The 144179-nt window shown below is 34.5% G+C and overlaps 13 protein-coding genes, 1 long non-coding RNA gene, 1 other non-coding gene and 1 pseudogene across 19 annotated transcripts in view; 5 read left to right on the top strand and 11 right to left on the bottom strand.

The window, feature by feature from the left end:
- The first annotated feature begins 5590 nt into the window (after window positions 1-5590).
- On the top strand, window positions 5591-8446 carry LOC109181955 (wall-associated receptor kinase 2-like). The gene is made up of 4 exons (XM_019331941.1): window positions 5591-6583; window positions 6696-6860; window positions 6951-7124; window positions 7229-8446. Exons 1-4 carry the CDS (start codon window positions 5632-5634, stop codon window positions 8350-8352), a joined length of 2415 nt encoding a protein of 804 aa, XP_019187486.1. The 5' UTR covers window positions 5591-5631; the 3' UTR covers window positions 8353-8446.
- A 2515-nt stretch (window positions 8447-10961) lies between these two features.
- On the top strand, window positions 10962-11035 carry TRNAN-GUU. The gene has a single exon. It is a non-coding gene; the product is annotated as a tRNA-Asn (tRNA).
- A 371-nt stretch (window positions 11036-11406) lies between these two features.
- On the bottom strand, window positions 11407-14851 carry LOC109181182 (wall-associated receptor kinase 2-like). The gene is made up of 3 exons (XM_019330934.1): window positions 13868-14851; window positions 12629-12808; window positions 11407-12551 (listed from the first exon to the last, which is right to left on the bottom strand). The coding sequence occupies exons 1-3, from the start codon at window positions 14784-14786 to the stop codon at window positions 11407-11409; spliced, it is 2244 nt and encodes a 747-aa protein (XP_019186479.1). The 5' UTR covers window positions 14787-14851.
- A 4034-nt stretch (window positions 14852-18885) lies between these two features.
- On the bottom strand, window positions 18886-21916 carry LOC109182185 (wall-associated receptor kinase 2-like). Its single transcript, XM_019332281.1, has 3 exons — window positions 20949-21916; window positions 20574-20750; window positions 18886-20174 (listed from the first exon to the last, which is right to left on the bottom strand). The coding sequence occupies exons 1-3, from the start codon at window positions 21880-21882 to the stop codon at window positions 18952-18954; spliced, it is 2334 nt and encodes a 777-aa protein (XP_019187826.1). The 5' UTR covers window positions 21883-21916; the 3' UTR covers window positions 18886-18951.
- Window positions 21917-24972: 3056 nt separating this feature from the next.
- On the bottom strand, window positions 24973-51285 carry LOC109182183 (putative wall-associated receptor kinase-like 16). The gene is made up of 4 exons (XM_019332278.1): window positions 50314-51285; window positions 49828-50004; window positions 47625-48884; window positions 24973-25100 (listed from the first exon to the last, which is right to left on the bottom strand). Exons 1-3 carry the CDS (start codon window positions 51281-51283, stop codon window positions 47647-47649), a joined length of 2385 nt encoding a protein of 794 aa, XP_019187823.1. The 5' UTR covers window positions 51284-51285; the 3' UTR covers window positions 24973-25100; window positions 47625-47646.
- Window positions 24974-28499, bottom strand: LOC109182184 (wall-associated receptor kinase 2-like). Of its 2 annotated transcripts, XM_019332280.1 has the most exons (4): window positions 27476-28499; window positions 26843-27019; window positions 25150-26401; window positions 24974-25102 (listed from the first exon to the last, which is right to left on the bottom strand). In XM_019332280.1, exons 1-3 carry the CDS (start codon window positions 28443-28445, stop codon window positions 25170-25172), a joined length of 2379 nt encoding a protein of 792 aa, XP_019187825.1. In that variant the 5' UTR covers window positions 28446-28499; the 3' UTR covers window positions 24974-25102; window positions 25150-25169. The 2 variants fall into 2 exon arrangements, with proteins under 2 accessions (XP_019187825.1, XP_019187824.1); XM_019332279.1 differs by having other exon boundaries at window positions 24974-26401.
- On the bottom strand, window positions 31030-41359 carry LOC109181183 (annotated as a pseudogene).
- LOC109181184 lies at window positions 45432-46701 on the bottom strand. Its single transcript, XM_019330936.1, has 2 exons — window positions 46269-46701; window positions 45432-46129 (listed from the first exon to the last, which is right to left on the bottom strand). The coding sequence occupies exons 1-2, from the start codon at window positions 46699-46701 to the stop codon at window positions 45432-45434; spliced, it is 1131 nt and encodes a 376-aa protein (XP_019186481.1).
- Window positions 51286-58283: 6998 nt separating the features above from the next.
- LOC109181185 lies at window positions 58284-59579 on the top strand. Its single transcript, XM_019330937.1, has one exon. The coding sequence runs from the start codon at window positions 58284-58286 to the stop codon at window positions 59577-59579; it is 1296 nt and encodes a 431-aa protein (XP_019186482.1).
- Window positions 59580-69967: 10388 nt separating this feature from the next.
- Window positions 69968-80092, top strand: LOC109182023 (AMP deaminase). Of its 2 annotated transcripts, XM_019332037.1 has the most exons (21): window positions 69969-70351; window positions 70382-70430; window positions 72044-72222; window positions 72313-72514; window positions 72626-72804; window positions 72946-72997; window positions 73137-73264; window positions 73340-73519; window positions 73735-73802; window positions 73962-74104; window positions 74354-74415; window positions 76048-76161; window positions 76483-76623; window positions 76826-76978; window positions 77755-77808; window positions 77891-78001; window positions 78221-78394; window positions 78480-78560; window positions 78701-78799; window positions 79223-79344; window positions 79752-80092. In XM_019332037.1, the coding sequence occupies exons 1-20, from the start codon at window positions 70052-70054 to the stop codon at window positions 79289-79291; spliced, it is 2538 nt and encodes an 845-aa protein (XP_019187582.1). In that variant the 5' UTR covers window positions 69969-70051; the 3' UTR covers window positions 79292-79344; window positions 79752-80092. The 2 variants fall into 2 exon arrangements, with proteins under 2 accessions (XP_019187581.1, XP_019187582.1); XM_019332036.1 differs by having other exon boundaries at window positions 69968-70430.
- Window positions 80093-82071: 1979 nt separating this feature from the next.
- On the bottom strand, window positions 82072-85557 carry LOC109182026 (acyl-coenzyme A oxidase 4, peroxisomal-like). The gene is made up of 12 exons (XM_019332039.1): window positions 85486-85557; window positions 85118-85222; window positions 84776-84882; window positions 84224-84428; window positions 84037-84110; window positions 83883-83942; window positions 83685-83794; window positions 83383-83542; window positions 82993-83069; window positions 82699-82870; window positions 82516-82608; window positions 82072-82408 (listed from the first exon to the last, which is right to left on the bottom strand). The coding sequence occupies exons 1-12, from the start codon at window positions 85514-85516 to the stop codon at window positions 82277-82279; spliced, it is 1326 nt and encodes a 441-aa protein (XP_019187584.1). The 5' UTR covers window positions 85517-85557; the 3' UTR covers window positions 82072-82276.
- A 6095-nt stretch (window positions 85558-91652) lies between these two features.
- LOC109182024 (acyl-coenzyme A oxidase 4, peroxisomal-like) lies at window positions 91653-95252 on the bottom strand. Its single transcript, XM_019332038.1, has 12 exons — window positions 95172-95252; window positions 94789-94893; window positions 94553-94659; window positions 93892-94096; window positions 93676-93749; window positions 93531-93590; window positions 93311-93420; window positions 93000-93159; window positions 92659-92735; window positions 92362-92533; window positions 92171-92263; window positions 91653-92051 (listed from the first exon to the last, which is right to left on the bottom strand). The coding sequence occupies exons 1-12, from the start codon at window positions 95200-95202 to the stop codon at window positions 91920-91922; spliced, it is 1326 nt and encodes a 441-aa protein (XP_019187583.1). The 5' UTR covers window positions 95203-95252; the 3' UTR covers window positions 91653-91919.
- Window positions 95253-106131: 10879 nt separating this feature from the next.
- LOC109180948 lies at window positions 106132-107980 on the top strand. Of its 2 annotated transcripts, none has more exons than XM_019330671.1 (2): window positions 106132-107094; window positions 107398-107980. In XM_019330671.1, exons 1-2 carry the CDS (start codon window positions 106269-106271, stop codon window positions 107763-107765), a joined length of 1194 nt encoding a protein of 397 aa, XP_019186216.1. In that variant the 5' UTR covers window positions 106132-106268; the 3' UTR covers window positions 107766-107980. The 2 variants fall into 2 exon arrangements, with proteins under 2 accessions (XP_019186216.1, XP_019186215.1); XM_019330670.1 differs by having other exon boundaries at window positions 106137-107094; window positions 107395-107980.
- Window positions 107981-109390: 1410 nt separating this feature from the next.
- On the bottom strand, window positions 109391-111711 carry LOC109181071. The gene is made up of 5 exons (XR_002054160.1): window positions 111454-111711; window positions 110710-110900; window positions 110307-110401; window positions 110044-110121; window positions 109391-109633 (listed from the first exon to the last, which is right to left on the bottom strand). It is a non-coding gene; the product is annotated as an uncharacterized LOC109181071 (long non-coding RNA).
- Window positions 111712-123819: 12108 nt separating this feature from the next.
- LOC109180882 (trihelix transcription factor GT-3b-like) lies at window positions 123820-125677 on the bottom strand. Of its 2 annotated transcripts, XR_002054132.1 has the most exons (3): window positions 125067-125677; window positions 124116-124728; window positions 123820-124067 (listed from the first exon to the last, which is right to left on the bottom strand). XR_002054132.1 is itself a non-coding variant. In XM_019330585.1 (2 exons), exons 1-2 carry the CDS (start codon window positions 125391-125393, stop codon window positions 124186-124188), a joined length of 870 nt encoding a protein of 289 aa, XP_019186130.1. In that variant the 5' UTR covers window positions 125394-125677; the 3' UTR covers window positions 124100-124185. The 2 variants fall into 2 exon arrangements, 1 of the variants encoding a protein (XP_019186130.1); XM_019330585.1 differs by lacking the exon at window positions 123820-124067 and having other exon boundaries at window positions 124100-124728.
- Window positions 125678-143253: 17576 nt separating this feature from the next.
- LOC109181018 (PHD finger protein ALFIN-LIKE 1-like) overlaps window positions 143254-144179 on the bottom strand; it is a 2589-nt gene continuing 1663 nt past the window's right edge. The window contains exon 5 of the mRNA XM_019330766.1: window positions 143254-143833. Coding sequence (XP_019186311.1) covers window positions 143582-143833 — 252 coding nt within the window. The 3' untranslated portion in view covers window positions 143254-143581. The remainder of the gene's footprint in view (window positions 143834-144179) is intronic.

A 144179-nucleotide genomic window follows, 5' to 3' on the forward strand; every position in this document is an offset into this window, starting at 1 on the left:
GATGGTGCAAAATAGCCCAAAATAAATAACAGACACAAGGGACACAAGATTTACGTGGAAAACCCCAAAATCACGGGGAAAAACCACGGACCACCACCAACACAATATTCCACTATAACAAATCTTGGGTACAAAGTTGCTGGCTACCACCCGAGCCAAACACCCTAAAAATCATCAAATACAACAACTAGGCCAAATACAATAGTTCACAGGCCAAAAAAGGGATACCAACTCGTACTCAAAATATTCATCCACCACGAACAAGGTGAAAAGAATACAAATATTACGAGCTTACCCAAAACGATGATGCCTGGAACAAACACTGACCTCTACAAAATATTTGATGAAGAAAAGTACCCCAAAGATCTCCGGCAAACCTCACGGTAAATTCATCAGACGTGCGACAAAACCTGCCGACGCACGCCGCCACCGTGCCACCAAACAAGCTAGGCAAACCCATGACAAAGTAGCACAAAAAGAAGAAGAAATAGATGTTGTTCCTTCAACTGCTGCATACGGCCGTGAAAAGGAAGGAGAAGAAAAATGGATTTTTCTTCTCTCTATGCCTACTGCTTGTGCCAAAAAGAAAAAGGAATAAATGTGTAATGTAGAAGTTTATGGAAGTGTGTGGTGAAAATGTGGTGGTGAGAAAACAAATGGGTTCACCCCCTTTTTATAAGCATACTGCCGACATGGGGAAAAGAGGGAAGAAAGCAGGGAAGTTATCTCATCATCTTTGTTCTCCAACTTCAACCCAAAAACTCTTCTCTCCAACTTCCACCCAAAAGCTCTTCTCTCAAACTTCCACCCAAAAACTCTTCACTCTAACTTCCACCCTTCAACTTCTACCCAATAACCCATTCTCCAACCCAAACAATTGTCAGCAAACTTTCTCATCAAGCTAACAAATATTGCAGTGGAATAGGCTTGGTCCAAAATGAGCTATTTACCACATAGGAGGGAAGCCCCAACCCAACGGTCAAAACCCCAATGCTTTGTATTTTTCTTTGAAAGAAGACTCAGCAGATTCATTTATTCATATCAACAAGCAAAACATTAACAAGCATCAATGGATACGAACCGTCAAGATTTTGAATGGGTATGGAACCGGCAAGTTTTTGCACCGGGATGGGTAACCTTTATGAGGAGTTGAATTGATTGCAAAAATATATGAATTTTTGAACGATCGGGATATGAGAGAAAAAAAAAAGTTTTCTTAATGCATCCTTTAGAAAAACAAAGAAGAAAACTCAGCAAATTTCTTAATTCATATCAAAAAGCAAAAACATCAACAAGAGAAAAGAAAGGAATGGGAGATCATTCCAACCTCCCGAGTTAACAAATGAGTTGTACTATTTAATTTGCAAATCATTTAACAAACAAAAATTAAAGCATGTTCCAGAAATTAAAAATCCCTAACTAGATCCTTATTCATATCTTTAATAATGAGATTGAAGGAAGTGAGCATGTTGTGGTTAAGAAGAGTAAGAGCGAATTAAAAAAAAAAAAAAATTTGTTATTGGAGGTGAAAGATTAAAAATTAATGAGATATTTAAAAGGAGTACTTAGAGATCGAGTCATAAATATTATTAATTAAGATAAAAAAATTAAAATACATCAAAATGAGATTAAAAAAATACTCAAAACAAAATGTGAAATATAATTAATTAGATGAAATAATTTGAATAGAAAACATATTGTAAAATACTCAATATCACTATGGATGGGGTTTGAAGAACTCATTTTCTATTTGAAATAAATTCCCCATCAATCAAATAAAATAAAATCTTTTTTTTTTTTCAAATTTGAGGAAAATATTCTCCCAAAAAACCAGTGAGAACAAACAGGACATAAGAAACCAACAAAAGCGTTAGGGCAGTGCGTGTTGTAAGTACCAGGAATTGACTTTGGGTTGACTCATGGATAGGCATTGACGGGAAAGCTAATAATCTAACGTGTAAAATGGGGAAGTATATATTCATTTTGTTGTATTATATTAAGCATTTAGTGTACTACTTAAAGTGCTAAAGTAGAGTATTTTCACTAGCAAACACTCAACTGATAGATTTGAATGTGAAGCTACCAAAAGTTAGTAGAGAAGATATTAGAAATCAGCAAAAAGCTTTCGAGAGGTGCGTGTGGGAAGGACAAATTAACCAGCGTTCACTTTGGTGCAAATTCAAATTATACTGTATGCACATATTTTGGAGATTGTTTTGGACAAGAGTCCACATAATGTGTAGACTCCAATATGTCATTCACATTAGTAGATTTTGATCAGATTTTGAGACAAAATGAGTGAGTGGATGAAAGCGAAATATAGAGCTCCTATTGCAAGAAGGGGTTTTTTTGTGGGTCCCACGCACATGTCAAATGACTATTGAAATTGTACTATGGGCCTTGAATGTAAGTTAATACTTAGGCTGGCCCTATCTCAGAAATTACCCCCTATTTCTAGATGATGTGGCTTTTTGTTAGCAATTCTCTTTTATTTTATTTTGCCCATGTCACTTAACAAGCTTGCATCTGTAGCAAAAGCTATCGACGTGACTATTTTTTTTGTTTTTTGTAAACTTAACTTTTGTTGTGTTCTTTTTTTTTTTTTTTTTTTTTTTTTTTGTTTTTGTTTTTGTTTTTGTTTTTGTTTTTGTTATTTCTTATATATATATATATAGTTTTGATTAATGATTTTTATTTTGTTATTAACTAATTTATTTTAGTTTATTTTTAAATTATTATATTGAAATTTGTTACGTATAGATTTTTAAATCATTTTTAAAAATTACGTTTTTAGATTTTCCTTATAACTATTTTTAATATTTAAAAGTAATTTATTTTAAAAATTACTCCGAATGTTTTTTGATTTGAGGTCATTTTTATTATTTTTAGTATTTAATGTAATTTATATATTGATATAAATTAATATATAAAGAAGAGAAAATAATATTTATTGTGAAAAAAATATTAATTTTTTAAAGTGATGTGAAATTGGGGTCCACTTTAGAAAGTTGGTTGGAATTGTAGGGATGCGGTATGAATAGTAAATGATTTGTAAATTAGACGATGTGAAAGTGGGACCCATTTTAGAAAGTGAGAGAGAGTTGCTGGGATGGGGTTAGCCTACAATTCTACTTGGGGTTTTAATCAAGGAATTAATGTACCATTAATTATGTCAATTTTGAACGAACAAATAACGAATTAAAGGTAAGAAAATAAAATCCAGAACACAGAAATTGATCACGCAATTCGGAGCGAAACATCCCACGTCTGCGGGGCAACTCACGTCAGTCCAATCCACTAGACGTTCACCAAGATTACAAACGGGTTCGTATACAACAGGCCTTAGCCACTACAACCAACTTTAATCTTCACAACATCTCATATAGGATAGGTGTGCAGTGTGCATTTCAATTTCTTCTTCAAGCGCTGATACTGCTGAACTTGCTCCAGGTCGTCTGATCCAGCGAGATCACCACTTCATAACAATATTATAATATGATAAATAGACGTAATATAAGTAGAATTTCCCTCTAACTAGTATCTCTGAAATTTGTGTGATGAAATGATAGAAAATCCTCTTTTTTTATAATCAATTTCACTTAACTATCTTTCCCCAAAGTGTGCTGACCACAACTTACTGATAAATGTCATCCACTTAATTTAAATAATGCTAAATAATAGTTTTGACCAGCTGAAATTAGTTAGAAGATAACTGAATGATATGAGCTGACACTGATCCAGTGAATCCAGAAGCTCTGCCAGAAATTGATATTACAACTTGATAGGAGTCGGTCCAAACATTATAATTAAATTAAATTTTAACCTTTTGACAAATAAATTAGTCAATTTTTTTTTGAAAATCAGATAAGATCAGATTGCATTAGCCATATTCGGCTCCAAAAAAGACGGAGGGACATCCCTCCAAACAGAACTAGCAGTAGCCGCATTAACATGCTTAGCCAACATATGAGCCGCTTTATTAGCGTCTCTACTAACATGAGTAATTACAGTACCAGGCATAGAAGAAATTAAACGTATACAAGAGTCTAAAACAAAACCAATATACGAACGAAATGAACGTGCATTACTAAGACTTGAAACCAGAACCGCGCTATCTGTGAAAAGTCTGACCGCCGTGTAACCGTTATCCTTTAGCCAAGAAAGTGCCTCACACACCGCCATTGCCTCCGCCATAAGACGATTGTTCGGGCATACCATAGGACCATTCGCCGCTACTACGTAACTCCCGGCAATTTATATCCTACACCACGGCGCGCGTTGCACTGTGCACCCAGATGCAAAACGACGTCGTTTTAAATTTTTTTTTTTTTTTTGAAATTTCCCGCCCCAGTGAATGGCAGTAATTTTTTCTTTAAAAAAAAAATCGTTGTTCAAAAATGTACATAATGTTATACTAGAATACACATAATTGTATACATGAATGTACATAATTATATAACAAAATATACATACTCTTTTTAAAAGATAATACACATAATCTAACATAATACATAATAAACATAAACTTTTAACATAATACACATCAACTCTTAACATAATACACACAAATTTTCTGATTCGGATGTACATAATTGTATAAAAAGAATGTACATAATTGTATAAAAAATGTACATAACTGTATGAACAAATACACATAATTGTGTGAACAAATACACATAATCACAGCAACTTCCTACTACGCTTCCCAAAACGACGTCGTTTTGGGAGGCGCGTGACGCACAGTGCTACGCGCGCCGTGGTGTAGGGTATAACCATTGGTAACTCCCATCCTCCTCCGTCACCATAAAACCGTAGGTGGCAGTTTGGTGATTATTGTGAAAGCCAGCATCCACATAGCAAACCAAACCATGCTGCAATTGATTAACATGCAAAACCAGCTGATGCTGCGTCCGTGATACCCTTGGTCCAGCTCCACTACCCTTCCACGCTGTCCAACTTAAGGAGAAACGGCGACACAGTGCTTAAGCATTAGCCAATTTATAATAAAGGTTTAATGTGTATCATTTGTACACTTGCAACTATCTTAAGCATAGCAATGCACGTTTCGCGCAAAAAATGATGCCCAGCCATTTTTGTTTTGTTTTTGCGTCAGACCATTGCCAGACTATTGAGGGTGCCCTTATAAACTAAGATTGAGCTATGATCTTTTTTTGGGTCGCTGAATTGTAAGAATGACCTCTTTTGGGTGGACATCATAATTGTACCCAAAACCAATAATTGAACCTTTGGTTAAGGTCTTAAGAATGAATGAGGTTCTTTTATTCCACCACACCTACATGTTATTAATTAGTCTAACTTATGGCCTTATAAATCAATATATTCTTTCTTATTTTATCAATGTCACAATAGGGGTTCATTGTATAATAATCCTAGGCAAAAATTTGTGTGAGCCATAATCGTATGGAATGTGCCGGGAATTGACTTTGGGTAAAGTCGTCGATCGGCAATCACGGAAAAGCTCATAGATGCAGACCTCACCCAGGCCTACCTGTCTTCTTCATCGCCTATCCCATTACCCATATAGCGTATAAATACAATTTGATTGCCACCCAAACTTTTATCCATAGAATCGGTAGTAATATATTACATACATTTACATCTTCAATAATAATGGAAGTATTTGCCCCTGTTGCAGCATGTTGGTGTTGTTTATTAATGGTGATCGTCTTCCTGTCAGCCTCCGCTATTGCACAGACGACAACCAACGCTCCGATTGCTCGTCCAGGTTGCCCCACCCACTGCGGAAACTTGACGGTTCCCTACCCATTCGGAATCGGGATAGGAAGTCAATGTGCACTTGATTCCGGATTCCAGATAATCTGCGACACTAGTATTTCCGGTCAACCCAGAGCATTCTTTAGCGGATGGAATGGTCTCCGCTTTGTCTATAACATATCAGAAACCCAGATCTCGGTTAAGCACTCCCCAAGTATACCAACCAAATGCTACGACTCCAACGGAGCATTGCTTCGTAAGCCGCCATTTCTATACTCAACTCATTGGATACTGCCCATACAAAGATATTATCACTACAGCCTCTCCCCTGAAAACAAGTTAACCACAGTTGGCTGCGACGATACTCTGGTGATATCCGACGGAACCAATATTACTTCCTCATGCACTTCCACATGTTCTAATGCCTCTCAAGTGCCTGACAATGGGACTTGTTCCGGTATCGGCTGCTGCCAATTACCCTTACCTAAAAGCCCCAACAAGGTCTACAATATTAGCATGCTCAGTGCCTGGAACCACACCAGGGTCTGGTCATTCAATCCCTGCGGCTACATGTTCACTGGAGATACGAGTCGGTTCAGATTCCTTGGTGCATCTGATTTGAGCAATCCTAATTTCACACGGAGGGTTTTCGAAAACGTTCCAGTGGTTCTAGACTGGACAGTTGGAGACTTGAGTTGCAAAGAAGCCCAAAGCAGTAGTGGATATGCATGCCAAGCCAATAGCCATTGCGTAGATTCAGACACGGGATTTGGTGGTTATCGCTGCGAATGCGATTATGGCTATGAAGGCAACCCATATCTCACTCAAGGCTGCGTCATGGCGTTAGGTAAGGCTTTTTATTTTATTCCTAAAAATGTATTTTTGGAACCATCTTGTAATATGAACCATATATAATTCACAGTATAAGTGTATAACAATTGCCACTTGTATTGTATTAGACAAGCCAATTGGAAACTTGAGTTGTAATGAAGCCCAAAAAAGAAGTGGATATGCATGTCAAGCGAATAGCTATTGCGTAGATTCAGGCACAGGAAAGGGAGGTTACATGTGCCGCTGTGATGATGGTTATGAAGGCAACCCATATCTAAGTCCAGGTTGCACTGGTACGTGCATAATAACATAAATTAAATATCTACTATTTAACACTCCATATTACTCTGTTACATTTACACTATTAGTTGCGTATGTTCCAGATATTGATGAATGCAAAAGTCCAGAGAATAATACATGTATACTACAATGCAACAACATTCCAGGGGGCTTCAAGTGTAGTTGTCTCCAAGGGTACTATGGCGACGGAAGAAAAGATGGTCAGGGTTGCCTTCTTATGAACAAAAAGTCAATTTCATGGTTTAAATTCTTTCTAGGTAGGTTCTTAATTTGCTTTATTTTTTAAGTAATGGTATGAAAACTATGAACGTTTACTGATTGCCAGTGGTTCTCACTTCTCACTACCCTACCATCAATACAGGGATAGGATTGGGAATATTTGCCTTGGTTGCTGTGGCTACTTCACTCTGCTATATCATCAAGAAAACAAATCGTGCTAACATGAGGCTCAAGTTCTTTGAACAAAATGGTGGCTTCTTACTCAAACAAAAGATAGCCTCCAGCGATGGATCAGAGGTGACCAAAATTTATTCTGCCAAACAGCTCACCGAAGCTACCAATAACTATGCTCAAGATATGATTTTGGGTCGAGGTGGAAATGGCATTGTATTTAAAGGAATTTTACCAAATATGCTTGAAGTTGCAATTAAAAGATCCAAAACAGTGGATGACACTCAAATTGAGCAGTTCATCAATGAGGTGGTTATTCTTTCTCGAATCAATCACCGCCATGTTGTCAAATTCTTGGGGTGTTGCTTGGAAGCTGAAGTTCCTCTGCTAGTATATGAATATATCTCTAATGGAACTCTCCATCACCATATCCATCGCCATACTGGTGCATCAGATTGGTTGTCTTGGGAAAATCGTTTGAGAATTGCAATTGAAGCTGCAGGTGCACTTGCTTATCTTCACTCTGCCGCATCCATGCCTATAATCCACCGAGACGTCAAGTCAACCAACATATTGATAGACGAAAACTACACTACAAAGATCTCTGATTTCGGAGCTTCCAGGTTAGTCCCTTTGGATCACACACATGTGGCAACACTAGTCCAAGGAACACTTGGCTATTTGGATCCAGAATACTTCCAAACAAGCCGGTTGACAGAAAAGAGTGATGTATACAGTTTTGGAGTAGTCTTAGCCGAACTTCTAACAGAAAGGAAACCCGTGTCTCCAAATATGAATGAGGAGGAGGATCGAAACTTATCTGCATTTTTTGTTCGATCCGTGAATGAGAATAGACTGTTTCAGATTCTTGTGCCTAGGCTAGTAAAGGAGGGGACACTAGAACAACTTCAAAGAATTGCAGAGCTTGTGAAAAGATGTCTTCAACTTAAAGGAGAAGACAGGCCTAAAATGAAAGAAGTGGCCAGTGAACTTGAACATATAAGATACTCTGCTGAACATTCATGGGCAGAACCTCGTTTTATACTTGAAGAGGATAAAGCGTCAGATCTTTATCCAGTGACAATAAGCCCATAGTGCTTATGCCCGCATGTGATGAGATCATATCATTTAACTTTAATCTCTTTGTATGATAATAATAGACTATACCTTAAGTGATATTTCTACTTTATTGTATTTGTAAGGAAAAGAGAGACTGAGAATGCATTCTGCATTATGTTATATTGAATATAATATAGTCACGACACAAGTTGCGCATCATCTCCCCTTCAGCTCTGCTTTTAGGAGCAACCAAAATGGCAAAATCTAATGTTGTATTATGCAATATAAAAGTCAAGGTAAAATACTAAAGTCTTACTAATATTGAGTTATTTTTTAAGAAATATAATTTTTTTTTTTATATAAACAATTACATCTGACCCTATCGAGTTATCAGTTTTAATTGTCTTAAAGTAGTTAATTCAGGTGAGAATAGAGATTATTGTTCTTCAATGTCAAATATTATATACAAGGAGATTTTTAATAATTTGTAACTATAATACCTAAATTGTAGTATTTGGTTTGGGACCTTTTGTATGTAAAATATGCATACATCCTTAACGAACACAATGATCTAGAAATACCAAATAACGGCCCTGTTTGGTAAATGATTGTTAGTTGTTAGCTGATTGAGTTAATTAGATGGTATATTTAGTTGATAACATTAACTAATTGTAAGATGTGTTTGGTAAATTAGCTTAGTTGTTTGGTATAATTTCTTTTCTTAAAAAGCTAATTGAAAAAGTTGTTTTGAGTAGCTTTTTGAATTTTAGCATTTTGGAATACAAAAAACTAATTAACCAAACACTTATATTGATTTTTAAACCAAGTCAAACAACAAATAGTGATCAAATAAGCCAAAATTAGACTATAGGCTATCTATTTTACCAAACACGGCCGTTGACATGTCTATAGGATATATGTAGGCAATTCACCTAGCCCTTATCATATGGTTGCAATACATTCTTATTATCATACATTGAGAATGAAGCATCGTGAGTTAAATGCAAATTAAAGCTTGGGAAAATGGAACTTTTTACCCTTGAGTTATATACTTATAGCACTTTTTCCCCCTCAATTATTTAGGTAAGCACATTAGTCCCCTCAGTTATTCTAAAAGTGGTGCTTTTTTCCCCTTGATATATTCAATTGACATTTATACCCTTAAAGTAAATATTTTATTTATTTTACTTCTCCAACAAATTATTGCGTATACGTAGGGATGACCACGGTTCGGTTTGAATTGAACCGGATACTATAGCAATCGAATTAATAGTTTTCGGTTATAATTCAGATCTAGAATCCAATATTTAAATGTCAATTTATTAAAATCATGTATCAAAAAAATTGAATCTTGAACCGTGAACCGGCGGTTCTGGATCCGATTCGCGATTTTGAACCGTCTTTTTTTTACGTTTTTCTTTGTGGATGTCGTGGGGAAGGCAGTTGGTTCAATACATTATAAATACCATGCCTTCCAAACCTCATTTATAAGAATATAATTCCAGTGCGAATACGTATTCTCTCAGAGTGCAAAAGCAATACGTGAGTTATTCTGTGTTTGCTGGTCGAAAGCACCCGGGTTAAAGACTTGCACAGTCTCCGGCAATAGCTTTTAAGGCAGTGTATACACACGTCATAGAAACAAATAAGCTATACTCGTTTCTTATTATCACAGCCTTAAACACACCATAAATTAACCCCGCACAACTAAGATCCCATCAAATCTAAAGCTTCCTACACCATAATCTCATTGCACGATGAATCCATCTATGCTACCACCAATAACCCAATTACACATGACACACTACCAATTAAAAAAAAAAAAAGACCTGTACTGAGGATAAAGACAATAACAATGCTACCCAAAAGAAAATTAAGAAAAATTAGAGAAATTTAAATCAAAAGTAGTATTTATTTAGACTATGATTTTTAGACTAAGTATTTAGACTAGCGTTATTACAAAGTTGCAAACATTTATATTAGTGACAATATAATCAATCTCTCATATATTATCTTGCATTTATATACTTTAAATTTCCGATTTAAATAAATAAATTCAATATTTATCTACCTATGCATGAACATCTCGGATATAATATTACATTGATATACTTTGAAATACTTATTTAAAAATAATCATTGGACATTATTCCATTCACACAATGCCCGTAAAAGAACTAATATTTTTATAAGTTTGAATATATTATCTTTGTTGAACTTGCATTTGATGGTGCCAAACTATCAGTTATTTGATATTTGTCATGAATGTTTGATAAATAAAGCAATAAGTTAAATTCTAAATAAATTTTGTTCAAAAAGCGAATTCTTAGCACTAATCTTATTAAGAGGAGAATTGTAAATTCCTGTGGACAGCAACTCATATTGTATAAGCACAAAAGCAAGCCATTTTTATATTTTTAAATTTAGAAAAATAATTTATAAAAATAAAATAGAGATATCATCTCACAAAGATGTCTATAGTTTATCTTGCTGTCTGAAATTTAGTTGTTTCTGGTGATGATGATTGTGTGAGAGTTTGTTAATTCACTTAATTGAGATGAATATGTTCTCGGAGTAGTTTAAAAGCGTTTTTGGGTTAGATTATCTATTGATTATATAATTCAAGTGTACAATTTTAACAAGTAGCTGGAATAGCTCAGTTGGTTAGAGCGTGTGGCTGTTAACCACAAGGTCGGAGGTTCAAGCCCTCCTTCTAGCGAATTTCTTTTTCATTCTTGTACAAACTTACTCATACATATGCTCATACACTCTCTTACTCATACATATGCTCATACACTCTCTTACTCATACATATGCTCATACACTCTCTTATTCATACATATGCTCATACACTCTCTTATTCTTTAACCTATCAGTTTCTTCAACACAACAAGATGTTGAGATCCACCCAGCCAGGGGTAACCATAAATAAACACTAAAGTCTTTAAAAAAAAAAAAGGCAATTTTGATGATTCTTCAATCTGTATTACTGCAAAGGCTCTTCACATTATCAGAACTTCTCCTTGTCAATCCCCTAGAAGAAAGTGGGTTCATTTCCTACACAACTGAAAATCATCTGTTGAATGCCTCTTAGAGGGACGGGCTACTTGGAACGGCATAAAGATCTGATGGTTCATCATCCGCAACTACTACAGAACAAGAAGGCTCCGCCCAAGAATGCTTAGTGGAATTTCTTATACATTCAAGTTCACTCGCTACTTCTTTCATTTTAGGCCTATCTTCTCCTTTGAGTTGAAGACATCTTTTCACAAGCTCTGCAATTCTTTGAAGTTGGTCTAGTGTCCCCTCTCTCACTAGTCTAGGCACAAGAATCTGAAACAGACGGTTCTCATTCATGGATCGAACAAAAAAAGACGATAAGTTTCGGTCTTCTTCACTCATATTTGGAGACACAGGTTTCCTTTCTGTTAGAAGCTCAGCTAAGACTACTCCAAAACTATATACATCACTCTTTTCGGTTAGCCTACTGGTTTGGAAGTACTCGGGATCCAAATAACCGAGTGTTCCTTGGACTAGTGTCGCCACATGTGTACGATCCAAAGGAACAAACCTAGAAGCCCCGAAATCTGAGATCTTTGTTGTATAGTTTTCGTCAATCAATATGTTGGTTGACTTAACGTCCCTATGGATTATAGGCATGGATGTAGCTGAGTGAAGATAAGCAAGTGCACCCACAGCTTCAATTGCAATTCTCAAACGATTTTCCCATGATAGCCAATTCGACCCACCGCCTTCACGGTGGATGTGATGATATAGAGTTCCATTGGAGATGTATTCATATACTAGCAAAGGAACTTCAGCTTCCAAGCAACACCCCAAGAATTTGACGACATGACGGTGATTGATCCGAGAAAGAATAACCACCTCATTGATGAACTGTTCAACTTGAGTGTCGTCCACTGTTTTTGACCTCTTAACTGCAACTTTGAGTTCATTAGGTAAGATTGCTTTAAACACAGTGCCACTACCACCTCGACCCAGAATCATGTCATGAGCATAGTTATTGGTAGCTTCCCTGAGCTCTTTTGCTGAATAAATTTTTGTCACGTCGGCTCCATCGCTACCTCCATCATTTGAGGTGATCTTTTGTTTGAGTAAAAAGCCACCATTTTGTTCAAAGAACTTTAGCCTCAGTTTAGCTCCATTTCTTTTCTTGATCGTATAGCACAGTGAAGTAGCTGTGGCAACCAAGACCAAAATTCCCAATCCTATCCCTGAAAATTAAAGTAAAGTGAAAAATGATAAGATGGAGTAAATATTTGTGACAATTTTGAAAATTAAAGTTGATTACCTATAAAGAATTTAAGCCAGGGAAAGATTGATGACTTTTTATTCATGAGAAAGCAACCCTGACCATCTTTTTTACCGTCGCCGTAGTACCCTTCCGGGCAACTACAGTTGTAGCCCCCTTGAACGTTAATGCATATCTGTTCACATGGATTCATCTCTGGATTTGCACATTCGTCAATATCTGCAGCATATAGTGGATTGATCTTCATATAGCTATTTTCTTTACGTTAACATTTTCAATGTAAAAAGTAATCTACTAACAATAAAAATACTTGTGTAGAGAATAGATATATAGGGGCTATTAAGAAATTAGGTGATAGTTGATTGTGTTCATTATTTTGATTATCTGAGTGTATTAGTTGATTAAATTTTTTCATTTTCAACTTATTAACATTAATAAGCAAAGTAAAAAAAATTGTTTACCAAATACTCATTTTAATTGTTTGACTAGTCAAACAACGAAAATTAGTAAAAAAACAAAGGGAAATGGTCAAATAGGCACTCAAACTTTTGCTAAAAGTCAATTAGCCCCTCTAACTTTTTAAAGGTGTAATTACACTCATAAACAATACATTTTGATGCAATGAAGCCCAAATACAGGTAAATGACCTGCTATCATAGATCATTAAAAACTTTCCGACATGTTTTCTGGCAAAAATGTGATCGGCGAACGGTCACTGATCACGGAGAAGTGGTTGCCTTCTCCAGCGAGAAGGCCACCATTGTGGTCACCTTCTCGCCGGAGAAGGCAACCCAAATCTGGGTCTTTAAAAAGTTGGACAGGCTAATTGACTTCTTAACAAAAGTTTGAGGGTCTATTTAACCATTTTTCCAAAAACAAAAGAAGAGTATAACTTTGGTGATAATCCATTTTCTACACACACTGACTCTGTTTGGTAAAATAGTTAGCCTATCACCCAATTTTGACTTATTTGATCACTATTAATTGTTTGACTTGGTTAAACAACCATATGAGTGTTTGATTAATTAGCTTTTTGTAATAACTTATTGTTTCAAAATGCTAAAATTTAAAAAGCTATTCAAAATTAGCTTTTTCGAGCAGCTTTTTGAAAAAGTAATTTTGTATGTAATCAAGTAACAATTAATTTACAAAATACTTTTTTACAATCAACTAATACTATAAACTAGTTAAACACACTAACCCAATCAGCTAACAACTATTTACCAAACACCCCATCAACTAAAAATAAAAATTAGAAATGCAAAATTGGATACACACCTGTGCAGCCTGGACTGAGATATGGGTTGCCTTCATAACCATGATCGCAGCTGCAACGGTAGCCTCCCAACCCCGTCTCCGAATCTACGCAATGGCTATTCTCTTGGCATACAGTGCTGTTTTGGGCTTCTTCGCACCCCAAGTTCCCGATTGCCCAGTCTAGTACAAGCGGAACACTATCAACAACCCTCTCTCCAAAATAAGGATTGCTCAAATCAGCCGTACCAAGGAACCTGAACCGACTCGCCTCTCCAAGAAACGTGTGCCCACAGCGATTGAAAGACCAAGCCTTGGTGTGGTTCCAGGCACTCACCATGGAAACCTCGTAGTCTTTCTTCAAGCCTCTTGGTATCGGGGACTCGCAGCACCCGACGCCGGAACAAGTCCCGTTACCGGGCACCTGGCCGGCGTCGATACACCGCGAAGTGCATCCGGCAGTCGTATTGGTCCCGTCCGATATCATTACAGTATCGTCGCAGCCTACGGTGATCAGCTTGTTCGCCGGGGAGAGGCTATAGTGACAATACTTTTGTATACTCAGGACCCAGCTAATAGAGTATTGCTGACTAACCAATGCTCCGGTGGAGTTAAAGCAATGGGTGGCCACGCCGGCGCTGGGAATCCGTATCTCCCGGTCTGATATGTCGTAGACAATCGTGGGCAGGACATCTATGGTGAGGAACGCCCTGGGCGGATTGGTCTCGGTGTTGCAGGTGATCTCGAACCCGGAATCATATGCGCAGCCACTCCCTTTTCCGATTCCGAACGGGTATGGAACCGTGACGTTTCCGCACTGGCTTGGGCAGCCGGGGCTAGCAATCGGAGCGGCTTTGCTGAATTTTGTTGTCTGCGCAATTGCCGTGGCAGACAGGAATACTATTAGACATGACCAACGAGGAAAATGGACACAGAGTTCCATAATTCTTTGCAGAAATTAAAACTATTCGACTGGCCAAGAAATTCTGTTTATATATACACACTACATGAACAGGCGATAATGATGAAGATTGAAAAGACGCCTGGCTGGGTCCGCATGTCTGAAGTTTGCGCCATTTCCAAGCTAGCTTTTCCGTGAATGCCGATGGATGAGTCAACCCAGAATGCAATTCCTGGGCTCCTGGCACTTCCCACACGCACCTCGCAAAAGCTTTTCTTGGTTTCCTGCTAGGGGCAACAACATTGATTTCAACTAACTTCTTTAACTTTCCAATCTCAACAACATTGTTAGCTTCACATTTACAATCTTTACTACGGCACTACTTTTTTTTGGTGCGTTAACGTTATTGTTACTTTGGTCCTCACTGTATATACCGTGTGTTGTTGGACCCTCAACTCTAGCGTTCTTGAGTGATCTTTATTTCGTTACACGTACTTTATTCAATTTATTCTTTATATACTTTGATTTTGAATAATGTTATCACTATATATATATTGGAAAAATTGCATCTTTAGTTCCTGAGTTATAACCAAGTTCTGACTCAGTCTTTATGTTATGGCAGTATTCAAGTTTAGTCCCTCAGTTATAAGAGAAGTGACAAGTTTGGTCCTTAACGCTAATACTCCGTTTGCGGCTAACGGAAAACTTAAAAATAATTTAATAATAGAAGGATAAAATATGAATTTCAAATTATAATCCCCTTCTTATGTTGAAACTCATTGGACAACCGTTCGAGTTTAGTCCCTCAATTATAAGCGAAGTGACAAGTTTGGTCCCTAACACTAATACTCTGTTTGCGGCTAACGAAAAACTTAAAAATAATTTAATAATAGAGGGATAAAATATAAATTTCAAATTATAATCCCCTTCTTATGTTGAAACTCATTACACAACCGTTAAAATTGCCATCATATTTTGTTAGTTTTTTTTAGTTTCTTAAATACAACTAAAGGAACAGTTGCAAATTAGTCTTATATAGCATAGTTTTCAAACAGTGTTTGATAGTTGATCATGTATGAATGATCTAAACACTGTTTTGTTTAAAATTTCAACTCTTCATATGAAATACCTCACCTGTTGGCTGCAACATTCAATTTTTTGTTTCAAATTTGCTCTCATATTTTTGCAGAGTTTTCAAACAGTAGGCATAATCTAATAAAGAATAAAGAATTGAAGTTTTCGAATTACATAAGACATAATCTAATAAATCAATAACCTATTAATATACTCCACAATAGACATGAACCAAGAATAAGTGTATTTGTCTGCTGCTGCTTTGTATATGACCTGTATAGTAATTGAAAACATGTTTTAAAACAAAAAAAAAAAACATTTTACAAAACACAAAAAACCAATACATTCGCTAACAACTTTACATTACATGTATTAAAAGAGAAAACGATGTTCACTGGTTCATTACATTTTGTTCCTGCAATTTGGTTCCTGAAGACTCTTAATTGTCATCATTCTTTATTGAAAGATAAGAACAGTCTAAAACCTGTGTTCATTAAAGGGGTCTGTTGTCTGAATTTCTACATGACTGTTCTTGATTATTCTGTAAGGCCTTCCCATCTGGTTTCCCCAAAATTTAGGGTTCTAATGAATTTATAAAACACTGGTCCAAGCTCAACCTTCAAGAAAACTGAAACATATTTAAAAGAAATCCATTGAGAAAATGCAGTAAATGCTAAGTATGAAGAACAAATAATATGACTTTGACACTGAAATGAGTTCCAATATTCCAAGATAATCAGTTTTATAGCTTTAGGATTCATTACTAACTTGAAAACTTTTATGCAACCCACTTGAAAATATTCTGATGCATTTTTTCTTCATAAACCCACTTGAAAATATTCTTGTTAACCAGAAAAAAAAAAATAGTGTTAGGTTTAAAAAGCATTCATTTTAAAATTTATGTTTAGTCTTGAAGATGGCAAGAGTCATTTTTATTTAAATTTATTTTGCATTTTCCCATGTATATCTTCTTAAATGTAATATTCAAAAATAATTCTAATATGTTAGTAACTTTTAATATTTCAAGACATTTGAATCATGGTCTTCTTACCTAATTTAAATGATTTTATTTATGCAATTACGTCAGAGTATCTTAATCCATAACTACATATATACATGCCATTCCTAATTTTCCCATCCATTATGCCCACTACCCAAGCCGTTAGCTCAACCTCTCTCTGTCTCTCTCGCTCTCTGCAATGGAAGAGTCTGTGCAGTTGATTGGCGGCGGAGATGGCAATTCGGCCGCCGGAAGGGAAGGAAAGTGCGTCATGGCCGCGAAATCTTCCCCCGCCACCGCTGTAATCATCATCGGAGATAATTCCTGTGAAGGTGAAGGTGACGACTACGATTACCCGCCTCGAAAGTTCAAAAAGTATCGCTCCATCGTCGACGTTTACCAGTCCACCAAACCTCTGCAGATCGTCAAGACCACTCCCGCCAAACGCCAATTTGTAACTGGTAATTGCATGTAGGTTGAGGACCATTAGGAGAAGCTCCGGCAAGGTAATAAGGCCCTCTAGGTTGAGCTCAACTTTTACATGCATTTAATGTTCAAGTATTATACTTTGAAAATGACCAGAATCATGAACAAATTTTGAAAATGAAAAATACAAGATTTATTTGGTTCAGTCATGTGCCTATATTAATGGGAGTAGAGTACTTCAACTTAATTGTAATGATAAAACATTCATGATTACAAATATTATATTTATAGATAATCCTAAATTTACAATACATTTACAATATTATCCATGTAACATAACATAGGGGCACTTCCACCTCATCACCAGCCCACACCACTAAAGAGAAATGCTATTGTTCTACTTCACTGCATTTTAACATTTATCATCTTTTTAGCATATGAGGCTATGAGTCATACACAACAAATTTAATATTTTGTGGTAAGGATCACACTTGTCTGAAACCGTGTCACGGAATTTTATCCTTGAGAAGAGTCAGGTCAATATACAGATGTAGTACTTATACTAGCAAATTAATACTAAATCATGAATAAAATATTTTTTACTTTATTTTGATGACAAATGTAATACTTTTATATTTTGATGTAAAATTATTAATATTTTTTTTTATCAAAAGTATTATATTCTCCCTTGTAAGTAATGTTGCACTTATAAAGAAAAATGTAATATTTATGATGAAAAATGTAACACTTTTATATGATCAAAATGTGAAAGTATTATATTTTTCTTCAAAAGTACTTCGTGTTATATTTTTCCATATAAATAAGAAACATTTTATTCATGATTTAGTATTACATTTGCTAATTTGCTAGTATAAGTATTATATTTCATATTGACTCAATCCATCTCACGGACAAATTAAAAATCTGTGAGACGGTCTCAAACACATTTCTGTCTTGTAGTAATACATGTTCGATTAACTACTTTTATTTATTAATGAAATGCAAAAAAAGTACACTCCGTACCGTAATATATTGTTTAGTCTACAAATTAAGAATATTAAGAATATATTAAAAAGTTAAATAATGCTAATAATTGTGATATGGGAGAAGAGTATATACCGTGGGTGGCCAGGGTGGGTCTCTGCAAAGTACAGTTTGGAACATTGACAATTGAACAGTGACAACTAGCCATCCGAGATTTTTGCGGAGCAATGATTGCAATAATAATACGCTTCAGGTTGACCGTTGACGTAATACGTATTGAATACTTTTAAAACAAAATGGAATTATAAATATAAATTCTTTTGGTAATATCGTAATATGTGATAAAATAATATATTTTGAAATCACGCATTTTTCTTGGATATAAGGTTCAGGAATTCAAATAAACTTGTGTCAATAACTCAATATGTTAACATTCGACCATGTGAAAAAAAAAATAAATAAATAAGTAAATATATATATATATATATATATATATATATATACTAATTATATGATACAAACATTAGTTACAATCACACACTATAGAAAAATGCCCAACGACGAAAAAAATATGAGTGACATTATATAATAAAAATAAATATAAAACCATATGCATATTCCAACTTTCAAGCATTGATAAATAATACAAATGCACGATGCTAAACCTTAGTGAATTAAAGCACTCCTGATTACAAATAAGTCAAGTGTGATCATCTAAATTAATCACCTTCGGCTATTATTTGTGGAAAGGTTCATACCCGAAGAAGAGGTGTATTGTCCAGAATACTCACTAGTGAACGTAGAAGAATTGATTTGGAGTGTATATAGGTCAGACGGTCCATCTTCATCATTCATTTGACCACCAAAAACCTCATGCACTTGCTCTCCATGACTCCATGACTGTCTATTAAACTTCCTCAAAGCTTCAAGCTCCATGGCCACTTCCTTCATTGTAGGCCTATCTTCGCCATTCATGTGGAGGCATCTCTTTGCTAGTTCAGCAACTTTTTGAGTTTGCTCCAATGCCCCTTCCCTTAATACACGACGATCAAGAATCTTGAACAATTGATTCTTACCCACGGAGATCACCATGTATGCTGATAAATTCGTCTCCTCCTCGCTTCTTTCTCTAGATATCGGTTTCAGCCCAGTTAAAAGTTCACAGAGAACTACTCCAAAGCTGTACACATCGCTCTTTTCTGTCAATTCACTTGTTCTAAAGTACTCAGGATCTAAATATCCTAACGTCCCTTGGACTAACGTAGCCACATGGGTTTGATCCAAAGGGATTAATCTAGATGCACCAAAATCCGATACCTTGGCAGTGTAATGATCATCTATCAATATATTGGCTGACTTTACATCTCGGTGGAATATAGGCATGGATGCTGAGGAATGGAGATAGGCGAGTGCACCGGCTGTTTCTGTAGCTACTCTTAAACGATTTTCCCATGATAGCCAACTTGAACCACCTTGTTTGTGGATGTGCTCGTAGAGAGTTCCATGAGAGACATACTCATACACTAATAAGGGAACTTCTGCCTCTAGACAACAACCTAGAAGTTTGACCACATTTCTATGATTAATTTGACTGAGGATGACCACCTCGTTGATGAATTCTTCGATTTTGGTCTCATCCATACTCTTAGATTTCTTGATGGCGACTATGAGGTTATCTGGTAGGATGCCTTTGTAAACAATGCCATTTCCTCCTCGTCCAAGTTCCCGATCACTTGAGTAGTGGTTGGTAGCTTTTTCCAGTTCATTAGCGGTGAAAATTTTGATTGCCTCTATACCGTCGCCTATTGTGGTGATTCTTTGTTTTAGGATTAGACCGCCATTTTGTTGAAAAAATTTCTCGCGGAGTTTGATGAGTTTCCTTTTCTTGATAAAGAAGTATAGCCATGTTACTCCAATTACCATGGACAAAAAGCCAACTCCAAGTCCTGCATTTAGTATGATTTTACAAATTAGTAGACTAACCTTAGCTAGGAAGTTAAATAGAAACTGATATAAGTACAAGTATAATAGCTTGATTTAAGATTTTAGCACGAAGCCACGAACAATAAATTTTTGCTTCATTTGACTAATACATTGAGTTACTTTATAATAGGACAATGATAAACCTGTTATGCATGTGAGAACTAAGATGTAACATTTACCTAACTCATTACTTTAATTTCTAAATGTTTCATTGGCCAAATTACACAAAATTTAAGATTACCTTGTTTACAATGAAATTAATACAATTTTCTTTTTCTCAAATACTGCTGAACCGGTGAGCTAAGCACGTGGTGACTAAACTAAATTAATACAATTATGAAAACTTGTAAATAAGTGCTTACCCACAGAAAACTTGATCCAGGGGAACTCTGAATTATTATTAGGGGCAATGCAACCACTTCCATTCTTTTTTCCATCGCCAGTGTACCCATCCGGACAAGAACATCTATAGCTCCCTGCTGTGTTTGTGCATACTTCCTCACAATCATTCTTATTAGGATCTGCACACTCATCAATATCTACAAAACAATAAACTAAAATCAATATCAAAGCATCCAAACATTTTGTTCAGTGACCAAGAAAATCACCCGTCACAGTGTCACACCCAAAGATGTAGGGTGCACTGAATAAATTTCGTCTAAATTCAACTCCTAGCTGGGTGGTCTATTGGCTAATTCAATATAGGTAAGGATAACTTGAAATTAAATACTATATACCTTGGCAGCCGGGACTTAGATAAGGATTGCCCTGGTAACCCTGGTCGCAGCTACAACGATATCCGCCGGAATCATTGTCGGCATCAACGCAGTGACTATTTCCCTTGCACGCATACTCGTTGCTCTTTTGTGCGCCGTCGCAGGTAAGATTACCGATAGCCCAGTCAAGAAGGATAGGAACACTATCCACAATCCGTCGGGTAAAATTCAGATCTCTAAGGTCATCCACTCCTTGGAAGCTAAACCGGTCCGCCTCGCCAAGGAAAGCGAACGAGCAGGGATTAAAGGACCAGACACCAGTATGGTTGTTCAAGCTTAACATTCTGCTTACGTTAAAAGACTTCAATCCTTTCGGGATTGTAATTTGGCAGCAACCACCAGAACCTAAGCAACTTCCGGCGTGCACGTCCTCCGGTTTGGTGCACGCGGCGGGGCAGCCGTTGGCGAAGGTCTTACCGGTTAAGGGGTTGTTTCCCGACATGATGGCGGCGTCTTGGCACCCGATGACGGTGAACTTGTTTTTGTCGGAAAAAGTGTACGGGCTTGAAGTGCCGAGGTTGGTCCACGCCGGGATTTCCCCGAGCAAGCCCCCCGTCGGGGTGTAGCATCTTAAAGCAAGAACGTTGGAGATCCAAACGTGGGCGTCGGAGATGTCGAAGACTTGGATGTTCCCTATCAAAGGCATGGGAGGACTGTGCGATGTGTTGCAGTTGATCTCAAAGCTCGGGTTCAGAGCGCAACCCGATCCTAGTCCGATTCCAAACGGGTATGGAACGGTCAGGTTCCCGCATTTTTGCGGGCATCCGGGCTTCGTGATGGTGGTGGTGGTGGTGTTAGTGCTGGGTGTTTGGGCTATGGCCGGTGAAAGCAGCAGTGGGATAAAGGGGAGGGAAGCAAGTTGGAGAAAAACAGCGGCTAAGTTAATTGGATGCATGATAATAGCCCTGTGGATGAATGAGTGTGCAATGCTATTAATAACTGGTTTTATATATATATTACGGAGTACTAATTTCTATGATCTTTACCTTTTTGACTTATAATTCGTCAGTCGCTTCTAATTGATGCAATTCACACCGAATCAAACTACCAAATGCAAATATAATTAAAATTCGAGAGTTGAATAATATGGCAATGTCAATTCTGATATAGACATGTGATGGAGAGAGGAATAATATGGTGGGGCTAAAGAATATATGGCATTGTAAACTCTACACTATGGGTTCTCTTGACTTGTTCCAGCCGATATGATGTCGGTTGGAAGCCTGGAACGAGCTAAGAGAACCACCAGCTTGTGTTTTGAACGCGATTCGCAATGATCAAATGGTAGTTGTTAGTTTCAAAAGAGCTAGTGTGAGAGGCAATAAGTTGCCCTTGGCTCATCTCCTCCCAATGATTATTAAAAAAAAAAAAACTCTAAGGGGTGTATTCAAAAGCAAAATTCTCTCGTCCCAGACCCGACATCCCGATATGGCAAGATGGTGGTCGAGGTTGACACGTCTATTCTGCATGGCACGACTAATGGTTCCTATGGTGTTGTGGTTCTTAATAGCAATGGCAGCTATTTGGCTGCTAAAAGTGGTCATGTTTGTTGCTTGAATGATCTTTATTTAGCAAGAGGCTATAGCTGGAGGCCCTCTCTTGGATTCTGGAACAGGGATGACATAATGTGGTGCTACGTTTGGACTGTCAAATGATTTTTAAGTTTCTTAATAATGATCTACCGGACTTTTCTTATGCAGGTTGCGTGTTAAAACATTGACGATCTCTAAAACGACACTTTGAATCAATGTCTACTCAGTATGTTAATCGATCAGCGAATAAGCTTACTCATGCAATAGCTAGAGCCTCTTGTTCTCAGTCTAGTCACTCTACTTGATTTTCTTCCATTTCTTCTTGTATTGAACATTTAATTTCTATTGATTAATGAAGTTTGTTTTCTTTCAAAAAAAAAAAAAACAAAAATTATAATAATTGAGCTATTCATACCTATATTCTACCAATCAAGAACCAACTAAGTTGTCTGTGCAGACTTTTCAACATTTATTCTATCTCCAAATCACAACCTCAAATATATTGAGGTTGAGTGCCTTTTCTTTTTTTTCTTTTTTTGGTTAGTCAATGACTTGCCTACCAGGCTGGCCAGCGGGTTTCGTTGATCAGTAATTCAGTATAGTCCAGTTGACGCAGCAATATTGGAATATAAACTCAGTTGACCTTTTTATCACCTCATAATGCAATCTTGGAATACAAGCAATAAAGTCAATTTTCTTCAGCAATTCATAATATAGTACATGTAGAACGTACTATAAAAGGGACCGGCAAATTATGCTATGGACCCGTGTCCACATTGAATTGTGGACACGGGCCTAAAACGACGTCGTTTTAAAAAAAAAAACGCGTCATTTAGTTAAAAAAAAAAAAAATCGCGCGTGTTTTGCCGTTAACGGCGTTATTTTTTTTTTTTTTGATTATGAATGTACAGTTATGCCGTTATGAATGTACAGTTATGCAATTATGAAATTATGAACACAGAGCTCTAACATTATGAACTTACAATTATGAACATATATAGTGATAAAATTATGACCATGGAGCTTTAAAATTGTGAATATAGAGCTTCGAAGATTATGAATGTACAGTTATAGAGTTATGAATCTACAGTTATGGAGTTATGAATCTACAGTTATGAGATTATGAATCTACAGTTATGGAATTATGAATGTACAGTTATTGATCGAATTATGAACAAAAGCTCTAACATTATGAACTTACAATTATGAACATATAGTGATAAAATTATGAACATAGAGCTCTAAAATTGTGAACATAGAGCTTCGAAAATTATGAATGTACAATTATGGAGTTATGAATGTACAGTTATGACGTTATGAATGTACAGTTATAGAGTTATGAATGTACAGTTATAGAGTTATGAACGTACAGTTATGGAGTTATGAATGTATAGTTATTAACATATAGTAATAAAATTATGAACATATACTTCTATAACAAAGTGATTTGAAATTAAAAAAAAAAAAAAAAAAAAAAAAAAAAAAAAAAAAAAAAAAAAAAGATAACAGTGCCTAACGGCACTGTTACCCGTGTCCAGCAAGCATGCTGGACACGGGTCCAAGGCATAACGATTGAAAGGGACCTACGTAGTCTTGAGAACTATACATGGGCCAATGACCTTTTGAGCCCAATAATACATAGGAATCTAATCTTTATAAATAGTTTAAGGGATTATTTAGTCTTTTCCGATCCCCTAATCGATACACAGTACACTGTACACCCATAGAACTTGCATTAGCAAAAGCAATTAAAAAAAAAAAAAAGAGTGCAACTGTGTTACAAGATTTAACATGGGAAATTAATTGCTGGCCTAGCACGGATTGCATGCAAGTCAATCATTATACAATGTACCATGATTTACTTTTAAAGATAAATCATTAACATAAAGTTTATTTTTAATATATTGAAATTTTATTTTTAATACGTTGAATGTTTTTTTTAAGTTTATATTTTGTGTATTGAATGTTCATTATTTGATATACTACCAAATAATGAACTTCCAATACATATAAAATAAATTTTCAATATATTAAAATTAAAATGAACATTTATTTCATAATTCACATGATCCACATTGCAATATGGTTCATAGTAGAATTTGCTCATGCCAGTTTGGTAAGCATAGTAAAGCTCTTTTTACATAAAGTTATAAATGAGCCCATAAAAATTTGTTGAATTAATCACTATTGACTATAATCAACTTGGTTGGCATAAGTGATCGTGCACTCATCCCTTAAAAGAGGTCGTGAGTTCTATGGCCAGCACTTTACTACGAGCTTTGTCTCCTACACTTAAGCCCCGTGGTCTTTTATATATATATATATATATATATATATATATATATATATATATATATATATATATATATATGAGACAAAACAAAACCTCCAGTTTATGATTAGATACAAGTGGTAATCTTTATATCAATCCAAACACAACTGAAAAGATCGAAAAGCAATCAAAAATGAAAACATTTTATTAATCCGTACAAAATTAGCAACAACAGTTTTTTTAAAAGGAAATTTTATGTTACAACATTTGACATGGGAATTGAAAATAGTTTCAAGCCTAGCAGCATGCATGCATGTCAGCGCGTCTGTTAAGCATAGTAAAGCTCTTTAATTTTTACGCAAAATTGTAAAAAAGGCATCACTGTTGGCTACGATTCAAAGGAGATGTCATGTTGGAACTGTTGGAGGTATACTGTCCAGAATACTCACTAGTGAACGTAGAAGAATTCAACTGGACTGTATAAAGGTCTGACGATCCATCCTGACCATTCATTTCACCATCAAATGCCCCATGCAAGACTTGTTGTCCATTATTCCATGCTTGTCTATTAAGCTTCCTCAAGCCTTCGAGTTCCATGGCCACTTCCTTCATTGTAGGTCGATCTTCACCATTCAAGTGGAGGCATCTCTTTGCAAGCTCGGCAACCTTTTGAATTTGCTCCAAGGCCGCTTCCCTTAAAACCCGACGATCCAAAATCTTGAACAATTGATTATTGTTCATGGAGGATACCAAATATGATGCCAAATTCACATCTTCCTCATTTCTTTCTCTAGATATTGGTTTCAACCCAGTCAAGAGTTCACTAAGAACTACTCCAAAGCTGTAGACGTCACTTTTCTCAGTCAATTGACTGGTTCTGAAGTATTCAGGATCCAAATATCCTAACGTTCCTTGGACTAAGGTAGCCAGGTGTGTTTGATCCAAAGGGATTAGTCTCGAAGCACCAAAATCTGCTACCTTTGCGGTGTAATGATCATCTAGTAATATATTAGCAGACTTTACATCTCGATGTATTATAGGCATCGCTGCTGAGGAATGGAGATAAGCAAGTGCACTAGCTGTTTCTGTAGCTATTCGTAAACGATTTTCCCATGATAGCCAACTCGATCGGCCTTGGTTGTGGATGTGCTCGGAGAGTGTTCCATGGGAGACATACTCATAGACCAACAAAGGAACTTTTGCCTCTAAACAACAACCTAGGAGTTTGACCACATTTCGATGGTTGACTTGAGTGAGGATGACAACCTCATTGATGAAATCTTCTATTTTGGTATCATCCACGTTCTTGGCTTTCTTTATGGCAACTATGCGTTTATCAACTGGAAGGATGCCTTTGTAAACAATGCCATTTCCTCCTCGACCAAGTTCCCGATCACTCGCGTAGTTGTTGGTGGCTTTCTCCAGCTCCTCGGCTGTGAAGATTTTGGTTGCTTCTACACCACCCTCGGTCGTAGTGACTCGTTGTTTTAAGATTAGACCTCCATTTTGTCGGAAGAATTTCTCCCGAAGTTTAATAAGTTTTCTTTTCTTAAAAAAGAAATATAGCCATGTTACTCCAATGACCAATGACAAAAAGCCAGCTCCCAGTCCTGCACTTTGTATGATTTTATTACCAAATATAATTGATGTCCTTGGACTTAATTAGTCTTTAAACTGGTGTCACCTTGACACCCCTACTTGTCTAGCTAGCATTTTATTGAAGATAACCGTTGACTTTTCAAACATGTTTTCCATTTAATTATAGTTCTATAGTAGCTAGGCTATTCAAACATTTGCCAATTTATTATCAGGCCTAGCTCATCACATTCTTAACAACATTGTTATGAGGTAATAAAGGTTTGACTCAATTTTTCCTAATCATAAGTTATGTTTCTTTACAAATATTAGATGTTGATGGATATTAGTTAAAAATGAAAAATGTTTAATAATGCAGCTTGATGTATGAATATTTATATATTATCAATGCATTAATTGCAATCACATCATTAAAATAAGTTATTAAGATATATAATTTGTTACGAAGTACTTACCCACAGAAAACTTGATCCAGGGAAACTCTGAATTATTATTAGGGGCAATGCATCCACTTCCATTTTTTTTCCCATCACCACTGTACCCATCTGGACAAGAACATTTATGGCTCCCTGCCGTGTTTGTGCATATCTTCTCACAATTATTCTTATTTGGATCTGCGCACTCATCAATATCTGCAACACACAATAAAATGAAAAACATCCAATTACTAAATACCCATATAATATACCAATGTTGCTAATCGAGATTTACGTAAGAACAAAGAAACTTTTCTAATCAAAAGACAAGATTTGTGTAGTTAGTCAAAGTGCCTATGTTACGGAAGTCAAAATTTTCTTTTATTAATTGTGATGGTGATCTCAACGAATATGTATCAAAGTCGTGTCCCGAGTTCCAATCCCAAACCAGATAAAAACTATGCAATTAAGGCTGACATGTGCTATGTGAATTGTTGGGCTAAGGCCAAAACTACCCGAATGGCAAAGTCCAGCACCAGGTAGCTAGAGATTGTTGGGCAGAGGTCCTTAAGGGATAAATCTAGCACCCTGTTTCTAATAAATAATTATAACTTTTGACATAGTAATAAACACTTAGTCCTAACAAGACTAAACTAGGAATGTTATATGTACCTTGGCAGCCATGACTAAGATAAGGATTGCCTTCATAACCTTCATTACAGCTACAAAGGTACCCTCCAGAATCATTATCGGCATCGACGCAGTGACTGTTTTCCTTGCACGAATAGCCGTCGCTCTTTCGTGCGTCGTCACAGGTAAGATTACCGATAGCCCAGTCAAGAAGGATAGGAACACTATCCAAAGTCCGTCGTGTAAAGTTGAGATCTCTAAGGTCATCCACTCCTCGGAAATTAAACCGGTCCGCCTCGCCTAGGAAAGCATAGCCGCAGGGATCATAGGACCAGACATTACTATGGTTCTTGAGGCTGATCATAGTGCTTATGTTAAAAGACTTCAACCCTTTCGGAATTGGAATCTGACAGCACCCAGACGCGCCTAAACAGTTCCCAACCTGCACGTCCTCCGGCTTGGTGCACGTGACCGGGCAGCCGTTGGCGAAGGTTTTACCGGTTAACCGATTTTTACCGAACAAGATGGCGCCGTCGTCGCAGCCGACGACGGTGAACCTGTTTTGCGGCGAGAAGGTGTATGGGCTTGAAGTTCCGAGGTTGACCCACGTCGTGAACTCCTGGAGCACGCCACCTGTGGGGGTGTAACATTTGAAAGCAAGAGTGTTGGAGATCCAAACATGGGCGTCGGAGATGTCGTAGACTTGGATGTTCCATATCAGAGGCTTCGGAGGATCGTAGGATGTGTTGCAGTTTATCTCGAAGCTGGGGTTTATCGCGCAACCCGATCCTAGGCCGACTCCGAACGGGTACGGAACGGTTAGGTTCCCGCATTTACGCGGGCATCCCGGTTTGGTTATGGTGGCGCCTTTGGTGATGGTGGTTGTGGTGGCGTTGGTGGCAGTTGCGGTGGCGTTAGTGGTTGGTGGGGTTTGGGCTATGGCGGAAGAAAGCACTAAAAGGATACAGGAGAGAGAAAAGAGTTGAAGAAAAGCAAAGCTAATTGGCTGCATGGTTGTGGATAAAAGATTAGGCAATGCTATTGCCTATTTGCCTGGCCTGGACTGGCCTCTATATATTATTCATTATTCAGTATTTCAGACTTTCAGTCCGTTTTACTTTGACTTTATCTTAAAAAAAAAAAAGAAAAAACAAAAACAAAAAGTTTACTTTGACTTTCGTTGTTATATTACACCTCACATGCAAGTGTGATATATTTCACATTTCAAGTGGTCATATAATAATGAAAGAATAGTTTTATTTCCACTCATAATAGGATTTATCAAGTCACACACATATAAAGAAAAATAACATGTCGCATCAACAGTTAGATAGTACGTACTCCGTAGTATGTATAGAAGTACTTTTTTGAGTAGAGATTATTTAAATTAGGAATAAGGTTCAAATTGGCCACTGAACGTAACTTGAAAATGCAATTAGGCCACTGAACGAACAAAAAGTGCAATTAGGCCACTGAACAATCAAAAAACGTGCAATTAGGCCACTGAACTCTCTAAACGTATGCAATTTCACCGGATAGCAGGTTACCATCAATTTTAGCAGGTTACCTGCTTACGTGGCAGCTGAGTTGTCATTTTTAATAATTTTTAAATAATTTTTAATAATTAATTTTAATAATAAATTTTATAAAAAATTGAAAAAAAAAATTAAATAAAAAATAAAATAAAGTCGTTTTTATTTTTTAAAAATTTTTTGAAATAAAAATTTATTATTAAAATTTATTAAAAATGATTTAAAATTTATTAAAAATGCCAACTCAGCTGCCACGTAAGCAGATAACCTGCTATCAGGTGAAATTGCACATTTTTGGAGTGTTCAGTGGCCTAATTGCACTTTTTTTTCGTTCAGTGGCCTAATTGCATTTTCAGGTTACGTTCAGTGACCAATTTGAACCTTATTCCTTTAAATTATAAGGGTGTGTTGGCAAGTACCACTATCTAGTGTAATGACATCTATGTTATTATTCTAAATATGTTGTCACAAGATTGAATCTGAATCCAAATGATGAGGGCATTGATGATGTATAGGATTAATTCTCAGTGCATTGTCTGCTAACTTTATCTTCACTATTCAGATTAATTGTGTTGATTTTTTTTTTTTTTTGTATTTTTAAAATCTTTATTGCAATTATAAGGTCATACATAACAAAACATTATTATAAATAATCATTCAAATTTCACCCAACTACCAAACATGCTTTCACCAAAACTCATTTCGGTGAAATTGCAATTTCATACGATCAAATATTATAATTTGCATGGTCAAAGAATTATGCTGTAATTGAATTGCAACTACATTCAACCAAACATCTCATTATACATCTGTACAATTATTGTGTATTGTTTTAGAACAATTATTATATTATCTACTCAATTAGAAGAAAAAAAAATGTTCCAATTAATAATATATTTCTCTTCTAATGGGCAGGGTGGAAATTCAATGATCTTTCTGAGGTCATTAGTTAAAAGTAGTTATTGAACATTCATTAGCCATAATAATTAGAATTCATTAGCAAGCTTCAAGGTTTTATTAGACAATCAATTATGAACAACTTAGATTGGTTTACCTCATTATGATCCTTTGTTTAAGATCACAAATCAAAATTTACTTAATGCACATCATCGGGTAGTGGTGATAAGTTTCTCTCGTTACTAAAAAAATCATAAATATCATATATATTTGTAAGTATAAATTGATAAATAAATACCAAATAGGAAAGTGATAGAATGAAAGAACTGTTTTATGCTCATCAAGAATTTTGATGCACGTTCACACTGCCAAAATTCAAAAATCAAACTACCAATATGTAGAAATGGGCATATAGTGGGACTAAAAAATTAGGCGTTGAAATGTCAAAAATGTATAATTGATAAGCGACGGATAGACGCAGTAATTCATGATTACCAATGAGACAAGAATGTGGACGTTAGAATTGGAACATAAAATTACATTGTTTTTTTTTTTTTTTTTTGAAAGCCATAAAATTACATTGTTAATATTGTCTGAAATGATTATTTTTAAAAATTTAATGAAAGATCATAAGTAACAATAAATTAATAAATAGAGGGTTAAAATTCATCAGTTTTAAAATTGATGATTAAAGTCAATCAAAGTCAGACAGTCACTATACTTGAAGTCTAGAACACTTTGTACTTTTATTATTTTTACAAAGTGGGCTTGAACTGTTAATGATTAAAAATAATTTATTATAAGTATTCTGATTATAAAATTTCCTTATTTATTTTTGACCCTGTTTGGTAAAATAGTTAGTCTATAGATCAATTTTGACTTATTTGATCACTATTAACTTTTTGATTTGGTTAAAAAATCAATATAAGTGTTTGGTTAATTAGCCTTTTGTAACTCCAAAATACTAAAATTCAAAAAGTTAATCAAAGTAATTGTTTCAATTAGTTTTTTGAGAATAGAAATTATACCAAACAGACAGCTAATTTACCAAACACGTTTCTACAATCAGCTAATGTTATCCACTAGATAGTTATACCATCTAATTAACCCAATCAGCTAACAGCTAACAACTAATTAAACTCAAATTAATGATAGATAATATTATTCTTCATTCGAATCAATCTTAGCTCGTTGAGGATCAAAAGGTTAGCAACTTGGTTTCACTTGATTGATTGTCATTCCTACTATTACTTGTTGTCAACCCTTGAAGCTCCATTACCACTTGACTCATTGTAGGTCTTTCTGTGCCATTCGAGTGGAGGCATTTCTTTGCAAGCTCGGCAACCTGCTGAATTTGTTCCAACACTCCTTCCTTCAAAATGCGATGATCCAAAATCTTGATCAAGCAATTTTTATTCATGGAGTTAATCAAATATTGACCCAAATTTATGTCATCATCACTCCTTTCATTAGATATCACTGGCAGTCCCGTCAAAAGTTCACAAAGAACTATTCCATAACTATACACATCACTCTTCTCCGTCAATTTGTGTGTTGTGAAATATTCAGGGTCCCAATATCCAACTGTTCCTTGGCCAGGAGTCATCTTGTGTGTTTGATCTAAAGGAATTAGTCTTGAACAGGGCCGGATTTTAGGCTGTGCAAGCTGGGCTACCGCACAGGGCCCCCAATTTTAGAGGGGCCCCAAATTTTAGAGGTTCAATATTTAATTTTTACACAGTTAGTTTCGAAATAAAAATTAAAAGTTTTCAATTGAATATAAAAGGTTTTATGAAGAGGTGGTGAGAATATGTATTTATTGTATTTTAACTTGTAGGTCAAAGGTTCGAAACTTACATGTATTGGTTTTCAAAATTGTAATTTTGTAGGACCACATTTATTTACTAGAACAGGACCACAAAAACTTAAAATACGGCCCTGGTCTTGAAATGCCAAAATCTGATACCTTAGCACTGTAATTATCATCCAGTAATATATTACTTGACTTTACGTCCCTATGTATTATAGGCACTGGTGCAAAAGAATGGAGGAAAGCAAGTGCACTACCTATTTCAATTGATATTCTCAAAAGATTTTCCCATGATAGCCAACTTAACTCACCTGCTTCGTGGATGTGCTCCAAGAGTGTTCCATTAGAGACATACTCATAGACTAATAAAGGAACCTCAGTCTCTAAACAACAACCTAGGAGTTTGACCACATTTCGGTGTTTGACTTGAGTGAGTATCACAACCTCATTGATGAAATCTTCAATTTTGGTATGATCCACTCTTATGGGTGTTTTTATGGCAACTATTTGGTCATGGGAAAGTATGCCTTTGTAAACAATGGCGTGTCCTCCTTCACCTAGTATTCGACTACTCACGTAGTTGTCTGTGGCTTTTCTCAATTCTTCGGCTGTAAAGGTTTTGATTGGTTCCACGGCGTCATGAATTTTGTTGATTCGTTGTTTCAAGGTTTGCCCACCAATTCTTCGGAATGTCTTTTTTCCAAGTCTTATGATTCTTCTCTTGTACAAAAAGTATAGCCATGTTACTCGAATAGCCAAGGACAAAAAGCCAACACCTAACCCTGTAAGTTGTATAATTTATTAATTTTAACCCAAAAGAAGTAGTGAACTTAATATTGACAGGCTACGAAGCTACTAATTAATGTATGATTTTGTTTGGAACAAATTCAATAAAACAAATACCTTAACAACAATCTGGATAGGATATTTTCCACAAGTTTTAATTCGTAAGTTTTTACTTACATGAAAGAGAGATGAAACCGAATATTTGAGTTCTAGACCAAGATTTAGGTTTTTTTTTTTTTTTTTTTTTTTTTTTTTTTTTTTTTTTTTTTATGGAAATGGAGAAAATTAAAAAGGCACGCATCAATCATACTTACTCTACCACGTGCTTGAATGGTGACCACTCTAAATCTATATATATATATATATATATATATATATATATAAGCTTCGAATCCGGTGCACCCCCTCTAATAGATGAGACCATGAGGCCTCCTAATATTCATTGATTCAATTTCCATCAATGGTTGAGATTATAAGAGATTAGGGTAGTAATTAAGGACATTTTCCAATGTAAAGGATATATTAGTAATTGTAATTCTAATTTATTTATGGACATAATATTATTGGAATCTGTAGCATTAAATTAGGGAGTTTATGAATGGAAATTAATACTTTGAATTACTACAAAGGCTGATGAGGTGAACTTGGCGTGAACAAGGCTTGAGGAGAAAACGAACGGGTAAGTGCATTTACGTGCCATCGTCTGTGCATACGCTGAATATTGGGGAAAAAAAATCACAACCACAATCCCTATAATATGCAACCACTATATGCACAGGCCTTTTCTTGTGCGTGATTTCTTGTGGTTGGCTTGTTTTACAAGGAATATATTGTAAAAATTAATAGTTTGTTTTTTTTATTTTTTTATTTTTTTATTATTTTTTATTTTTACGGTGGTGTGTGCATTTGTTTGATTTGGCGTTTGCAAATTTTTGGAAAATGAACTTAGCATCATGTCGTTTTTTTAGTTTTGTTTTTACACTGGTGTGTGCATTTTTATGTTGGCAATGGAACTTTGAATCATGTGGGCTATTGTACACGTCATAACACTCCAATGCACACACCAAATACAAAAAACAAAAGCATATGAAGAAATAGGCATGTGCATATCGCCTGTACAAAAAATAAAAGCATATGAAGAAATAGGCATGTGCATATGAAGAAATAGGCATGTGCATTTACATGTCCGCGTCTGTGCATATACTGAAGAATGAGTTTTTTTCCCCGGTGGGGGTGGGAGGGGGGGTGTGGTTGTTGGATGAAGTAGTAGTCCATTGACACGCGTAGCGTGTTCGTGTTCAGGTGGGTGCGTACATGGTTATTTGTTTGGCCGATAGGATGGCGGGATGATGCGTAGACAACAAATAGTATGTGCGTAGAATGTTATAATGTTGAATTTATGGTTTGGTCGAATTTTTTTAAAGAACTGGAACAGTGTGGGAGGGTAAGCACGGTGAGTACAACTAATATCACTGTATTGATGAAAGTTACAGTGTAAAGTGCGTATGAGGATATAGGCATGTGCATATCGCATGTATAGCTCTTAGGGAAAATTGGCATTGTTTATGTTCTGAAAGCGTATTACGCACAATCTATATACACACACGCACAGACCGAAAATGCACACTAACACTCGCCAGCTACGCACATACCAATTACCCTAAAAACACCATGGTATTATTTAACTAAATCCTTTCAATGCACTCACACGTCTTTGCTACGCACATACCAATGACTAAAAACACCGTGGTATTATTTAATACAAAAAACATGTTCATAACACACTGAATATCAATATGCACATACCAGACCCTCTATATGCACAAACGATATAATAATCTATGAATAAGCTAGGGCATATGAAAAATTTAAAGAAGTAACACGTCCTAAATTACGCAAGAATGGATCAAAAATCAAAGTATACCTACTACGGTGAATCATTGATATGTAATTTGTACAATATTGAACGTTTAAATAACACACTGAAAACATTACAAAACCAAGCATTACATTACAAAACCAAGCACACTCTGAGGCAGAGATATGCATTGACCCACCCACATCGGGCGCCGGGTGATCGGGGCTTAGGTGCACTTCAACTGCTTCAGGTTGTGGCAAAGTCACCGGCCGATCGGGTTCTTCGGCCACTCCTACTGTTTCCGGATGTGGCAAAGGTGCCACTGGATCAGCTACACAAACGGGCTCAGGAACACCATCACCTGCAAATGGCATAATGAATATACTTAAAATATATAATAACCACTAAAAATGCAAACATACTTAAAATAACACCCAAAAACAAAGAGAATTAAACCAATCACAAGCAGACCGAAGAAGCTAAAAACGCAGTTCATAATAGACAGAGTGACACACGCAATAAGCACAAAGCCTACCAATGCACACTCACACGCCTTTGCTACGCCCATACCAATGAACTAAAAACCGAGCAGGTACACACCAAAAATAGTAATAAAAAACATCCAGCTTCCTACCCCTACACCAAAAGGACCAAAAACAATCAACAACATTGCGCACATGCAACACGCAGCAGCGCACATACAAAACAAAAAAAATGACCTCAAACTAAATCCAACACCAAAAAAAAAAAAAAAAAAAAAAAAAAAAAAAAAAAAAAGCCATTCCACAGCTAAACAAAAAAAAAAAAAAAAAACATCGTAATGCCAATTCCCAAAACGCATAACATGCACAGGGTTACACACAACAATGCACAAACCAGGAATCCACCAACAATGTGCAAACCAGACTGTATACACAAAATGCACAAACTAAAGCCTCTGAATATACAAACCAGTTAATACAGACTAACCAGTTAAGCCGCCGCTGCCCTCTTCTTCTCCGAGAAGTGCTTCGGCTTCTTCACGAAGTTCTTGGATGTCCCAACAATCTGTAATGAATGCCTAGAAACCCAAAATTCTCAGAAATTTGTAAACAAAATCGCCAGAAATCAAGATTTTTACGCCCAAATTCTCAAATCTTTTCCTTAATGTGATTGGATTTTTCTCAAGCAATCAAGTATTGAAGCAGTAAAAGCAGATAATCAAACAGAGAAACGACATTAAACCTGGATTAAAAGCAATAAAATCTTTAGAAAAAATGCAGTAAATAAGAATACCTTGCAGCCGAGAGAGCAGAAGCGGAAGGAATCAAGGAGGCTGCGCTCACAGACCTCACAGGTATTGGTGACGCCCTTTCCCGGCCTGGGCTGCGGCCATTCATTCAAGAACACAACTTTAGCGCTGTTGATAATGTAGGTCTGAACCGAAGAGATGTCTAAAAACTTCTGAATCTCATTAACTCTGATCACATCATACCCCCACCGCCAGAACAAACACACCCTCTCCCCACTACCAAACCAACACCCTGTTTATATTTAAAAAAAAAAAAAAAAAAAAAAAAAAAAAAACTGTCTCCAACCAAAAACCTCGCCCGCCTCGTCGGAATGCGAAAATTCTAGTTGCCACCGACCACCGTCGAACTAATCTTCGAACATCAAAAAAATGACAAAGGAATGACCGAAGCACAGACCAAATACCCATAGTGCACAAAGCTAACAACAAAAGACAACACCCCCCAACCCCGACGCACAAGCCACACCTCAACCCCGCACACACTTAACAGTGAGAGAAATTAAAAAATACAGTAAACAGGTTTAACAGTAGCGTCCAACATTTTGACAGCAAAGGCAATATTTATTTTTAACATTTGCTAATAACTTTCATATCTCTTACTCTTAAACATGGAAAAAGAAAAGGATATGCATTCATTTTTATCATCAACTGTGTTTCCAGAGCTATAAGATATTCTACCCAAATAGATCAACCAACATAGCATAAAAAAGAAGAAATACAAAAGAACAATGCTAAGAAAATAATGCTAAAATCTTGAAGCAAAAAACCAACATACCTACCCACTGTACACCCAAATCGCTGGAAACCAACAACAAACACGCACCAATATTTCAAACACACACAAAAACATCACATTTGACAACACACAATTTATAGATGCAAATTCCACAAGAAAAAAAAAAAAAACAAAACAAAAAAAAAAACAAACAAACAAACAGCGTACCAAACGGCAAACAAAAAAAAAAAAAAAAAAAAAAAAAAAAAAAAAACCCCACCGAAAAACTCAAAAAAAAAAACAACACCCGAAACACAAGCCACCTACCCCCAATGACAAACACCGACCTACCGGAGTCGAAAACCCAAAAACACCACACATGCACACCCTCAAAGACAAACCCCCACCGACCCATCCGGAAAAAAAAAAAATCCCACTGCAAACCCCCCAACCCTAACCCAGAAATCGAACAAACACCCGCAGTCACACTCGCCCCCGTGCCCCCAAAACCCAAACCACAACGCCGAATGCAAAGACCACCGCCCCCCGGTGAACACCCCCCCCCCCCCCCCCAAAAAAAAAACCACACAAACAACAACTACAAACACAAGAAAAATCCAAACTCCTAAATGCCAACCCAGTCTCATACGTAGCAGTAACAAACCAGAAAAACCCAGAAAAAATATCACAAAACAAAGTAGAAAAAAAAAAAGAAAAAAAAAAAAGGGAAAGGCGAATATTAGAACCTGTACTTGAAGCAGACGAAATTCCCCTAAGCCGCTTAAACTGTTGCCTCCTAGACCCAGCCATGGAGACTCTACGCCGTGTAACTGGAGAGATGCTTCGAATGGAGGAAGAAGAATCGGCAGAGGCGATGAGAGGGAGGCGATGAGAGGGCGAAAATATAGACAAAATCGAGAGAAGGTGAGAGAACAAAAAGACAACCCTAATAAATCTATTCCCACTCGCAAAGAAACCGGCGGGATTAAAGCAATGAAATAATAAAAGACACAGAGAAAGTACAAAAATACCCCTTCCTATACAAACAATCAGCACACGTGAGGATTTTAAGAACCCCATCTGATCCGTTCATCAAAAGAAATCAACGACCAGGAATTGGGCTCACGGACTCGGCTGACTAAGGGGGGTGCACCGGATTCAAAATCTATATATATATATATATATATATATATATATATATATATATATATATATATATATATATATGGGTTCCCGTGCGGTTGGCCTTCTGGGTTGTTAAGGTGCGAGGTTTTCTTCTTAAAATGTGTGATTTGTATGCTTAAGGTGCTTGAGTTGTTGAAACTTAAGCTGTGTCATTTTAAAATCTTAGGTGTGTGATTTGTGTACTACACTCAAGGTGCGTCGGCTTAAAGCTTTTGGTGTGTGTGGTTTGTGTATTTAAGGTGTGTCATTTTAATGTTTAAACTAAAGGTATGTCAACCGCTAACCGCACGGGAAGCTATACCCACAGCTGAACCCTTCCAAACAAAGACACATATATATGCTTAGAATCCTATGAGAATACACCCTTAAGAGAAAACTAAGAACAATCTCAACTTTACATCTGTAAAAGTTCGACGAATCTAATCAGATTTTTTTAAAAAGACGCGGTGGCATTTTCATAATTATCATCAACTTCACCATGCAAACTTTAACACTTAAATATGCCATCTTAACAACTAAATATGCAAATCTGGTAAATTTTATAAAATCAAACAAAAAGCTAAATTTTAAATCTAAACTGTAAATGCTAGACCATTAAGTAGTAAAAAGTGAACAACTAAACCAAATAAAACCAAAAACTCAATCATAAACTCTAAAATTGAACCCCTATGTGCAATGCACTTTCACATTTTTACAAGTGCGATCTTTTAATACAAAATATGAAAAATGTTAATACTAAATGTGCAAAATGTTACTATTAAATGTGCAAACAAGAAAAAGTCTAAAAATTGCATAATTTGGTGTTCAAGTTTGTATAGTAAAATTGATGATAATTATGAAAATGCCACCATATTTTCTTTTAATAAAATCTAATTTAATTTTTTCAGATGTAAGGTTGAAATTGTTCTTAAATTAGTTTTCTCCTAAGAATTTGTTCTCATGTGATCCAAATTGTTTACAAAGTAGCTTTACACAATTATTCATATATATATATACGTAATCTTAAATCATGTGTTATTTGTAAAGTAGAATCACATATATAACAAATTGTTTTATATTGTTATATACTTCCATCTATGCCTCAAAAATCATACAAAAGGGGCAAGTTCTGTGAAATTAATCAAGTTTTTTATTTAATAGTCATAAAATTACAAGTTCTTAAATTCGACTTTCAAATTAAGTTGATTTATTTTATTGTGGTTGATCTTTTGTAAGCTCAGCCCCAAAGACATGATTTACCTCAAGAATACCTTTTAAGTGTCATGACAGTGTATTGATTAAAATCAATTAAATCATTAAAGTCCTAATAAAACTGGGATATTAGATTATATAACTTATATTGGCCGTTATTAGATTATTAAATACTTACCCACAGAAAGCTTCATCCAGGGGAACTTTGACTTAGGGGCTGCAATTATGCATCCACTTCCATTCTTCTTCCCATCACCACTGTACCCATCCGGACAAGAACAACTATAGCTTCCTGGCAAGTTTGTGCATAGCTTTACACAATTATTCAACTTTTAAGTCATTACACTCATTGATATCTGCAACACAAAAGAAAAAGAAAAAAATCTAATTAATTATTAAAGATAAATTTTTGGGTGAGGAGGAAAACAGTTGTTACTATCAAGGGTGTGCACGGGGTAAATCCGATCTTGTGACCTTAATAGACAAAAGATCAAAAGGAGGTAAATCGGCTTATTAGATTATATTACCCATAGTTGATCGGCTCAAATCAAGAAAATCAATAGACTACTTTCGTTGGGAGTTAGACATGTAACCTTTTAGTTACTAAGTCACAACCTAACCAACTTGGCAAGTTTAATTTCCTCCCAATAAAGAAAAATATTGATGGACATATTGGAAATAGAGCGAACCGATCTGGAGAAATGGAGCATCGAAGACCCGGGGTCACAAGATCAAGCCCCGCGCATGACCCGAGCCGAGCCCATGGGCCGACCTCCTCAGTCGACTCTCAGCCAACCTCCTTGGTTGAGCCGAGCCCATGAGCTCACCCCCTCGGCCAACCTACTCGAGCTCCGAACAGGATCAGAGGCAGTTATAACCGTCCCCTCCTCTTTAGGGGACGGTTAGGGGTGCGTTATGTATACAAAGCCTCTCTATTCTCTCGTTAAGACTTGTTCTATTTTATTTGTCCTAAACTACTCTTATAATAGTGTTACACTATCTTGTAATAGCTTGGCAAACACGATCCTAATACTATATTTGGTCCCCGCGACCTTACAACAGGCGTTTTACTATATTTCCTATCCATTTCTTATTTTCTGTCTACATTATTTATCTGAGTTTATTGATTTGGTCTACGGAGTTAATTAAATACCTTGGCAACCCTGACTAAGATAAGGATTTCCCTGATAGCCATCGTCGCAGCTACAACGGTACCCACCGGAATCATTGTCGGCATCAACGCAGTGACTATTTTCTTTGCACCCATAATCGTTGCCGTTTCGTGCTGCGTCACAACTCACGCTACCGATAGCCCAGTCCAGTACTATAGGAACACTGTCCAACGCCGACCGTCGCTGAAAACTCTCGTCTCTAAGATCATCCAAGCCGCCGAATTTAAACCTGTCCGCTTCGCCTAAGAAAAAGTACCCGCAAGGGTCATAGGACCAAACCTTAGTATGGTTGTTCGTGCTGTTCATAATGCTTATGTTAAAATACTTCAACCCTTTCGGAATCGGAACCTGACAGCAACCAGAAGCGCCTAAACATTTGCCGGCAACTACGTCCTCTGGTTTGGTGCACGTGACCGCACATCCCTTGACAAAGGTTTTACCTGTTGAGTGAGTCTTCTGTGAGACTGTCTCACTGATTTTTACTAGTGAGACGAGTTGAATCATGATAAAAATATAATATTTATGCTGAAAAATATAATACTAATAGGAATAAACTGTTTGTTATTTTTAAAGAAAAATGTAATATCTCTGCATTTAAGGTTAAATACTTGAATAGTTACTGAAAAAATGTAATACTTATAATATCTAAATTATTTGATGATTATTGTAGAAAAATATAATACTTATCAAATACATTCTTTCCAAAATGTTGAACCTCAATCCTAAGCGCCCCCACACCCCGGCCCAACAGAACATCTGGGAGGATGTAAATCATGGTAACTCAACTGAGCATGAACCACAGAGGCTAGACCTTTGCTGACTGCGCACAAGGAGCCCCTCATTTTGAGAGGTTGTTCCCTGGTGAGACTCGATCCCTGGTCATTCTTTACAAACTTCACCTCTATTATCAGTTGAGCTGTCCATGCGGGTATACTTATCAAATACATGATTTGTGAGATGGTCTCATAAGTCATAAGAGAATGTGTCTTACCTGTTATGGGGCTGGTACCCAGCATCATGGCTTCGTCATCACACCCGATGACAGTTAAACTGTTTTGGGCTGAGAAAGTGTACGGGGTTGAAATTCCGAGTCCGAGGTTGATCCACGCCGGATTTTCCCAGAACAGGCCCCCTGTCTGGTTGTAACATTTGAAACCTAGAACGTTGGATATCCGAACTTGGGTGTCGGAGATTTCGTAGACTTGGATGTTCCATATCAAAGGCTTCGGAGGGTTGTATGATGTATTGCAGTTGATCTCGAAGCTCGGGTTGAGAGCACACCCCGATCCTAGGCCGATTCCAAACGGGTAAGGAACAATAAGGTTTCCGCAACTCCGGGACATCCCGGCTTCGTGATGTTGGCGCCTTTGGTAATGGTGGTTGTTTTGTTAGGGTTTAGGGTTTGGGCTATGGCTGATGAATGCACTAATAGGATAGAGAAGAGATGGGTAACTTGGAAAAAAGCAGATAAGCTAATTGGCTGCTGCATGGTTGTGGATACTTTGATACTGCATGCAGTTTTGTTGCGTTTATTACCATATATATATTAGTCACGCCCTATGATTTTTGATATGATTTCCATGTTAATTTGACTTTAATTTCATGGGTCTCTTTCACATGAAATATGTCGCATTTCTAGTTGCTATAAAATAAGAAAGAATAACGACATTTTAACTAATTTGTTTTTATTAAATCTTATATAAAATATTTGATCTCATATTCATGATCCCGGGCAGGTAAAAATCTTGGGAGGCCAGGGGTTGAATAGAAAGTTAGGATGGAGGCGGGGAGGACTGAGTCTAATGTCTTATTATTAAAATGTGGCGCTAATTCTTATACAAGTATATATAAAGAAATAAACTTGTGCTTTCACTAGTAACTATAGTTTTTGGCGTTATGAGAAGTACATGATCTCGACAATTGGTATTAAAGCATGTCTTTTGTATAAGCAGATAAAGTTTCGGCTCTGCTACTTGTTGGAAAATTAGCAATTTGGCATGTAGAATGACTAATTTCAGGCAAAGTTTTGAGTGAGTTTCATTTTTGATTTGGGTCGGGTCAAAATGGTTTCAGGTTCTCATAAGTGTGAGGTTTAATTCGAAACATTATAAACTCAAAATAGATAATTGATGAATGAGAAATTGATTTCAAAGTATACTCGTTTGAGTTAAAATGTAGTATATGTACTTTCTCGTTCTTTTTCAGCCCAAAAAATTAATGTCCTAACCACGGGAGTTCAATTCTGTGACCACCTATTTGAGATGGTAACGAAGGTGTTATCACACACATAACATTATATATATTTCAATTAAAAGTGATATTCTATTTAAATTTATAATACATACTACTTTTGTGGCAACCAATTCGATTTTTCTTTTCAATTGCAGTACATCAATTTATGTAAGAAATATATATATATATATATATATATATATATATATATATATATATATATATATATATATATACACACACACACACACACACACACACACACACACACACACACACACACACACACACACGTTGATATGTCCAGATCAACGGCTCTTTAAAAAAGTACGCTTCTAATCTACTGTATTTGCATTCAATTCAAATCTTAGAAAACTCAACAATGTGCACTAGAAGACACAAGATGTTTATTAATCTTCACGGGATTATTGAACCTGTTTCCTTTCTTCTTTCACGGGACCTAGCAACGGTCTATTGAGCCGGTAAGCCTGTTAAACCTATTGAACCAACCTATTAAAAATATGCACTAGAAGGCACAACAATATGCACTACTAGGGAGAACAATGTGCACTACAAGGCACAACAATTTGCACTCGACGGCAAAACCTAAGGTACCTAAAGATAAAAAATATGCACTTACCTATCAAAATTATCAAATTGGCACTGCGTTTTAAAAAAAATTTCATTCAATTTATTGGGGACTCCTTCGCATCTGATATGTTATATATATATATATATATATATATATATATATATATATATATATATATATATATATATATATATATACACAGAGAGGGGGGGGGGGGGGTTATAAGACAATGTATTTAATTTAGATTTTTAATAATTTTATAAATTTTTTAAAATAAAAAAATATATAAAAGTCATTAAATGTTTATAAGTACATATTGTAAAATAAAACTTTATATACTGCTACAAAATCTAATAAATAATTTTGAAGAGATTCTGTATGAATCTTTTAATAAAAAAAAAATTATATATTTTTAAAAAGTCTATGTTACACTAAGACTTGGTCACCAAAAAGATAATTAAAGGGATTGGAGTAGATGTTTCATATCAGCCGACCTCCATTTCTTTTTTGTTCATGTTCTTTTTTTTTTTTTTTTTTGAAAAGTTCTTGTGTTCATGTTTGGTTTGTTACTTGAATGTTATAATTCATAGGTGCGTATGCATGACATTAATTACCAGACTTGTATTTAAGTTGTACTATAAATAAAGCAAGCAACCGCTATTTGAAGATATGTAAAATCCACATTATAATCCTAGCTGATAAAAGACCATAAGAAGGTAATTAATCGAAATGTAATTCATAGTTGATCAATTCAAACTAAGACAATCAATAAACAATTTTCATTTAGGGTTCATTTGGAAACCCGTAAAATGACTTCTGAAAAATGTTTTCTGGTGAGTCATTTTCCAGAAAACATTTTCCTATCCGGTATTTGGCTACACAACGAAAAATTAACTTTGTGTGTTTGGTTCATTTTCCAGAAAATGAGAGGAAAATGAAAAGAATCGAATACTTCAAAATTTTAATTATTTAATATTTTTAATAAAATTCTTCTGTGAATAGCACTCTTTATATATATATATATATATATATATATATATATATATATATATATATATATATATATATATATATATTAACATTTTAAAAAATTAACGTAAAAAAATTAAATACAAAAAATTAATATTATTTGTAGACTTTAGTTATTTTTTTAAATTTTGATTTTTTTTTTTAAAAGAAAAAGCCCGCAGACCGGCCCATGAGGCCCGTCAACCCGTGTGGGGCGGGCTATGGTTGCATGAAACCTAACTTGCGGGTTTAGTGGGCCGACTCGTAAAAGCTCAGAAAAAATTAGACCCGAAAAAGTTTGCATGCGCATCCCTTGAAAAATAACTTCACCCTAAAAAAATAGAAGTCATTTTTCCCCAAAACATACATATTTTCCTTTGACTAAGACATTATTTTTCATTGACCTCATTTTCTCCAATCTTGCCAAACACTGAAAACTCGAAAAATATTTTCCAGAAGTCATTTTCCGAGTTTCCAAACGCACCCTTAATCAAATATAGAATGTTGTGATTATCAAATCAACTATCTAATTAATGAGTCTCCTTGAATTACGTTTTACTGATTCATATGTTTGTTTTTTTTGAAAACTATTCATATGTTATTTGTATACCTATAACTACATTATTATTCCATCTCTTTCAGCTGTGTATTCAAAACAATATCTAGTCAAAGTCAACTACCTAATACTCCGTAATTTTTTTTTTTTTGAATGCCAATACTCCGTAATACTCTATTACTCTTGTGTTTTTATGGCAAGTCAATAGGTATAAACTGATTCAACGATGCAGATACAATCACATCGCCACACCTAATGACATGACCACATATGAGCGCTTTTATATATATATATATATATATATATATATATATATATATATATATATATATATATGGAAGGGTTCAGGTGCGGTTGATACTTCCGGTGTGGTTGTGCAGTTGGACGCACCTTAAGCATTAATATGGCACACTTTAAGTACACAAATCACCACGCACCTTAAGCACCCAAACAAAGCACCTTAAGAACACAAATCACTCACCTTAAATACAAAAACCACGCACCTTAAGCACAGACAAAGCACATGAAGCACAAGACCCGCGCACTTAAAATTTTAAAATGTCTCACATTAAGCACAAATTGACGCACAAAACTCACGCACCTTAAGTTTTAGCAACCACTCACATTAAGCACAAAACCCACGCACCTCACATTAAGCACAAATCTCACGCACCTTAAATACAAGACCCACGCATTTTAAGTTTTAACAACTACATACTCACATTAAACACAAACCCCACGCACCTTAAGCACAAAACTCAAGCACGTTATGCACAAGACTCGCGCACCTTATATACAAAACTCACGCACCTTAATCACAAAACCACTCACCTTAATTTTGATCTAGATGCAAAAATTACCAAATTATCACTGCATTTTTTTTTTAATTTTTTAAATTTTTATAATCATGAACATTGATTTAAGCCGAATCAATGGCTATGTTTTAACCGCACAACCGCACCCCTCTCTCTCTCTCTCTCTCTCTCTCTCTATATATATATATATATATATATATATATATATATATATATATATATGATTTATAGGTATAACGAGGCAGTGCAGATTGTAGTAGTAGGCGTTAACTATATTAATAAGTTATTTATTTGGATGTAGTTACAATTTAATTACAACCTAATTCTTTTTTTTTTGAAGGTCAATCTTGCGATTGTATTAATGAATCAAAGTCGAAATAGTGTCAGGTGGGATAGCATCCCAATACATAGCTTGATCCTGAGTAAATGCTAACGTAGCTAAAGCATGTGCATGTAAATTAACTTGCCTAGAAATATAATCCAAAGTAATACGATTAAAAAACGACATAAACGTCCTGCACTGGTCAACTGTGACCCCAACGTACGAATGTATCGGCGTGTGATGGTGCCTGAATATCGCTGCCAATTCCATGCAATCCGTGAGTAAACTTACTGATGTGGTGTCCCGTTCAAGTAGCCAGGACAAAGCCTCCTTGTATGCCTGAGCCTCCGCCATAAGTGGTGAAAAACAAACTGGTAATTTGCCATTCCTTGCTGCCACAAACGAGCCATCTGGCGCTATAATTACCATGCCGTAAGTAGCCTCGCCCGTGTCGTGCCGGAAACCCGCGTCCACATAACATCGTAGACCACCCCCTCCTGGACCATTCACGTGGTCCGTCGCCGGTGTCGGGTTGGTTCGGCCAACATGAGCAGTGCCGTACGCCTGTAGTGCCACGGTGGCTGCTTTGACCAACTGGGTAGGCCGCATCATTGATCCCTTCCAGACAGCTGAATTCCGGGTTCTCCAAATATAATATAATACTGCTACCATTAACCGGATCTGCTCCTCCGTCAAGACTGTCATAACCCCTTTGAGCCATGTTGTAAACGAGTCTGCAACAATATTAATAATAGGTAACACAGAGCACTAAAGCATGCAACACATCTTCATGATCTAAACCACACATAGGGCAAGTTGGGTCCACCTCCACCCTTTTAAATATCAAGTTAAGGGTTGTTGGCAAAATATCACATATGGCTCTCCACAAAAAAGTTTTCCATTTCGGGGGTACTTTTATTTTCCACATTGCGATCCACTTATCAAAATTCGCTGGATTATTCTCATAATCTCCCACAATATGCCTGTAGGCATTCTTTACTGTATATGTCCCCTTTGGGTCACTCATCCAATACCATGAATCCTCATACTCAGGACTAACAGGGATCATATTTATTCGCTCCACATCTTCAGGAATAAATAAATCAGACAGAATATGCGGATCCCAGGTATGAGTCTGTGAATCAATTAGTCCTGCAACTCGCGCCTCTCTCAATTGTTGTGGCATTTCTGTTTGAATCAATGGGCTAGGATTATCTCGTAACCACGGGTGTCCCCATATTAGGGTTGTCTGTCCATTCCCAATCCTCCTTCGCACCCCTGAGACTACCATTGCATGGGCCGCCATTATACTTCTCCAACAATAACTCGGGCAATTACCAATAGTTGCATCTGTAAAACTGGTTGTGGGATAATACCTTGCCTTATAGATTTTGGCTACGAGTGTTTCCGGGTCTGTTAAAAATAGCCATGCCTGTTTACCTAGCATTGCTATATTAAAAGCCCTCAGCTCTTTAAAACCCATACAACCTAATTCAATTTCACCGAATTACAATTTTTCATTTTGTTAAATTTCAATTTATACACTCCCATATTGGGCGCAAACTTTCCCTGTACGCACGGATGGTACGTCTTCTTGTGCAAAATGAGGACCCCACAAAGAAACCTTAATTTGTAGGAACCACAACCCCTCCCCCTCCCAAAAAAAAACATACAAACAAACAATTTTCCAATTTGTTAAAAATCCCTCTCTGATTTTCCAATTCTTGTTGTATAATTAGATCATACAAAATGGGATAATAAAGGAATAGCCTTTGAGAACCATACATGATGAGCCGATGAACTCTAATTTGTGCACCATTACTCTAAGGCACTTTGATTATATGGATAGATGTTCCGAAAAGATCAGAGAAGAAGGTAAAGATCAGAATATTTTGACCATCCAGGAAGCTGCCTCCCTAGCTATGGCAGACCAATTCCATTGACAGAGAAGAAGAGATTCTTTGACTGTATTTTTTGTCCCAATTCAAAACTCCTTCAATTCTAATCTATGAGACAAAACAAAACCTCCAGTTTATGATTAGATACACGTGGTAATCTTTCTATCAATCCAAACACAACCGAAAATATATATATATAGAAAAGCAACCAAAAATGATAACATTTTATTAATCATAGGTGTTACAACATTTGACATGGGAATTGAAAATAGTTTGAAGCCTAGCATGCATGCATGCATGTCTGTTAATTAAGCATAGTAAAGCTCTTTTTACGCAAAGTTGTAAATAAGGCATCACTTTTGGCTACTAATATTCAAAGGAGATGTCATGTTGGAACTGTTGGAGGTATATTGTCCAGAATACTCACTAGTGAACGTAGAAGAATTCAACTGGACTGTATAAAGGTCTGACGACGATCCATCCTGACCATTCATTTCACCACCAAATGCCTCATGCAAGACTTGTTGTCCATTATTATTCCATGCTTGTCTATTAAGCTTCCTCAACCCTTCGAGTTCCATGGCCACTTCCTTCATTGTAGGTCGATCTTCACCATTCAAGTGGAGGCATCTCTTTGCAAGCTCGGCAACCTTTTGAATTTGCTCCAAGGCCGCTTCCCTTAAAACCCGACGATCCAAAATCTTGAACAATTGATTCTTGTTCATGGAGGTTACCAAATATGATGCCAAATTCACATCATCCTCATTTCTTTCTCTAGATATTGGTTTCATCCCAGTCAAGAGTTCACTAAGAACTACTCCAAAGCTGTAGACATCACTTTTCTCAGTCAATTGACTGGTTCTAAAGTATTCAGGATCCAAATATCCAAATGTTCCTTGAACTAAGGTAGCTAGGTGAGTTTGATCCAAAGGGATTAGTCTCGAAGCACCAAAATCTGCTACCTTTGCGGTGTAATGATCGTCTAGTAATATATTGGCAGACTTTACATCTCGATGTATTATAGGCATCCATGCTGAGGAATGGAGATAAGCAAGTGCACTAGCTGTTTCTGTAGCTATTCTTAAACGATTTTCCCATGATAGCCAACTCGACCCGCCTTGGTTGAGGATGTGCTCGGAGAGTGTTCCATGAGAGACATACTCATAGACCAACAAAGGAACTTTTGCTTCTAAACAACAACCTAAGAGTTTCACCACATTTCGATGGTTGACTTGAGTGAGGACGACAACCTCATTGATGAAATCTTCTATTTTGGTATCATCCACGTTCTTGGCTTTTTTTATGGCAACTATGCGTTTATCTGGAAGGATGCCTTTGTAAACAATGCCATTTCCTCCTCGACCAAGTTCTCGGTCACTCGCGTAGTTATTGGTAGCTTTCTCCAGCTCCTCGGCTGTGAAGATTTTGGTTGCTTCTACACCACCTTCAGTCGTAGTGACTCGTTGTTTTAAGATTAGACCCCCATTTTGTTGGAAGAATTTCTCCCGAAGTTTAATGAGTTTTCTTTTCTTAAAAAAGAAATACAGCCATGTTACTCCAATGACCAATGACAAAAAGCCAGCTCCCAGTCCTGCACTTTGTATGATTTTATTACCAAATAAAATTGATGTCCTTGGACTTCGTCTTTACAGTGGTGTCACCTTGACACCCCTACTTGTCTAGCTAGCATTTTATTGAAGATAACCGTTGACTTTTCAAACATGTTTTCCATTTAATTATAGTCCTATAGTAGGCTATTCAAACATTTGCCAATTTATTATCTAGGCCTATACTAGCTCACATGCTTAACAACATTGTTATGATGTAATTAAATGTACGGTGTGACTCAATTTTTCCTAATCATAAGTTATGTTTCTTTACAAATATTAGATGTTGATGGATATTAGTTAAAAAAAAATGTTTAATAATGCAGCTTGATCTATGAATATTTATATATTATCAATGTATTCAGGGACGGAGCCAGAAATTCGGTTGAGAGGGGCGAAGAAGTAGGGAAGGATTCAGAAATTTTTTGCAGTAAAGACGAAACATTAAAATAAAAGAGATAATTTAAAAAAAACACTTATATATATATATATATATATATATATATATATATATATATATATATATATATACACATATACATATGTGTGTGTGTATTAAATATTAAACAGCTATTGAAAACGTGACTGTGTTGAAATCATAGGGAATGAGTCCAAAAAACTGTTGAAGCCAACTAAAAAAAAAAAAACTATGTCAATGGCAAGATTAAAACCCCTATCCTTTAGCAAAAATCAATATGTACTCAACCAACTCATCTAAATCAACCTTTGTTGATATTTAATAGTTTTATTTTACTAATACTAACACATATACTATATATACATATATACATACAAAAATTATATATAGAGTGGAGTGGGGTGAGGGGGGCAGCTGACCCTGCCTCTTTGGCTCCGTCCCTGAATGTATTAATTGCAATCACATCATTGAATATAAGTTATTAAGATAAATTGTTACGAAGTACTTACCCACAGAAAACTTGATCCAGGGAAACTCTGAATTATTATTAGGGGCAATGCATCCACTTCCATTTTTCTTCCCATCACCACGGTACCCATCTGGACAAGAACATTTATGGCTCCCTGCCGTGTTTGTGCATATCTTCTCACAATTATTCTTATTTGGATCTGCACACTCATCAATATCTGCAACACAATAAAAACAAAAACATCCAATTACAATAAAAACAAAAACATCCAATTACTAAACCAATCGGTATCAAAGTCAAGTCATGATCGAGTTCCACTCCCAAACTACATAAAAACAGTGCAATTAAGGCTGACAAGTACTTGGGGAATTGTTGTGTGGAAGCCAGAATGGCCAAGTCCAGCACCGGGTGGTTAGGAATTGTTGGGCCGAGGCCCTTAAGAGATAAATCTAGACATCTAGCACTACTTATGGAAAATGTGACAGGTATAAGAAAATAAAGTTACGCATGCTTTCCTTATATATACCTTGGCAGCTATGACTAAGATAAGGATTGCCTTCATAACCTTCATTACAGCTGCAAAGGTACCCTCCAGAATCATTATCGGCATCAACGCAGTGACTATTTTCCTTGCATGCATAGTCGTGGCTCTTTCGTGCGTCGTCACAGGTAAGATTACCGATAGCCCAGTCAAGAAGGATAGGAACACTATCCAAAGTCCGTCGCGTAAAGTTGAGATCTCTAAGGTCACTCACTCCTCGGAAATTAAACCGACCCGCCTCGCCTAGGAAAGCGTAGCCGCAGGGAGCATAGGACCAGACATTAGTATGGTTGTCGATGCTGATCCAAGTGCTTATGTTAAAAGACTTCAACCCTTTCGGAATTGGAATCTGACAGCACCCAGACGCGCCTAAACAGTACCCGGCCCGCGCGTCCTCCGGTTTGGTGCACACGACCGGGCAGCCGTTGGCGAAGGTTTTACCGGTTAAGCTGTTTTTACCGGACAAGATGGCGCCGTCGTCGCAGCCGACGACGGTGAACCTGTTTTGCGGCGAGAAGGTGTATGGGCTTGAAGTTCCGAGGTTGACCCACGTCGTGAACTCCTGGCGCACGCCACCTGTGGGGGTGTAACATTTGAAAGCAAGAACGTTGGAGATCCAAACATGGGCGTCGGAGATGTCGTAGACTTGGGTGTTCGATATCAGAGGCTTCGGAGGATCGTAGGATTTGTTGCAGTTGATCTCGAAGCTGGGGTTAATGGCGCAACCCGATCCTAGGCCGACTCCGAACGGGTACGGAACGGTTAGGTTCCCGCATTTACGCGGGCATCCCGGTTTAGTTATGGTGGCGCCTTTGGTGATGGTGGTTGTGGTGGCGTTGGTGGCGGTTGCGGTGGCGTTAGTGGTTGGGGTTTGGGCTATGGCGAACGAAAGCACTAAAAGGATAAAGGAGAGAGAGAAGAGTTGAAGAAAAACAGCAAAGTTAATTGGCTGCATGGTTGTGGATAAAAGATTAGGCAATGCTATTGTCTATATATATTGGGATAAAGTACACCCACTGAACTATTTGGAAAAAAGCAATCAAGCTATGGAACTCAAATAATCTTCAAATAATTCATTAAACTCAAAAAAAAAAAAGTAATAAACATTTTTAACAGGTTAACTTTAAGTTTTTGGTGATTGAATTACCAAATATTTATTTTATTTAAGGTTTTTTTTTTTAATATTATAATCTACCAACATAGTAATATATTTTAAAGTAATTATAATTAAAGTAGTTTTGTCTTATCTAGATCTAATTTATTTATTTATTATTATTTTTTTAAACAAAAGATTCAGTAATTAGATAATATTACTTTACTTTAAAATCCCGACAAAACAAAACTATTTTGATTATAATTACTTTAAAATATAATACTATCCAAGTGGATAATATTAATAAAATAATAATAAATATAAATAAAATAAATATTTGGCAATCCAATCGGCAAAAAACTGAAATTAACCTGTAAAAAAGGTTAATTGTTCTTTTTTTCAGGATTCAATGGCTTATTTGCTCTTTTCTTCCGGGTTTAATAGCTTATTTGAGGGTTATTCGAGTTCGATAACTTAATTGTTCCTTCCCAAATAGTTAGGTGGTTTATTTGTACTTTATCCCCTATATATTATCAGTCCGTACTGCTACGAATTTTGTAAACTGTTTTCTAAGTTTACTTTGACTTTATCTTCAACAAAATAATAATAATAATAATAATAATAATAATTACTTCGACTTTCGTTGTTATATTACATCTTATATGCAAGTGTGATATATTTCACATTTCAAGTTGTCATATAATAATGAAAGAATAGTTTTATTTCCACTCAATAGGATTTATCAATTCACACACATATAAAGAAAAATGGCATGTCTCATCAACGGTTAGATAGTACTACGTAGTATGTATAGAAATACTTTTTTTTTTCTCAGTTGAGATTATTAAATTAAGGTTGTTTTTTATTTACCTCATTATGATTTTTTGTGGGTTAAAATCACAAGTTAGAATTTACTCGGTGTACATCATAGGGTAGTAGTTATAAGTTTCTCTCGTTACTAAAAATAAATCATAAATATCATAATATATTTGTAAGTATAAATTGATAAATAAATACCAAATAGAAAAGTGATCGAGAATGAAAGAATTGTTTAATTGTATGCTCATCAAGAATTTTGATGCACGTTCACACTGTCAAAATTCAAAAATCAAACCACCAATATGTAGAAATGGGCATATAGTGGGATTATAAAAATTATCTTTATAATTTCATTCTGTAATTATAAGTATTCTTATTATAAAATTTCGTTATTTATCTTTATAATTTCATTCTGATATGTAAATCAGTGAAACTCTTTTTAATCTTTAAACACTCCATGTAAACAATTTGGTCAGCACTTTATTTCTTATTTGGGCCGTCCTGATGCGAACATGACTTAGTCTGAGTATGGTACGGATTTAGAAGTTCTTTCTATTGTTAGGGCCTACTCAGAACACCTCGTGTCTGACAAAAAAAAAAAAAAAAAAAAAAAAAAAAAAAAAAAAAAAAAAAAAAACTCCCCGCAAACCGCATGGATCGGATAGAGGATATTTGTTTCTTTGCAGCCTCTGGTTTTAAAACAAAAATAGTAACAAATACTACTATTTAATAATGTGCAAGTCTTTATCTATGGCCTAATGGAAAATGAATGGCTAACTTCCAACTGACTAAATCTATGTTACTACTATTTAATAATGTGCATGTCTTTATCTATGGCATAATGGAAAAAGAATGACTATCTTCTAACTTACTAAACCTCAAAAAAAGAATTAAGAGTGCGTTTAGTAGCTAGGAAGGTAGGAATTTAAAATTAAAGATGAAAAAATTATTTTTACATTTGGTGCAATTTTTATCTTATGAAAGTTTAGGTCAATAGAAAAAAAAAATTAAAAAAAAAAATCTCATTCCATGATATCAAGGAAAGTAAATCACACCTAAAGGGGGTGGGCGTCTTTCTCGACTTACTGAGAGTCCGCCCGGACATGGTTCTATATTCATAATTACTCGACTCTATGTTTCAGAGCATAATTTGCCGAATTCGTTGACCGCCGAGTCATTACATGCCATATGAGCACAAAGTGCTTGACACTTTTCTAGATAATTTAATTGATATGTTTCTAAGGTAACACCAAACATGCTAATTAATTTTGACAGTAATGTTATTCCCATCAAATTAAGTTTCACACAAAGCACGATTACATTCAGGTAAGAATTATTGATTTTCTCATAAATCAAAGTTTGAAACCATGGAAGGGACCATTAAGCAGAAGGGGCCATTTAGCAATACTTGCAGTATTTAATTGCAAGCTACTTGAAGCCTATGTATTTCCTTCTTAATAAATGTTTTGAAGTTTAGAGCCCTATAATTATGAGTTTGAATCTTAATAAGATATTGTAATTTTATATTAAAAACTATATTTTCTATTTATCATCATGTAATCAAGATATTTGTTAGTATATTAAAAATAGAGCTCAAGCAATAATGTATATTATCAAATTAAACTACAGTATAATTAAAATGATATTTTAGTATTGTTATAATAAAATTAGTGTTAAGAAAAAATGAAACTAAAAAATATAACAATATTATCAAATAAAACTGAAGTGTAATTAAAATAATACATACTTCATGATCAATGCTGCTATATAGAGCATGGTCCATGGTAAATTTGCCTAATTCCATGGAGCATAAATTTTGTGTCAGTTTTTAATTATTGGCCCAGCCCCCACCGTCCTAAGCCCATTCACGAACAAAAGATATGGGCGGAATCAATCCAATATAACCGGAGATTCCTCGTCTACATTGGAATCTTTTTGGATACTACTCGTACAATTATTTCCCATCTTCGTGAATTCATAGAATACCAAGGAAAAATAATAATGCAATTGAGTGGTATATTTGACATTTATTCCTTTTAGATTCGGTCATAGTGTTCTCTCTACCTAGGTTTTCCATGCTCTAGGGTTTCGGTCGGTTTCCTCGACTATTCAATCGATTCTTCTTACGGATTTGATCTCCGGTTACGAATTTTGAAACTGCATCAGTGATCGGCGACGAGACGTTAACTTCCCAGCGTTTCTGCGGTTCTGTCTCGTGGCGTGGAAGATGGCGGACCAGGCAGCTGTAGCAGGTTTGACAGCGCGGTGGGCGGACATGGTGTTGGCGGAGGAGGAGGGGGGTTTTGTATCGCAGATGGCGGATGGGCAGAACGGAGAGGCAGTAGGGGAGGCCGAGCCCTCGTGGGGGGTGGTAGGCCGTTTCTTGACAAGGAAGCTGGTAAAACTTGAGTTCATGAGTCAGGTCATGGCATCTGTATGGCAGCTAGTCAGTGGGGTTCAGGCATCTGAGATACAACCGGGCGTGTTTCTAATCGTTTTTCATCACCTAACGGATGTTCAACGCGTTCTTGATGAGGGGCCGTGGTCATATGATAATAGCACGTTTGTCTGCAAGCAAGTCCCCGAGAATGTTATGCCGGTTACTGTTAAGCTGGATACGGTAGACATGTGGGTTCAAATCCATGAGTTACCAATGGGTTACACATCTGAGTTGATACAGGAACAGATTGGGAATTATTTAGGGGTATTTGTCAAAAGAGATGATCGCTTTCAGAATATGCCCTGGAGAACCTTTTATCGAGTTAGGGTTTCACTATCGGTTGATAAACCACTGAAACGCCGAATGAAGTTTATTAAGCGGGATAAAACGAGTTGTTGGGTGTACTTTAAGTATGAGCGGTTGCACACGTATTGTTACTTCTGCGGAATGCTTGGCCACTCTTACAAATTTTGTCGGGGTGCAAGGGATTCAGTGATGCCGGTAGAAGATTACTTGTATGGCCCGGACTTGCGGGCGGGAGGAAGTCGGGGACAGAGGCCGGTCGGGGGCAGCTGGTTGCTACCGACGCCGACGGCAGTGAAGGGGAGTGGCTTGGGTGAGGGGAAAAGTGGGCCGGCACAACATGGGGTTGGGTCGGGTAGGGAGGTTGAGGGTGAGACCGGTGTGATGGCTGTGGCTAAGCGCCGGCGGGAGGGGTTGGAGCGTGAGGGTGTGGGGTATGAGGTGGAGGGGAGTGATGTTGTGATGGCAGATCGCTCAAAAAACTTGCAACAGGCGGGTACTGGTTTCCAGGCCCGCCCGACCCAATGAGTACTCTTAGTTGGAACTGCCGTGGCTTAGGCAATCCACGGACGGTTCGAGAAATTGTGGACATGGTGTCCAGTAAGAAGCCGGACTTTGTATTTTTAATGGAAACGATGGTGGGACAGGATCATGCGGAACGACTTCGAGTTAAAATTGGTTTTGAAGGTTTGTTCTATGTGGATAATGAGAGGAATGGGGGAGGTTTGGCGTTGCTCTGGAGGAAAAACAATACTGCTACCCTCCTGAGCTACTCTAAGAATCATGTGGATGTGGAGGTTCGATTGGCTGGTGATAGAGTTTGGAGAATGACAGGTTTTTACGGTTTTCCAAAGCGGGAAGACAGAAGGGAATCGTGGGAGTTATTGGGGACGCTAAGTGGGAGATCCTCGCTTCCTTGGGTTGTAATAGGGGATTTTAATGATCTCTTATATCAGCACGAGAAAAGGGGGGGGGGGGGGGGGGGGGGGGAAACCCACACCCTAATAGTCTCCTTCGCGGTTTCGGGGAGGTGATTGATGGATGTGGCTTGGCGCAGATGGCTATGAGAGGTTATCAGTTTACCTGGGAGAAAAGTAAAGGCACGAACAATTGGATAGAGGAGAGGTTAGACAAGGTGTTGGCAACGGCATCTTGGGGGGATGTTAATCCTCACGCAGAGGTACATAATATCCTCACACGTAAATCAGATCACTCGGCTCTTTTTCTCAAAATAGCTGAACCATGCGGGCAGAGGAGAAGGGGACATAGGGGATTCAGGTTTGAGATGGCCTGGTTGCTGGATGAGGGGTGCAGGGAGGTGGTTGAGACAGCCTGGAATGACCGGCGGACTGAGGGTTTGCTGAATTGTCAGCAATATTGTGGGCACAGTCTGATGCGATGGGGAGGGGACCACTTCTATAAGTTTGGAGAACGCATTAAGCGGATACGCGCGAAACAGGAGGCCATTAGACACAGGCGTGATCCGGATGCCCTGACCGAATTCCAAAGCCTTGAAATTCAATTAACCCAGCTGGAGGCTCAGGGGGATACTTTCTGGAGACAGAGGGCGAAACAACATTGGCTGCGTGGTGCTGATGTTAACACAAAATTTTACCATAGGTATGCCTCTGCCCGGAAAAAAAAGAATTTAATTGCTAAATTAATGAATGATGATGGGGATTGGGTGGAGGGAGAGAATATGAACCTGCTTATTATGAGATACTTTGAGGGGATTTTTGCAACAAATAATGTTACATGCAGTGATCCTTTGTTTAATGACTTTGCCCCACGTGTCACCCCGGCACAAAACATGGCCCTTGTGCGCCCCTTTGATATTGATGAGGTTAGAACTGCAGTGTTTTCTATGTTCCCGAATAAAGCCCATGGACCTGATGGTATGAACCCAGGTTTCTATCAACATTTTTGGGATGTGGTGGGAGTGGATGTATCTGGTTTTATTGTTAACACCCTCAACTCGCGAATCCTGCCGAATGGTTTGAATGATACGAATATAATTTTGATCCCTAAGAAAAATGTGCCGGAAACAGTAGGGGACATGCGGCCAATTGCTCTCAGTAATGTACTGTATAGGATTATGGCTAAAATGATAACCAATAGGATGAAACCACTTATGGAAAGTCTAATATCAGATTCCCAGAGTGCTTTCATTCCAGGAAGGTTGATCACAGATAATATACTGGTGGCTTCGGAAGTTGGCCACTTTCTAAATCGGAAGCAATGTGGTAATGTGGGGTGGGGAGCTCTAAAGTTAGATATGGCAAAGGCATATGATAGAATGGAGTGGCCTTTTCTGAAGAAGATGTTACAGGTAATGGGTTTTGATAAGGGATGGATTGATTTGATTATGACATGTGTGACGACTATGTCGTATCAGGTTGTGGTCAATGGCGTCCCTGGAGGGAAAATAATCCCAACGCGAGGTCTCAGACAAGGCGACCCCCTCTCACCTTATTTGTTCATTATATGTGCAGAAGGATTATCTCTATTATTGCAAAAAGCTGAGCTGGCGGGTTCTATTCATGGTTGTAGAGTGGCTAGAGGGGCACCCCCAGTGTCACATCTCTTTTTTGCAGATGACAGCTTATTGTTTTTTAAGGCAAATATACAGGAGGCTAGTGTGATAAAGCAATGTCTGTTGAGGTATGAGAATTTATCTGGTCAGATGGTTAATTATCATAAATCAAATATTTGCTTCAGCAGGAATACTTCAGGGGAGGATAGGGATCTCGTGGCTAATTGTCTAGGCGTGGATCAGGCGCCAAACTTTGGGAAGTATTTAGGCCTACCATCTTTTATTGGGAGAAATAAAAGGGCAGTTTTCTCTTATGTGGAGGATAAAATCAAACAGAGAATTGGATCTTGGAATAAGAAGCTGTTGTCACAAGCAGGAAAGGAGGTACTTTTGAAAAGTGTGGCTCAATCTATGCCTACCTTCTCAATGAGTATTTTCTTGTTGCCTGATACAGTCTGTTTATCTATTGAGAGGACAATGAATAGGTACTGGTGGGGGAAAGGGGTGGACAGAGGGATCCATTGGAAGACCTGGGACAAAGGGATCCATTGGAAGACCTGGGACAAATTATGCGTTCCGAAGAAATATGGGGGTTTGGGATTTAAAGATCTACATTCTTTTAACCTGGCTATGCTAGGGAAGCAGGCATGGAGATTTCTTACTAACCCAACCTCTCTTGCAGCAAGAATATATAAAGCTCGTTACTATCCGAAAACTTCCTTGATGCTAAGATAGGGAATTGCCCCAGTTATTGTTGGCGAAGTATAATGGCTGCCCATGGAATAGTTTGCTCTGGAGTAAGGAGGAGGATTGGAAACGGGGAAAAAACTCTGATCTGGGGACATCCCTGGTTGTCTGATGATCCAAGTCCCTTAATACAAACAGTAATGCCTGAGGAACTGCGCGAGGCAAGGGTTGTAGCTTTGATTGATCAGCAAACAAAAACATGGGATCCACATATTTTATGTGATTTATTTGAACCTGATGATGTGGCTCGTATAACTAGGATCCCTGTAAGCCCAGAATATGAGGATTCGTGGTATTGGTATAAAGATCCAAGGGGTGAATACTCTGTTAAAAATGCATACAGGCAGATTATTGGAAATTATGAAAATAATTCTGGTGCCTTTGATAAGTGGATTACATTGTGGAAGTTGAAAGTCCCACCCAAATGGAAAACCTTTTTGTGGAGAGCCTTGTGTGATATCCTCCCAACCACAAACAACCTGATTATAAAGAGGGTAGAAATTGATCCTGCATGCCCAATGTGTGATACATCCCATGAGAACGTTATGTATACATTAACTTCTTGTGATTATTCTAGAATTGTTTGGAATATTTCGGGATTGCCTATTACAAATATTATTGCTGCTACTTTTCCAGAGTGGATAATGGGTGCTATGGCCAACTTAACGGAGGAGCAATTTGCAACACTGGTGGGAGTTCTTTATCATTTATGGAGTGCCCGGAACGAAGCTGTATGGAAGAGGGCATTACCGCCGCCTCTCACTACATGGAGGCGGGCAGCCGCAGCAAGATCGGCGTACACCCAAGCTCACTGCTCGAACAGTGTGCATGCGACGCAGCCACCGGCGCTGGAACTCCAGGGACGGCCGCGCTGCTTCTTCGACGGTGGTTTCCGACCGCAGACGGGCGATGCGGCATATGGTGTTCTGCTGATGCACCCGGATGGTTCTTTCAAGGCCGCAAAAAATGGAAGGCTCACGAATTGTTTGTCACCTCTTATGGCAGAGGCCCTGGCATGCAGGGAAGCGTTATCTTGGCTTAAGGAGCGGAACGAATTTGATGTGGATATGATGACTGATTGCACACAACTACGACATCACTTACTATCTAGTCCTACGACCATTCTATCTTATGAAGGAGTGGTGGAGGACCAATGTCGGGCAACTATGGCCCTTTTTACGTATTGCTCTTTAAATATTGTCTCTAAACTAGTTAATGTTAGTGCTCATATTTTAGCTACGCTAGCTTTTGATCAGGAACACTCTATGTATTGGGACTATGTCCCGCCTGACTGTTTGATTCCTTTCATTAATTAAAATATGCCAATATACTTGGCTTTCAAAAAAAAGATTCGGTCATAGTGAGGTGTTACGATTTTATATTGCCTAATGCAATTAATGATGTTATATCCTAGTATATGGCCAATATGCTGTATGTGTAAAAGGTTCATTGTCCGTTTGTTCCTTCTTTCCCTTTATATTGTTCCATCCATTATTTCATATTTCAAAAATTCTGATTCTGCCTTTCGAGGAATTAGAGCATTACTTAAAGATTTGCTTCCACAAATATAAGAGAAATATATGTACCGGTGAGTATAAGAAAGATCCTTTAAGCTATACAATTTAGATTTTTTTAAATGTTGAATTGTATTTAGAAAAAATGTTTAAATTACGCAAAAGTGCAATTAGGTCATCCTAACTAAAAAATGGTGCAATTAGGTCTCTCAACTATCTAAAATTATACAATTCGATCAAATTTGACTTGTTCCTCATGTCATCAGTGAAGTGGCGATTATCCTATTAAAAATTTATTATTTTTAAATTTATTTTAATAATTTTGAATAAAATATTATTAAAAAAAAACTCACCCCCCCCCCCCTCCCCATCTTTGTCTCCAAGCCGGAGATGATGAAAGCTCTTCGTCTCTGGCTTGGAGACGAAGAGCTTTCTTTGTTTCCTACCAGACACGAAGAAGTTTCTTCGCCTCAGACGGAAGACAAAGACATGGATGAATAAATTTTTAAAAATAATTTCTGATAAGATAACCATCATGTCAGCGATAACCTTATAAATATGTCAAATTTGGTTGAATTGTATAATTTTAAATAGTTGATGGGTCTAATTGTACTTTTTTTAGTTGTATGACCCAATTGTACTTTTATGTATAGTTTGGTAACTAATTTGAACATTTTTCGTTGTATTTATGTTACTAGCACGCATCTCTTTTTTAATATGGGATAAATGTTATTTAAAAATCTTCCCAAACTTTATTTTTCCCAACTCAATGGGGGCTTTGAGAATCAATTCTCAAAATTTTCAAAAATCACATCAAAAATTAATTGTTTTTATTTTTAATAGTGAAACATAGATGATTATTAGATGGTAAATACTTTTAGGAGATTTAAAAAAAAAAAAAAATCCAAATCAAGATATAGAAGAGAAAAATCATGGTGAGTTGCCAATTTGTCATATCATTAACAAACCCATTCTCTATTTAAAAGCTCTTGAAACACCTGTAATCAGTTATAGATGGAAAATACTGGAGTTTCTAGTATATAGCCAAATTGCATTAATTTTTTTGGTCACAACAGCTGGCCCTACATTTCTAACAAAGCAATGGAAACGTGCCATACTAACTAGACTAGTAGACTATCAAGCTAAGTTTGTTATGCAACTTGTGTTGATGAAATATCATATTCACAACTTGCCTATACTTTCACTATAAAAATAAAAATAAGGAGGCAATTCAATTCCAAGACCAAATTAAGCATCCAATTCGCCCTTCTAGTCATACTAAGAGTGTGTATTGAATAAATTATACTTTATATGCAAAACATGTAAACTATTATATTAAGTAGACCATGTGTAACAAGCTCGATCAAGAAATTGTTAATTAACAAGATCAGATAAGAAGGTAGGATTGTAAGTATATAAGTAGATTGTGGATAAGAGTTAAAATATGTACAGAATTGGCCAGGTAGCACAAATAATGCAGAAATAATAAATAAATCATATATTATTTCCAGTTGGTCCCATGCATGCATAACATGTGACAAACCATCGATAATGTTGCCTCCAATATTATATACTCCGTACTTGGCATGTTTGCATTCTAGTGCTGTCCTATCGCCACGTTTAGTAATATAATGTACGAATTTTTCAGGTTCTTCAAAAAATATAATTTTCAACTATATATTCTCTTAATTTAAAATTTGACAATATTATATTTTTTAAATGAATAAAAATTAAAAAATATTGTACCAATTTATTACAACTATATCCCCATTACAATTATTACTGCTTCCTTTTATTTGCCACCATATGCTTATAATTCTAGATCATGATATATATATATATATATATATATATATATATATATATATATATACACACCTTTTACTAATAAAAATATCTTTTTACTAAATAAGAAATATCTAGGGAGACACTTTTATTGCATGTTACTTAATTTCTTTCCTTCAAAAAAAGTATAACCTATCCAATTGATATATAATAAAGATAATATATATACTTTTACCATATTTTGAAAATAAGTTTCGTAAAATTTGTAATTTAACGTAAGTATAAGTCGTCAGCATTTCGTTATATGTTAACATTTAATTGTTATTATCATGTCATACATGCTATCACGTATTTACGCCATCCTTATCACACTATATTGTATGACAATGACAACTCTATAGTTATGACATGCAATATATATATATATATATATATATATATATATATATATATATATATATATAATTGATTCTAATAAATTTTCTATTTTCATTTTTCACTGACCTTAAAAAAGAAGTGATAAAAAGGGGAACACTACCTTCCCCACTACAAGGCACTCAAGATGCACATTGTCCCAAAAACACTCGTCCATCTTAATAGCATTTTCCATGATAGTGTTTTTTGTTTTTATGGAAATGACCAAATAAATTCACAAACTATTTAAAAAATTTAAATTGTATTGTTGAATTTAAAAAGTTGTATATGGATGGTTTGTAGACTACTTAGTGATGGTTTGCCTAACTTTTGTTAAGCGGATCTAGTTAAAGGAGAATGTCGCACTCTTAAACGATACCTTGAATCAGTGTCTATTTACTTTATTTTTAGATCAGCGAACAAAGTTGTTCATGCTTTAGCAGTTTAGTTAGAGCAGCTAGTTCTTAGTTTGATCCTGCTATTTGGTTATCAGATCAGTTATTTCTTCTTATATTATATTGAACATTATTTGATTAATTAAGTTGAATGAATCCCTTTCAAAAAAAAAAAAAAAAAGTTGCATATAAACTTTCAAAAAAAAAAAAAAAAAAAAGCAATTAGACATTTTTTTTGAACTAATTACTTATAACGTAAAATTCTCTTCTTCTTTTTTTTTTTAATCAAATGAATGTCAAACGTTACAAATAACACAACAAAATGTTTATCATGTCGGGAGTTCGAATCTCCTCTCGTATGAAAAAATAAATCTGGCCAGTATTTTTCCTCTTAATTGGGTCACCCCGGCCCGGTGCGAATGAGAATTAGTCTGAGTATGGTACGAGCTTAAATGTGTCTCCTACAATTAAGACCTGCTCAGGACACATCGTGGTCTAAAAAAAAAAAAAAAACAAACAAACAAACAAAATGTTTATCAACCATTATAATCACTTTTAGGCTGTGCATTCCCCATGTCCCCAAGAGCAAAGATTTGCTTAACTACTACATTGATTTGTACTTCTAATGTTATTTGTCATGATAAAAACATGTTGGGTTTAAGCTTGTGGTAAGTTTGTAGCATCAAACAAACAAAGTTGGTTAAAACCGGCATAGCCGCCATATCATGCATCCAGTTTAATTTAATTTGAAATGACCTAATCAAACTTAGCGAAATATTAATCTGCGGGTTTATGGGAGTTAAAGAGAATCACAATTCTTTATTCTCATCATTTTAAAAAGCTAAGTGAAAAATTTTATGATTTAATTGAAGCGAGCTGAAATTTCATGACATTTAAATTCTCCTATTTTGCATATCAAAATTGAAACTCCTAACCGTTCACTTAGGATTTAAAATTTCATACGACGAAAGATTAGACTATTAGGGTAATAATATCCCTCCCATATAATATAATACTTTTTTTTTTTTGAAAACATATAATATAATACTTAATATTACTAATATGTTGAATTAGAACTTTGTATAATAATAATAATAATTTGATTATTATAATTTATTATTAATTATATTATATAATTATAAGTTACTATATTTTATTATAATATTGTAAATGTAATTAATTTTAATTTATAATTTATTATAATAATATTAGTATTAAAATAACTTTACGCTTCTATTGCACCACCTTCTCCTACCGTCAGTTGTTTATTAAGAAAATACAAAATACAATAATAGAAAATTCCTAAACTAAGTTGGATTTGTTTAAAATGGTGAATTGAACGTCAATACACAAAATACTACATTAATACATACACGCACATACAATTGAATAATCTTGTTAAATTAAAACTTTAAATTTGCTATTATTGAACTTGAGATCTATATAAATTGAGAACATATATGGTTTGGTGTGAGAAATAAGAATGAATCATGGCCAATGATCGAAAAATAGTGAATGGATGAAAAATAGTTTGGCCTAAATACATTTGAATAATTTGGGAAGGCTAAAATCACATTGTGTTAGAATAAATATGCAAGGTTTTTTACGAGCATTATTTTAGGTTAAATACGCACAATCCAAACTCACACTACTTTGTCAGTCAAAATCTACATTAAGTTCCTAAATAAGTCTAAAAAGATCAAAAGTCTAAACATACATCATTTTAATGAGATAATTAGTACATATGATTTACTCATTGAAACTTTTACTTATTTACAAAAATTCTACTACAATTTTTTATAGGAATACAACCGCCTTTTTTTCCCCTAACCATAGGTTTCTATCCATTCCCTTTTTGAGATAAATAGCCAAAATTTATTCTTATTTCTCATTGAAGTAACTATTTATACATTACACACACAAACATGATTGTGCATTCGTGGATAACTAATTATGCATTCGGAAACATTCTCAAATACATTATCAAGCATTTTCTTAAAAAATGCGGTGATATTTTTGTATTTACTTTTGTAATTATAATTGTGCATGCATCTTCTAATTTAATACATGATTGTGCATTCGCGGATAACTGATTGGAAACTTTCAAACTTTTCTCTAACTTCACTGTCAATTATTTTCCAAATGAACAATTGTACTTACAAAAATGTAACCGTATTTTTTTTTTTAATTTCAATCATTGATAAGATGGACAGATGCTATTAGTTCTTACTGAGGAGTATTTCTTATTTCATAATAATCTTATATGTGTGTGTGAGAGAAAGATTATGGTGGAACAAGTTGGGGGGAGCTTTGAAAGAAACTACATTTTTTCATCACTTGATATGATAATAGTACCAATTTTTTTTATTTTATTTTTTTTGTTTTTTTTTATGTACAAGGTATTAGAGGAGCAAATACATTTTTTTTTTCCGAATGTAATATAATTGCATGGGTATCTTAGGTGTATATGAAGACATACACTTATATCACCAATTAAACGTGTGTAACAATGCATGTAAAGATAAGAACAAAACACTCTATCGTGTCATTGTTAGTAAATAGTAAATGAGGAATCATTAATAAATAAACAACTTTACCCCATACATACTAACCTAAGAATAATATATTGACAACTTTTACCCAAAAGTTGAATCACTAGTTATGTTGGTAGTGACAGAAACGGAATAAATAATAATTAAAACAATATTATAATAAAATTACTGTAATAATAATAATAATAATAATAATAATAATAATAATAATAATAATAATAATAATAATAATAATAATAATAATAATAATATTGACAACTTTTACCGAAAGTTCAATCACTACTTTCACTAGTTATGTTGGTAGAGACAGAAAGGAATAAATAATAAATAATAATGTTATTATAATATTATTACTGTGATAATAATAAATAATAGGTTTTAATAATAATAATAATAATAATAATAATATTATTATTATTATTATTATTATTATTATTATTATTATTATTGAATTTATAATTTATTTAAATATATTAGGTCCCCTATGAATGACTAGTTCCCTACAAAGGGAATTACTCATTCCCATGAACACTATTCTCAAGACAAAAAAAGTCAATACAAAGGTTATTTCCATAAATATTATTTTATTCTTGACCTATTCTAAAAACCAAATATGTTTAGAAGGTAGTATCTATTTTATACTTTTTCAATAATTTTAACCCAAAAGAATCATTGTCTCCACAACCAGAGCTCAATCCTGTAACCAACCATTTAGAATGGTAACAAAGGTGTAATCAGACTACATAAATTAAGATTATTTATTATAATAAATAATTACATATCATCATATTTATTTATGGACCAACAATAATATAAGACCACGGTGTCAGGGGTGGACTCACATTGAGGTAGCTGTAAAATCACAAAAACATCACCACATAAGAATAAAAATCACATGGACAAAATAAAAAACACAGACAACCAAAAGCTAATCAGAAACCGTACAGAATTAATGAAGATCTTACGGTGATAATAAGTCCACACGTTTTTATTTTAAGGGCTGTTTTTACCTGAATGTGTTTGTGTGTGTGTGTGTGTGTATATATATATATATATATATATATATATATATATATAGATGATCAAAAGTGAGTGAATTAATAGTTAAATAACTAAAAGTGAGAAATCATATATTATAATTATGAGGTGAAAAAGGAAAAAAAGAAATAGTTCTTTTTTTGGTAACATATGTGTAAATAATAAGACGCAAATTGAGCATGTGATCCACCTCTCCGGCTCTCCGTTTCATTTCGCAATCAAATGGATAACGAAAAGGACTATACACAATCCACTCCATCAAAAATCTTCCCCACGACCTATCGATGGACCCGCCGGCCTATCCACTACTTAAACATGCTAAGCGTCAATTTAAATATATACATTATTTTCTCATACTGTAGTTACATTAATTTAATTTTGATTTTAGTATTCATTTATTGTCAAATTATATACATCCAATGCTACTAGTAAATTAATGACATGTGATGCCCACTTAGGCACTTCAATTGGTCAGGGTGAAATTTATCACAAGAGACCAATGATCTAGTCTCATTAGACTTCTCAAAATGAGGGGACTCCTTGTGCGCAGTGAACCTCAATTGGTTATTTGTTATTTGTTGGCAGGTTTGTAGAACACTTCCTAATTAATAAAATAAGAATTTCATTCCATTATTCTTCCCATACATAACCAAATAGCAATATTGATAATCATTCTCATTTCACCCTACTACCAAACAAGCAAAATATACTTTCACCAAAACCCATTACCATTTATTCCAATCCTAAGACCCCACTGTATAGGGGTGAGCATAATTACCGAAAAATCGACAAAACCGATAACCGATAACCAAATCTACCGATAATTTCGGTTATCAGTTATAAGCCTTAAAAAAAATTCAGTTATTTATCAGTTATTCGGTTATTTATCGGTTATGAAGGTGTAATAACCGCGATCACCGAATAACCGACGCTATATATATATATATATATATATATATATATATATATATATATATATATATAGCTACTGTACGTATATATTATATATATATATTTAGTTACTGTAAATTTGTATATATACGTACATGAGCTAATATATATTACTTGTGAATGTAGCTAATATATACGTACAGTAGCTATATATATATATATATATATATATATATATATATATATATATATATATAATATTATATTATATTATATTATATTACTTGTGAATGTTCAGTTATTCGGTTAACCGAATAGTCGATTTTGGTCGGTTAAGAGTGTATGTTCGGTCGGTTTCGGTCGGTTATGGAGATTTAAAAAATGCCATCGGTTATTCAGTTATCGGTCGGTTATTAACGGTAACCGATCGATGCTCACCTTTACCAGTGTGTGAGACGATGTAAATCACGATAATTCATAATATTGCATACACATAAACATTTGCTTATTTAGGTTTACGTTTTGTACTAGGATATGTGCTGGCATAGCAAGTGCTGACTAGATGTCGCAATATAGTTTAATTGGAAAATGGCACTTTTTCCCCATGTGTTATATGCTTATAGCACTTTTTCCCACTGAGTTATTCATGCATTCACATTTGCCCCCTCAATTATTATAGAAGTGGCGGTTTTTCCCCGGATAATATTAAATGGACATTCCTACCCTTAAAACAAATATTTTATTTATTTCTCTTCTTCAACAAATTATTGCTTATACGTAGGGATGACCATGGTTCGGTTCGAACTGAACCAAACACTATAGCAATCAAATTAAAAATTTTCGGTTATGATTTATAACATAACCCAATATTTGGGTTTCCGTTTATTAAAATCGTGAACTGAAAAAAATGGATCTTGAACCGTGAACCGGAGGTTCAAATTGAAACAACTACTAGCAATAGCTTAAATTAGAATTATAATATTTGTAAATAGTATATGTCTTTTTCCGCATTTATATTGACTCTCACATAAGTATATATAATCGCGGTTTGAGTTTTATTTTGAACCTTCGGTTCACGATTTTGGATCCAATTTGAACGGTTGGTTCAAAATTTCTTTTAATTTTTTTTTTATTTTTAAAATATTCTAAATTCAACACTTAATGTATTTCATTTTTTCAAATCGTGGTTATAATTTGTTGGAGAAGAAAAATAAATGAAATATTTATTTTAAGGGTAAATATGTCCATTTAATATATCAGGTGGAAAAACTGCCACTTAAATAATTTAGGGGGAAAAAGTGCTATAAGTATATAACAAAGGGGAAAAAAGTGTCATTTTCCCTAGTTTAATTGGTCCATCCAATTTTACAGTTTTGTCTTGTGGGGTTCCCTACTTTGAGGGGAAAAACAAACTATATACTCCGTAGTTTGTGAACTTTTAACTTTTTGCTAACAATTTACTTTTCTCAAAAAGTAAACACAGTAAATGAATACAATGTTTCCCAAAGAAGAAAAAAAAGTTTAACCAAATGCCTATTTTCCATATAAATCAAACATATAGTTTAATCTGAATTGTAAAAATATTATCATAACATACAATCAAATTAAATTAGAAAAAAAGGACACTTTTAACTCTTGAATTGTTTTACTTTGGAAAGTTAGTCCATGTATAATAATTTAAACAAATTTAGTCTCTTAATTGTTTATAATGTTGTACTTTTAGTTCTTAATGTTATAAAATTGTTAAACACCATTAATATATGAGATTATTATCATTTATAATCAATAAATGATGTTCACATTGAGAGAGTGAAACTTTAATCACAGATACTTATTCTAAATGACAAAGATAACCTCAAAAATAAGAGTTTGATAATTATATAACATTAGATATTGAAAATGAAACATAATAGATAATTAAGGAACTAAATCTATTTAAATCAATTAATAAGGGCCAACTTTTTAAAAATAAAATAATTTAGGAGAAAAACATGTTATTTTCTCATTATCAAAATGTGACAATAGTATATAAAATGTTGTATAAGCTTTGAAAATGAAAATATACCTACAAATTGTCAAAAATAAAGAGTTAGTTAATTTATACAAAATTCTTAACACTCTTAACATTCATAGACCACTCATATAGTCATATATTTGTTTCTGTGAGCATATAGTCATTAACGTGCAATCCAACTATCAGCTTAGGCTTACTCGTAGTAGCTGGGATACCTCCTCAGGTATGAATATCTGTTCCATAATCAATTTATGTAGCCATGCAATCTGGGTTTGGGACAAGGAGCTCCATAGCCATGCAATCTGGGTTTGGGGCAAGGAGCTCCATAGAAATCTTCAACCTCAAATTGAGGTAAGCAGAAGGAAGATGGATATTGAGGAGTAAGAGGGTGAGTTGTGATGCTGAATGTCTATTTTGTGGAGTTGAGTTGAGACAGAATCGATTCATCATCTATTAATAAACTGTTCTAAACGATCAACGAATCGAGCAGCTTATGAGCTAGTTAGATTGTTCACTTTTCTGTCGAGCAGCTTATGAGCTAGTTAGATTGTTCACTTTTCTGTATAATTATACTGAGTGATTTGTCCATATAATCTATAATGCTTTGTCTTTGGATGTTATTTAATCTATGATCTTTCTTCATAAAAAAAAAAAAAACCCAACCCCACCCCACCTTCATCCCCACAAAGTCAGGAAAAGAACAAAACAAAAAAAAAAAAACTCAGGAAAAAAACATATGATCAATTATTAAATAACTCAGGAAATTTTTACTGGTTGTGGAGTTGAAGGCACTGCAAAAGTGCAAAGCGTCGAATAGATACGACGCGAGAGACAGCAGAGAGTCGCTGCAAATCTTCAAATATTTTAGATAGAGTGAGCGAGAGAGAACAAAAGGCAGCCAAATCGCATAATAAACGAATATAATGCGAGACCTTCTCCTCGCGCACTTATAAATTCACCAGCTCGTCACTACGAACGCAGTGCTCTCTTTCTCTCTCTATCTATCTATTTATATATATATATATATCTCTACTATTCAGTAGGGTTTCGCAGCGCTTTCACTGTGATATTTATATATATATATATATATATACAATACAGGTATTGCGTTTTATAATACTCTGTTTCGGTTGAGGTGTATTGCGGTCTAGAGGGAGGGAGGGAGGGAGGGAGAGAGAGAGAGAGATGGACGCTTATGCTATGCATCTGGCCATGGCGGCACTGGTGGGAGCGTCGGTGGTGGCGGTATCGGCGTACTATATGCACCGGAAAACCCTAAATCAGCTATTGGAGTTCGCCAAGACCATGGAAAGGGACAGGGATGACGCGGAGGAGGACGGAGCCGACTCGCCGCAGCTCCTGAAGAAGTACGGTTCGTTGGAGAGGCGGCGGAGTTATGCCAGGCGGAAAGGAAATGGCTATTACCGCCGCGCATCCGCTTCCTTGCCCGACGTCACCGTGATTTCTGGTTCGGGCGGCGTCGAAGTGGATGATAGGAGGAACGGTCCGCTTCATGTGGATTCTATACCGCTTGGCTTGCCCAGGCTTCACACTCTTCCTGAAGGTATGCATACGTCGGACTGTCGTCGCAATATTAACCTGATATACGGATTGCGCATATTGATATTTGTCAGGGGATAATATAAGAAAATGTTGCCATTTCGGTTACTCATATCACTCTCAATATTTCTCTGATTGAGCACTGCTGACACACTGGGAAATTTCTTTTATGAGGAAAGGGGATGTCACTGGACGATTTGTTTTATGTTATACGCTGAAAGCCAATTTGTGCAGCCTAATTATCCTATCTAAACATTTTTTTTTTTTCTCTGTCACCATATTTTAGCAAATTGCAAATTGAGTGATTGTGTGATTTATACAGGAAGAACTTGTAGTTGGTTGTTCATTTCCTTTTCCACCTCTATTTGTCAGATTGTAATTTCAAGCCTTTAGCTGGAGATATATTTGGATTAGCATGTAATTATTCTGCCATGATTTTTATCCTTTATTTATTTTCTTTCTTAGGAACTGCCTTGCTCATTCAAGTTTCTTTCATGGCAAACCTTACTTATATAATTTTAACCCAAATAAAGGAGCTCCAGGAATTATAAGATTATCAATTTCATACCTGTTTCTAAAAGTTGATTTGTGCCTGTCGTTTTGTTTTATGTGCAAGAGTCAGCCACCAATATTTTACTCTTACCATATGGAAGAGAAACTGAAAAAATCAATTCAAGTGCAATTAAAAAAGAAATTCCTTCCCTTCAAAAAAAAGGAAATTCCTTAAGGAAGTTCTCATTGAATCAAAAATGAAAATTTCTACATGAATCATCTCTTATATGTGATTTCTATGTTTTGTTTGTTATATAGGGACAATCAACTTAGATGGATTTATAAGACTTCTCCCTGTGTTTAAGAATGTTCTATATTGAATCTTAGCAAATTGACTGCAGTTACAAGTCTTGTACTGTACAAATGTGTTTTTGATTGGCAAGCCTTATTGATCAATCAATTGATCAATGACACATAAGTCCATTCTAGTCAGTCTTGAAGGTATCTTCTGAGACTCGCTAGTAGTTCTAGATTTTCTTCAACCAATTGATCAATGATACATAGTGCTTGGCGATCATTGAATGGAAAGATTAAGTAGAGAGCCAAACTGAATGATAAAACAAATCAAGAAGACATCAGAGTCCCATTTATACCATATGCTAAGAACAATGAATTTGGCCTTCAATGTGTTTGATGTTACATGTTCCACAAATTTCTTAGTGTTTCCTTTGAGCCCCCATTTTTTACAACATGATGGAGACATAGGAAGGCAAAAGAAATCTGGGAAAGCAAGAACTATGCAGACAGGTGGTGCCTCAGAGTAATCTTATTTTAATCATCAACCATACTATCAAATCGTGATTGCATCATATAGTTGGCTTTGGCAAAGTTGCTTTCCCCCTTTTCTTGTGTGATGTTATCTGTTATTCTCCCTTTTTATTTTTTAGAATAATAAATTTTGTCTTATTTGTATTGACCTGCTAATTAACTTGTTCTTACTTGTCAATGACTGTTTTCAGGTTTTTCTTTAGGAAAATCCTGCTGTTTTTTGATTCATTCTTTAATTGCTTGTGTTTCTCATTATAATATTATGTTCACCAAGAGAGTTCTCTGCTTTTGCTTTAGGGAAATCTGGTCATGTGGGTTCGACTAAAAGAGCTGGACATCCACTGCGGCCTACTTCTCCCAAGTCTCCGGTTGCTAGTGCGAGTGCATTTGAAAGCATGGAAGGATCTGACGAGGAAGATAATATGACTGAGAACACCAAACTTGATACTAGCTATCTTCATACCAATGGAAATGTGGTAATGTAGTGATTGATGACATATCTTAATTCTTACCTTTTTCACTTCTTCCCACCAAACTATGTTCCAAACCCTACCTTATATGAACAGGGACCAGAGCGTGAAGGGATGTACAAGAATTTGCCTGACCATGTCAATGTGGAACAAGTACCTTTACCTGCACCGAGTATGATTCGCTCTCATAGTGTATCTGGTGACCTACATGGTGTTCAACCTGATCCCATAGCTGCAGACATACTGAGGAAAGAGCCAGAGCAAGAAACTTTTGTGCGGTTGAAAATTTCCCCAATGGGTATTTCTTCCTCTCCTCACCTGAGTCATTTTTATTAATTGCATCTCACCTATTGTCATCTGCACATTAAGGCAAGTTCCTGTTATTTGAATACTTTACAATTATTTCCAGAGACACCATCTCCTGATGAAATTGATGTATACCGGAATCTTCAAGTTTGCCTTGAAATGAGACATAGTTATGTATTTAGGGAGGCTGTCCTTCCTTGGGAGAAGGAAATAATATCTGATCCCAGTACACCAAAGCCTAACCTAAATCCATTTGACTACATGTCAGAGGGGAAATCTGATGTAAGTTCTTAAACTCAAATACATGTACCTAGCAATTTGTGCTTTACATGTTGCTATTGCTCAACGCTTTATGCAATTATCAAACCAAGTTCTAGTATTTTAATTGGTTGAATCTGTTCCATGCTTTGAACTATTTTGCAGCATCATTTCAAGATGGAAGAAGGAGTTATCCATGTTTATGCAAATAAAGATTGTAAGATATAATACTTCCTTTTTCTATCCTTGCATAAGTTATTGATTTCATAAGATTTTGAATGTCTTCTCTGTCAGTTATTTCCCTTCTCCTTTTCTTTCTATTTCTGTGTTTCTCAATCTGTTTACCCTCACAACAGCAAACGAGAAACTTTTTCCTGTTGCCGATGCAACTACTTTCTTCACTGACCTGCATCATATCCTTAAAGTCATAGCAGCTGGGAACATCCGAACTCTATGCCACCATCGACTAGTGCTTCTAGAACAAGTACGTCATATACTATTACTTCTTGTATGCCATGTAAAATATCCCAATTTGATATATGGATTTCCAACTTTGTAGAAATTCAACCTTCACTTAATGCTTAATGCGGATAGAGAATTCCTAGCTCAAAAAAGTGCACCACATCGTGACTTCTATAATGTCAGAAAGGTCGATACCCATGTTCATCATTCAGCATGCATGAACCAGAAACATCTGTTGAGATTTATAAAGTCAAAGCTAAGGAAAGAGCCTGATGAGGTACTTTCTGTTATAGTTTCCGACTGATCCTCCTGAAAGCTTCATATGTGATATAACTCTTCTATTTAGACTCAAGTATAGGTTATTGGACATGTGAGTCACATACAAAGAAAATGTGAAGTTTAATCTTGTAAATAACTACTCTTGGCTAATGATGTTCTGATAATTAATTATTCTCTATTCATTTTCACTGGATTTTCAATTGTTTGGTGCAGGTTGTTATATTTCGTGATGGGACATATATGACCTTAAAGGAGGTCTTTGAGAGCTTGGATTTGACTGGGTAAATGAAGATTTTCCGTGTTTAGGCTTAAACTATTATCTTGTTATATGGCTGTACATGTTTCACTGCTCAAATCTTCTGAGTTTTTGGTTAAGTGTTTTCTTCTCACGTGGCTTCACTTGTTTCACTGCTCAAAGCTTATATATATTGATCTAACAGGTATGACCTGAATGTTGACCTATTAGATGTCCATGCTGACAAGAGCACCTTCCACCGTTTTGACAAATTCAATTTGAAGTACAACCCTTGTGGTCAAAGTAGGCTCAGGGAAATTTTTCTGAAGCAGGATAATCTTATCCAGGGTATGCTCTCATCTCATCTTCTGTTTTTTTTTTTTTTTTTTTTTTTTGGGTGTGTGTGTTTGGGGAGGGATGCGGAGGGGGTTTGGATAGTAAAGGTTTAGGTTCATGTGGTACTAAGAGCTGTACTAGCTCTGCTTTTTATTGATCATAGCTATTTTCAATCTATCATTAAAGTGAAGGACTTGTTTATTGTGGTGTATTGGCTTTATTTATGGTCTTGGTATTTTACATTGCGTTGTTATTTAACAGGCCGCTTTCTTGGTGAGTTGACAAAGCAAGTATTTTCAGATCTTTCAGCAAGTAAATATCAGGTGCATCTATGATATTCAGGCTTTCAAATTCTTTCGTATCTTGTTTAATAGTAATATTTTATACATTTTTTGTTTCCATTGTTATTGTACATGAAATTCTAAAGGAAAGTAATTATATGAACTATGAAGTTAATAACTTAGTATGATGATGGAGCTTGAGATAGGGTCCTTGTTTATTTCTGGGAAGTTCTTAATTCTTGTGGTTGTCCTAGAGCTTGTAGTGAACCAAATGGTGTAATAAAATGAGGAGGATTTTTTTTAAAAAAAAAATAAAAAATAAAAAAATATCATTCTTTGATATATTCTTGGCCTTCTATGTGAATATACCTGTTTTGATAAGTCATTAAAAATGATTGGGACATTATGCCCGTTTACTAACTGGAAAATTTCTCTAGTTTTCCAAAATTGGAGAACAGAAAACATGTTTTACTAGCACAATTTTTCATTTTTAGCAATTTCTAGAAAATTGGAAAACTATTAAAAATTGTTTTCTAAATGGGAAACATAATCATCTATTTGACTATATGTCACTATAACCACATTCTAACCATTATTTACTTACATATTTTTTCATTACCATGATTACATTCATTATCATCTTCTTTTACTTATCACCATCTTCTATATTTTCTACTTGCATTACTTATTTAAAACATAACTTATTTGCTTATGCTTAAAGTTAGACATTATTTACATGATCAAAATTAAAATCTATACCAAGTTTTATATTTTGATTGAACTCAATTGATTATTGGTTCGGATATTTTTAGTTATGTTATATCGTAATACAAGTTTGGTCTGGATATCAGATATTGAAATTTCACATATATTACTATATTATAATTCAAATAAAAATTATATATTTATATACATGTCATTGAAATGAATATATCCAAAATATTTTAAATATTAGCTCAAAAAATATTAATATTATTTAAACTAAATTTTATGTGAACTTAATAGGTTATTGGTACCGATATATTTTTAGTTATGTTATATACAGATATAAATTTTGTTCGGATATCAAATGTAAAAATCTTACATATATTGGACTTAAAAGTAAAATATATATATATATATATATATATATATATATATATTCTATTTAAACCAAATATATTTTAAAATATTTTAAATATAAGGCTAAAAATCACTCAAAATTAAACTTGTGTTAATTTTATAACGTTAATCTAAAAAAATAAATTTGAAAAAATAAGTGATGTAAACAAGTTTTCTAAACGGAAAACAGATGAAAGCTGAAAAATTAGAAAACAGAAAATAGTAACAGAAAACAGTTTCTGTTAGTAAACGGGCCCTATCTCTCTCTCTCTCTCTCTCTCTCTGTTTTTTGTTTTTGTTTTACTTTTTAAATTTTAAATTCCAAGCTTTCTTGAAACATATCTTGATAGAGTGTTGATGCCCATGTGTGTCTATCTTCAATTGTATCAACTATTCTCATTTCATTTGAGATATCCTCCTTCACTCCAGTGTGTTGGGTATTTTTTTTTCTTCTTTTAATCTTTGATTCAAAGTAGATTATGCTGGAAGATGCTTGCATCTCATCTGCTTATTTTTGTGATTTGAATGGCTGCCCTTCTGCTAGTTTTCTTCTCTCAATGATTTGCCTTGCAGATGGCTGAATACAGAATATCAATTTATGGTAGAAAGATGAGTGAGTGGGACCAACTGGCAAGTTGGATTGTGAACAATGAGCTGTACAGTGAGAATGTTGTTTGGTTGATACAGGTATGCTCCCTAATCTTGGTTAAAGAAACCAAATGCTGATATACTGACTACAGAATTTGCTCTGTATTTTTTTTTTATTTATGAACCAAACCTTGGGAGTAGAATCCACTTTATATTCCACTCCTTTTGGAACTCTATTTCTATTCCTTGTTTCATTCTGTCAATGAAATGGGCTTTTAGAATTGTCATTTTCTCTGTAAGGTTGATATCATTATACATTTGTCATATTTTTGAGATAAGCATATTACATCCATCGAGTTTTTTTTATTTGTGCTTTTTTGAATGTTCTGGTTCTTATTAGCATTTATTTAATTTGTCCAGCTTCCTAGACTCTACAATGTGTACAAGGAAATGGGTATCGTGACATCGTTTCAGAACATTCTTGACAATATCTTTCTTCCTTTATTTGAAGTTACTGTTGATCCAGATTCACATCCTCAGCTACATGTTTTCTTGAAGCAGGTATCTTCTCAGTTAATGTAATAGTTGTACTCAATACTTATCTTTTTGGTAATTTTATCTTGTGCCTTCTGGTATGACTGGTATGACTGGCCAGCTGAATTAATGTATCTGTGGTGTGTGTGTGTGTATGTAAACCCACATTTTTCTGGATTCAGCAACAATTGGGTGGAAATATTTTACTAAGCAATGGAATAATTTGCAGGTAGTTGGATTAGATTTGGTGGATGATGAAAGCAAGCCAGAAAGAAGGCCAACAAAACACATGCCCACACCAGATCAGTGGACTAACGCATTCAATCCTGCATATTCGTACTATGTCTACTATTGTTATGCTAACCTCTACACCCTTAATAAGGTACATATTGGACCTGAATGTGATTCTTTACTCACTTTCCTCCTTTATTCCACTTGAACTAAAGACTAGGAAATGTATTGCAATTTGCAAGTGATAACGTGGTAGTAGGTGGTAGGCAAGGGAGATCAGACCAAAAACTTGGATATAAGTTTTCATTGAAGATTGCCAATTTGAGAAATATAATCCTTTTCGGCACTGCATCTAGATTGAAATGGTTTTAGTTGTGTTGTGTTGGGCGGGAGGAGTGGGGAAATGTGAGCGGGGTTATATCTATGATATAGAAAAAAATAGAGAGAAAGAGAAGAGCCATATGGTGTTCCTCACTTCCCCCTCTGTCTACAACAATGTTGTATCCTGCATTTTTTTTTTTTTTTTTTTTTTTTTTTTTTTTTTTTTTTTTTTTTTGTGAACTTTGCTGTACTTTGGGATATACCGGTGTTTTTCAGTCACTGATGACGTGAAAGAGGGGTTTCTCACTTTAATGTTTGAGCTGCAACTCTTCTACTCGTAAGATCTTTTAGCATGACTATTCAAATTTCATTTGTCTTTCCTGAAACGTTGCATCTCCTTGGGAGGGTGGAGGGAGGCGGAGTGTGTTTAGCATTGACTTTACCTTCACATTTTGGTAATGATTATCATATAAAAATTAGATGTTTGGTAAGCTAGACTGGACTTATCACAAGGACTGTCTAATGCATTGCTGAATATTTATGATCAGATGCAAACTTATAAAATCCTATTCTGATATTTGATCTTTGGAATGTGACATCTCTCAGCTTCGTGAATCGAAGGGCATGACAGTTATCAAATTCCGCCCACATTCTGGAGAGGTAGTATAGCTGCACAAATTTTGTTTACCGTTCCAATGGGTTATAGGCTGTGCAAATTGCTGAGATAATATGCTACTTTCAGGCAGGAGACATTGATCACCTTGCTGCAACGTTTCTTACAGCTCATAACATTGCTCATGGAATCAATTTGAGAAAATCTCCTGTACTTCAGTACTTGTACTATCTAGCCCAGGTAAAACACGAGAAAGTATATATATATGTGTGTGTGTGTGTGTGTGTATATATATATATATGTGTGTGTGTGTGTGTGTATATATATATATATATGTGTGTGTGTGTGTATTATATATATATATATATATATATATATATATATATATATATATATATATATAATGGTGGTAATTTTTAATGGTGGCACTTTATAACTAGCTATGCCCACTGATGTCAGATTGGATTGGCAATGTCTCCTCTAAGTAATAATTCCCTATTCTTGGACTATCACCGGAACCCTTTTCCCTTGTTCTTTCTGCGGGGCCTTAATGTTTCTCTTTCAACGGATGATCCATTACAAATCCACCTAACTAAAGAGCCATTGGTGGAAGAGTATAGTATAGCTGCTTCTGTAAGTACCTAGTTACCCTTTTACTGTCGGTGTACTGAAAGTTCTTATAATGTAAGTTTTCAAGTTAGCACCTTGGATAATACAGGTGTGGAAGTTAAGTTCATGTGATCTATGTGAGATTGCCCGTAATTCAGTCTACCAATCTGGTTTCTCTCATGCTCTGAAGGTGAGCATGTTTTTGGGATTATTGATTTTGTAGAGCTGAGAATGCATATTTATGTAATTTTGAAGTGTGAAACAGGATAAGAATTTGATCTCTTTTTTCTTTCCTCTTATTGAGCCTACCTTTCAATTTTTTGATTGTAGTCTCACTGGATTGGGAAGGAGTACTTTTGGAGAGGTCCAAATGGTAATGATATTCATAGGACAAATGTGCCTCATATCCGGCTGGAGTTCCGAGAAATGGTAATACTTTCTCCCGAACAATTTTATTTAAATGTGCCTTCCTCATCTCCTGAGTCAAACTAAGTAAGTTTAGACTTTAAATTCTCCAAATTATGTAATGGATCCCTGCTACTCATGCTTTGAGCAACCCACTACTATTCATCATAATATATATATATATATATATATATATATATATATATATATATATATATTTTTTTTTTTTTAAATAAAAAAAAAGTAAATGCTCATTTCTTTTGGAGTACGGCCCTTCCACAATTACAAGCAATATCCATCACTGAAATTGATGGCTCAGCAAGCCCAGTGCAGAAGGCAATAGATGCCAATTTTCTGGATAGTGTGCTTTCACTGCTTTGAGAAAGTTGCACACTGCTCGGTCAGTATTTCTCCTGTAATATGACATATCTAATTTTGTTGTTCCAGATCTGGAGGGAGGAGATGCGACAAGTTTATCTTGGCAAGGCTGTTTTCCCTGAATATATCGATCCATGATGTGCTTGGTTGATACATTTGGCAGGCAGGCTTGTATCTAGCTGTATTCAAAGGTACAAAACTAGGGTGTGTTTGGTTGGTGGGTTTTGCCCATAGGAATGGGTATGAAAGTGATTGTTGTTGTTTGGTTGATAGGTTTTTAGAACACTACTATGGGTATCGAATTCCTCATCAATTGAAAAATCCATACCCAAATACAATAAGGGTTTCATTCCCTTATCCATTCTCAAGCACCACTATTAGTAACCATTCCCATTCCACCCTACTACCAAACATGTTAAATACTTTCACCAAAACTCATTACCATTACCAAGTATTTGATACCCATTCCGATTCCGATTCCTATGTGGGAACCAAACACACCCCTAGTTTTCACTATATTATATATATATATATTTTAATGTGATCTTTCTGAAGAGTTGAACATTGAAATCTTGTTTTTGTTTGTCCCCTTCTTCAGGGTAGCGGCCAGTAGTTCACCAAGGGGGACTACTGACATCTGTGACCCGATAAAGATAAATATATATGATATGATGCTCTTGGTGCATTGTAGAACCCAATAACTGCAAATGAAATTTGACATCGGTTCTGTTGAAGATGTTGGTTTGCTGGACAAAGAAGCACCTGAGTTATATGACACAGTGGAATAGCATATAATCATAGTGCCATATTGGTCTAGTTTGAGAATGAGAGTTTAGATGCCAATTCAAAATGAATTCCCGGATCAACTAGTACTATTGTAATATATTAACACATTGCAAATTGCAATTGCAATTAAATAAGGCTTCCCTTTGCTTCTAACTTTCTCTTTCTTCTTTGGCTGTTGGAGTATTGGGGCAGATTTTGTCACCTTGTTAGTTGTTACAGGTGAATTGAGTTAATTAATTAGGAAGGTGAACCATGCTGCCTTAACCTTCTTCCTTGGATACTCCACAAACCACAGGGCATATAAAATAGGAAAAAGTGTCAAATTGGCCTCCTAAGGCCAGCTCCAATGGAGCGCTATTTTGGCCACCAACGCCAAAATAGCGTCCAATTTGGCGCTGGATTCTCTCCAATGAAAGCGCCAAATTGGGTGCCATTTTGGCGTGAAGCTACAGTGCAACGCCATATTTGGCGTTGCACTGTAGCTTTACGCTAAAATAGTGAGGCCATTTGCATTCCACATTTGCCCTTGGTCTTTTTTATTAATTCCTTTTGTATCCTTATTTTGTTTTTGTGGATTTACATATTTTATTAAATACATAAATATAAAATTTGAATAATTAAAAATAAATTATACCATTTGAAAGATCTCATCAAAACGATTAAAATAAGACTAATATTGAATATAATTTAATTAAAAATAAAATTACATAAAACATAATTAAAGTTTAATTTATTAAATTACATTAAATTACAATTATATGTTATATTAAAATAATAAAAGTATGAATATAAACTTTTAATTTATGAGAATATAAATTATTTTAGTGTAGGAATAAAATTTGGTGTAAATGGGTTGGAGATGAAAAAAATTTGGTGTAAGAATATGCTGGGAATATTCTTTTTAGTGTAAAATTTGGGTGTAAAATTTGGTGTAGAATTTGGTGTTTTGGGTTGGAGATGGTCTAAGTCGAATGGATAGTGCAATTGGGTCACCTAAGTGAAAAACGTTCCATTCAAGTCTCCTAAACCTGTAAAATTGTTCAATTAAGTTCCAATTGACTTGTTTATCAGGTTAAATGCATACGGTGTTGACATGTGTCCTTATTTTATTTTTTTATTAAAAATATTATTTATTATAAATTAATTAAAATAATAATAATAATAATAATAATAATAATAATAATAATAATAATAACTAAAAATTTTAAAAAAATTAAAAAAAAAAAAAAAAAAAACAGCCACCGGCTGTCCACATCGGACAGCTGGTGGCTGTCCGGCCACGGCTGTTTAAGGAATTGAAGATGACCATGATCGTCTTTTAGATCTAGACGAGGACTACGGCCTTCGTCGCCGCCTTCGTTTTAGACGTAGTAGACTGGAACGACTGTCTTCCTTAGACGAAAAACAACCACCGGCTGTCCACATCGGACAGCTGGTGGCTGTCCGGCCACGGCTGTTTAAGGAATTGAAGATGACCATGATCGTCTTTTAGATCTAGACGAGGACTACGGCCTTCGTCGCCGCCTTCGTTCTAGACGTAGTAGACTGGAACGACTGTCTTCCTTAGACGGCTGTGGCTGGATGACAACGGCTTTTTTTAAAAAAAATTATTTATTATTATTATTTTTATTATTATTTTAATTAATTTATAATAAATAATATTTTTAATAAAAAAAATAAAATAAAGACACGTTTCAACACCGTATGCATTTAACCTGATAAACAAGTCAATTTGGACTTAATTGAACAATTTTACAGGTTTAGGGGACCTGAATGGAGCTTTTTTCACTTAGGGGACCCAATTGCACTATCCATTCGACTTAGGGGGCCAATTTGACACTTTTTCCTATAAAATATTATTCAACCAGAGAACAAGATTAGTAATGGACTCTAATTGTTGTGGGGTCATATGGCACACAAAAGGGGACTTTGCCTGTGATCTCTGTTGCATCGGTCGCAAAGGTATCTGAATTGCTACATGTTTCCTTATGATTATTATGATTTAATTCGGTCTTTGGATGATGATTGCATTAGTTTCCAGTAGTGATAAATGATCATTTATGTGGTATCTTAGTATCTTTAGTTCCTTACACAATTCTATGAGCATAATAACAATAACAACAATCATAATCACAACAATACAACAACAATAATACCTACAGATTTTAATATTTTTTTACCTAAACAAAATTTGTTGGTAAATTAAGTACATACGGATTTCATAATTTACCTATCTACGAATTTTTTCGTAGGTAAATTTGATTTTTATTGTAGTGTAAGACACTAGGTCATCCGGACCTAGCACTTTTATTTGATGGACTCCAGAGATTTATAGGTCTAAAGGCGACTCCCTGTGCTCAAAGTAGCTGGTTTGAAACTAGAAATACCCGTTATTTCTCTCCCTGTTACTAGAGTGTTAATGTCGTAGGTACCTTCATATGTATACACTGATTCCATGTCGCAAAATGCCTGAAATTTAAATTTCAACGGGTAAGAAAAACAATAAAAGAATCATTTATGTAACAATTGATCTTGTGTGAGACAAATATGTAATACTTTTATAAACGTTTGCATACCTTTCCGATGTGAAAGTCAGCCAAGTTTCCGTTGCCACCTAGTAACTCCCTCCCAAGAGCAACAGTTTCCCTTGCCTTCAAGGTAATCCATGCCTGAAAATGGATGAAAGATGTTCAATACTCATTTGGTGAGAACAACTTAAGATGGAATATATGTATGTAGTTAAAGTTTGTAAAAATTACTTTGCCCAGGCTAGCTTGACCGTCTGTCATTTTACTAGTTTCATACAACTTGCAGAGGCGCCAACCGACCAGAAACATCCCCTGAATGTTTCCCAACATCTTTACCAACTTCTGCTGGCTCAGTTGGTAAGCTGCCAATGGAGCTCCAAACTGCTTCCTCTCTTTCAAGTACCTGCGAGCGGGCTTTAACAATTTTATCATCCGAACGGAATGCATCCCAGAATTGAAGCAACAACAACTGATGACAACCTTAAACGTACGATCTATATATAGTATCTGGAGGGATGAATATACCTGTGGCACACATCATAAACACCCATTGAAATGCCAATAGGTTGCCATGCAACCATGAGACGAGAAGCAGCAAGAACCTGCAACCATATCATCATTAACCCAACCACCACGCCATCTGAACAAATAAGTAAATAGAGACAACCACAGCCAAGTTGGTCAGACTATTAACTTGAAATCACAATGTTACAAGTTCGACCATCAATAGGAGATGCCTATTGGCATTCTTAGTTTGAGCCAGTCGGCTATTGGCCTGGCAACCTAGGCTGGTATACCTCCTTGTGTTCCTTTAATTTGTTGGCATGCATTTACCGACTGATCACTCTCGAGTCTCGAGTAGTGGCTGTGAGTTTCCCGGCCTTATCACCCTCCCCTCAAAACAAAAGGACTTACCTTTTTTGTATCCTGGAAAGAATTTACACCTGGGAGTCTATCCTCATCCGGTACAAATACTTTGTTTAAGAGAATATCTCCATTTTGAACAACTCTCATGCCAATTTTATTCTCTATTTTAGTAGCTTGCAACCCTGGAGCATCTTTCTTTACTATGAATCTGCAGCAAACAATGAATTGATCGAAGATGCATATATATGTGAGAACCAAACTAAATTAAAGTAGTTGAAGATGGATGAACTTATAGCTAGGATCTGATCTGATGTATAAAAGCTATATCTGTGGTCTACTACTATACTTACGCATTGATCTTTTTAGTAGTGGTGTTTCTAGCAAAAATAATAAGTATATCTGCAAAAGTGCTGTTTCCAACCCAACGCTTTTGGCCTTCAAGGATCCAACCACCTTCAACCTGCACAGTTCAAGTTCAAGCCAGATATATGAAAGATGATGAACATAAATCATATATATGGTAAGCTCAGAATTACTATAATGCAGACCTTCTTTGCGGTCGTTCTCAAAGCACTTGCATCACTTCCGTAGTCCGGTTCTGTCAGACCCTAAATAATTACAAATTAAATTAAATGGTTAAATGTGAATATATGCATATATGAGGAGGATAGAGTACAGTAAATTAAACATAATTATTCTTACCAAACAACCCACACTTTGAAGTTTGGCCATGGATGGCAAATACTTCTGCCTTTGAATCTCAGATCCACATACTCCTATTATTATCATTATTATTGAGTTATTATGAACTTGCCATAAAATTCTGCCAAAAATATAATATTAGCACGCAGCATATAGTATATTATGTAGCTCTTATCAGAACACTAACCAATGGTACGCATTGCCAAATAATCATGAACCAAAACGAATACAGAGAGGCTTGCATCAACTCTAGCAACTTCTGCAAACACGATGGCACTTGCAGTTATGGAGAAAGCAGGACACCCATACTCCCCCTTTAGACTGCCACCAACCACATGCAAACCCCCAATTCTGGGAATTATTTCAAACGGAAACTCTGCCTTCTCCCAGTACTGCACCACAAGTTTAGTTCAAATAATTATTTTAATTTTAATTTGTAGTAGGTGGCTAAGCGGCCGGGTAGAACATGATACTGACTCAGTCTTCCTAGTACGATTTACCTATTCGAGAGTGTGGTTTGTGGGCTAATACTGAGTAGAATATTAGCCATTTTCCCTTATTTGAACAACTACTTACTGCTCATAGATTATCCCAAATTTGATCATAAATCAGCTACCAGAAAGTAGTCACTAAATTCTCAATTTTATATCAAGAAAGCAGAATAGCACAAGTTTCTAGCTACTAGATCTTGACAAATTAAACAATAATAATAATAATAATTAAGAAGGAACGTACGTACTTTTGTGATTATAGGTGCTACTTCTTTTTCCATGAATTTTCTCACTTTCATTTTGACGGATCGCTCTTGGGGAGTCAATAGGTCATCGAACTGATAGTAATCAGAAGCTGGAGCATGAATCACATACATTCAATCAATTAGCCAAATTAAAGATGCAAAGAAAGAAAGAAAGAAAGAAAGCAATAATATATATATACATATATATATAAAGAAAGAAAGAAAGAAAGCAATAATATATATATACATACATATATATATATATATATATATATATATATATATATATATATATATATATATATATATAGTATTCATTGCATTAATTAATTGAATGCTGCTTACTGCAAGGAGGAAAATTTGCTGCTGGAGTTGCCTGAGGAAATGCAACAGAAACATCCAGTGCTGGTAAATCAAAATACGAGCTTTTTGCTTCTTTCTTCATTTCCTCTGCACCACATCATATCCAATCCAACATAACATATACATACACTATATATATGCACAAAATATAATTGAAGCTAAGCATTCGTTCCATATCAACTAAAACTCTAATCTGATATTTAGATTTTGCATGTGGTTCACTCTGATACCAAATTGAAGCATGCCTTCCATCTCAACTAAAAGGCGAAGCTAATACTTGGATTGCACATTTATGTATTCTCAATAAATATAATAATAATAATAAAAGAAAAAAATTAAAGGGATCAAACCTTGAACTTTCAAGGATGGATCAGCTTCCATGGTAAACTGTAATTTGTTTCCAGTAGAGGAATGTTAGTATGATATGAGTTATGAGAGAAGAAGAAGAAGGTAGCGCATGGGTTAAATAGAGGTGATATGACTGCATAAACAACCAATAGCGAACACTTCTGAAAATTCTAATGCTACTAATGTGTACTACCATAACTGCTACAATAGATAATTCAAATATTAAAAGGGAAAAATATCAACAATAATATATTCATTCATGTACCTTAAATTTTTGTTTTATTTTATTTGTAGTGTGATAAACGTTGCAAAGGAATATAATTGATATTTCACCTATCTAGCTGTATTCAATAGAATAAAATAAAATATAAACCCATGCAAAATGTGAAATTACCCATTCAATAAATTAAATATAAATCATGTCCGCATGGGCAGCTCAATTGGTCGCAAGGGTGAAGTTTGGAAACAATGAGGGGCTCCTTGTGTGCAGTAAGCAAAAGTCTAGTCTCTGTGTTCAACTGAGTTACTATGATTTACATTCTCCCAGATACTTTGTCAGGCCGGAGCATGGGAACCCTTGGGTTGGGGTTTCAACCTTTTGGGAACAATTAAATATAAACCCATACCCCTTCAATCGATCATTTGCCACGGGAACTACTTAATACAAAAAGTTGACATGAGTAAGGCTTATGACAGGGTTGAGAAGTTGAGGGCTGTTATGTTAAAATTGGGTTTCAGTGGCCGTTGGGTAGATATGATGTATGAGTGTATTTCTACTGTCACCTATTCTGTGTTGGTAAATGGGAAGGAGTGGGGTCCTATTGTGCCGTCGAGAGGGTTGCATCAAGGTGACCCTCTTTCCCCTTGTCTTTTTATCATTGTCGTAGAAAGTTTGAGTGCTATGTTACGGTTTCGGGAAATGAACAACGCTTTACATGGGCCGGGTCCGTGTGTCTCGAAATGCTTTTTTTTTTTTTTTTTTTTTTTTTTTTTTTTTTTTGCAGACGATTGCCTATTCTTTTTTCGGGCAAATAATTTAGAGGCCGGAATTATAAAGACTGTTTTGGGCGAATATGGGGCAACTAGTGGTCAATTGGTGAATTTGGACAAAACCTCTATTGTTTTTGGGAATCAGGTGCATCGGGAGCATAATGAGGCTGTTTGTGAGGTCTTGGGGGTTCACGAACAACAGGGTCATGATATGGGCGATACCTTGGTTTACCAAGTTTAGTAGGGCGTAGGAAAATGGAGGTATTGGGGTTTATTCGAGATAAAATCCGTGCCAGGATTATGCATTGGTATACGTAACCGGTTCCTTTCTAGGGCGGGTCGGGAAGTCATGTTGAAAATAGTTTTACAAAGTATCCCAAATGATGCCATGAATGTTTTTTTACTTCCGAGAACTCTATGCGATGAGATTGAGATATTAATGAATTCCTTTTGGTGGGGGTGTGGGAAGAGGGGGAGTATGGGCATTCGGTGGAGTACGTGGAAGGATCTTTGTAAGCCAAAGAGGTTCGGGGGTATGAGGTTCAACTTGGTACATGAGATGAATTTGACAATATTGTAGAAATAGGGGTGAAAGTTCTTAACAAACCCAAATGCTTTGGTTTTTAGGGTCTTTAAGCTAAATATTACCTAAATTGTTCATTTTTAGAGGCTGAGGAAAACTCAACAGAATAATCCAGCGCTGGTAAATCAAAATACGAGCTTTTTTGCTTCTTTCTTCATTTCCTTTGCACCACATCAAATCCAACATAATATATACATACACCATATATATATATATATATATATATATATATATATATATATATATATATATATATATATATATATATATATATATATATATATGTGCACAAAATATAATTGAATTGAGACATATGTTCCATCTCAACTAAAAGTCTATATATGCTGTATATAAATTATATACTCAAAACGCCCCTCACGTGTAAGGCCCGTAATATCTTTTTATTGAGTGGCACAGAAATATTATATGCTCAACATATCCCTTAACTAGCCATTGCATACTATCTTTTTATTGAGTGGTGCAGAAATTTGAACCCATGGCCTCTTATATGTAACTTGCTCTAATACCAAATTAGAATATGTGTGCTCCCTCTCAATTAAAAAGACTAATTAATTATAAGCTACTAGTTGGATTGCACATTTAGGGCGTTTGGAAATCCGGAAAATGACTTCTGGAAAATGTTTTCCGGGTTTCCAGTGTTTGGCAAGAGGGAGGAAAATGAGGTCAATGGAAAATGATGCATTATTAGTCAAAGGAAAATAGGTATGTTTTGGGGTAAAATGACTTCCCCTTTTTTTGTTGGGAAGTCATTTTCCAAGTGATGCACATGCAAAATTTTTCGAGCCTAATTTTTTACGGGCTTATCCATGTCGCCATCAAGTCCGTGGGCTAGGGTTCATGCAACCATACCTCACCCCATGCGGGTTGATGGGTCCCGCGGACCCTCTTTTTTTTTTTTTTTTTTCAAAATTTTAAAAAATAAGTAAAGTCTACAAATAATAATCATTTTTCCGTACTTAAAAATTACATTTTTAAAAATGTTGATATATATATATATATATATATATATATATATATATATATATATATATATATATATATATCAACATTTTTAAAAATGTAATTTTTAAGTACGGAAAAATGATTATTATTTGTAGACTTTACTTATTTTTTAAAATTTTGAAAAAAAATGTTGATATATATATATATATATATATATATATAAAGAATTCTATTCACGTGCATAATGATTTTATCAAAAGTATCACAAAATTAAAATTTTAAAATATTCAATTCTATTTATTTTCGTGTTCATTTTCTGGAAAGTGAACCAAAACACACAAAGACAATTTTCCGTTGCGTAGCCAAACATAGAAAGGAAAATATTTTCTGAAAAATGACTAATTTTCCGGAAAACATTTTCCAGAAGTTATTTTACGGGTTTCTAAACGGACCCTTATATCTATATATTATATGCACAACAAATACAATAATAAAATCATGCATCAATATTTGATAGAAAAAAGAAAAACTTTGAAGGGATCAAACCTTGAGCTTTCAAAGATGGATCAGCCTCCATTCTAAACTTTGTTTCCAGTAGAGGAAGTATGATATGAGAGAATTGAAGAAGGAGAAGCGCATGGGTTAAGTAGATGTGACAGGACAGCATGAACAACCAATAGCAAACACTTCTGAAAATTCTAATGCTGCCAATGTACTATCATAACTACTCCAATACATAATCAAATATGAAAAGGGAAAATTATCAACAATAATATATTCATTCCGAGATTAGGGCTACCCTAACCAAGATAGTCAGACAATAAGTTAACTTGTCCAGAAGGCACATTCAGGTACTGACTAAAGAGACTATATAATATTTTTTAGTAAAAATGTAATTTAAAAAAAATATATATTTTTCATCTTTTTTATTCATATTGTGAGAGTAGGGACCATTTGTTGCTACTAATGCTTCATGCCAGATCAAGGACAGTATATGTCTTTGATCCAATATAATTACCCATTGAATAAATATTTTAAGGTTAAAAGGACAAAGTTTGGTGACAAATTGCTGTATAAATTAAAGCAAATTAGATTCGTTGTGCTAAAGAATTGAAAACTTCCAAAACAATTAAGCAATAAATATATATAATTACATCCATGTTTATGCAAAAAAAATAATAATAATAATAAATAATTGTAAGATAGATATAAAAATATTTCATTTTTCTATATATCCTTAGCTTATTGCATAAGTTATTGATTTCATATATAATATTGTGATATATAATTATTCTGATCTCTATTCATTTTCACTGGATTTTCAATTATATTGTTTGGTGCAGCAGATTGTTATATTTCGTGATTGATGAAACATATGTAAACATTTGGGTCACGAAATATTAAGATACCTTAAATGTATCCACGAGTTGAGTAGGTATAGAATAATTCTTTTAGCTAAAAACTCAGCACACACTCTCAAGAGGTAAAGCTCACACACTCTAATTTTAGTAATTTGGGCTCTCACCACACAAGCCTAGACATGAGACAAAGGTCAAAAGGTCTTGAAAGAATAAGGCATGAGAGAAGTGGTCAACATGGGTTCCAAAAACCTACAAGACTCAAACAACGCACAAGTCCTTCTCAACCATACATTCCACAGTCCCCAAGGTCCTTATAATGAAGCAAGGAATGACATAAACTTTTTTTTTTTTCTTTTACTCGATTGCAATGTTTTTACTCTCTCAATTTTTTCAACTTTTAGAGTAACACCACAGAGAATCAGATTACCCCATCAACGATATAGTTTAAGATTTAATTTGGAAGTAATCTGAAACTCCACGCTTCACTTTAGAGAATTTAATTACCCCATCAAAGATAAAGTTTAAGATTTGAAAGAAATTCAAAACTCTACCAAGTTCATCTCACCCTCTCACAACTTCTAGAGCTTCACCTTAGAGAACTGAATTACCCCATCGAAGATAAAGTTTAATGATTTGGAAGTAATTCAAAACTCCGCTCTTACGAAGTTGATCTAAAAACAAAGGGGATTTTCAAATACTTTTTAGTCCAAAAATTTATTCACTAACTCCTTTTTATCCCTCGGCTCAATTGCCTTTTATATTTGGGACGGGGATTAAAATAAACCTCACAACCTCTCCTTTTGTTTTATGCCACCATTGTTCACCTTTTTGGACTGATCAACCATTCAACCACAAACCTAAAGACTTGTACATGCATGAGTCAGGCAAGATAAAGGTCTTTTTGGTTTAAAGAAAAACTAGCTAAAGGATCATACATGAAAGAATTAAAGTTCGGCTCAACTTAATTGGTTACACCTAAGTAGGGGTGGAAATAGGCCAAGTCGAGCCGAGCTTTAGAAAATTAGGCATGGGCCTGTTACGAAAATCTAAAGCCTAGGCCTGGGCCTGAGCCTGTATGTAGGCTTTTTGTTAGGCTCAAGCCTGAGCCTACAAGTGGTCTGGCCTGGCCTAAAACCTTTTTAAAAGCCTGTTTAATATTTAGGCCATTAAAAAGGCTTCAAAAAAAGTCCTACTTTGAGCTTATTTAAAGCTTACATGTTAAGACTTTTTAAAAACTTTAATAAGGCTATCTAAATAATTTAAGAAATATACCTAATATAAAACTAATACATATAATTACATAAGTATATCACCACAATCATAATAGCATTAAAATATAAAATAAAATAAAACAATAAGGCCGCTTACAACATGATTAAACAAGAATCTCATGTGTGAGTTTGTGCTAAAGTGCGACTCTAAACTCTCAAATTAGTTAAGTGCCAACTTTATAAAGGTTTTTAAGGAAAAAGGAAAATTCTATACAAATCAATCACATAAATAGATTAAAGATACAATAAAATTCTAGTGATGCCAAGATTGGACACAAGTATATACAGAAATTATCAAAGTAAAATAATTAAACAAAAGTTTGTTGAGCATAAATTTAATTTGGCACAAATTCCCCCTCCCCCCCCCATAAAATGATGCATCTTCCTCGATGCAAGAACAACAAATGAACATGAGGGAAACAAAATAGAGGAAATATGAATAAAGGGACAAAATGAGGTGCAAACAACTCAAAGATAATCAAAATGGCATTTCAAGGAAAGAGTTGTAATAAAAGAAAAGGAAAAAAAATGGTAAGGAGAATAAATATAGAGATTATGGTCCATAGACTTGTGGGTTTTAAACAAGTTGCAATGTGTCTAACAACTCTTTTTATTCTTCTTTGTATAAGCTTCTTCCGAGGATGATCTTCCATAGAAACCTTCAATAAAGATCCTTTGTAGCTTGGTGACAGTAATAAATGTTTTTGAGAAAACATTTAAATTTAAAGTGTTCTTAGAAAATGTTGAATCTCCAACTCCAAAGGCCCCTACACATAAATGCTCTTGACTTGACTAATAGGGCCTTTGAATCTGTTTCTTCTAATTGCTTCCTTTTGATTCTGTTTCTTTCTGGTAAATCAATTGTTGTCCTGGCTCTTCTTATAATAAAATATGAACAAATTATAATATAAAGTAAGGGGTCAATAAAAACTATACAATGTCTTTGCATAATCTAAATCTATAAACAATTACTTCTAGCGATAATAATAACAACAATAAAATAAGAACAACAACAACAAGCCCCTTTTATTGTAACACTAAAAAAATGCAATGTCACTTAATTTTTTTTTTTTTTTTTAAATGCAATTGAATCATTTTACAAATGTTTCTAATTTACCATCAAGCAAACTTCCGTAGCTTTGCACTTCAATGGGCCAGGTGGCCTTAGGCAACAGGTATACCGTTTTTATTCAATATTTTATATTGTAGTATAAGACAGACACTAGGCCATCCCGACTACCTAACACTTTTATTAATTTGATGGACTGCTAAAGGCGACTTCCTGTGCTCAGAGCAGCTGGTTTGAAACTAGAAATACCCGTTACTTCTCTCCCTGTTACCAGAGTGTTAATGTCGTAAGTACCTTCATATGTATACACCGACTCCATGTCGCAAAATGCCTGAAATTTCAATTTCAATGGGTAGGAAAAATAAATAAATAAATAAAAGAGTCATTTATGTAACAGTTTGTCTTGTGTGAGAAGAAAATGTAATCCTACTTATATAAACGTATACATACTTTTCCAACGTGAAAGTCAACCAAGTTTCCGTTGCCGCCTAGTAACTCCCTCCCAAGGGCAACAGTTTCCCTTCCCTTCAAGGTAAGCCATGCCTGAAAATGGATGAAAGATGTTCAATAATCTATTTGGTGAGAACAACTTTAGGATGGAAAATGTATGTATGTATGTAGATGAAGTTTGTTAAAATTACTTTTCCCAGGCTAGCTTGACCGTGTGTCATTTTACCAGTTTCATACAACTTGCAGAGGCGCCAACCGACCAGAAACATGCCCTGAATGTTTCCCAACATCTTAACTAACTTCTGTTGGCTCAGTTGGTAAGCTGCCAATGGAGCTCCAAACTGCTTCCTCTCTTTCAAGTACCTGCGGGCTTTAACAATTTTATGATCCGAACCGATCAAATAATGCATCCCAGAATTGAAGCAACAACAACTGATGACAACCTTAAACGCACGATCTATACATACGATCTGAAGGGATGAATATACCTGTGGCACACATCATAAACACCCATTGAAATGCCAATAGGTTGCCATGCAACCATGAGACGAGAAGCAGCAAGAACCTGCAACCATATCATCATTAACCCAACCGCCACGCCATCTGAACAAATAAGTAAATAGGGGCAATCACAGCCAAGTTGGTTAGGCTATTGACTGTAATCACAATGTTACAAGTTCGATCATCAATAGGAAAAACCTATTGGCATTCTTAGTTTGAGCCAATGAGCTTTGGCATTGACCAACTGAACAACCTCCAGTAGTGGCAGCGGGTTCCCCGGCCGGCCTCATCACCCAAAAAAAAAAAAAAAAGACTCGTATATATATACCTTTTTTGTATCCTGGAAAGAATTTACACCCGGGAGTCTATCCTCATCCGGTACAAACACTTTGTTTAAGAGAATATCTCCATTTTGAACAAGTCTCATGCCAATTTTATTCTCTATTTTAATAGCTTGCAACCCTGGAGCATCTTTCTTTACTATGAATCTGCAGCAAACAATGAATTACTGAAGATGCATATATATGTGAGAACCAAATTAAAGTAGTTGAAGATGGATGAACTTATAGGATCTTTCTGATCTGATGTATAAAAGCTAGGTTGTTCGATCAGATGATCTATCTGTGGGCTACTACTTACGCATTGATCTTTTTAGTAGTGGTGTTTCTAGCAAAAATAATGAGTATATCTGCAAAAGTACTGTTTCCAACCCAACGCTTTTGGCCTTCAAGGATCCAACCACCTTCAACCTGCACACTTCAAGTTCAAGTTCAAGCCAGATATATATGAAAGATATGATCTGATGATGAACATACATCGTATATATGGTAAGCTCAGAATTAGTATAATATATGCAGACCTTCTTTGCGGTTGTTCTCAAAGCACTTGCATCGCTTCCGTAGTCCGGTTCTGTCAGACCCTAATTTATAAAGATCGAGATGATAATTAATGGAGTTAATTACAAATTAAATTAAATGGTGAGATTGATGAGAGAAGAATCTTACCCAACAACCCACACTTTGAAGTTTGGCCATGGATGGCAAATACTTCTGCCTTTGAATCTCAGATCCACATACTCCTATTATTATTGATTGACACACCAACATATATATATATATGCAATTAAGTTATTATTATGAACTTGCCATAAAACTTTGCCAAAAATATAATATTAGCACGCAGCGTATAGTATAGTATGTAGCTATGATCAGAACACTAACCAATGGTTAGCATTGCCAAAGAATCATGAACCAAAACGAATAGAGAGAGGCTTGCATCAACTCTAGCAATTTCTGCGAACACGATGGCACTTGCAGTTATGGAGAGACCAGGACACCCATACTCCCTCTTTAGAGTGCCACCAACCATATGCAAAGCCCCAATTTTGGGAATCATTTCAAACGGAAACTCAGCCTTCTCCCAGTACTGCACCACAAGTAGTCGTAGTTAAAACTTTTTGCCCGCACCAGCTTAGCTCAATGGTTCAGTAGGCAGTATTTAAGCTGATCTACTGACTCATTGAGTCACCGATTTACATTCTTTCATATGCACTGTCGGGCTGACTGGGGTATAAGAGCTAGCCTTTGGGGTTGGAGATTCAACTGGCCTTTTGAGAGAAGTTAAAATAATTTAATTAATTAATTATAGGACATATAATTTTTCTAGCTAGTAGGTTACCTCTTCTGTGTAGGGTTACGTTAATACTTTAATTTGTAAAATATTAATAACACAGGCCCGACCACATAAATCAACTACCAGAAAAGTGGTCACTGATGGTCCCAAATTTATATGATGAAAGAAACAACATAAGTTTCTATTCAGATCTTGACAAACAACAACAACAATAATAATAATTAAGAAACTAATAAGGAACGTACGTACTTTTGTGATTATAGGTGCAACTTCTTCTTCCATGAATTTTCTCACTTTCATTCTGATGGATCGCTCTTGGGGAGTCAATAGATCATCGAACTGATAGTAGTCAGAAGCTGAAGCATGAATCACATACAATAATCAATTAGCCAAATTAAAGATGCAAAGAAAGAAAGTAAGCAATAATAATATTATATTGATTGCATTAATTGCATATATATATATATATATATGCTGCAGCTTACTGCAAGGAGGAAAGTTTGCTGCTGGAGTTGCCTGAGGAAATGCAACAGAAACATCCAGCGCTGGTAAATCAAAATACGAGCTTTTTGCTTCTTTCTTCATTTCCTCTGCACCACATCATATCGAATCCAACATAATATATACATACACTATATATATATTATATATATATGCACAAAATATAATTGAAGTTAAGCATTCGCTCCATCGTCTCAATTAAAACACTAATCATAGTTGTGGTTGACTCTGATACGAAATTGAAACATGCGTTCCATCTCAACTAAAACGCAAAGCTTATAGTTGGATTGCACATCTATGTCTATGTATTATATTCCCAACAAATATAATAATAAAAAAAAAAAGAAAAACTTTAAAGGGATCAAACCTTGAGCTTTCAAAGATGGATCAGCTTCCATGGTAAACTCTACTTTGTTTCCAGTAGAGGAATGGAAGTATGATATGAGAGAAGAAGGTGAAGGTAGCGCATGGGTTAAATAGAGGTGATAAGACTGCATGAACAACCAATAGCGTACACTTTTGAAAATTCTAATGCTACTAATGTGTACTACAATTACTGGAAAGATTTTCACTTTTAGTCCGTATAAGGTCATTTTTACATTTGATCCCTAACTATTAAAATTTAATGATTTGGTCTCACGATTTTTAAGTCTCTACCATATTTGATCCTTCTGATCAAAATTCCAATCACCGATGACTATATCTCCGGCGAGTGAATTATAAGGATAAAATTGTCATTTTTATTTTTGGAAAAAAAGGTTGAAAGGGATTTGGGATAAAAAATAATTTTTTTTTTTAAAAAATGACAATTTTGTCCTTAAGACAATTCACTCGTCGGAGATATGTTCACAGGTGATCAGAATTTTGATCGAAAAGACCAAATGTGGTAGAGATTTAAAAGTCGTGAAAATAAATCTAAAAGTTTTAATAGTAGGGACCAAATGTGAAAATGATATAAAGTGAAAATTTCTCACAATAACTGCTACAATACATAATTCAAATATTAAAAGTAAAAAATATCAACAATAATATATTCATTCATGTATCCGTAATTTTGTTTATTATTTGTAGTGTGAAAAACGTAGCAAAGGAATTGATATTTCACCTATCTAGAGCTATATTCAATAGAATAAATTAAAATAGCTAGGGTCAAATTTGTGTGAGACCGTCTCATGTATCTTTATTCGTGAGATGGGTCGGATTAACATGCAAATGCATGTAATTCTTATATGCGCAAATGTCATACTTATATGTTCAAATGTAATACTAATAAGGAATAAAGTATTTGTTACTTATAAGTGAAAATGTAATACTAATATTTGATGTAAAAGTATTATATTTTCCATCAAAAGTATTACATTTTCTCTAATAAGTAATGTTAGCAAGTGTTTGTTACTTGAAAATATAATATTTTTGAAGAAAAAAGTAATACTTTTAAATAAAAAAATAAAAATATTACATTTTCTCTGTATTGCATTTACCCATACAAGTAATACACACTTTATTATTAATATAATTAGTATTACATTTTTTTTTTGAATGCTAATTAGTATTACATTTGTGTGTATAAGTATTGCATTTTTTATATTGATCCGACCTCTCTCAGTCTCAACTAGTTTTTGCCATTAAAATAAAAACCCATGCCCCTTCAATTCAATCATTTGCCACGGGAAACTACTTAATACAAAAATATAATATTTTTTAATGTAAAGTATGTAGTTAAGTAGATATAAAGGAAGATTTAAAATTTTAATGGGATGAAAGAATGTATTTTTTTTTAAAACGTCATAATTATCTCTTCTTCCAAATTTTGCATTCAAATTAAATCGAACCTCTCATGTTAACTCAACCATGTGATCTTAATTATAGGAGAGTTGTTAGGTGATGATAGCCGGCCACGAGAGGATGTAAACACAAACACATGCAATGTGAAAAGATAATTGAATCTCAACTTAGTGTCTCCACTAAAGCTTGAACCCACAACCTCCTACATAGGAGAACAACTTGGTACCAATGGACCACAAGTTAATATAATGTAAACACAAACACACACATGCAATCTGAAAAGTTGATAGAATATTAACTTCTATTTACCTAATTAATAAAAAATTGGAAAACATGATTAATGTTTTTCAATTTTTTTCCCAATAATAAGTTGTTAAATAGTACCCTTTTGGGCCGCCGGTGGATATGTTTTAAAAGGATATGATATTAAGTAGGGGTTGGAGTTGTGTGTTAAATTAAGTAATAGTATAAAATATTTATATATTTTGAAATTTTTATTAAATTTAAAATTTATAAGAAAATGAGTAAAAAGAGAAATAATTGATTTGATCTTGGTGGGGACATGGGACCTCGGAGATCTATTTTATTGGATAAGTTTTGGTTCAAGGAGGTGAAGAAGAAAGCATGGAGCAAAATGTTAAAGGATCGGATGTGTTACCAAGGGGTATCAAGCCACCAACCTCAAGTATAACAACACAAGTTCTAAACCACCAAGCTACCACACAGCCTACATATTAAAATGTAGGATGTTCTATTTACCTGTGTGGAGATTGATGACATCCAGGTAGTGTGAGGACACGCGTATGACTAGGAATGAAAGCAATCTGGTGTCGTACATTTGTCGAACATCTGGAGGGGCCTCTACACTATAAATAGCTAGGCACCATTTTTTCCCCTTAAAACTCATCCCTTGGTTCACTCAATCCCCTGGTCTAGTGGCTTGAGGTCCTAGCCTTTAGCTCATATATACTAGGGTTTCATCCCCTAGCACTAGCATTATTATTACTAGTCCATTCCTTAGGGCGATAGTTTTTATTATTTATGTATTCTTTAAGCCATCGTTTTAAGCTAATATTTATTATTTATATCTATATATTGAACCTTTAAAAAAACAATAGGAGTGTTCATTTATGTGTGTGTGTGTATATATATATATATATATATATATATATATATATATATATATATATATGTGTGTGTGTGTGTGTGTGTGTGTGTGTGTGTGTGTGTGTGTGTGTGTCTATACCATGGTATAAGGATTGTTGCCCCAATGTATAAGTCATGCCTAGCCTGCCCGACATTGGTGGCAAATTATGATGTGCATGGTGCACACGGATGCAAAAACGGCGTCGTTTTACTTAAATAAAAAAATCATTTTCAATTGCTGTTAGTTACGTAAACATATGTTCATAATTTTATAATTTCACATTCTGGATTTAAAGTTATGAAATTATGGATGTGTAGCTATGCAATTCTGAATTTATAGTTATGAAGTTATGGATGTGTAATTATGCATGCAATTCTGAATGTATAGTTATGAAGTTATAATTTCACATTCTGAATGTATAGTTATGAAGTTATGGATGTGTAGTTATGCAATTCTGAATGTATAGTTATGAAGTTATGGATGTGTAGTTATGCATGCAATTCTGAATGTATAGTTATGAAGTTATGGATATGTAGTTATGCAATTCTGGATTTATAGTTATGAAGTTATGGATGTGTAGTTATGCAATTATGAATTTATAGTTATGAAGTTATGAATGTGTAGTTATATATGCAATTCTGGATGTATAGTTATGAAGTTATGGATGTGTAGTTATGCAATTCTGGATTTATAGTTATGAAGTTATGGATGTGTAGTTATGCAATTCTGGATGTATAATTATGAAGTTATGGATGTGTAGTTATGCAATTCTGAATTTTTTTTTTTTTTTTTTTTTAAAGTTGGGCATCAAAACGACGTCGTTTTTGTAACTTAATTGCACACGGTTGCACAGCATAACGCTCCACATTGTAGCAATACGGACTATGTTAGATTGATCCAACCCATTTGCCATCTCCAATATCATGAAATTCTTAAAATTTTCTTCCCCCAAATATTCTTAAAATTTTACTTATGTGAATGGATAGATGGTTAACCTATGTTTTTTTTTAATAAAAATAAAATAGAAATTCATACCCACATCACCTAAAAATCAGAATGCTATATAACTTCTCCCCAAGATTGAATCTCCAACCTTAAGGGCCCCCCACACCCCGGCCCGACAGAGTATTTGGGAGGATGTAAATCAGAATGCTATATAACTAAACACACCTTATGTTGTTTTTGAAACCTAAGAAAATGACTTCTGAAAAATGAGTCATTTTCTAGGAATTAAAATACTTTCATTTTCAGTGTTTGGTTACATTCTAGAAAATTGTCTTGATGTGTTAAGTTTATTTTTTTTAAAGTGAGCAGAATTGTATAATTGAATATTTTAATTGTTTTGTTTAGAATATAATAATAATAATAATAATAATAATAATAATAATAATAATAATAATAATAATAATGGTAGTGGTGGTGGTGGTGGATGGGGTATTGATTCCTTGGCCCGACAGCCCGTCGCATTAGCTCAACTCAATTCGGTAACCCTATAAGACCAGCCCATTTAGCTCGATTTTTTATTGGGTTGATTTTTCAGTCCTAACTCTATAATTTTTAGGGCTTATTGGGTTTGCCTGTTGATTTAGGATTAAGATTGACATCCTTAATCATAGGCACAAAATTTCACACCACAAAACACATAAATTCATAACATAAGACACAACTACTAATTTGTTTTAGATACAAAATTTATATTCGGTACAAAATTTTATAATACAAAACACAAAAATACACAATATAAAACATATAAACATACATTAGATCCACAGTGCACTATAAATCCTAGTCCATGGTATAAGGATGGTTGCGCCCATGTATACGCCATGCCTAGCCGGCCTGCCCGACATTGTAGCAATATGGACTATGCTAGATTGATCCAACCCATTTGCCATCTCCAATATATCATGAAATTCTTAAAATTTTCTTCCCCCAAAAATTCTTAAAATTTTACTTATGTGAATAGATAGATGGTTAAGCTATGTTTAAAAGAAAAGAAAAAAAAAAAATCCAAACCCGGCAATTTATATCCTGCACCACGGCGCGCGTTGTATTGTGCGCCCAAATGCAAAACGACGTTTTTTCAATTTTTTCTTTTTAAATTTCGCTACCCAGTATTTGGCAGTTAATTTTTCTTAAAAAAAAAATCTCATGTTAAAAAATGTACATAATGTTATACTAGAATACACATAATTGTATACATAAATGTACATAATTATATAACAAAATACACATACTCTTTGTTAAAAGATAATACACATAATCTAACATAATACATAATAAACATAAACTTTTAACATAATACACATCAACTCTTAACATAATACACAAAAATTTCCTAATTCGGATGTACATAATTGTATTAAAAAAAATGTACATAATTGTATAAAAAATGTACATAATAAAAAAATATACATAATTGTATAAACAAATATACATAATCATGTCAACTTTCTACCGCGCCTCCCAAAACGACGTCGTTTTGGTTGTGGTGCAAGGTATAACGATTGTCCAAACCCACATCACCTAAAAATCAGAATGCTATATAACTAAACTCCCTTAGGGTGTTTTTAGAAATCAAGAAAATAATTTCTGAAAAATGAGTTATTTTTTAAAAATTAAAACATTTTTATTTTCAGTATTTGATTGCATTCCAGAAAATTGTCTTGGCATGTTTGGTTTTTTTTGGAAAGTGAATAGAATTGTGTAATTAAACATTTCGATCAGTTATTTTGTTTAGATCATAACAACATTTATAATAATAATAATAATAATAATAATAATAATAATAATAATAATAATAATAATAATAATAATAATAATAATAATAATAATAATAATTATTATTATTATTATTATTATTATTATTATTATTATTATTATTATTATTATTATGGTAGTAGTGGCGGGGGTGGTGGTGGTGATGGCGGTGGTGTGTTGGTGGTGATGGTGTTGATATGATAGTGGTGGTGGTGTTATTTAATTTGTTATAATAATAATAATAATAATAATAATAATAATAATAATAATAATAAGAAGTGGCGGTGCTGACAGTGGTGGTGGCGACGATGATGGTGGTGATGGTGCGATGTTGTTGGAAAAAGACTTCCCAAGAAAGATGGGAAGTCATTTTTTAAGAAAATGAATTTATTTTCCTTTCACCAAACAATCATTTTTCGTTTGCCTCACATTTTTCACTCTTTACCGAACACTAAAACCCCGAAAAATAATTTCTAAAGATCATTTTTTGGGCTTTCAAACATAATATTATTTTTACTGAATATCCTGATTTCAAATATTTTAAAGATATCTTTTATAAACTATCATGTTGGCGTACATCTGTTACCATCACAAATGGTTGGTCATATAAACGAACCATGGTGGTTGATAGGGTATTGATTCCTTCAATTAAAAAAATTTGAGAAAGTATAGAACATATACTATTTTATAAAGAATAATCAATTTTTTTATAAAGGAAAATGGTCAAATAGACCCTCTAACTTTTGTTAAAAAGTCAATTAGCCACTTCAACTTTTTAAAGGTACAATTACACCCATCAATAATTCATTTTGATGCAATAAAGTCCAAATACAGGTACTAGGGATCCAACGACGTTCCAGCGATAATTTCAAGCAAAAAAGTGACCGACGACCGGCGAATGATCGCCAATCACGGAGAAGGCAACCACTGGGTCGCTTTCTCCGGCGAGAAGGCAAAGCGACCACAGTCCATAGTGGTCGCCTTCGCAACCAGAGAAGGCAACCCAGTGGTTGCCTTCTCCGTGATTGGCGACTGTTCGCCGGTCGCCAATCACTTTTTTACTTGAAATTATCGTTGGAAGGTGGTCGGATCCCTAATGACTTGTGATAGCAGATTATTTACCTGTATTTGGTATTTATTGCATCAAAATAAATTTTGATGGGTGTAATTACACCTTTAAAAAGTTAAAATGACTAATTGATGACTTTTTAACTAAAGTTCGATGATCTATTTGATCATTTTCTAAAAAAAAAAAAAAAAAAGAAAAAAAACCAATCAACCCAAATCATATCAATAAAGAATAAAGAATAAAATAAAGTAAATGGTGTATTTGAGCAGTGAAATAAATAATTAGTTATTGAAGAAGTCGGTGAGATGAAGACACAAAAAAGTAAGGACCACATGATACATAGATAGAGGGAAAGACCAAAGAAGGGTGACATGCAGACACAGCGGACCCTGTGAAAACCCCAAAAGTCAATAACTACTGCTGCATGCCGCCGCTCTTCCATGGAAAAACACCATTGAGATCCAAACGCATTCCCACTATTCTCTCCTCCTTTCCTTACTTTCTCCGCTTTCCAATTTTCACAGCTAGATAGCTTCTATAAATTTCATGCACCTACCAACCATCCACTCCTCTTCAACTTTGCTCCTTTCTTTAATAAAAAAAATGCACTTGCCAGTGTTATACTATATATGTGGGATATCTATTCCCAATAACATACAATTTATCACCAAAATTAATATTTAGGGTGTGTTTGGTTGGTGGGTTTTGCCAATAGGAATGGGTATGGAAGTGATTATTGTTGTTTGGTTGATAGGTTTTTAGAACACTACTATGGGTTTCGAATACCCCATCAATTGAAAAACCCATACCCAAATACAATAAGGGTTTCATTCCCTTATTCATTTTTAAGCACTACTATTAGTAACTATTCCCATTCCACTCTACTACCAAACATGTTAAATACTTTTACCAAAACCCATTACCATTACCAAGTATTTGATACCGATTCCGATTCCGATTCCTATGTGCGAACCAAACACACCCTTATTGTATTATGGGGATGCAAATTTTACCTACAAACTTGACTAAAATTTGTATTTAAAGCGGGTGTATGTATGGTTAATACTTTTAATACAAGTTCTTTAGACTAAAAATGTTACGTTTAAAAAAATTAGTGAGAGATTCATGGAAATGTGAATGTGGATTAGATGATATGATTCTCTTTCAGCTTAATAAAAAAAAGGTATTTGCTAAATAGCTGTTATTTGATTGAGTTAGTGGGTTTGACTAGTTGATAACATTAGCTAGTTGTAGAAAGATGTTTGGTAAATTAGCATTAGCTGATAGCTGATTACATGCCAAATGACTTTTTTAAAAAGTTGATTGAAAAAGTTGCTTACTTTTAACATTTTGGAAAACTAAGGGTGTGTTTGGTTGGCGGGTTTTGCTCATAGGAATGGGTATGAAAGTGATTGATGTTGTTTGGTTGATAGGTTTTTAGAACACTACTATGGGTTTCGAATACTCCATCAATTGAAAAACCCATACCCAAATAAAATAAGGGCTTCATTCCCTTATTCATTCTCAAGCACTACTATTAGTAACTATTTCCATTCCACCCTACTACCAAACATGTTAAATACTTTCACCAAAACCCATTACCATTACCAAGTATTTGATACCCATTCCAATTCCGATTCCCATGTGCGAACCAAACACACCCTAAGTTGTTACAAAAAACTAATTAATCAAACACTTATATTAGTTGTTTAATCATGTCAAACAACTAATAGTGGTCAAATAAATCAAAATTGACTGATAAGCTAACTATGTTATCAAACACGATCAAAGTCTTCAACTCCTGCTTGAGTTTTGATGATGCAATTACTTTTAAGGGTGTGTTTGGTTCGCACATAGGAATCGGAATCGGAATGAGTATCAAATACTTGGTAATGGTAATGAGTTTTGGTGAAAGTATTTAACATGTTTGGTAGTAAGGTGGAATGGGAATGGTTAATAATAGTAGTGGTTAAGAATGAATAAGGGAATGAAACCCTTATTGTATTTGGGTATGAATTTTTCAATTGATGGGGTATTTGAAACCCATAGTAGTGTTCTAAAAACCTATTAACCAAACAACGACAATCACTTTCATACCCATTCCTATGGGCAAAAACCCCCCACCCAATTTATGCTAAGAATGTTTTCTTACGAGCTACTGAGAGCTAGCAGTGCTTCTGTGAAAAAAAAATTTACTAAATTTGTTTAATATCCTCACTTTTCTTTTCAAACAGTAATATCTATATATCCCCCCTACCCCTTTTCTTAATTTACTTTTAAATTTAACTAAGAGATTTATTATATTTTCTTTTAAATTTCGATTTGTTTATTTGATGAAAATGCTATGAAAAACATATCTTCAATGGAATGTTCTTTAATTATTACTTTTATTATTATAAAGAATACACGTATGTATTAAAGAATATTATTTAGCAAATATAATTATTATACAATTAAATATTATAAAATATACTTATGTTTTTAAAAGGTATTTTACATGTTATTAGCTAACAAAAATGTTATCAAATACTTCCTTACAAGCAACTAATTCTTCAAGATGGACAAATTATTGCTAAGAATTAACACAATTCATTAATGGCTAAGGCATTGTTTTGGTAAATAGCTGTTAGCTAATTGAGTTAGTGAGTTTGACTAGTTGATTCAGTATTAATTGATTGTAGAAAAATGTTTGGTAAATTAGTTGTTAGCTGATAGTTGATTACATGCAAAATGATTTCTCTAAATAGCTATTCGAAAAAACTGCTTTAAACATCTTTTTAAATTTTAGCATTTTGAAGCAATAAGCTGTTACAAAAATCTAATTAATCAAACACTTAGATTGATCGTTTAACCAAGTCAAATAACTAATAATGGTCAAATAAGTCAAAATTGACTGATAAGCTAACTATGTAACTGTGTTATCAAAAAGGACCTAAGTGTTAAAATAAATATTGGACTTTTAAGTAAAAACATAAGAATACAAATTAATTATGGGGTTATATAGGTGTAAAAGCTAGGTAGGAATATTAGTAGTACCATTATATTAAGCACTGCAAGAACGTGAGGCAGCAATTGTCGGTCCACGGTTTTCCTATAAATGTGATGTGAACCAACGACTCAGTTCACTTCAGCTCTCTATTTTATATAATAAATTCAAGACCCCAAAAGACACAAAATGGTACGTCTTCCATGCCTTGGTTGACTCCAAGTTTGCTACTTGCTAGCATTTTGCCATTATTTCACATAAATAATTTTCACAAAGAATATTATATCAATCCCCCGGCCACTTCCTTAAATGCAATACTTTATTTTTCCTACTCAATTGATGATTGTACATAAATGTTAACATAACAAATTATTATTTAAAATATACCTTATAAAGTTATATCACTTCAAAGAATAATATTGACTCTCGCGAGACAAAAGGGATTGAACTCTAGTCTATATTATAAGGATTAAAGATGGCGTGTGGGATGCAAATCAGATCGGGTTATAAAGTGTTCCAATAGATACTAAATGAAGACATTTTGAGAGTTCTAAAAGTCAATAGAATTCTTAGAGTTTTGGTCGGAGTTATCCTTTAATTTCTTTCTGATTAATAACATGCATATATCATTGTTGGAAATGCAAATCATTATACTTACATTTGAAGCAATTGAAGATTAAGCTTACGACATTTTCATATATCAATATCACTTGACTATAAGATGGTGTGTTCTTCTTCTTTTCTTTAATGAAAGAATTATATATTATGATAACAGTGACATTTATCTGTACCCTATAAAATCCTTCCAATTTTTTTTATACTTACATGGCGCCACAAGATTCAAAACATTGATTTTTTTTCTTTCTTCCAACTACTACATAATATAATGTGAGACCAAGTCTAAGAAATTAAATAATACTTGCATCAACAGAATCTCAAATCCAATTTACCAGTATTTATATATGTTAAGATTGTCAGAACATATATACTGTGTTGCTACTTATTTCTTTATATAATAAAAAAAATACATTTAAAAAAAAAAAGAGTTATATCTAGTTTAGTCAAATTAAGTATTACTAATTCAATAGAGTTTTCTTTATGTGAATAATAACTGTACTCAATTACAACTATAACAACCTATAAATGTCGAAAAAGTTACTCTAAACTACAATTATATAATAATTAAAGTAAACCAAACATTCTTTATATAGAGATCAAGTTGAATTAGTATTGTATTATTAGTAACCGTCGAACTTACTTATACCATCTCTAACTTTTTAAGTGTAAATTAAACACTATGGGCTTGGTCGATCTCATTATTACCATCAAACTTATACTATCTCTAACTCTCTAAGCCTAAACACTATGGGCGCGGTCTTAGCAGCACGTACTAAAATATCATAAAATCTTTAATTATTGTAATGAAAATCACCCATTGTTGCGCCAAATATAAATACTCCATCCATCTTTTATACAATTATAAGTATGTCTGTCAAGGTATTCATAATTGAATATAATTAATCTTAAATGAGACAAGAATGAATAATCTCTAGTACAACATTGTTTAATATAATGTTTAAAAAATAATAATAATAAGTGTTGTAGACCAGCCTAGCCTCTTAATTCTCAGTGCCCCTACTACATATATTGTTGTGTTTCCTTACAGTGTAATACTAGAACTAGTAAACGCCACAAATTAGTAAACCAGCAAGAGCACATGGGCGGGACGTCACCGGATGATGCATCTTCCGGCAAGTGCTTCTCCGGCATCCTAAGCCGGATTCTTTGCAGCAGGAGTCTCCCAACCCATCCTTCCGATCAACTCCCCGACCCGGACGCCGCCAAGGCCTTCTTCCACCGCCGTCAAGAATTATCCTCTGTAAATTCCGAGGCCAATAATGGCAGAGCTCCGGGAGTAGTAGCAAGACTGATGGGCCTGGAATCCATGCCGGACTTGATGGTCTCGAAAGGCCGGCCGTTGGGGTCGTTTCTCCGGAGCAGATCAGTGAACTTCATCGATTTCTTGCCTCAGATTGGCCTTACTACAGGGGAAGCCCAACATAGGAGAGTCCGAACATCCATGTCGTTCCGAGAAGCTATTGGGTTCGATAAAGAGAAACACGATTTCCTCGTTCTGTGTTTCGATTCGCGAGATGAGACCAGGAAAGAGGTAATGCCGCCGCAAAAGCATCAGGTCGCGAGTTTTCCAGAAGTGAAGCCCTATAAGGCGGAGAAGACAAACCAGAAGACTCTTGTGAAGAAGAAGTCAACTGAGAGGTTAACGGAGCCGCCGTCAAAGAGGAGTCTTGAAGTCAGCGTTCCAGCTAGGAGGAGGAATCCTAATAACGTTGATGTTAACAGAAAAGAGAGTTTAGCTTTGAAGGAGAAAAGGGCAGTGAAGAAACCAGTAGATTCCAGGAGAGTTTCCATAGAACCAAATCCTAATAGGAAGAAGAAGAAGAGCAGATATGTTAGGAACAATAGAATACAGCCTGAATATGGCTCAATTCTTGATCATCCTAAAAGTTCCCCAGCAAAGTCAGGTAACACATTCATTCAAATCTAATTTTTATCTTAATTTCTTAAAAAACAAGTCACAAAGTACAATTGAGTGGCTGAACTTAAAAAGTATACGATTAAACTATTAATTAAGCAACTGGGTCATTTCTCTTAATTTTTTCCGGTAGAATCAGATCATATAACTTACATGGTATCTATTAAGAATCACCATTTCCTTTGTCATACTGGTTAGGATAAAAATGCAATTGCACAAAAACAATAAATTCAGTAACCTATTTGACTCTTCTTCAACTTCTCTATCTTATTTTTCGCATTCTTTGCAGCAGAGAATTCTGGGAAACTGCAAAAATCTCCAAAGAAAGAACTTCTCAAGCCCAGCAACGCAGTTCAGAAGCATATGAGAACGGCTGACAAGGCGTTCATCATCAACGACCAGGCGCCGAAAACAGTGGAAGAAAACGTTTGCAGAGCGAGGAAACAAGAAACAACAGCTGGGTCTGATGAGAAAACGTTATTAGAAATCTGCAGATTGGCAGAAGAAAACGCGAGCGAGTATTGGTGGGTAGGTGGTGGTGGAGTGTTACGGTTTGATGATTCAGAGGAGATATGCATGCATTTTGGGCAACAAATTTTGGATGTTCTTCTGAACGATGTTGTCGGTGAACTTGTGCTAATGCACAAATCAAGAATTTGACGTTATAACTAATGGAATTTTATATGTGTACAATGTTGTCAAGTACGTACCTAGTCCTTGAAATCTGGGCAGAATTTTAAATAGCCAAACTGGCAGAGTATGAAATTAAAGGTATTCCTCTGATCTCTGGCAATTACTTGTAATGGTAGTAGTGTTCAGAATGATAGTGAGAAGAAAGAGTTCAATGAATAATATTTCTGTTTCCTATCAAGAAATGTTATTAATTTTTTTAGCCTGGCCAAAACACTTCGGCACACTTTTTTTTGTATTATATATAATTCATGATGGTTGAAATTGGTTCATAATTATGTGTGAACTGACCTTAACGGGGAACGTGCAAACTTCTAAAAGATTGCACCGCAAGTTCTGAAAGATTGCACTGCAAGGTTCTCCAGGCATATTGGGAGTCGTAGTGGTGCAATCATGTAATAGTTGTGGTGCGATCCTTCAAAAGTTCGCATGTTCACAGGTTAAGGTTGATTCTCACCAGATTATGATTCGGTTGGAATTTATATACTTAGCTTTGATACCAAATTGAAACATGTGCTTCATCTCAACTAAAAGTCTAAGCTAATAGTTGAATTGCACATTTATGTTTATATATATTATATGCTCAACACATACTTCTATTAAGTATTTGGCCAAGATATATAAATATGGCAGATAATGAGCAAATTTAATGGAAATAAATAATGTACTAAGTACCAAAAAGAGATAGTTAAAAGAAAGTGGTGCAATCTTAATTATTAAGTGTGTTCATGAGAATTAAACTCGTAATTCTTAGGTATAAGAGTCATATTTATCCGTTGCTCCCTCCTTAGTAGAGGAGTCCTCTTACAAAAAGTCAAAGTGTTTTGCATGATGGAGCCCTAGGTATACATGGGAAGAAAATGATGGAAAAGACAAGAATGATAGCGGGACATAGCTAACAGACGCCAACTATTGTATATACTAATTTCTTTTTGGTGTAGTCCAAGATTTCTATCCCGTACGGTGATTAATCCCCTCGCTAAATTGTAGACACATCTATTGCGTGTAACATGGACTGAAAACTTATTAAATTGTGTATATGATATGCTTGGAGGGTTCACTTGCCCAAACTATTGTTACCTATCCAACCTATTCGGCCTTTTTCTGTGCTTGGACTCATCATCACAATAAAGAACGTAACAATCACTGCTGGAAATCTCGCGTTTTCCGTCCAACATTCGTTGGACGGAAAACGCGATATATTGGTCGGAAATAAGGTTTCCGTCCAACATAGCGACCAAATTGAACGTTCGGAAAAACGCTTGTCGGAAATTCCGTCCAATTTTAATTTTTGATCGGAAATAGCGTCCAATATTTAAAAATGGACAAAAATTCCGGACAATAACCCACCATTCTTAAAACGTGAGAATTTCCATCAAACTACATGCGTTGGTCAGAAATTCCAACCAACAATTGGACGGAAATATCGAGAACCGAATGTTGTGACTTTCCTTCCAACCGTTGGTAGGAAAATTCTAAATCATACAAAATGTTTTTATTATTTTTATATTACCATAATTTTATTTCTACCTGTTTTTTTTATAGATTATATCATCACCAAATTAATAAACACACTAAATTTCAAAATAAAAATATATTTAAACATCAAAATTATTTACAACAAAAATTATAGTCATGTCTATAGTTCTTCCAACAATGGACTATTACCATACACCAAAAAAAATCATGAAAATATATACTACTTAATCAATACTAAGTATGCTTGATGCACCCCAAAGCCTCAAAATGCTCGCTGCACCCAAATAAGCCTCTAGATGGGCTGCCTTTCTCTTTACAAACTGCAGGAATTATAATACGAAGCATGTTGCCCATGTTCCCTGCTCATATGAAAGCAAGAATTTATAAGTTATCATGCACACTCTAAGCACACCCGGCAGGGAGTATTCATCAAATAAACTTATTAACAAAGCTACAGGCTATACCTAGAATTCATGCTAGCTTTATTTTTGTTTTTATTGGGTATTGCTCAAGGCCTATAATGGTCTCCAACCCACACTGCTTGGGTATTACTATATATTTGCTATATATCAAATATTAGGAAAAAAAATACTTCGTAATAAACACTTCAGCATTCTGATTTTTACTAAACTTCGAAGTTTTAGAAATATAATACAACTTTTAATTTCCTTCAACTAGGGGATAAAATAGAAATTTCACTCAAAAATCTCTAGACCAATGCTTGAGTATGTAAAAGCCTGTGAGTAAATGGAGATTGAGCAAAACTTACCAATTTCAATTCGCACTTGCATGAGTAGAAAGGGGAAGACACACAGAACCTTAGTGTCAGCCCATATCCCCCTGCAATCTGCATATAACCCAAAAAAAAAAAAAAAAAAAAACATACACCAAAATAAAAATGTAAGGTAAATAAATGCACAATAGCATTTAGTATACTAGTAAAAACGAAGCAAAATAGAATCTCTTAGATACCATAATCATATAAAGAAATGATCATTTTATTCAAGACAATAGAAATATGTATGGCAGAACCTCATAAAATTCCCCACATATTGCAAAGACTAACACACCCACTTTTGGTTGTCAACAATGACATATGTGAATGGTGAATTTCCTCCTTTGGACGCCTGAATTGAAAAGGAATGCATTGCCACTATTAATAACTTGAAGTTCCCAAAACAGTTTATCTCAAAGAAACCAAATTTTTAATACAAAGGACAAACAATATGATCTCCAGCTTTATTCATATCTATACATAGTTGGATAAGTAATAATGTTTACATTCTTCTTAAATCCTCAACATATTATTAATCAAACTTCCATTTCAGCAACCACATTAAATTAAAGTGCATAAGCATAAACAGTCGTATCTTAATTTTAGTTATAGAATTTCACGATATGAAGTTCACCAATTAACCAACGGGGGAGCACTTACAGATAGAATCAGCAGGAGAAAGAGAAAGCCCTTTCTTCTTCTCCTCTTCTCCCAATAGACCTTACTTTCTTGATGCTATAGATGAATGTAAGTTCTCCCAATAGACCTTACTTTCTACACTTCTCCACCACTGTTTCTGAGTTAATCGCATGTGTTGAGTGTATTAAGCAAAATATAGTGAATCTCAGTGCCTGTCCCGACAAGAACAACAATCTTATCCTCATAATTGCAGTTTATAAGAATGTAGAAACAATGCAGAATTTACAGAAACATAAATAGAAAAAAATATAGAATTTGCAGGAAGAAGAAGCAGTTGACTTGGTTTTGCTAAAATACATATGAATGTTTTGAATTGGAGATGCAGGAAGTTATAAATTAGTGCATAAATCTGTACTGTTTTGACTCCATTATTAACCTCTGTTCATGTTGATTTTATTGTTATTTTCCAAATTCTTCAAACTACTTTCCCCCACCCATTAATTAGTCCACTCCTCAAATCTCTCTCCTACTCCCTTCTTTTTCACTCCAATCACCCATTCCTGCGTTTTAGTCTGCAGTAACAAAAGAAAGAAAATCCCCAAAACAAAAACCACCAACTTCTACCAGCAACAACCAACCAAATACCACCACCCATTCCCTTTCCTACATTTGACACTTATCTGCTTCGAGATGGAGAGGAGAATGTCGGCCCGGTCCCAATTTCTGCAAACAAACTCAACAAAATAAAAACCCTAAAAATCTTACTGCCGGAGTTGAGATGACGACGTTCTGCCCTTCTGGCTTACAACGATACGGCAGTTGAGGTGGCGACTGGCACGAGGCGACAGTGGTTCTGCACTTCGATCGCAAATGGTGGCCGTAGATGACGGTGAGTTATGGTGGTTCTCAGGAAGAGATTTCGTTGGAGAGGGTTTGTAGCAAAATTTAGTCTAAAAGAGATTTAGGGTTGCAAATAGAGGTCGTCTGCCAATCTTCTATTTTTCCCACCCAAAGTTCTATATTTCCCGCTTCACTACTTAGTGCCCCACTATTCTAGTATTCCTCTATTTTTTAGCTCAAGTTTTTTAATTTTCGTCCAACAACAATGTTGGACGGAAATTAAAATAGCTACCGTTTTCAATTTCTACCGATGTTTATCGACCAACACTAAAGATTGGACAAAATTTCCTTTCAACACTGGACGTTGGACGAACTTTCCGTCCAACAATCGCGCGTTGGACGGAAATTCTGACCAACTTTCCGTCAATCCATCTTTTACCATAGAAAGTTGAGATTTTTATTAAAATAGCGACCAAATTATAGTTGGACAGAAATGTTGGACGGAAAACGCGAAATTTTCAGCCGTGAATCCCTACTTAATTATTCATGTGTACTAATTGAACTACATTATGCTTGGAGGGTTCACTTGGTCAAGCTATTATATTGTTACATGTCCTACCTATTCGACATTTTTATGTGCCTAGACTTGATTGTCAAACTCTAAGCGATAATGGGTCATAAATTCATTTAAAGTGGCCTTATTATTCTTGAATGCATCTCTAACAACAACTTTAAAACAGTTATATTATATTATTGTTAAATTAACAAGACTTTTATTAGCACCCAAAAAAACAAGACTTTTATTAACTTATAATATCATATGAATAAAAATATAGAGACTTAACCGTGTGGGTTGTCTCAACAACCTTATTGCCTTATACTCTCACCTTTGACCTGCTCTAATACCAAATTTTATGATCAATGGTTTAGCACCACACTAAAAGTTATAGCTAGTAGCGACAACACAATTGCATTCCATATACGTACTCATGTAGACATCAACATTACTTTTGAATGACAAGATGCTGGACTCGACCTTTTAAGTTGCGGTCCAACACTTAGGATCCCGGATATAATAAACCTAAATTATAAAAAAATAATAAATAAATAAAATAAAGCTTTTTTGCTTCAATAGGTTGAGAAAATAATTATGAACAGATACTACATTGTAATAGAGTCAGTATTCCAAAAAAAAAAAAAAAAAAAAAAAAAAAAAAAAAGAACTTAACGCTAAACCATTGGAAGGTGCTGAAGGAAAAAAGTTGTTATTCCCAAAAGGTTGAATCCTTAACCCCAAAGGTCCTCTATGCCCGGTTCTACAGAACATATGGAAAGATGTAAATCATGGTAACTCAGCTGAACACAGAAGTTAAATCATGATAGATCAGAGAAGCTTCTCACTTTTTATTGGGTCTCCTATGATCTCCTCCTCCTCCCTGGATTTACTATATTTATATATGTAGAAAAATTGGTTGGTTTTAGGGATGATAGCGACTTGCAGCCAACTTGTAAAAGTAAACATAGATCTCTCGTCTTTTTCAGCTTTTTTTCTTTTGTACATTTTTCTCAATTTGGTCTTTTGCTCTTTTATTACAAGTACTTAATATTGGCATTTGTTTGTAGTCCGTAATTAATAACTATTCTATTCAGATTGGTCATATAGCTTAATTGGAACATGAATTATATTGCGAAACTTAAACCGTTGAGGTTAGAGGTTTATAATATTTAGTAAAATAAAATTACAAGAAAAAAGTTAGAGTGTGTTTAGTTCGCACACGGAAATCAGAATTCGAATGGGAATCAAATACTTGTAATGGTAATGGGATTTGGTGAAAGTATTTTGCATGTTTGATAGTATGGTAGAATTAGAATGATTACCAATGTTGATATTTGGTTGTGTATGACCCTATAATGGGAATAAATGTTTTAAAAATATAATAGAATCAGAATGAAAATATAACAGAATCAGAATGATTACCAATATTGATATTTGGTTGTGTAAGACCCTATAATGGGAATAAATATTTTTAAAATGCAAAAATTAAAAATCAAAGCCAATTAATTATAATATAATGACATCCAAAGCATTAATATGATGAATAACAAAAAAATCAAAATAAAAATTTAAAAGTACTAATCCAAACTTAAAGCATAGGCTCTTGCAATAATGTGAAGTAGAGTTGTGTGAAATCCTCAAGGATCCTCCAATTTGTGTGGAATGATGGATATATGTTAAATTATCTTAGAGGTAAATTAAGACTTATATGAACTTTTTAAACACTTTTAAATTAGAATGCAATTTGGAGTTGGTGGTGAATTGAATTAGGAGACTAGAGTTAATTATTATATACACTCCAATGTCCTTTTATTTATTTATTATTTTTATTTGTATACTTAAGGTGCTCTAAGTTTTGTTGGATTAATCTTAAACCCACACGATGCTTCTCCTAGAGTCACTGTAAAGGTAAATCTCAAGTCACGCATTCAACCTACTAGTCAGACTTAGTCTTCGTGCGCTCACAAGGGATCCAATACACACCTTCCATCATTTGAGTCTTTTTCCATTCATGTTTTTAGTGAGATTCAAATTCTCACACTATCGTCTTCTGTCGTGACATCAAATCAGGCAACGAACCTTTACATTAAGTTCTGGGGACTCCAAGGTCCTTTTAATTAATTTGCTGGATGAATGTAATCGTGTATGAATGTTGTGAAGTGACAATGGGAGGTTTGAGTTGTGCATATATGGATTATGAGAACAAAATAAAGTAGGTGAATTTTATTTCCAAAGTGTTCATCTAGCATGGTCATGTGCTTGGGGAGCTTATCTATCCTCTTCTAGGACTCCAACTGATATTGTAGGACGACTACATAGGTGTTTGTACATCGAGAATGAAATGCACTTGTAATAGTTGATTTTTTCTTTCTAGGTCCTTCCCACCCGATCATTATTGCGTGGACGGTCCAAAAACAAATAAAGTACATTATTCTAATTCATAAAATATATTATCTTATTTCAGAAATTTTATTATTCTAGCACATAAAAGTATATTATTCTAACACATAAAATACATTATTCTAACTCATAAAATATACTCCCTTTGTTTCATTTTATGTGTCTGGTTCGATTAACGAGGTTTGACTGAAATTATTTTTAATCTAATTTTTCATAATATTAATTTTAGTATTAATATATAAAAGAGTTAATATCATCTGAGGTCCTTCAAGTATAGTGGTTTTGTCACGTTTAGTCTTAAACTTTCAAATTGATCATTTGTGGTCCTTCGACTTTCAAATTTAACCATTTGTGGTCCAAGTTAACCACACATGGTCCTTCAACTATTAAATTTTAACCAACCATGGTCCTTTCAAGAGGACCACGACTGGTTAAATTTCAAAACTTGAAGGACAATGGGTGGTTAACTTGGACCATGGATGGTTAAATTTGAAAGTCGAAGGATCACAAATGGTCAATTTGAAAGTTTAAGACTAGATGTGACAAAATTACTATACTCGGAGGACCTCAGATGATATTAACTCTATATAAAATATATAAATTTAGAAACTACACTAAAAGTACTATTGAACACTAAAAATCAAATTTAAAAATAAGTAAAAAAAAAATACTAAAGATAATAAATAAAGAAGAAAATTTTGATTTGACCAATAAATAGTAAGTAAGACAGATAAAATGAGACAAATAAAATATTATCTTACCCAAAATAATCATTATTATAACACGCGCAAAGCAAGAAATTTTCTTTTTAAACATCAACGTTGTTTTAGAGTGTCATGCACACAGCTAATTTGCACTTCCCTCCGGCATCCTTTTCCTTATGGCTAATTAGTGACTATAATAAATTAATTGGATTTGGGTTCAAAGTTTCAGACCCATTACGTTACTCAACCCTAACCCATTTACATGGGTTTGGGTTGCCTATATATTAGTTGTGGGCTGGATCAGATTATCAAATAATCTACTTAACAATCTTGTAAATCATGGCAAATTATGCAGTGAACACATGCCTACTTTGCAAGGTGGGCACGATTCCATATCCATAATTTTTATATTATAAATTCATAATTTCTATACTGTATATTCATAAAATTTATACTTTAGATTCCAATTGTTGAACTCTGTTTTTACAAATAAAATAATTATATGTTCATAATTTGATAACTATACAGTTTAGAAATTATAAATTTACAATACAGAAATTATGAATTTACAGTACAGATATTATGAATCTGCAGTATAGAAAATATGAATCTACTGTATAGAAATTATGAATCTACTGTATTTAAATTATGAATCTACGGTTTATAAATTATGAATTTAAAGTATAAATTTTATTAATCTACAGTATAAAAATTATGGATATGAAACTCGTGCCCACAGTGCAAGGTGGGCACGTGCTCACAGCATAACGTTCCGTAAATCATGCTTATCCAATTATTTGATCTCAGTGATGAACATTTTAGTATTAAAAAAAAAAAAAAAAAAAACCTGCATCCATGTGATCAAAGTACCCAATTGCCGGCACCGAAAGGGGTGACGTAGTAAGTAAAGCATGATTCTGACACTTAAAGGTCACATGTTCAACTCTTGTTAATATCTTCGTGGTTGAACCCGTCATATAGATCTTTCTAATGTGATTTGCGCATTATTACACATGAACAAGGTTAGTCAATAATATACACCCTCAAGTAATTAATGATTGAGAGTTTTCTTTATTACCCAAAGTGCCCAACTACCTTGGATAGTCATTTAGGAAAATATCAAAAATTACATACTAACATTCAAAGAAGAAGCTTTACCTTCTACAAAAAAAAAAAAAAAAAAAAAAAAAAAACTAATTCCAATTTACTATCCCTATTTTAGTTATATTTTTAAAATTAATATTATTAATACAATTAAATATAGTACATGTTATTATACTACAATCATTCAACCGGTACTATTAGTTCCATAAAAAATAAAATTAAAAAAATCATATGGAGAAAGTAATTACTTTAACGTAGTAATTATTTTGATGATAATGTATATGAATGTTGGTTAGCTTGACAGTGGCAAAACGCGTTATAAAATAAAATTGAATAACATATTTAATATATATTATTAAATAAAACTATATAAATCATAACAAAATTTTTCGCCTATAATTATCAATAATAAAAAAAAAAACCTTAAAATGGTATCGTTTTGGTCCTGGTCCATGTGGACCACGATCCAAAGTAAAATTTGGCCAATGAGGATGTTGGTTGGCTTGACGGTGGTAAAACGTCTTAATTAATTAACCCACTCATCAATTTCTCAAATTTTATGTTGGAATTGATTTCCATCTCATCTCCTCACCGACCCCCAATCCCCCAACAACCTCCGAATCCCAAACAAAGTCGGTTGACCATGCCACACTACTGTTCAACGCAACAGGTGAGGAACCATCAAACCAGCACACATGGCATGCAACGTTTTAAAAAACCAAACGGGAAACTGAACATCACAAAAGTCTTACCTGAAGACTTAGTTTAATTTATTGCATGTAATCATGAGTCTAGAAGGGAGTTGCCTTTAGTCAAACCAACGTTATTTTACATTATCTACAATCGATGCACAGAATATTTGAATGAAAGTTGATCTGTCAAATGTATTTAATTAAGTATGTAGTTGTATCCATTTAATTTGTTTTTATGATAAACTATATGTATATATGTATGTTTACGTAGTCACGTGAATGAACTACTTAAAATTAGCAGGCGGTAGTCAATAATTCCCATGTTATACATAAGTTTAGTATTTAACAATATAATGTTGTCAAACAATATTTAAGTGCTAATCCCCAGTCTTTTGTCATCAAAATTCAAAATGATAAGTATGTACGTATATAACAATTGAACAGTAAACGACCAATAATTTTAGCATGACGGACTAATATTTAAATCTCAAATATTCAAGTTAGTACATATTTTTACGGAGAGGAAAAATAACATTATTAATTTAATGAAATTTACCTCCATTTTTTTTTTAATTAAATAGGATTCAAACTTCAAATTTTAGTGGTCCGAAACACAAACCACATAATCCTATTAATATGAATATTAAAATAATTTTATTAGTTTAATAGACGAGTTTAATTTAATGGTCTAATTTTTATGTATGTGTATAGTCACTAACTTGTGGAGTTAGAGAATGATTTGGGTGGATGAGGAGACATTCGAAGCAAACATTGTATTACTAGTTTTGATAAGCTAAATTTTTTTAAAGAATAATCAAGTGAGGACTAATTTTATCTGTCTATTTAGGATAATTAAGTGTTGGAAAAAAAAAAAAAAAACAAAGATAAGACCAATTTCGTAAATATTATAACCTTTAAGAACTTGTACTATAGATTAAATTGAATTACTTTTTTTTTCTTCTTATTTTTCAGTAATTGATAATACCAGATAAACAGACTAAATTAGTCAATAGATTCTCAAGAGATGCTCAGTTCTCATCTGAGCGCACACATATATATTTAACAAAATTTATGTTCAGAAATTGGATAATAAACAAGTACTGAATTCTTGTACGCAAAGTACATGACATATGCAGCACAGAACGGAAGCAACAATATAATAAATAAACACACGCATTATATTATATTATATATATATATATATATATATATATATATATATATATATATATATATATATATACAGTACAAAAGGAAGAAACAGAGTTTGTTCGGAAAAATTTTCAAACGTTGTTAGACATTACATAAAATAAAATAAAACAAAGGCGAGGAAATAGCCAGCCAAGTCATGGACGAACCTTTGACAAATCTAATACCCTTGTCCTCCAAATTCTGATGCTGACCTGTGTAGGGCTAAAGCAGCAAATTCAAGATCTATCGATGTCACCACGAATCATTTCATTAATTTAATAATTCTTTTAAATTAATCAATCAATTAATTAATTAATTAATGTGGGTTTAATTAATATTTTTTAAAAAAATGTGTCGTGATTTGGCAACTGGCTTAGTTTAGCCCTACCGGTCCGGTCCCTGTGTCTCATCTTCATCGCTTTTGTCAAAGGAGTTGCGGGCGGGCGAAGCGAAAGCGAAATATATGACGATTGAAATTATATTCCATGGGGTCAATATTCCGCGTTTCCATTATATTCCTCTTTTTTATTTTTCTTTTTTCTTTAAAAAAAAAAGTTTTTTGTTGTTTTGTCTTTGATTTTACATTCACTCCATGTTTACTGTGCTGTGTGTTACATTGTATGGAGTATGCCTTTGTCGGGTTTATCTAATAAAAATCAATCAAGTCACCCGTCTAAAAGTTTATCATAATTGCGTAATACATATTAGACAATATCAGACGCCTAGAGAGTAGAGTCAAGATTAAATCACCTAATTGAATACCTAATTTTTGACGAGTCAATCATTATTTTAATTAAAACACGATAGTTTATTGATTACGAAAATTTTCTTTGCCCTTTACGAAAAAAAAAAAAAAAGATAAAAACTTCGTCCAAAGCAAATAGGACTCGCGCTTGATCCTAATGTCTTTCAATAATGTAATTTTGAGTTTTATATTAGTTATTAACTTAACATTGGCATGTCAATAAAGTTTTTATATCTAAAAGCTATATCAAAAGTTTATTAAATAAAAAGATCACATATAAAACTACAAATTAAAAATGTTTACAAAGGAAAACAAATGAGCAAAGAAGAATTTATTTGACCTTCAAATAGGAAATAAATTAAAATGGAAAATAAATGGGCACTTTCTTTTCCGATTAATTATAGATTTAAACCTTTAGAGTGATTTTTTGTGAGCCTGTCTAAATGGGAATGTAATATGTATGATAGAAAATACAGCAGTAATCAATGATATTTATGAGAAAAAGTATAATACTAATCAGTAATAAATTAATTGATTGATTGTTATTTATAAGATAAATTGTAATATTATTGAAACATATTGATTTGTTATTTATAAATAAAAATGTAATATTATTTATGATGAAAAGTGTGACAAATGTAATATTTTTAAATTAAAATATAGTAATTAATTGTTGAAAAGTTACTTATAAAGATAAATGTAATACTTATTATAAGGAATTTAATCCATTGTGCTATTATTCTTGTATATATAATGTTGATTCCAGCGTTTTTTTTAAATTTATTATTAAAAATTGTTTTAAAATGCCAAATTGCCATCCCCATAAGTAGACAACATGATAAATGGATAGTAACCTGCTATTAGATGAAATTGCATACATTTAGGATGTTCACTAGTCTAATTGCATTTCTTTTTTTCTTTTTCTTTTTTTTTTTCGTTCAATGGCATAATAATTGCACTTTCAGATTACATTCAGTGACCAATTTGGACTTTTTATTTTTATTTTTATTTTTTATGTATGAATAGTTGAATACTATTGTGCAAACTTAGTTGCGTAAACATACGAGTTTGTGACAGTGCAGGTTGTGACCTCATAATTAAATACATAACATTGATATTTCAAAATATATTAAAACAATATTGTGACATCAACTTTTACATATATAAATTCAGCTTTCAACATAATATTCATTAAACATAAATTAAATATATAAAATGTTATAATGCTTGTGGCCGTAGCTAATAATAATAATAATAACAATAATAACAACAACAACAACAACAACAACAATAATAATAATAATGATAATAATAATAATAATAATAATAATAATAATAATAATAATAATAATAATAATAATGATGATTTGTTACCATTTCCTTAATTTTTCTATTTAATGAAATAAATTTTTTTTTTATTTAATTGAACCTTTAAAATATTTAAATTTATATTTTTATTCATAAAGATATGTCAGGCTACGTTTATAAACATATTAGCATTGCAAAAGCAAATATTGTGGTTTAATGATATTAATTAATTTTTATCTTTAATTTTAAAAAAATTTAAAGAGCAAATATAAAATTTGGCCAGAATTAAAATATATAAGCATCCAAAATACTTTTTTATAATTAAATCAGTATATGGGTCTTAGGTCTAACTTGGAGGCATTACCACTTAGGTAAGGTCTGAGAGTCAAATTAAAGCAATCAACAGTAACGGTCAAGAGGCGGGAATTAATCCAAACATTTAGTGCAACACTTAATGTAAAATCCGTTGTATCTATAATTAATCCAAACAATATAATTACTACTAGTTGTTGTATCCGTTATTAGCCTAGTATATATATACTTAGCCATTGTAACAAGTGGTGACGCACTCTAAATTTTTACTAAATACAATCACTTTGTTACTCTTAAAGTTCATAAGTTAGTTATCCATCCAGTGTCACATTTGAATAATTCACATAAACATACATTTTTGTAGTTTTACATTTTTCAACTTTATTGTCTTTTTATTTCTTTTTATATCTTTCTTCCTCATCCAATCCAATTCAACAAGAAAGAATTTTGTTAAGCTTCTTAGGTCACATGTTATGTAACAAAATGACAATAATTTGTAATGAACGTATGTATTAGTCCTTGAAATTTTGAATAGACTATTAATTAGCTCCATTTCTTGAAATTAATATTTTCTAGAAATTAGATTGACATTTGAAGCTTGTATATATAAGCAATATTTGACAAGAAAAGAAATAGACAATTATTAATCGAAGTAGCTAGCTATATACATACAAACAACAAACTAAATAAAATAGAGGAGGTTACTACTTGGTGGAATTAGTTGAATAAAAGTGAATGCAATTCAGAAGAGAATGTTTGATCATTTGGCAGAATTAAATATTTGGAAGACACAATTACTTCCAAAAGGCTCGTAACCAAATGAGGAGAAGATATTACATCTCGGCAAAAGAATCAAACGCTTGATTTTCTGCAAAAGATGTTCATTTTGTCTTCTATTGGACAAAGCTAAAAAGCCACATATGCAAAAGAAAGATATTCTCATAAGAGGTTTCTCATTTTTTAAGTAAAATAAAACTCTTATAAAACTAAATACTTCGAAAGAGATAATATATTATAGAGTTATCCCTTAAGAAAAATCTAGCAACAAATGATGTAGATATAAGCTAGATTATGCAAATGTTAAACTTCATGAACTTAGAAGAAACATTGCACGGAAAGACATTTAGTCATCAAAAAAGAAAATGGTCAAACAAAAAATATGTTTCAATGCAAAATTTGTCATACGAAAGAGGATCTACTATGGTATAGTTTGAAACAACATAAAAGACTTTAAGTCAAGATTAAAAAGTATAGGTCGAATCTCATAATTAAGAGACAGAAAAGATGTATATTCTTCTCTAATTCCTAGAAGTATCAGTCAAGTCATATGAGGAATAAAAGAGAATGTCTTCTAAGGAACTAATGAGAAAACTCACATCTAACCATATACATATATATATATAGTGCTATATTCCGAGATTATCAAAAAAATATAACAAATATATAATGCACGCATATGTATGTTTGGAGGGTACCAATAATTGTAAACAATCATTGTACATATGTACTGCCTCAAATTCTAGTGTGACAATATGTACAATCCATAAAATTTCGGATCAATAGCTGTTCGCACAAACAAGGATAACATTTCCCAGTTTCACTGGCACATAAAAGAAGAAGCTGATTATCATAAACATACAAAATGCTACCATTTCAGCAAAGTATTAAATTTTAAATCGTACAATGACACACCAATAAATTAAAAGTTGCAATATGAATTATCATAACTTGTCAAGTAAAATTAAACTGGAAGGTATATACAACACACATAACACTAACAACTAATTGACATAATGAGAAACATTTTTCATCCAAACAATATAATATAATTAAACTAATTTTTTGTATCATTGTCGTTCAACATAAATAGTGAGAGAATACCCCACCAAAAACGAGTTTTACCATTAGAAGTAGTAAATGCACAGTTTTATTTTTATTTTTACAGTGAAAGTTATAACTATTATTCAGCATCAAACATGTGGGGCATGACACCATATGTGTTCAATCCACATAATGTTGGAAATTGACTGCCGGTAATTTTATCCTTTGCTTGGCAATGGAGATAGTGATAATATTGTGCAGGTAAAAATAGAAAGTGACCACCACCTTTGATTCTTAATAATAAATTTTAATAGTGTGTAGCTAGGATGAATCTAGATATAATCTCATTAAATTAGTGTCCACCACCTAATGTACAATGCAGTGGGAGTGATTACTATACCCATTTTAACATCAAATTGACCCTTTCTCATACTCATACAATATGCAGATTTGTCATCTTACACCATATATGCATCATATTGTGTTTTTACAGTACTTATAGAAGTTGACAAAAGTTTCAAGTTATTTCAATGTCTAGATAATTCAAAGTGTATTCTACTTTAGTAAATGTTGTATGAATTATATTATTTTCTCCTCCTAAATGTAATTCTTGACGTGACAATAATATTTTTAATTTAAATTATGTACCTATAAACCCCAATGAATTGGCTAACCCCATTATGAGATTTTAAAAAAAGAATCATATTTATAATCAAATAGAGAAAAATTCAATCAGATACTGAGGAAAGAAAATTTAAGAGAAGTTTATAGATAACTCAAGCTGTAATTTATGAGTTTAGAATGTAGTTTAATGGTAAGACACATTATAGGACTATAAACATATATTCGAATTTTAGACTAAATTTGGATTATAATCCATTATATGTATTTTTTTAAAAAGGTTGTAATTTATGATGATAATGAGATAGAAGAGCAGTAGGAAGGGAAATTTGTCTTCAAAGATCATGGTTGAAAAATGGGCAATCATTACAGAATATGAAAGCAACCTGGCACCACAAAAGGGTCTACCATCTGAGATGTTCCGACACAATACAAATTTGACCACCCATGCATTATATTTACGCGGATATATGGATCAACCACAAACTAACACCAAATTTTGAACCATAATATCATTATTATTAATTGAATAAAATATTGTTGTTGTTGATCCCAAAATTAAAGGTTGAATCCCCGACCCTAAGAGTCCTACGTCCCAGTCCAAAAGAGTATCTGGGAGGATATAAATTAGGGTAACTCAGCTAAACACGAATAAAATGGAAAACACCAAACACCTACATAATAAACACAGATGCGCTCTTGAAGCTAAGCCATATGTTGATTATTTTAAAATTTGAATGGTTCAAGTAATGCCGCCCCTCCTTGCATGCATGGTTAATGCCTTATAATAAGAGTGAGTCTCATATATATATACACGTAAGATATATGGATAAAAATAAATATATAAATACCCAAAATTTATTTGAAGATAATAAATTGATAATACAACAATTGTGCATAAAGATAAGGGAAAGGAAATTTTGATTAATTTTTAGTCTAATATGCTAACTTGCAATGCAAGACAAGTCTTGAAGGACATAGTATAGATACGAAGAACATGATGAGTTCGATCTGTTTAATGTTAGGTGAAAAACAAAGGAACACTTTTCCTTCAAATGTTGAAGAGTTTGGAGACAAACCTCTGAAAGGCTAAAGCTAGCTAGCTTTAGCTTTTTTCCTCCGATGATGATGAATCGCCGCCGCAATCTAAAGTCCCTTTTTGGTTCCTCAGCTCCGATCCGCCATGGATGAAAAAGAAAAACCCTACAAGTCTTCTCTTCGAAGCTTGTTCAACAGCGCGGTGATAAGCGCATCTCTCTTCTCCGCCCTGGCTTCCTCCCTCGCCCTCCTCTGCTCCTCCCTCTCCCTCCACCGCCTCTCCATCATCACCCGCTCGTTCTCCAGCGCCTCCATCGTCCGCCGCCACTCCATCTCCTTTATCCTCCGCTCCTCCTCCCGCGCCTCCACCGCCTTCATCCACTGCGCCTCCATTTGCATCTGCTGCTTCATGAAATCCTCCAAAATCTCCCTCAAACTATTCACCACGTTATTCCCACTCCCCCCGCTTTTCACCACCTTCCTCTTCTTCCGACCACTCTTCGCCTCCCCGTCGCTCTCCTCGTTCTCCTCCTCCTCGTCCGACGATAGCGCCATTCCCGCCTTCTTCTTCGACCCGCCGGCCGTGCTGCTGCCGCCCTCCGCCTCCATCCACAGCATTCTTTGCATCCTCGTATTGAATATCGTTTGCAGCTCGTTGTAATATGGGAACTGCTGTCTCATCCCTTCCGGCTCCATCGTTTCACATCCCTTTACACAAAAAATGAAGCCTTAATTTATTAACAGTTTAACACAACAAATAGACCCACACACATCTACTAATATTAATTAGTTAACATTAACTGTAATAAAAAGGGTTTGAATCTTCGTATCTAATTAAGAATACATCGTAGTTGACCAATGTTTTCTTCCCTAAAAAACCTACCCAAAGACCCATTCATTTTGAAAACAAAACAATTAGAATTTATGAGCGAGTTGGTTTGCTGATTCATTCTTTCTTTATAATTTAATGGTTTATTAGATACGGAGTACTTAGATATATATCCATGGATTCGAATCTAAATATAGAAACATATATATATACAAACCTTGTAACGAGTGACGAGGTTTTTCCACTTGCACTTGCACTGTTCAGCGCTTCGATTGTAACCCTTTTCCTTCATCTTAGAGGCGATGATTTCCCAGAGGAGCTTATTACGTTTAGTCTGCATGAAGGTCGGATCCAGCTCGGCCCGGATGATCAAGAAATCCCTGGTTTCTTGAATACTCCATTGAGGAAACCTATCCGCCACCCCGCCACTCCCGCCGCCGCCGCCGACGCTGGCGTCGACACTCACGCCGCCGCCATACTGGAGATGCGAAACCTGTGGGTGCAACTGAGGATGGTGATGAGGAGGATGATGATGACCCTCCATATCTACGTGCTTGACGATATATATGGCGTTTCCACGAGTTTGGTTGGTGGAAAGAAGACGAAAGATCGAGGAAATGCCGGAAGAAAAAAGAAAGTGAGAGATCGAAAAGAATTGAGGGGAGAGAAAGGGAAAGGGTTTTATATGGTGATGGGGTGGTGTGAAACTGAGGTAGGTGTGAAAATGTCAAAGAGAAAAAGAAACCAAATTTTTTTTATTTTTTCAGAGAGAGAGATGAGACGGCGGTTTGCGTGTTAAGGAATCGGAATAGAAAGAAAGCTCTCAAAAATAAAGATCGTCTTTTTTCTTCTTCTCAGGAGGAAACAGCCATTCCCCGAGTCACATCTCATCTCCCTACGCGTTAACTCATTTCTCTCTCTCTCTCCTCAATTTCTTATTATTATTATATCGGAAAAAGTTTTTAGTTAAAAATTTTCACACTTATTCATATTGCGTTCCCCCGGCGTCACCATGACGAAACGATTGGGTTACACGGCTGTGCCCTGTTTGCCTGTTTGGAAAGTCTGGGCTTCTTTAATACTCCTTTGGATTATAAGAATTATTACAAAGAATTCCCCTCTACAGATTCACAAATTATACCATCCACCTTATAAAATAGATCATTTGAATAACGTTCATTTTTAGATACAATATTTTAAAAAAATTAAACTTTTAATACATTAAAATGAATCTTTGCCAATGACTTTGTGGTTTAGCGGTATGAAATGACTCTCCCAAATGTAAGGTAATGGGTTTCAGCCTCATTACAAACATTGTAACGGATTCAATAGTACTCAAAAAAATAAATTTTTAGTATATTAAAAATAAACATTTATTTATGGTGTAGATTCATTTGTAGTATATGACATTTTTATTTTTAGATAGTGGACTTAAAATGAATAAGATGTGTATTAAAATATAATTACCAATTACATGTAATATACTAAAAATAAACATGTTATATAATAAAAATTCACTAAATATAATCATGGCCCATGGTATAATGATGGCTACGGACTAAAGAGTACGAACTGTGGAATTTCTTTTTACTTTTTTTAAAAAAATAAATAAATACCCAATATTATAATTACGAATATTAAATGAACCATAAATTTTTGAAGTACCTGATTTTAAAGTCAATAAGGTTTTCTTTTCATTAAAACGAGACGTCATTGTTGGGAAAAGCATTTACTTAACATGTGATTAAATATATAAATTCGTAAACTTATATATTTATTAACTACCATATTGATTTAGCCGACCACATCGTAAAGTAATCATATGAAGCAAGGGTAAGTTTTATTACAATAATTTAGTTCAAGTAATGTTATTTTATTACAATAATTTAGTTCATATTGATTAGGATGAGTTTTTTATTTTTTATTTTTTTTGTCAAGCCATGACCCTAACTATAAGAGACACATTTATTTCTTTAAGCATGTATCATGCTCATATTAATCCCTATTCGTATCGAGCCGACCCAATTAAGGGGCAAAGTACTAGTTATATTGATTTTTGCATACGTTAGGGATTGTTTGAGTGATGGAATGTTGGATTCTTGAAAAAATTTTCAAACTATATTTGGTTAATATTGAGATATATAATATTAAAATTAAATATATATTTCTTTAAAAATAATGATTAGAATTAAAAGGAAAAAATTATTAAATATGCTAAGAAATGTTAATAAACCTAAGACTTTAATTTAAAGAGAATCACTTTCAAAATTTGATTTGAAAAAGCATGTTACATTCCTTAGGACAAGTAATATAACTTGAATCAAACATAAGAATGTGATATTTTGAAATTCAAATTTTCTTGATAAAGTTGTATTCATTGAACCAAACATTCCTTAGTGTCTTATAAGATAGGCTATGTAGCATGAAAAGGAGAAACGGGAAAAGGCGCAGATCTAAAAAATGTGTGTGTTGTATACAAATGAAATATAGAGATGAATGGAAAACAAGGGACTGAGAAAAAGAGAAAAAACAAACCTTAAATTTTGTAATGAATTTTGTTTGTGTCACCTGCTGTCAGATTTTCATCCGTTCGTCAACAATGAAAGATGAAGAAGAAGAAAGAAGAAGCGGAGAACTGAAAGCGACGCACAATGAATAAATGAAGACCGAAGACATAAAAATGGAGATGTTTTTAGAGGCTAGGGCTTAATTATTATTTTAATATATTAAAGTTTGACCCTAAATTTTTTTATTTCAAATGTAAAAAACGCTTTTCAAATTTTTTGATAATTAAGAAACGGTCTGAAAACGGATTGAATCCAACTAGTTATGATACTTAATCCATCCGGCCATTTGGTAATACATTATTATGATATATTTCTTCCATATTTAGTCATTCTATTCAAAATTAAACGTTCAAGGTATTTTTTTTTTTTTTTTTAAAAACGTCCAAGGTATACCTTGCATGCACATCAAAATATGTAAACATTAAACGTTGTCTTACATTTCTATTCCTTTGAGGAATGAAATTAACTGCCAAAATATTTAAAAGATAGGATATAATTTACATCAAAACGAATAACTCGAAATAACAGAGAGCAATCATTAAAAGCATGTATGATTTACAAAATAGATTATGAGAAAATAGAATTTATATTTTATAAACAATATAATGAAATAAGTTAGTAATAGAAAAAAATTTGTATTGCATGATTTGTTTGAATTGGTTCGGAAAAAAAATGTGGCATTTCGTACATTTAAGAATAGACATACAAAAGATATTTAAAAAAAACCATTCATTGAATATTATATATTAAAATATATAAATAATTACACGTTTACACACACTAGTGTGTTAGGAAATAGTTATACCAAATTCCCCCACTAACGGAAAAACAAACGATGATGGTGAAGAAGATACGCAAGAGCGGAAAGGGAGAAATCTGTTTCATTAGTTGTACTAGAATGAAGAGTCAAGCATATATACAAAGTGAATTGGGCGGCAAAAGCCGTTAAAACTAATCCAAGAGAACAGAGAGCATAAAAGACATAAGGGCCCTTGATTACGGTTTGGCTTGATCATGCTGCTCTTCATTTATATGCTGTGTATTCTTCAATACCCCCCCCCCCCCATAAGCTGGGGCATATGAGTCATGTGTACCCAGCTTAGACTTGAAACGATTGAACAATGAGGCAGGAAGAGGTTTTGTGAATCCGTCGGCAAGCTGATTTTCAGAGGTGACAAACAGGAGCTTTATTAAGCCTTGGGTGAACTTTTCTCTAACGACATGACAATCAATGTCGATATGTTTTGTGCGTTCGTGGAATACATGGTTCTCTGCAATGGCCACCGCCGATTTGTTATCGCAGAAGATGGTTGCTGGTTTGGTTGTGGGAACCTTCAGATCATGAAGCAGATATGTCAACCATTGAATTTCGCAGACAGTGGCTGCCAGAGCTCGATATTCCGCTTCAGAACTAGACCGGGAGACAGTCGGTTTCTTCTTCGAACGCCATGAAATGAGAGAATCACCAAGAAATATGCAGTATCCAGTAATGGATCTACGTGTTTCAGTGCATGCAGCCCAATCGGAATCCGAAAAAGCTTTGAGCTGCAAGTCAGAATTTGTAGGATAGAACAGCCCCTGCCCTGGTGAGTTCTTGATGTATCTGAGCACTCTATAGGCAGCAGATAGATGTGTGTTCGTAGGAGCATCCACATGTTGGCTCAATTGTTGGACAGCGAAGGTGATGTCGGGTTGCGGTGAGATATAGTAATCTTCCAACTAACCTTCTGTACATGCTAGCATCAGTGATAGGCACTCCCTCATTATGAACCAATTTCAATCCTTGAACCATTGGTGTGTTTGTTGGCTTGCTGTCCATGAATCCGGCTTCATCCAGAATTTTGAGAGCATACTTTCGTTGATTTAGGCTTAAACCATCAGAATTCCTGTGAGCCTCTATTCCCAAAAAATAGCCCAATGGCCCCAAGTCTTTGATTTTAAAGGCAGTGTCCAAAAACTTCTTGAGACTGTGAATGAGCTCCATATTTGCACTTGCGACAAGGATATCATCAACGTAAATAAGGAGAGCAATGAAGTTATCCTTACCATCACCCTTGGTGAATAAAGATGGATCGGCGGTGGACTGCTTGAATCCCTCATGAACCAAAGCAGTGCTAAGTTTGGCGTTCCATTGCCGACTTGCCTGTTTTAACCCGTACAGGGACCGTAGAAGTTTGCAAACTTGATTGGGTTTCTCACTCTCAAAACCAGGTGGCATGGTCATGTATACTTCCTCATTAAGGTCCCCGTGTAAGAACGCATTGTTGATATCCATTTGGTGGATGTGCCATGATCTAGAAACAGCAATGCTCATGAACAACCGTATTGTGGCCAGCCTTGCAACTGTGGAAAAAGTTTCAAGATAGTCTATCCCAAGTTGTTGTGTATATCCCTTTGCAACTAGCCTCGCTTTGCATCTTTCAACCGTGCCATCCGCTCTAAGTTTAACTTTATATACCCACTTGCATCCAATCGGTACTTTTCCTGGTGGCAATTCAGTGAGCTCCCAAGTATGGTTCTCTTGAAGAGCACTAATTTCTGCATTCATAGCTTGTTTCCAGCAGTCTTGTTGGACAGCCTGTTTATAGCACTTTGGCTCAGTGATGGAGGTCACAGCAACAGAGAGCATTTTATGTGAAAGTCCAAGGTTATCATAGGTCATCACCTTTGATAAGTGGTGAGGGGATGTTCTGTTCTTGACCACAGTATCACAATAATATCCTTGGAGTCTGCTAGAGGGTTGGCGGTGTCTACTGGACCTCCGAGGGTGTTGTGAAACATCATGCTGCAATGTAGAGTCTATAGACTGTTATGCGTGACCAGAAGAATCGAAACTGCCCATACCATCTTCAAAATTGTTACTTGGAATGGGGTCTGTTGCTGCCAGGTTTTCATTAACATCATAGTTACTGCCAATGTGGGCAGAATCCAGAGGCTGCTCTTCATCCTCAATTTCATTGTGTAAGGAGATATCATATGATGACCCTTCATTGTTTTGAACCCGTGCATCAATATCCATTTGAGGGTTGAATTCTTCAATTGTTGTTATAGGAATATTTGGCAAAGAGGGGGCCATAATCTGAGATTCAGAATACACTGATTGAGCCAAAGGAAAGTGATCTTCGTAAAAAACAACATCACGAGATATGAAGATGGCTTGATCAAGAAGATCATACAATATATCGCCTTTCACGCCTGCTGGGATTCCAACAAATATACATTTTCTACTCCTTGGTGCCAACTTATGTCTTGCGGATGATAATGTGGCAGCATAGCATAGGCATCCAAAGGTCTTTAGGCTTCTGAGATCCGGACTGTTACCATACAATTTGTGGTGAGGACTTGACCAATTAAGAACAGCCGATGGTAGCCGATTGATTAGATAAACGGCATGGATCACACACTGCCCCCAAAACTGGAGAGGAAGACCAGCTTGGAATCGGAGAGCCCGAGCAACAGCCATCACATGCTGGTGCTTACGTTCTACAATAGCGTTCTGCTGGGGGGTGTTAACGCACGAGCGTTGATGAATCATACCATTTTTATCAAAAAAATCTTCCATTTTGAATTCTGAGCCGTTGTCGCTGCGCAAGGTCTTGATACTCACCCCAAACTGAGTGAGCACCATTCTGTGAAAGCTTCTTATTAACTCCCTGGTTTCTGCTTTGCTCTTCATCAACCGAATCCAGGTATATCTTGACCGGTCATCAACAATGGTCAAGAAGAATCTTTCCCCTCCCACTGACCTAACTTGGAAAGGGCCCCATATATCGACATGGATTAAATCGAAGCAAGCAGCTGACATAGTCTTGCTTAAGGGGAAAGGGGATCGTTTGTGTTTAGCAAGATGGCATGTATGACATATTAAATTCTTTGCATTAGGAATTGAAATACCATCAAGGAAGTGCATCTTATTCACGGGAAAATGTCCCAAATGATTATGCCACAATTCAACATTACTACACTGCAAAGCAAATTGACTACAAACATTAGTCTTGATTCTTGGAGGATCATTCAGCAGGTACAGCCCCTTTGCTTCTTTAGCAAAGCCAATCGTCCTCCCATGGTCCTCCCGAAGGAAACACTGACCATAGGTAAAAACCAAAGAGTGAGAAGAATTTTGGAGAAGCTTATTGACAGATATTATGTTGAATTTAAATGAAGGTATATGTAGAGCATCCTTCAAGAAAAGACCATCATTAAGCCTTATGGTCCCAATGTGTTCAACAGTGGCACATTCTCCATTTGGCAAGTTTACCAATGCTCCTTTCATGGTGTGATACTCATCAAAGAATTCAAGGGAACACACTATATGATCAGTCGCGCCAGAATCTATAATCCATGTAGATGCAGTTAAGGTAATGGAATTGGCATTCATAAGAGTGGTATACTTGCCTTCATTATTAGAACTTTCTTGGTTGAATTTTGGGACGAGAGAAACTGCAGCTGTAGTGGATGGATTTTGCCCCGTTTGATTCTGGAGAAGAGACAGAAGGCCTCGAATCTGCTCAGGAGTCAAATTATTCTCAGAGTTTGTGGCTGTTGTAAATTGTTGCTTGTTTTTGGACTTGAAGCCTGGCACCCACCCCGGTGGGTAGCCATGTTTCTTGTAACACTTCTCAATGGTGTGCCCCGTCATGCCACAAAAAGTGCACTTAGCAGTGTTTTTGTTGTTCCCAGCCGTGTTCATCACCCTCTTTCCATTAGAATAGTTGAAGGCAGCAACAACTTCTTCTCTGTCATTCTGTCCGACTTGAACAGAATTAGCATGAGTGACCTCTAAATTGCCGATGCTCAGATTCGTGATGGCTAGCTGTCTCTCTAACTTCTCGGCCATCACGAACACCTTGTGCATCTCAGGTAGCGGTTCAAGGACGAGAACACCAGACTTCAGTGAATTGTAGTCGTCGCTTAGTCCCTGGAGGAAGCGGATTATTTGGTCAATCTCTCGATCTTTCCTGATCTCATCGAGCAGATCACATGAGCATCTCGGCTCGCATTTACAAACCGGAAGAGGCCTCAGAGAATTCATCTCTTCCCAAAGAGTCCTGCATTTAGTATAGTAATCATTAACAGACATAGTTCCCTGCCTCAGATTAGAGATATCATTTTGCAGAAAAAAATGCGATGTGCGTCGCGCTGGGAGAATCGCCTTCGTAGATCGTTCCAGATGTCTTTGGCTTTGTCCATATGCATCACACTTTGCGCGATCGACGGGATGACGGACCTGAGAATCCACGAACAAACGATCAAATTGCATCTGCGCCAAGGAGCGTACTGGACATGCGTTCTCTCCGGCGCCGTCAAGCTTCCATCGATTATGGCCCATTTGTTCTTAACTTCAAGCGCCACCTGCATTGAGATGCTCCAGGATGTGTAATTCGCACTACCGGATAGGGGCGGATTGACTAAGATCGCACTCGGATTCTCGCTTATATTGAGATAGAGTGGATTTTCGATATCTTCAACACTATTGTTCCTCTGCAGAACTGGATTGGCTACGAATGGAGTTTGTTCTGGAGGCTGGTTGATCGACATTGCCGGCCGGACTCCTTGACTAGGCTCACCGGAGCCAATGACCGCGGCGGCGTAACTGCCTAGCCGTGGCTCTGATACCATAACGGAAAAACAAACGATGATGGTGAAGAAGATACGCAAGAGCGGAAAGGGAGAAATCTGTTTCATTAGTTGTACTGGAATGAAGAGTCAAGCATATATACAAAGTGAATTGGGCGGCAAAAGTCGTTAAAACTAATCCAAGAGAACAGAGAGCATAAAAGACATAAGGGCCCTTGATTACGGTTTGGCTTGATCATGCTGCTCTTCATTTATATGCTGTGTATTCTTCAATACCCATGAATGGCTATAAAATTACTTGGTCATATTGTACCTCTATATGAGAGTATAATACATGGTAAAAATTTATATAGTTGGATACATTGTTTAAAAGTTAATAATAAACCATATCATCCCTAGACTATGGCATAATTCAAAAATTAGTCATCGATTATTAATAGACACGGTTGGAAATCTTCGAATTTTCGACTACTTTTTCGACCATCAACAAAAATGGTGGAAAAAAAGTGACATTTTTTAAATTTTTTGAGGAAGAGTAAGATTTGACGGAAAAATGTCAGAATTTCCTACCACTTTTATTTGATGGTCAATATTTCTGACTAATTTCTGAAAAGTGATCGAAAATATTTTGGTCATTTGAAGCGTTTAAGCACTGATTAGCTTGTGTACTAGCCAGTTGTTTTTCACTCTTAGTTTGAATTCTTAACTTGTTCAACAACTATTATAACTTCTCTCTCTATGCTTTAGGAGTTGCATGCTATTTATATAGAGCTATATATGGAGCCTAGAAATTTCAACATTTGAAATATTTTTGTTGGTGTCTTCTAAAGATGGTAGGTGTCTAAAAGCCTTCATCTCCTCCTTTTCTGCAACATGTCATTGACCATTGGGTAAAAATCATTATCCTTTTATGTGAAATAAGTGTCTCTTATTTTTGTAAGTCCAAAAAACATGTTTACAACTTTTCAAAAGGTAACTTGTAACCAAAAGTTGTCATTGGAAAAAGTGTTCAACAACTCTTTTAATTAAGAAATTAAAAGAACAAAGTATATTCATTTTACTAGCTCTGTCAAAAGTACATCTGCCAGTAAACCTAAGATATGATGTTCAAAAGGTTTGTCGAGTCTTAACTTCAATACTTCTGATGATTCGAATCATAATCAGATAATATAAAATTAGCTGGAAGACCTTAACACTTGAATATAATTAGTAGTCTTCCATTGACTTGAACTTTAAGAGAGTTGAGATATGCCAATTAGGTCTGTTGAGGAGGATTACTGCTAGGGTCTACAGATCAAAAGAGCAAGATTTATTACAATCCTAAATGAAAGATCTAACAGATAAGGTTTGTCAATAGTGAACACAGTACAATCAATTATAAGACTCTAATATAAAGGTCTACCGGTGGATCAGCAATGATTAAGTCCTAATTATTTTTAGTCTATACAAAGATCAATGATCAAGTCCTAATTATTTTTAGTCTATACAAATTAAATTTTAGGTAGTCTAATTCCTTAAAATTATAACAGTTAATATCATCAAAATCTATACAAAGATTATTCCTAACAAATATATACATCGTGGATCATGGTCTAGATTGCAATATAGACCACTGACATACGTGTTCATTTTTAATATATTACAAGATTATTTAGTAGGTTCATTATATATTAAATACAAAATTATTTTAGTATAATATCTGAAAGTGAAATTTTCTCTATCTAAAAATGAATATGTAGTAATTAAAATAAATATGCATATCAATAATTTGCCTTACAATGTGCATTATAGTTCACGGTTTAATTTACAAGTAAACATTTTACATTTAAATCCAACTCACATGAATCAAATAGGAATAGATGTCCAAGCTAGTACTTGCAATCCCTTATTAAATATTGTAAAAATCCCACTCTGTATAATATACCGCGTAGCATATTGTATACCGTGTATTGGAGATTGGGGAAAGGGGGAGGTTATATTTGTGTTGGTATTTTTATTCATTTGGAATTTGTGTTTTAAAAAATGCGAAAAGAAAGAAAAAGATTAATTAGTGTAATATGAAGCTTTTTCTGCACCCAATAAAAGAAAAAAACTAGAGAAAAGAAAACTTGGATTCAAACCTCAAATATAGTAATAGTATATGGTTCGAAGTATTCGGTCTCATTTCTTTCCCACTTTGGCGTCACGTGGTATGCTTGGGCCCCTATACAAATCCTATTTTAATTTTAACTCTATAAATACTTTATTTCTTATATATAAAAAAAAAAAAAAAAAAAAAAATTGGATCGTTATACCTTGGATCAGGGTGAACCTTGGTCCTATACGCGTATGTATCTTGTGTTGTGAGTTTTTGTGTCTTGTGTTATATATAAAAGTATGTACTTTAAGAGTATCAATTTTGTACTTGCAATAAATTAGTAGTTGTGTAACTGCTCGTCTCAAACCACAAAATATATATAATACTTTTGTAGACTTTTTAAAATAAAAAATTCATAAAAGTCTATAAATGTTTTTGATATAATCTTTTATTAAATTTTAACCAACCATGGTCCTTTCAAGATGACCACGGGTGGTTAAATTTCTAAAGTTGAAGGACCATGTGTTGTTAACTTGGACCACGAATTGTTAAATTTGAAAATCGAATGACCACATATGATTAATTTAAAAGTTTAGAACTAAACGTGACAAAATCACTATACTCGGAGGATCACATGTGACATTAACTCTTCTAAAAATATATCATTTTAAAAATCTTTCAAACTCTACAAAAGTAATGATTGAATACACCCCCTTTAAGTTTTAAACAATATTGAAAAATAATTTTAGTTTAAATGTCAGGCCACCATTTTTGGCAAATTATATCATGGACCAGGATTCACATTGCATTATGGACCCTGAATCGAAACAACGAGGTACATAATTCATACTTATAAGCTAGGTATAGAATTACATAACTCAAGACATAAAAAATCACAACATAAGACAAGCCACATACACATGTTATATATTTACTTATTTTTAATCTATTAGATACATAATTTGTGTCCATAGACACAAAATTTCACAACATAAGACTTATAAATTCATAACATAAGATAAAATTAATAATTTCTTTCAAATACAAAATTACATACACACAAGATACAAAAAGTTCACAATATAAAACACATACACATGCATCAGGGTTCACAATACATTGTGAACCCTGATCCATGGTATAAAGATGGACCATTTTCGAGTACCGTATCTATCATAACATTTGAATTGATTACATATCGAACTAACATCCTATAACAAGTATATTTATTAAATTGTAACAAATTATTATTACCAATACAAAAAGATAGAGAATCTAATTAAAGTAGAATGGGCCATGCAGACAGATAGTATGAATGTATACATAATATAATCCAACAACATAATTTTCGTTATCCGCTGATTGTAATCTGTCCCTACGTAATATGGAACCCAGAGGCTTCTAATCTTAACTACAATGCACTACTATATTGACGCGATTTTAATTAAATCTCGCCCGGCCAGATAACGCAAAAAAGGGCAAAATCCTGTCCAAGTGGCACCTGCCAAGCAGCACAATCTTTATACCTGGACCAGGGTTCACACTGTACTGTGGATTCTAGTTCATGTAAATGTGTTTTATATTGTAACTTTTTGTGTCTTGTATTATGAAATTTTGTATCTTAAAAGTATGAATTCTGTATATAAAACAAATTAGTAAGTGTGTTTTATATTATGAATTTACGTGTTTAACTTGTGAAATTCTGTGTCTATGAACACAAATTATATATCTAAAATCAAATTTAAAAAATAAGTAAATATATAACATGTGCGTGTATCTTGTTTTATGATTTTTTTGTGTCGATCTTGTGTTATAAAATTATATACTTTACAAGTATGAATTTTGTGTATTGTCATTTTGATTTAAGGTCTATAATATTATGTGTGGACTCTGGTCCATGATATAAATTGTCCAAGCAGCATGGCAAAGGCATAGATTGATCTGAACTTCCTTCTCCTTTTGGGAGAGGAAGATTGATCTGAATTGTCGCCTTTGCAATACATGACTGTTCATTTAGCAGCTGTGCTAAATGTACTGTTAACCAACGTGTGCTCCAATTAATATAAAATTCCAGTGTACTGTCTACCTAAAATATCTTAAATTTTACTTCATATATTACATTAAGATGACATTGTTGTGTGTTTATACTAGGCGAGAACGGATTTCTCGGGTAAAACAAAAAAAAAAAAAAATGTGAACAATTTTATAAAGGGAAAATGACAATTTTTCCTCCTAAATTATACTTATAGTATTTTATCTCCTAAATTATTTATGTAAGTACATTAGTCCCTCAATTATTTTAAAAGTGGTGATTTTTTTCCCTAATATATTAATTGACATTTTTATCCTTAAAGTAAACATTTTATTTATTTTTATTCTCTAACAAATTATTGCGTATACGTAGGGGTGACCACAGTTAGGTTCTAACTGAACCAGACACTATAGCAATCGAATTAAAAGTTTCCGGTTATGATTCAGATCCAGAACCCAATATTTGGATTTCAGTTTATTAAAATTATATGAATCAAAAAAATTAGATACTGAACTGTGAACCGGCGGTTCCGGATTCGTTTCGCGATTTTGAACCGTCTTTATTTTAAAATTTTATTTTTATTTTAAAATAGTCTAAATGCAACAATAAATGTATCTTATTTTTTTCAGTTCAGAACATGAACCAGCCGTCTGGTTCGCAATTTTAATGAACTTTAAATATCGGATTTTGATTTTAAATTGTAATTGAAATATTTCGGTTTGGTTGTGGTAGTGTCTGTTTGGTTTGAACCAAGTTGTGGTCATAATTTGTTGGAGAAGAAAAATAAATGAAATATTTATTTTAAGGGTAAATATGTCCATTTAACTTTCAAGAGAAAAAACAGTCACTTAAATAATTTAAGGAAAAAAATACAATAAGTATATAACTCAGGGAAAAAAGTGTTATTTTCCTTTTTATAAATATTATGAAGTTAAAAGTTTATAATAATTATAAAATTAATACTATCTTTTTTTATTATTAAAATCATCAAATATTATAAACTATAATAAATAACTGTAATTAGGATTTGTTAATGGTGGAGAATTTTAATATTAAAAAAAATTATAATCATCCGATCTTACAAAATCAACAGTCATAATTAGATAACACATCCACACCTACAGCCTAATTGGTTGGTATCTAAACGAATTAAATTTATTTTGATTTGTCACACTATTGTTTGACTTATTTAGGTTGTGGGAGAGTGGATTAATGAAGATGATTTCATTATATATAATTGAGTGAAGGCAAAGCAAGTAGTCATATCAGATGAACACAAACAGTAGGAAGAACAAGATTCTGGAAGCGGGACCATGTTACTATGTTAGTCATACAAACTACAATTTGATGTTTTGGTTTTGGCTTTGGCTTTTTATTCCTTCCAAGAAAGCTTTACGCGGTTTCTGTGGTCACACGTGTATACGCCTGCCGAGGCTTCCCACGTGGCATGCATGCAGTGCTGTGCTTTCAATGAGTTGAAAATGTTGGACCCAATTGTTCACACTATTGACTCACTACTTTATGCAACTTTATCCTTCCTAATCCTAATCCTAATCCTGGATACCAGCTTTACTAACTCACTACTTAGAATGGAATGGAATGGAATAACTAAATCTGGTTTCCTATGCCCCACTTTTATTTTGTTTTGTTTTATTTTATTTTCAGCTCTAATGATATTTTTTTTTCATTATAATATTTGTATTTTTTAAGTTATGGTTGAAGTATAAAACGACAAACAAATACTTTGAGTATTTCGAGGATAGCGATCCATAAGAAAATTAGGTATTAAGCACTAGCTACTAATTCATTTACGAGAAGTTATTCCTAATGTTAGATGGTTACGTTCAATATAATCAAATAATAGTAAAATAAAGACAATGCAAACAAACTTGGAAATTCAATAGAATGAAGAGTGAGATTTTTGGGAGTTAAGTATTTAACCACCTAGTGTCAATCTAAGGTGAAATAATTAATTTGGTCTTAAACAAGTGTGAAAGATTGCATAAAAAAAGAGGATAATTACTCTCATAATTTCAACCCAAAATAATGTGAATGAATATATTCATTCCCATGAAATAATCACTCAAACAATTCAAGAGCAAGCAATCAAGATAAAACTTCTTAGCCAAAATGTCATCTCCCAATGTGCAATTGTGGGTGTCTAATTTATGTCCTAACTCGAATCAAGAGACAATTACACAAATATAGCAATGAAAGAAGTAATTTATGCCTTTAATTACCAGCATTAACAATATAAATCACAATTGCAACACAAGTCATAAAATTGAAATATATATATATATATATATATATATATATATATATATATATATATATATATATATATATATATCATTGAGAAATTTAAGAACAAGACACATAGGTTCATAAACACTTTACAACCTAAAAATCCCAAAAGTAAGCTCAACCAACCATGGCTAACATAGTCTTCATTGCACAAGTATTAAGGAAGATGCAAGAAACAATGAAAGTAAAAGAAAAGGGAAGAGATTCTTCTGAATCATGTTCTTCCAAGTTTTTCCTTCCCCTTTCGTATGACTTGAAGCTTCCAATCTCCTATTTTTGGTCTTTGGTGTGATTCTACTCTTCCAATGTGCGAGGAACCCTCCTTCTTCCTTTGGAGTATGAAGAATCACCTCTCTTCACTCTCTTTGTCTTCCCAAGCCGCCGCCAATGTTAGGGTTTGAAGGAAAATGTTTCTATATATAGTGGGTGGAGAATGAGGGTAAAAATGAGAATTTTAACAGCTAAAAATCACAGATCTATAGCTTCTTGACGTTTCGAGCTAATACAGAGCAAAAATGAAACCATTCTGCCACCTCTCGACGCAGGTCCAGTTTGTAGGCTGATTTTGACCATTTTCCCCTCTGATATAGATTTTGATATCTTCATAATATTGTATTACATTTGTCATCAAAAGTACGGAGTATTATGTTTTCCTTTATAAGTAACAAACATTTTATTCCTGATTTAGTATTACATTTGATGGTATAAGTATTATATTTGCATATTGATCCAAATCGACCCAACCCGACTCATGGATAAGAATCCGTAAGACGGTCTCACACAAGTGTGATCCTTAACATAATTGGTAGGAGAAACCCTCAATTAGTTTGATAACTACAAATTTTCCAAGTTTCACTCTCCATTGAACTGCCTATTGTCTTTGTTTTGATCCAATCGACTAAAAGTACATATTCGAATAGCAATTTCGAATTTTTATGTAAATTTAAAATAATAATTTTTATTCTAATCAATTATTTTTCTACCAATACATTTATGGTTTATCCTTTTCCCTTCTCTACAACCCTGCTCTCCCTATACACAAAAATTATATCGTGGACTATGGTCCACAATAAACATTGTCTGTGCAGTGTGTGTGTCACATATTAAATATAACTTCTTCTTTTTTTTACATATATTAGATTTAAAAGTAAAAATGAGCATATTTATTCAATTTAAACAAAATATTTTCACAAACATTTTAAATATAAAGTTTAAAAATCACTCGAAATTAAATGTGTTAATATTATAATGCTAGTCTAATATATATATATATATATATATATATATATATATATATATATATATATATATATATATATATATATATATTTAAAAAAAAAAGTGTTAGCAAATAAGTTTTTAAAAAAAAAGAATAGAAAATAAAGAATGAAAACTGAAAATTTAAAAAATAGTAAATATAAAACAATTTTCTGAAGTAAATGTGCTCATGCATGTTTTCTTGGATGTCTCTTATTCTAATTAAAAATACAAAATAAAAAATATAATATTACATGTATTTTCATTTTACTCTCTATTTTTTAATGTATTGATTATTGATCTTAAGTATAAAAGTGATATAATTTTTTTTTTCTTTCACCCGATTAATGCATGTTACAGGATGAGAATATATAGTGTTGTGAGTAGCATTAGCATTATTCTACCGTGTCATGAGATGAATGTCGACAATTATATTGTTGGAAGTAGAAAGTGGGGAAAGGCGTTAGGTTTTACAAAAGTTGGGCCGGTAAGTTGTATTGGGTTCAGATTTGTAGGTTGAAGTCTTACAACGACCCACAGTTTGTTGCCCATTTCTGCAAGAAATCAACCAGACCACTCACAGACGCGTCAACCATAGCTGTGTGCAAATACTGTGTGCAAATCGGCCGACATTTGTCGCTATATATATATAGATTTAAGTTTATATGAGAAACTAGGTTAACATTAGTTAGTTCTTTATTTATAGACATTGCATATCATCTATAACATAATGCATACACGTAGTGTACTGCAAATATAATACACATATGTTATGCACCGCATCATGAGTTAACTTTTTTCACGCATCATGATATGGACCTGATAGGGAATATTCCTCGACCATAACGTACTTAAGACTAGACCGGAGCCGGACCCATTAGGGGTATAGAGACTGGTCTGATTGACACCGACCCGAGTGCGTGTCTCCCTGATCCGGATCGGACCCCATTTTGAGAGGATCTCGCCAATAAGCTGGAAATCAGTACCGATTGCTTCGCCCCGGTCATGTTAGGTCGAGCTCGGCCCCGACCTCCGACACTTGGAACATCAGCTAAACACATTAATAGTGGACCTTATAGACCGTCGGCCAGGCCTTTGCATGCGTTCCACGTGCCCTGCATGCCGAGGGACCAGTACCTGCTCCCTGACATTCCCTATAAATACCAGAATAAATGCGGAGAGGGGGACTTTTGACAATTTCATTATAACTTCAGTTAGCTCGGGAACCTCTGGCCTCACATTGTAAGCCGAGCAATATACCTTAAACCAACAACCAGACTACACAAGGGCCGAATCCCTGTCCGATCCTATACTATGTACGTATTAAATAATGATCGATCATATTTAGTAAAATATTAATCAATAATTGGTTTAAGGTGATCAGATTTAGACAATCTAGATTAAGTTACATTCTTTTAATCCTTTATCACCTTAGATTACAAAATGAATTATATTTCATCTAAAATACATATTCGAATAACTATTGTGATTTTTTTTGTAAATCAAATATTAATCTTCTTTCCTTTGATAAATCAATTAAATCGGTCTGACTAATCAACTAAAAAATCCAAACAAAATTACAAAGCCAATAAAATTTTGAACTCGACTACTTTTGTACATTATTACTAATGACTTTTGGAGTCTTTGTCCTGGATCATTGTATCAACTACATTCCAATTTCCTTGTACCGGTGATTTGACATTCACAAAATTCATGGCTCCAAGTCAATTACAAGTACTCTATTCGTACGCAATTCTATAGTTTGGTCATAGAAGCAACCATGCTTTTCCATGCCCAAATGTGAAATGAAGACCAAGAAAGAAACCTACAAATTTCTATTGGATACAATCATACCACAAGATGCCTTCACCATAAGATCTTGATACTTCACATGATCTGAAAAGAAAATAATCTTAGGTAACCTATCATCATTTATCCTAACCTAATGTGAAAGAAATTAAATAATATTAGGAACATATATACAATAGTCAATCATATAAAATTAGTGTGGATTTAAATTAATTTTTTTTTGTAAATTTATTAATATATATATATATATATATATATATATATATATATATATATATATATATATATATAATTAGTTTATTGTACACTTTTATTTTTACAGTTGTTATGAAATGTACAAGTATTATATAGAACTTATATATATTAGGTACCGTTAGGATTTATAGGGATTAGATAGTCATATGAAAACTTGTTTCCTTATTTGAAGTCTTCTATTATGTATTTATAGGGATGTGTATTATCTCTTTACTTTCGTAACATGGTATCTGAGCCTTTACGATAATTGGAGCACCAACAACGACCTTACGCGCCGCCATCCTTCGTTGTTACTCTCTCATCACATGCCGGCATGTGAGGCTCCGACGATCGAAAATATTTTGGTCAACTGCTACTAGGTCACCTGAGCCCGTTTTGATTTTGAACTTGGTTTGGACCATTGTGTTGCCACTTTTGGAGTTACCCCTTCAGGCCTCAATGCAACTAACCAACATAACATATGGTATGAAGAACATTTAATTTATCAAATAAAGTGAAACACCATCCAACTGCTCTCCATATCTGAAAGAAGAAACTTGATCGAAGTTGGCTTATTATTATATTGTTCACATGCAGGAAACTAATATAATATCAGACCAAAACTTCTACATTACTCCCTAATAAATTAGGGAACTTCAATTCCTATAATAAATTGCATGTGCACTGTCATATTACTCCCAGCTTCCTATATTAGGGGACGTCTATATATATGTTATATGTACTTCATTCAAGGGGAACTGAAATCCATGGCCTGTCTCAGCTCGAATAGATTGGACCGAACATCATATCGTCGAATTAATCTCATCTTGTAAGATGCATGCAATGTGAAAAGTTTAGTATGTAAGGGAGTACTAGGGTCTTCCCCGTTTGAAGCAGCAAGAAGGGCACTTGTATTGCTGTATAATCTCAGCTTTTGCCGGCGTCATCTTCACACATTTCCCGTGGAACCATCTCTCGCACACGTCGCACCCAATCCAGAACTCATCGGCATTGTAGTTTCCTCCACAGCTCCCACATAGCGTTTCGCCATGTTCTTCTTCCTCTTTTTCGCGACTTTTATCTGCCAGTTTCGACGAATTTTTCGCCTGCCCTTCACTAGTTCTCTGCAAATTAAAATACAAAGGGACAATACGTAACCATACAATCAGAAGATGTCCCGGACAAATACAGGGCAAGTTCGCAGTTGTACATCTCTGCAATACTTTTTCACTTTTAAAAGTGGTCTCATTAGTCTTATATGTACTGAAAGATGATAGATGAGGGAAGTAACCAAAGCACAACTAAATTCACGTCTTGTTCTCGATCGTTTACTACAAAATAATAATAATATATAATAAATAAACAAAAATGCAAAATACAAAAAAGGCAACATGGTCTTTTGTACTTGCTTGCAAGCTTTCAAAATAAGAAAGTTTGCAAGTCACTTAAACTTTAAAAAAGTTTTTCAAA

Source organism: Ipomoea nil, unplaced genomic scaffold, assembly GCF_001879475.1.
Source record: "Ipomoea nil cultivar Tokyo-kokei standard unplaced genomic scaffold, Asagao_1.1 scaffold1043, whole genome shotgun sequence".
In the NCBI taxonomy this organism is placed as follows: domain Eukaryota; kingdom Viridiplantae; phylum Streptophyta; class Magnoliopsida; order Solanales; family Convolvulaceae; genus Ipomoea; species Ipomoea nil.

Coding starts and splice junctions, on each gene's coding strand:
- LOC109181955 (XM_019331941.1), top strand. CDS start 5,632: ATGGAAGTATTTGCCCCTGTTGCAGCATGTTGGTGTTGTTTATTAATG. Junction 6,584..6,695: donor AGGCTGCGTCATGGCGTTAG/GTAAGGCTTTTT, acceptor GTATTGTATTAG/ACAAGCCAATTGGAAACTTG. Junction 6,861..6,950: donor TCTAAGTCCAGGTTGCACTG/GTACGTGCATAA, acceptor CGTATGTTCCAG/ATATTGATGAATGCAAAAGT.
- LOC109181182 (XM_019330934.1), bottom strand. CDS start 14,786: ATGGAACTCTGTGTCCATTTTCCTCGTTGGTCATGTCTAATAGTATTC. Junction 12,809..13,867: donor TCTCAGTCCAGGCTGCACAG/GTGTGTATCCAA, acceptor TATATGCTGCAG/ATATTGACGAATGTGCAAAT. Junction 12,552..12,628: donor CTGGCTTAAATTCTTTATAG/GTAATCAACTTT, acceptor TTTAATTTTCAG/GGATAGGATTGGGAATTTTG.
- LOC109182185 (XM_019332281.1), bottom strand. CDS start 21,882: ATGCATCCAATTAACTTAGCCGCTGTTTTTCTCCAACTTGCTTCCCTC. Junction 20,751..20,948: donor TCTAAGTCCCGGCTGCCAAG/GTATATAGTATT, acceptor ATTGTTTTGTAG/ATATTGATGAGTGTGCAGAT. Junction 20,175..20,573: donor CTGGATCAAGTTTTCTGTGG/GTAAGCACTTAT, acceptor TACTAAATGCAG/GACTTGGAGTTGGCTTTTTG.
- LOC109182184 (XM_019332280.1), bottom strand. CDS start 28,445: ATGCAGCCAATTAGCTTTGCTTTTCTTCAACTCTTTTCTCTCTCCTGT. Junction 27,020..27,475: donor TCTTAGTCATGGCTGCCAAG/GTACATATAACA, acceptor TGTGTGTTGCAG/ATATTGATGAGTGCGCAGAT. Junction 26,402..26,842: donor CTGGATCAAGTTTTCTGTGG/GTAAGTACTTCG, acceptor TACAAAGTGCAG/GACTGGGAGCTGGCTTTTTG.
- LOC109181184 (XM_019330936.1), bottom strand. CDS start 46,701: ATGGCGGCCCATGCAATGGTAGTCTCAGGGGTGCGAAGGAGGATTGGG. Junction 46,130..46,268: donor TTTTTTGTGGAGAGCCATAT/GTGATATTTTGC, acceptor ATATTGTTGCAG/ACTCGTTTACAACATGGCTC.
- LOC109182183 (XM_019332278.1), bottom strand. CDS start 51,283: ATGCAGCCAATTAACTTTGCTGTTTTTCTTCAACTCTTCTCTCTCTCC. Junction 50,005..50,313: donor TCTTAGTCATAGCTGCCAAG/GTATATATAAGG, acceptor ATTGTGTTGCAG/ATATTGATGAGTGTGCAGAT. Junction 48,885..49,827: donor CTGGATCAAGTTTTCTGTGG/GTAAGTACTTCG, acceptor TACAAAGTGCAG/GACTGGGAGCTGGCTTTTTG.
- LOC109181185 (XM_019330937.1), top strand. CDS start 58,284: ATGGCTGCCCATGGAATAGTTTGCTCTGGAGTAAGGAGGAGGATTGGA.
- LOC109182023 (XM_019332036.1), top strand. CDS start 70,052: ATGGACGCTTATGCTATGCATCTGGCCATGGCGGCACTGGTGGGAGCG. Junction 72,998..73,136: donor TGTTTATGCAAATAAAGATT/GTAAGATATAAT, acceptor CCCTCACAACAG/CAAACGAGAAACTTTTTCCT. Junction 73,265..73,339: donor GACTAGTGCTTCTAGAACAA/GTACGTCATATA, acceptor CCAACTTTGTAG/AAATTCAACCTTCACTTAAT.
- LOC109182026 (XM_019332039.1), bottom strand. CDS start 85,516: ATGGAAGCTGATCCATCCTTGAAAGTTCAAG. Junction 83,943..84,036: donor TTCAAAGTGTGGGTTGTTTG/GTAAGAATAATT, acceptor GTAATTATTTAG/GGTCTGACAGAACCGGACTA. Junction 83,070..83,382: donor CTTTCCAGGATACAAAAAAG/GTAAGTCCTTTT, acceptor ATATGGTTGCAG/GTTCTTGCTGCTTCTCGTCT.
- LOC109182024 (XM_019332038.1), bottom strand. CDS start 95,202: ATGGAAGCTGATCCATCTTTGAAAGCTCAAG. Junction 94,097..94,552: donor TTGCACCTATAATCACAAAA/GTACGTACGTTC, acceptor CTTGTGGTGCAG/TACTGGGAGAAGGCTGAGTT. Junction 93,750..93,891: donor TTTGGCAATGCTAACCATTG/GTTAGTGTTCTG, acceptor CAATAATAATAG/GAGTATGTGGATCTGAGATT.
- LOC109180948 (XM_019330670.1), top strand. CDS start 106,269: ATGGGCGGGACGTCACCGGATGATGCATCTTCCGGCAAGTGCTTCTCC. Junction 107,095..107,394: donor AAGTTCCCCAGCAAAGTCAG/GTAACACATTCA, acceptor CATTCTTTGCAG/CAGAGAATTCTGGGAAACTG.
- LOC109180882 (XM_019330585.1), bottom strand. CDS start 125,393: ATGGAGGGTCATCATCATCCTCCTCATCACCATCCTCAGTTGCACCCA. Junction 124,729..125,066: donor ACCTCGTCACTCGTTACAAG/GTTTGTATATAT, acceptor TTTTGTGTAAAG/GGATGTGAAACGATGGAGCC.